The sequence below is a fragment of the Polypterus senegalus genome, chromosome 13 (assembly GCF_016835505.1).
Source record: "Polypterus senegalus isolate Bchr_013 chromosome 13, ASM1683550v1, whole genome shotgun sequence".
In the NCBI taxonomy this organism is placed as follows: domain Eukaryota; kingdom Metazoa; phylum Chordata; class Cladistia; order Polypteriformes; family Polypteridae; genus Polypterus; species Polypterus senegalus.
Genome location: NC_053166.1, coordinates 49534009 through 49678187, shown reverse-complemented (window position 1 = coordinate 49678187; position 144179 = coordinate 49534009). Strand labels below are relative to the sequence as shown.

Here is a 144179-nt window from a genome sequence, read left to right as displayed (position 1 = left end):
TTGAGGAGACCCTGGAGAGGTGGAGATATGCTCTAGAGAGGAGAGGAATGAAGGTCAGTAGGAACAAGACAGAGTACATGTGTGTAAATGAGAGGGAGGTTAGTGGATTGGTGAGGATCCAAGGAGTAGAGTTGGCAAAGGTGGATGAGTTTACATACTTGGGAGGGATCAACAGTACAGAGTAAAGTGGGTTGTTGAAGAGAAGTGAAAAAGAGAGTAGGCAGAGTGGAATGGGTGGAGAAGAGTGTCAGGAGTAATTTGTGACAGACAGTTATCAGCAAGAGGGAAAGGGAAGATCTACAGGACGGTAGTGAGACCAGCTTTGTTATATTGGTTGGAGACGTTGGCACTGACTTAAAGATGCTAATATTTGCATTGGGTGTGACAAGGATGGACAGGATTAGAAATGAGTACATTAGAGGATCAGCTCAAGTTGGACAGTTGGAAGACCAAGTCAGAGAGGTGAGATTGCGTTTGTTTGGACATGTGCCGAGGAGAGATGTTGCGTATATTAGGAAAATGATGCTAAGGATAGAGTTGCCAGGGAAGAGGAAAAGACGAAGGCCTAAGAGAAGATTTATGGATGTAGTGAGACAGGACATGCAGGTGGGTGGGTGTGGCAGAGCAAGATGTAGAGGACAGGAAGATATGGAACAAGATGATCCACTGTGGCAACCCCTAATGGGAGCAGCTGAAAGAAGAAGAAGACTTTGCTCTTGAGAGGGTAAATTCAGGGAAATCCTGGAGGACAACCTAATACAATCTGTAAGAAACCTATGCATTGGTAGAAAACATGTTTAATATTAATTTATAAAATGCATACCTACAGAATTATAGATCTGACTGAAAGCTATAGGAGACCTTGATAGGTAATAATGAGTGTGTGAAATAATTTGAGGCTGTAATTAGAGTAAAAGCTGAAGGTATCATCCATCTAGTTTTGAAACACACATCTCTGGAGCAGGGTCACAGGGAATCTGGAGCCAGCATCAGGCACAAGCAATCCTCAGACAGGATGCCAGCCCAGGGTGAACACACACACATCAAGGCCATTTTAGCATCACCAATCCACCTACCTTGCATTTCTTTGGACTGTGGGAGGAAACCCACATATAGAGAGGGAGAACAAGCAACCTCCATGCAAGGAGCTCCTGGGATTTGAATCCCTGTCTCCTTTTTGTAAGGCAGTAGTGCCACTATACCATCGAGCCTTTACATTTATCAGTGCTCGGAGATCAGTCTGCAATCTATAAAGAGAAAAAGGGAAATAAAAAGGTCAAATCAACCATTTCTGAGGTGACATTTTTACTAACATGATGGAAGCTGTAAAGTTTTATTAGATGGCTTTAACAGTCCAGGACTCAAAAATAAAGATTCAGCTACAGAATGAAAAATTAGATAGACTAAAATAAAAATACACCATCTTCAGCTTAACCATTTTGTTCATAAGCCTAGCTGGACTGGTTAAAATTATACAATCTTGATAGCAGGAAGGAATAGCATTTTACAAAAAATGATTACTGAAGACATTTAATGATGTTTACTGGTTAGTGAGGTTTATCTAAAACAAAAATGACCAAAACCCATTTAGTCCACTTTATACTTTAAACTACATTTAGCAGGCATCACTTTTTTCAACTAAAGGCTACATTTTATATATCACCGTTTTATGACTACTAAAAGAAAGAACATTCAGATCTCTCTTCTACAGCAATGTGTGTAAAAAAAAAATACTGGCATGCTGTCAACTTTTATTGGCTATTAAGACAAAAAGATAAACATACACAGCAATTTTCAGACAAAAATTGCCCTTGGAATATTTAAAAATACTATAATCATGTAAAAATATACAGACAATATTAGGAAATGGCAAGTAGTGATTCAATAAGAAGAGTGCTCATCGAAAAGTGCAGTATTCACTCACCGGACAGCAAAGAGAAATGAGGCTGCAGTTTCTTTTACAGGTTGATGGCTTACTGTTATATAAGAAGAACTTGACATCAGCATACAATGACTCTCATTACTAAATGAGAAGTTGCAGAGAGCAAAGTATGTAACACAGTGCATGCATCAACAGCGATGAAACAGCAAATTACAGTCAGAAAACATGATTTCCAGATCTTTTTTTAACATTTCTTAACATAATGTTCTCAAACTCACCTACTTAATTCAGGTTAATGGGAATTTTTACTGGCAGCATCAGAATAGGTTTTGACAGGCTGTCATTCCAGTGAATGTCCCTCTCATGCACACACCCACAGAGGGTCAATTCGGAATCACTAATTAACCAAACAATGGCATCTTTGACATCTTAAAGTAGATAGATAGATAGATAGATAGATAGATAGATAGATAGATAGATAGATAGATAGATAGATAGATAGATAGATAGATAGATAGATAGATAGATAGAAGAGATATATATAGATGATAGATAGATAGATAGATAGATAGATAGATAGATAGATAGATAGATAGATAGATAGATAGATATGAAAGGCACTATATAATACTATATAATAATAGTTTGTATTTTAAAAATGACACTAAAATTTGTACATTTTAACAACGCTTACTTTTTACAGCATAAGCATTGTTTTTGGCAAGACAGCAGTGATTTGAACTGTTCCATCCTAATCACTGTCTTGGTGAAGTTAATGCTTTTTCCCACTGTCTGCATGAGTTTCCCTGCCTTGCATCTAATTCTTCCAGGGAAGACACTGATTGACTATTATCCTGTAGTGGAGCATGCAAGTTCAGAAAATGGAGGGATAGAAGACTATTTAGGTCATTTTTATTTATTATTACATTTGACTTAGTTAAATATTAGTCAAATAAAAATCAGGTATAATTACAACAGGCAGCAAAAAAGTAGTAGTGATATACAAGGGCAAACGCTGATACAGATGTGACTTCATTTTCTGTAAGACGCCCCACAAACTTTGTCTCATTGAGAAAAAATACACCTAAAGATGTGGCTGTAAGAGCAGGTATCCTCAAACGATGTCAGCAAATTTAACAATTTATGTTTATATTGATTAATCTGTGACTGCTAATGAAATGCTGAAGCAAACATATCTAAATAATTTATAGGTATTTTCACCTGTAAATAAGTCAGTTTAGGTTTACCCCAGACAGCAGCTTAATTTAGCAGATTTTATTACAAACTGTTATAAAGATGTTTTACTAATTTTAGTAATTTATAGATGTCTTATGGATATCTTTACATTGGTACACATCTAGGGATAAATTATGGATGTGTACAAATACTATCATTTTGTAACCAACTTAGTCATGAACAGGTTTGCGGGGAGTGTTGGGGCCTATCCCAGCTAGCATCGAGTGAAAAGCAGGAGCAAACCCTGAATAGGCGCCAGTCTATCGCAGGATGAACACACACACACACACGCACACACACACACACACACACACACACACACACACACACACAAACACACACACACGCACACACACCAAACACAAACTACAGAACATTTAGCAACCCTGATCTCCTTACTGCAAGGCAGCCACTGTGCCCCATACCGTACAAATAATGATTTAGTTAAATACTAACATTAATGTAATAAAAACAGTTTTAATGATCTAAATATTGCTTCATTTTTTATATTTGGCAGCATGCCTACTGGCTTTTTTAGGATATTTAAAACATGAGTTCATACCCATCCAGCCCAAATCCACCGACTATCAGGCCTATGTACACACACACATATAGGCTTAATATTATTCTTTCTACAATGAGCAGCGCCTTGAGTAGAAGCAAGAAAAAGGTACTGTGTATAATAAAAATTCATAAATGAGTGTTAACGTTGAAGACTGCAGTTATCATGACCACATACATTTTCACTTACTCAGATAAACCATCTTCTTCTCTGTATGAAGTTTTTGAGTAGGCAGAAAGTGAACAAAAAAGAAAGCTTTATTATGAAATGCCATACAAATGCCTAAAAGAAGAAGAAAATCATCACAATACTTAATTATTTAATATAAGTTATTCACATTTAGGGAAAACTGAAGCAGATAAAAAAAATTCAGAAGGAATAAAAAATTTAAAATACTAAAAAAATAACAAAAGTACAACATAAAAAATTTAATTCAATAAAGAAGACAAAATAATACTGACATTAAAAAGACTAAGCCAAAATCTTGTACCCAAAACTAAAATCATTACACATAACCAAAATTTTGAAAAATGAAATGATCATAAAATTGCAAAATTAACAAAATAAAGCATGCAAAAGGGAGCAGTAAAAACAGGCTAATGCCACTCAGCAACTTCAGTAGCAGAAGAGGCCTTAAATATTTCCCAGATGCTACTGTGAAGCTGATTAAAGTACCAGACGTTATGATCTGCTCGACTCTTCAAACCCAACATGAGGCTTCTTCTAAATCTAGCCTCAGGATTCTAACTGTACTGTGGTACAGCCTTAACTATTGCTTTGGCTCAGTTTTTTTGTTTCATATTTCATCTTCTTGTTATTATTTAAATATAATATTTTCATATTTATGCAATAATGTGTTTTTTTATTGATTAAGATGTTTATTAGCTATACACTTAGTGTTTTGCTATCTGCTCTGCTGTCTTTATGCAGACTCTAAAGAGGCAGGACCACCAAATCCGACAGCTGTGGTACTGACCCCAGCATAGAAGAAGCATCAACAGCTTCAGCTTTATATTACATTTGTGATTTTGACTTCTGCATTTTCAATTAATGATTCTTGGTTTTGTGGCGGCATGGTGTCGTAGTAGTAGCACTGCTGCCTTACAGTAAGGAGAACACGGTTCGCATTCCAGGTCCTGCCTGAGTGGCGTTTGCATGTTCTCCCTCTGCCTCTGCAGGTTCCCTACAGGACCCCTGGTTTCCTACCATAATCCAAACACTTTTCTTATTTAAGAGCCTAGGCTCCATTTTGTGCCTGGTAGATCTGTAAGCCTGCTGGTGAAGTTCTGGCTTGGCTGCCAGAAGTGAGACCAACTTTGGAGTCAAACTCTGTGAAATCCTGTTTTGACTGGTAGTTTTTACTGTGTTTTTTGCACTTCATATGAAAAGATTCATAACAAACTGAACCTTTGAATGAACCCTTAAACCACTGCAGCCGGGTATAGTTGGTTCCCACTGCAATTTGCTAGCATGTCGGAGTTGAGTATAGTCGGTGCTTTTACATTGGTTGAGCCGCCATGCTCATGACCATTTCCGCCATGTAGCGAATCAGCATCACTGTCACTGGGATTCAGCCGCTGCAATAGACCAGCCTGCAAGCATCAGCGTTGGCCTCTGTTTGCTTGTGTGTAGCCAGTTCAAGCACAGTTGGCTCGTTGATTTACTGAATTTCAACAATGGTGTCAGTTGCACCTTGTACATATAATAATAGATTGTTGCAGTGAGTGACCCTACATTTGCGAGACAGACATATGAGCGCCGACAAAATAGTGCCCATTAAAACGCGGCGTCAAAATCATGCAGACAAAATCACGCCGACAAAATTGCGAAAGTTTCATTAAATATGAATTAATAGTTTAAAGCATATATAATAATGTTTATTTTAGAAGTCAATATTATGAGACATGGCATGCAAATAGTCCTTATGATCACGCCCTGCATATGTAGGAAGAATTGCAGCAAGACGATAGTTGAGCGTATTTAGACTTACTGGCTGCCTGACTGCTGGTAATTCCGCTTTGTATACGACGCGTTATGCCAACCCTCGACTGAGTTATTTGTTTGCGGCATGCCATCAGAAACATGTTCTCGCATGTTCCACATGGTGATAGGAAACAACGGGTTGGCTCGTCGATTGCATCTCAATCGACCAACGTAATTGTCCTCCCAATAATCATAAACATTCTGGAGATTGTCGGGTCTACTCTCGCTCAGTTCATCGAAAGCGGACCCAGCATCTTCTGAGTTCTGGGGAACTCAGTGCAATTAGCATCTTTGAATACAGTTATAACCTAGCACATAATGTGTACATAATGTGCACATACGAATCCCACTCTCTTGGCCTCTGTCACGATTTTGTTGTGCCGCTCTTGTCGGCGCACATTTGTCGAAAACCAGTTAGCGAATTTGTCGGCGCTCATTTGTCCTTCGCGCTTTTGTCGGTGAACTATTGCAGTGGTTTTAAAAAGTTTTTACACTTCATTGGCAGTGTATAAAATGATCAGAGTTGCAGTAATTGTGATGCTCTTTGCATAAAAAAAAAATATTATTAAAAATTCAAATTTCACTTTTTCTTGGTGAATTGTGACGTTTCCTAAAAGAGTTTTTGTTGTCCAGGGGTGCATTAACCCCACAAGTATGTGGCGGTTTAAGGGTTAAAAAATAAGCCTTACCCTTAAAATGTAGAAGCAGGCTTTTAGGTCCGTGAAGGAACAAATATAAGGAAGAGAGGAATTGTCAGACCTCTGGCCCCAGTGATTCTTTAATTTAAAGGCTTGATTACAACAAATCCAAAAAATACAATCAAAAGGGCAAAGCAAAATAAAAGAAGGATATGCCTAAAAAGGCAGGCCTCAAAGTGAACAAAACCAATTCAAAATCTGACAATAAAAAGTTAAGGAAAAGACATAAAAAGTTTGAACAAAATAAATCAGACAAAACAAGTACACTTAAAATTCTTAATCCAAAAGTGAGCCACAGAGAGAACTTCAAAAATCACAATGTTGAGGCATTGTACTACTGCTATGACAGACCCTCATGTGCAAATCAGGTTAGGCTCAACAAGTAAAGGAAAAGTCACATAAGAAAAGGAACAAATAAGAACTTCAAACAATGGCTACAATCACACCACTTTGTTTCCATTTAAAAGCAGTGCTTTTAAACCATACTAGAGTTTTGACCTCATCTATTAAAGTTTCACTGTCCACACTAAAACTATCAAGAATGCATATGAGTCAAACATTTGTGTACACTGTGTACTACTTGCACAAGGCAACAGCAGTTTATTGAGAAAAATGAAATGGGAGATAGCACAGAGAAATTAGAATGCATACAGGGTTTGTAATCTTGAAGGCGAAGATTAAATAGCTAAACTCAGTACATGTAGCCAGAATCATAATCAGACAACAGAGCAGTTAATCGTAAGCCAAAAACGGTAAACATAACTAGAGCTAAGAAACATGAGATGTAAACCAAAATCAGTGGACAGCAAAGATGGTTATAACCAGTAGAATAAAAAACTAACAATATAAAGTGTCAAACTTTTTTTCTTTCAGTATTCCAAACTTGTGTGAATTACCTTAAGTACCCATGGTGCCGGCTTTTTAAATCATCTCATAAGTGACATCATGACGCAAGAGAACCATCTCCCAGCAGCAACACAGCTTCATGTCCTTCTAACCTGTCTCCAATATGACAGCATCCATAGGGAGAACAAGACTGTGCTGTGGAAGAACATGTATCATATTTAATAAAGTTAATAATAGAATAAAGAAAAAGATGAATACAACCACTAGATTCCTTGGCCTCAGTAACCCAAAAACTATATTATGACACCCTAGAAGGGATGGGAACACCACCAGCCATGCAATTCATCTCTGAATTGTAGTTTCCAGTAAATTATCTGCCTTTCGCACATCTATGCAGAATTCAAATGGTATAAAACACAAGTTAGGCACATACAAGTAAGCAACGCAACAAGTGTTATGGAAAGCAATTCTTCCATGCCCACTACATTGTGACCAATCAAATAATGAAATGTTGTAATGCATAGGATCCAATCATGGAAGGGATATGTAAAAAGCACAAACCAATCAGAGCATGATTAGAGTCTGAATTTCACTCATCCACTCTGAAACACAGAGATGGTATTTTCAGTATATAGCTCTGGAAAGCATTTTCAAAAGTATCTCTTTTTGCTGGTTAAAAACAAAAGATAGTCTGGATAAAAGGTGAAAATGGAGACTAATTGTAATGATGGGGTCAATAACTTAAACAAAATATTATCTAAAGTTTTAAAAGAATTCAAACAAAAAGCAAACAATCAATCGATAACATTTCCCAAAAAAAAAAACCACTAAGTGGGTTAAATAAATGGAAAACACAATATCCAGGCTGAATCATAGCACTTGTAATACAATTAGGGGTCTCACTCCTCCCTACTTCTCCTTCAAAAATGAGTTAACGCTTAATAACGTAATTAATAAGAGACAGAGGAACATAATTACTTTAGTGGCTCACGACAGTGAGTGAAAAAGGCAGGTAGAAATGTATCTTTCCTTGGCCAACTGGTTGTCCACACTTGCTTTGAAAATTTTAAATGTACAAAAGGTCAATAGTTAACAATATAGTGTGTCTGTCATTAGTGAAAGTACATACTGTATACTGTGAGATTCTGTTGCATGGTTAAGAGAGAAAACTTGATGGAGACTGAAGTGCCACTGCAGGACACCAAGAAGAAAAACACAATTGAAAAGATTCAGTAATCGCCGATGACATCAATTACCAATTATTTTTATTCAGCCCTGTCTTTCTGGAGGTTCTGAACATTACCAAATGAGGATTTAATCCTGATAATTCATTTTCCTTCTCATTTCATTACGTTTCAGGCTGAACTATTTGTGCTGGCAGAAGTTATTTGAATTAGTATCTTTGCTGATTACAAAGGCTTCAAAATGTGGTTTTATCTTAACTTCATAAAAACTTTCAATTATGCATTGACTGCTATCAATTAATATTAAATGATGAGAAATATCAAATTCAACAGAATATGCCCTTTTCAAAGTTTAGGCCTTACATTAAGCTTAAATTAAATTGTTTGGTTCTTAAGAGGCACAGAATACTTGAACTTGAATTGGAAGCTAGAGACCCCCTATTCTCAAGTGGGAGGATGTGGTGGGTGGGTGAGAGTCATAGAAAAGGTTGCCAGTGAATGCCATTCGGCAAGCCAACTACCCACTCATTTCACCTGATTGTCAGTGTTTATGCAGGTCTAAATAGGACAGGCAAATATAACATTCACATTTCCTTCACGTAATTTTTACTTTTTATTGATTTTATTACAATGAGTGAGATGCAATTGATTAAAAGTGTAATCAATACTACCATACATTTATGTTTCATATCAAATGTATCTCAGTAACCCACTCCTATATCTTCTGGAAAGCTATGTGAACTGAAAGACCAGTATGAAGTAGTCCTCTACATATTGTACAGTAGTGTGATGTTACAAGGTTAAAAGATGTGCAGCTTGTTTATTTTAGAACAGCTTTAAAAACCTGGAATGCACTTGTAGAGAAGATTTTTCAAACTGTAAGTAAAATAAGATGCTCTTTTCCAACAGAGTTGCAGAGGTGGATCAAGGTTATTCCAAATAACATTTTTCAAGATAGTGCTTATTCCCATTTAGTTTTACTCACACTCAAGTTAACAGAGGATATGGAGCAATTTTAAATCAAAAAGATATCCAACAAAAATTTCCCTTTGAGATAAGTTGTTTGAGTCTGAAAATGGTGCCTATATATTCATCAAAATTAAATAGTATATTCTGTCCAGAGGATGTATACATACCATAACATTTAAATATCCATAAATTTAATTAATGAAGGCTGGAATATTCATGTGTTTATAATACAAAGAAGTAATTGATAGCAACATCTCTGCCTTAACATGTCTCCTACATTGGTTCCATAATTTGAAAACATTATGAACCACAAGAGCACCAAGATAACTGAGCAGGATTTCCTTTCCATGTCTAACCTAGCAGGTGTAATTTCATTTTTTTATGTTTCTGTAGCGGCTTTAGAATGGCTGCTGGTGATTTGGAAGAAGACAGACACAGCAATACCCGAATTCTGCAGTTTATTCTACAAAGGCGTCATCCAGCTTTTTTCTACAAGACAAGCAGTAAAGGGCACAGTCAGCACATGTAACGTCAGGCGCTCTCTGTCTCCTGTAGCAAGCCAAACAATATACCAATGAGGTTGAATCTCCGCTAAACCAAACACTTTTAAAGCCCATTTCTGCCGACCTAAAGTGACAACAGAATCTTAAAGTACATCGACAACTACATGGCGTGATGTTTCCATTCAGTTTCATACAAAAAACACTTATTTAAAACTTGTCAACTTATACAAGAGACGGATAGCATTGAGAAGCACCTTACCTGCAAAAGCGTCATCCAGCTTTTGCCAGGAGTCTGCTGTACGTTACATGCGCGTCCCGTGGGTGTTGCATTAATTAAATTAAATTAAGTAGTGCAATGTCTTCCCTTTGATTTAGGTCTTTGTAAGGATGTCATCTTATATGTATTACCTTTTTAGGTTCCAAGTAAGTGAAGTGTGGACTAAGCCCCGCACACAGACAGGCAGACATGTTGTAAAACACCACCACACGTTTATTTACAGTTTCTACTATTTACAAGTCCAAAAGTGCCACACAAACCCCAAGACTTCCCCAAAGTCCAGGCCTCTCACACATTCTGCCTTCATCCTTCTTCGGGCCGCCTCCACTCACTCACTCACTCCTCACTCACTCACTCACTCTCTCTCTCTCTCTCTCTCTCTCCTGCTTTGTCCTCTCCTCACCCGACTCCAGCCTCGAATGAAGGGAGGCGGCCCCTTTTATCCACACCCGGATGTGCTCCAGGTGCTTCCCGGCAATCTCCCGCCGACACGCCCCAGTGTGGCGGAAGTGCCGACTGTATCCCCGGAAGCACTCCGGGTGTCCCTGCTCCTCTTCCCCCCAGGACTTCCTTGTTTGGCAGTTTGGCTGAGGTCCAGGGATCCAAAGGCATGGGGGCGCCCCCATAGCAACCAGGGTGGCTGCCCCCACGTGGTCTGAGATGGGCGCACGCCCACTTCTGGTCCTCCAAGGTGCCCCGGCCGGGTTGTCACCCCAGGACTCCCTGACAGAAGTAATACTTTTATATAATTAAAAAATTATTTTATTATATATTTAGCTTGGCCAGTTGGCACAAGTTCTGGCTGTGGCAAATCAATCCGGATCACCCTATCCAAAGCTGGTTCCATGGAGACACCTTTGACCACATTGTGGAAAAGCTCGCTATTGACACCGTGTTATCTGGATAAGCAATGACCTCTGTCTGTGATGAGATGATTTGGAGCAAAGTCAAAACTCTGTTGAATCTGGCCTACAGATCAATGGAGGAAGAGGGGCTACACTAGTCTGGCTCTGATTTTAGTACAAATGGCACATCCCCATGCCTCTCCCAAATTCCCACGTGTCTTGGCCATCTGCAAAGCACTTCTTTCTCTAGTAGGAAGAAAGGGGCTTGCAACTGGCAAAGTTGGCCAGGAAGCCAACTTAGACATTGAACTTGATTTGGACAGTGAGAAATGGGATGATATCTCACCTAAGCTTCTGGGGAAGTTGGAGTGCGCTTTGCAACAGGCACTTGCCCCTTCAAACTTCCTAGATGGGGCTGCTGCTTTGGGTTCTGGAGGTTGTTGCATCAGTCTCTGGTGATGCAGGAATTTACAAAACAGACAGAGTATATGCACTTGCAACAAACCAACTGCAATTTAAATTTTGCATTCGAATAAGCACCTGTTGCAGATTATTGTTACTATATGGAAGGGGAGGGCCCTAGTTTCAAAACTTTGCACGTTTTAATTAAGAATGACTTCCTTTATCAGGTGATTTCTGATCTTATTGGGGCAGACTGATTCAGCAGTTGGTGGTCTTGAGTTTATATGTGCGCGACCTAGAGTTCGGTTTTAAATACATAGTTGCACAGGGCGTGTCGCGGCGCGTGGTGTGAACGCGCTACCGTCTACTGGGATAGGTGCATGAGGTAGACGTGATGGCCGATTGGCTGGACAATCTTGCCGGTTATATTTAAAGAGTTACCGGCCAACAGGGGTCGTCAGTGGACCTAAGAGCGAGGTAGGAGTAAGCACTGCTGAGCTATTTGGAAGAGCAGTTGTAATTTTTGCGGCTTTTGCATATATTCTTTTGTATATATTATTTTTGTATATAGAGTTATATATCTCCTAGTGATTATTTTTGGTGGAGGTATATATATTTATTTGGTGCTGGGATAGTTATTGATTTTGGGTTTGGTGCAATTGTTTTTTTGTATATACACACACTTGTTTTTGTGCATTTTTCTTTCCTGCTGGAGGAATGTCTTGAACCAGGGATAAAAGAAGACAACCTTCATTATTGGAGGGTGTGTGTGTAGTTTTTGTAGGAGTGCACTGTTTTTGTAAATACACTATATTTTTCCTTTTTGTTTGTTTTAATTTCTTTTTGAAGTGTCAGTGTTGAAGGACTGTGTCTCAAAGCCCACCTGACACTACTGCATTTTTTTTTGTACAGCACTCTTATAAATAAACTTGCACCATCCACCCTTCAATTTTTGTAGGTGTCTCATCTTTCCACTGATCCCGTTCGGTTCATGAACTATCAGATGTCCAGAGTGTAGGCTGGGGCCACTTCCCACTACACGGGATATCACAGGTACTGGCAGATACCACTGTAGGAATCCAGCTATGAGAAGACCAAATTCGCCACCCTGGATTGTTTATTTGAATTCACCAGACTCCCATTTGGTCTCCATGGTGGGCTGTTGACCTTTCAGTGAATGATGGATCAGATTCTGCAAACCTATTCTGTGTAATTACTCAACCATCTAAAAAGAATGTTTGGCTATCAAGTGGGTGGTGACTAAGCATGCCATGCTTCAGTGGCTCTACAGACAGAAGGATACTAATTTCCGGCTCACTAGGTGGTTTATTAGGTTGCCGCTGTTTGAATTTGATGTTCGCCATCATCCCAACCATACGTCAGCTCTGACATCCTCTCGCATCTGGCAAAGCCCAGCTAAACAACTAAACAAAACTGGGGTTAAGCAAAGCTGGGTGGGGTTTCGAGATTTTTAAAACCATGACAATCCCCAAAGTGCACTGTGTGCTGAAACTCTGTTAACAAAGGAAGGATCATAACATATCTGTCACCTGATGGTTGAAGCAAGGAACATTTAAACCTGCTACTGACCCGGCCTTGCAATCACTTTCTGTCTCCTTTCTATCTGTTCTTTTGATCTGAGAAGTGAGCGAATAAAGAATGACGTCTTCATCACTGCATGCATGCTGTGTGTGTGTGACAGAGACAACTGTAAAAACTGTCAATTAATAACAATAAATATTGTATAATAATGATAAGCAGTTATAAATATAAAAAATACGAATTACATGAAAACAGAAATTATAAAAGTAAAGTAATAAAGAAACTAAAAGAAGAGAGATAAGAAGAAAGGCAAAATATAAATGGTAAGCAAAAAAAAAAAAAAAAGCAAATAAATTAAACATTACAAAACAACTGACATAGATAGGTGAGCACAAAAAATATCAGAAATCATATATTTAAGTGCCACATACAATGCACAGTATAATATTTTTATTTATTACCTGAAATCTGTTAATGATCTGGTAATGAATGCACTCTTCCAGTTTCAAAATTGCCTCCCAGAATATTAGTAAAGAAATGTGGCCAGAATCTAGTAAAATTTCTGTCTTCTTCCTCTTTTGGAACTTCAAGATGTTTTTTGTTTTGCTTTATTTTTCAATGTCTGTTAATTTATTCCAGAGACTTTTACATTTAATTTTTTAGAGCTTCATCTCTGTTGTGGTTGTCATCTTGTCCACCTGTTCAAGGTGGGATGCTAATATGTACTTCACATAATTGAGCAATGCAACACTGTAATAATTTAATTCTCCATAATTTTCATTTATTTCTCAAAATTCTTAATGAAAAACTTTCCCCTTCACATCCTTCATACCATGTCAATTTCTTTCATATCCGCCCCCAGCTTCATTCCCAAAATATTCAATTCAGAAGTACTGAGGTAACCATGTCTTCTTGTGGTGTCTTGTAAGTGGTTTGTTTAGCATTAATGTTGTAGATAAAGATTGTGCAAACTCAGTGAGAGGAATCTCACTTTCAGTCTCACTACCTGCACGGCCAACAGTGTTTCTTAATAGTAAAAGAACAGTCAAGGAGGAGGTGAATTGCATCAGGAATAGTAAAGGGGAATTAAAAGATACAGACAGTGAAATAGCAGACACTCAAAACTTTTTTCCGAGGTCTTCACAAGTGAGGAAGTGGATAACCTCCCAGTGGTAAACGGGGCTGCTTAGGAAGTTCCGAGTGATTTAGAAATTGTAGGGGAAGAAAGAACTACTCAGATTAAATAGGCTGAAATCAAACAAATCACCAGAGGCCTCATACATAATGCTGTGCGTAGAATTCGCACTATAACATGACGTAAGCACAAAAGCTGAGATGTGCTTGCACACAGAAAAATCCAGATGCAGGAATCTGTGCGTACTCCAACTTCCGCGTTCTTCTGCTCCATAAATCCGGGTCAGCGTGAAAAGTAATGCTCGTGCACGCACGTGCTGTCCTGCCCAAACACCTCCCAAAATTACACCTCTTTGAATATGCAAATCAATATAAATAGCCCTTAAGCTCAGCGTTCTGTGAAAAGACAATGGGAAAAGCACAGGGGAAAATATAAGAATTTCAGCGAATACCAAGTGGAGGCAAAGGAAAAACATACTATTTAAACAGTGGAATAAACAACAAAAGGAAGTGGATCGAGTGACATAGCCTGTTGGAGAAACTTGAAAGCTCAAGTTCACAAAGTCACACAGTGCCAAAATTAAAAAGAAGTCACATATCAAAGTCGCCGTGAAAAGGCAAGTTGTAGCTCACCGTTTGAGCTTATTAGGGTACAGACAAAAAACAATAGGCACACAGTGGGAAAAAAGCATGAAATGTCAACTTCAATCTCGAAATTTCCACTTTAATCACGTAGTTTATTTTGTCATTAAAGTAGAACATCATAAACTTCATCTTAAATTCATTTAATTTACTAGTTTCTCAAATCCCATCGTAACTAAAGTAGCACGTTAAATGCTTTTTGTATTTTCTTCAATGTGCTCTATGTGTGTGAATCCCTACGTGCTTCCGTTCTTTCTCTTTCTCCGACAGGACACAGAATCCATTACATTCGTGATATTACAGCTCTCTGAATAATTAAAATACTGAGATGTATACGTGATTTCATTTTCATGATGATTGGAATGAAAGCATGTTATTAAACATGAGAACATGATGGCGCAGTGATTGTTCATGTCTCACACAAGATGCTGTTGTGCCATGCGCACCTTCGATGAAATAATTTATTGTACCAGTACTGTCTCTTTCAAACGTACTAACCCCTAATTCCTGTCGTTACTTTTCTTTCCCCAAATACCCAATCGCCACACAATCAGCTCTGCAATAGACGTTAAGCCATCTGTAAGCTTACAACAACTATTCTTCAAACCTTTTAAGGAACATTGAAATATCTTCATAGTACGTGTTTAATTATTCTATCCATCTATCCGTCAAGTGTCGCGCCAGCCTCAGCAAATATACAGCGCTCAAGGCATGAACAATATGTGAACTTGCTAGCACTGTGGCACCATGTCCTCACATGTTTAATTATTAACAATACAGATTATTTAAATGAAGTTAAAGTTTTATTTGTATAATATAATCAACATATTTTGCTGCATTTCATCTTAAAAATAATATCATCATCATCATATGTAAATACACGCTTTATAAAGTGGCGCAGGTTGTGTAATATTTTAACTGTAGGGCAAGTTTACAGTGGGGTGATTGTACTTATAAGTACAAACAGTTCTACAAGGAGCAATTGATTGAGTGCGTTTATAGTTCTTGAGATGAAACTGTTTCTGAACCGCGAGGTCTGTACAGGAAAGGCTTTGAAACGTTTTGCTGTGGCTTTGGCAGCATGTGCTTGATGCTGTATACCGATAATTCTCTTTCTGATCAGCTGTTACTGTGATTCCCCGCTCAGATACAGTGATATAATTACTCCGAGTGGTGCAGTGAGAGTAATATGGAAAAAGATGATGCGCTGTGGCAACCCTTAAAGGGAGCAGCTGAAAGAAGAAGAAGAAGAAGATGGTGCAGTGAGAGTAACAACGCTAAAGCAGTTATGGTATTTGGAATACTATGGCTATTCCCTGGGCTATTATATTGTAACAGGTAATCTACAATCAGATGCATTACACTAATAAACAATATGCGGTTATAGTTTCAGTGTATTTATAAAGCTGCGCCAGAAATGTGGCTCTAAGAAATAAAGGGTAACCACACAGGAACAGTAGCACTGCTTTGACGCTGGGTGCCACCAGTCTGCAAAACCGAGCAGAGAACTTGTGTACGACAGGGCATGAGGTACCTTGGAAAAGTGCATGGCTTTACACCAAGTATAGGTTTTATACATCGCGATTTGAACGTGGAAACGTTCTTACACAACATTTCTGTGCGCACGCACCGTTTATGCATGAGGCCCCAGGACCTGATAATATTTACCCTCAAGTTCTTAAGGAGTCTAGCAAGTACATATATAAACCCTTGACACATATATTTAGGAAGGCACTGGAGGGATTCTGAGGAACTGGAATATGGCAAATATTATCCCATTATATAAACAGGGTGAACAGGCAGATCCATGCAACTCTAGGCCCTTAAGAATAACATGCATCACAGGAAAATTAATGGAAGGAATTATTAAGGATAAGATTGAGAAGCACATGGCAAGTACAGGTGTTTTTCTGAACAGTCAGAAAGGGTTTAGAAGAGACAGATCATGTTTTAATAACATGCTAAAATTACATGAGGAAACAACAAAAGGATATGATCAAAGTGGATCATATGATATTATTTATCTTGACTTTCAGAAAGCATTTGATAAGGTGCCACATGAAAGGGTGGGCATTAAACTAAAAGAAGTGGGAGTTCAGGATAATGTTAGTAGATGGGTGCAGATTTGGCTCAGAAACAGGAAGGAGAGGGTGATGGTGCGAGGAACCTTATCACACTTAGGCGATGATAAAAGTGGTTTCCTACAGAGATCAGTGGTAGGGCTGCTGCTACTTTTTAAATTTATAAATGATTTAAATAGGAATATACAGGAAGTAACAAGCTGGTTAGGTTTGCAGATGATACCAAGATAGGTGGATTGGCAGATAATTTGGAATCCATTAAATCATCACAGAAGACTTAGACAGCACACAGGCTTGGGCAGTTTTGTGGCAGATGAAACTCAATGTCAGTAAATATAAGTGTTACACATAGGAAGTGAAAACGTTAGATTTGAATACACAATGGGAGGTCTGAAAATCAAGAGTACACCTTATGAGAAGGATTTAGAAGTTGTAGTGGACTTGACATTATCAACTTCCTGACAGTGTTCAGAAGGCATTAAGAAGGCAAGCAGAATGTTAGGTTATATAGCACGGTGTGTGGAGTACAAGTCCAAGGAGGTTATGCTCAAGCTTTATAACTCACTGGTGAGGCCTCATCTGGAGTACTGTGTGCAGTTTTGGTCTCCAGGCTACAAAAAGGACATAGCAGCGCTAGAAAAGGTCCAGAGAAGAGAGACAAGGCTGATTCCAGAGCTGGTTTCTGGATTTTATTCAACAGTTTTATGTTTCAAATCATTTGTGTTAAAGACCCTTCCAAGACCATGCTGATCTTTAAATTGACATTTCATGTAATTTAACAATACTATGACTATCTTGTGCTGCCATATGGAATAAAAAAAAATCCATCAGATGTGTTTTACTAGTTTCTAAATTATACTTCTGTGACATCTTCATTGTTTTTGTACTGATTTATATTGATGATTTTCTAATTGATTCTCCAGAAATCTATATTTCAGTCTGGGCTTATGATGAAGCAATGCTTTGGTGTAATTATTTTCTGATTTCAAATCATCCAGGTTTTGCTGAAACTATGGAATATAAATCCCAAGCAGCAACTGATGAAGATACCAAAGTCATCTAACCAATGAATATATGAAGTGCTGCCTTCACTTGTGCCAAAGTAATTATGAACCCTCTTTCAGTTCATTATCATAAGCTATGCAATGTCATTAATCAACTCTGCAATAGAAAGGTTAAAGAAAAACACCTTTTAATTATGGTAAACTGTTTTAGTTTGAAATATCAGTTATTAATAATTAAAACAAGTATATTTTATAGAGTGTAATTGATATTATTATGCTATTTTACATTTCAGTGCCTTGTTGGCCTAATGTTAATACTGCAACAACCCAACCTAACAGTATGTACTATTTTATTTATTTTTCCTTTATTGTCTTTATTTATTTATTTATTTATTTATTTATTTATTTAGTTATTGTTTTAATATTTAATTTCATTATTCTTTGTAATTCTAATGTTTTTTTTTCTTGATAACATTTCAAGCTCATTTTTTATATGAGAATGTGCTATAGAAATACATGTTGTTGTTTAGAGTAAATCACTGATTACAAAAGTTTAGTCATCTCTGCTATAGGGCCTCTAAAATATCCATGGGAAAATCTAACAATAGATAATATAAATCATTTGCCACAATACAGGGCTATACCAGTATTCCTGTAATAAAAAATGACAGATTTTTCAAAGCATCTAATTTTTTTACTGCTCAAAACTACATTCTGCATGGGAGTTTTTAAGAATGAGATGATCAAGCATGTAAAGAGCAGCAATTACAAGACCTGCTCCTCTGTTTAAATCCATTGGCCTGGGTATGTGCCAAAAATGATCCTGACTTGCATCAGCTCACAGAGGTGGAGAAAGTGGGTGCAACTGGTGCTACCTCTGACTCCAAGTAAGTGGTGTGAGGTGGAATTGGCAGCATGAATGTGCAGACAGCAGAAGCATCTGAGAAAAGATCATAGATCAGAGCAACAGCAATGGTGTTGGAAAGTTGCTGATAGAGGAGATGACCTCCATTAAACCTTAAGTGACTGAGGATGGGAGAAAAACTGAGTTTCACAATGTATTAGGCCACCAAAACCAGTGATGATAACATGTCAGCTGAGTAGCACCATAAAAAAATCACACAAGGATATCAATTTTGACCAACTGGCCACTTATACAATCATTGGAGCACTGGCACTGGAATATGGAGATTTAATCACAATTCAGTTTAAAGGTAAGGTAAGAAATGGAGCCTTAAATGGCAGAGGGTAGGCAAGTAAGTATCTGCCTGAGGATGGGTTGTTTTAGGTACTTTCTGAACATTAGTAACTCTTCACATGAACGGTCTTCCATTCACCAGAACATTATCCATTCATCCATAAATCCATCCATCCATTTTCTAAACCTTAACAGAGCCAGTTCATCACAGGGTAAACATGCAGACATACAGTATATATCTATGATTAATATTTGAATGATGCGTTCTATCAGCAGTTTTGCATGAGGTGTAGGGGATCTGAGAGTAACTCTCACGGGACATGGTCAGATCATTCACCTCATTCTATGCAGGTATTCCCTTGAACAATAAGAGCTGTCAATAAAATTCAGTGTTTTGATCAGTCTTTATGACTCAATACAGTACATCATTTCTGTAATATATCAAAACATTTTAATGTTCCTTCCTTTCAAAGATCCCAGAGTACAGTGGGAAAAAGATCTCTCACTCAACATCTCAGAAAAGGAATGGAAAGTAGCAATGCAGAGAATCCTTTCAAGCCCCATATGCACAAAGCATACAGTTATTCAACTTAAAATTATATATCGAGCGCATCTCTCTCGTTTAAAATTGTCCAAAATGTTTCCCAGGCAAGATTCAACCTGCAAACATTGCAATCAAGTTCCAGCCTCACTGGGCCACATGTTTTGGGTGTGCACCAAATTAACATCATTTTGGACCAAAATTTTAAATGCCTTTCAGAGAGCCTTGGAGTCACAATCACTCCTAATCCATTAAAAGCTGTGCTTGGTGTACTTCCAGATGGGCTTAAAGTGGAGAAGGACACACAAACTGTGATTTCCTTTACTTCACTATTGGCACATAGATTTATCTTGTCCAACTGGAAGAATCCTAGCTAACCTTTTTTAAGTCAGTGGGTAACTGATGCTATATATCAGTGGTTCTCAAACTGTGGGGTGGCCCCCCAAGGGGAGTGTGAAGTAACAAAAAGGGGGGTGCGAAGATGTGAAAAAAAGAAAACAAGAATCGAAAATATGAAAAATACACCTATTGAAACCAAAACAAATTAACTTAAACTACATTCTGATACTAGGAAAATAAATATTGAGTTAGATAAACTTCGATAAAAGATAAGTAGGTATAATAAAATATGCATCTATGATATATAATTAATTTAAAAAGAACAATTTGGTATTAGTGGGCTCCTTTCAAAAAAACGTTTGTATTAAAACTGTTATGAAAACTCGGGTCGCAAATACTTAAAGGTTGAGAAAAGCTGTTACTGTATATATTATCTAAAATTGGAAAAAATCTAATTCTCACTTAAAGGATCTGTACAAAACTCTTTCAAAACCTGGCAGAATCTAATAAATAACATTTTAGAATAAGTATTTAAATTGATGAAGTGGATTCTCTCCCCTTATTTTCTATTTTATCTATTTTTATTCATTTATTTATTTATATATTTTTACTATTAATAAAGTGCTACTTTGCTGACCTAGCTCTCTTTCTCATGGGTGGAGGGTCGATTTGATTCAAACCAGTTTTGTTAAACTTGACTTGCATGTATTGAATGTTTTTTGATTTTAATTATATATATATACAGTATATAAATAATTCAGTGTTGTTTTTTTCTTTACTTTCTGATCCTTTTGTATGTTCTCTCTTAGTGGCCCCAGGGAAAGACCTTTGGCAGCCTCCACTTCTCATGCCGAATACATGTTCAAATGGACAGGCACCTTTAGCTCACCTGGCAATGCTTGTTCATGATAACAAGATACAGGACTTTATTTGTACCTGGAGAACACCCCATACCTCCCCCTAGCAATCATAAGAAACTGTTCCCATTGAATTTCAAATACATTTGTGCCCTGAGAGGACTTCATACTGGGTGAGTCCCACAGCTGTCCTCTGGCTGCTTATACACTTTAGTTTACATTCTGGTTCCTCTCACTGTAAATCCAGGGGTCAGACAATTTACCTTACCATACTTGTGGATTCTCCAGCTAAAGTATGGACCAACCTTGGTATATGTCCTGTAAACTTCACATTTCTAACAAAATTTGTCTGTCCAATGCAGTGGCAAGTGTACTTGACACACTATTCAAAATAGACTACCACGAGTACCAAATAACTTTCCTACTCACCTCTTTCTTTTTAAAATTTCTTTTTCACAAAACTTATTGCCAGACTTCCTTTGCTAGTCTGCTTTAACCCACCTCCCGATTCTAAGCTTGTAGCCTGAGGTAGTCTCCATAAGGCACCTTGCAGCTGCCCAAAAGTGTCCCTGCACTCTTGAACATCAATGCAAATTTAAGGGGCTCCTAAGCAGAATAAGTATGGCTCTCCCTCCAAAATGCAGTAGGATGTGTTCCATGTGGAAAACCCCTTCTATCACTTAACATTTTGTAAGAATTCTCTTGACCATTTGTCTGTACCCCATGACAATATTTTTAACATAGTGCCTATTGAGTAGTTCATACAGAACAATCCATAACGTTACATGGGTATCTAGTGTCTGCATAGCCCACACTATGCTATTGTCTCTTCTGACAAACTCAAAAATGGGAAACATATAGTTGCCAGAAACCCCAAGAAAAGCTGGTTAATTTATATCCATAATATTGTATCTTGAGACACTATTTTAGTTCCCAAAAAGGTTGAGTAGTAATTTTTAATCCGCCTTCTCCCTCTCTTTCTCCTTGCTCAGTTCATTCCCATAAGCTTGAACAAGTTGAATTGTCCTCTGGCTGGCATCACCTCCTTTTTATAGCATCCTTAGGGAGTATGAATGGAAGTAGTGGCGCTATTTTGTCCTCTCTGACCTTCCTAGGCAGTACTATATTCTGTAGATTTGCACATTGCCCTCAGGGCTGTCTGAATTTTGAAGGTCGAGTTCCTTCTTGAAAAGAGAGGAGAACAGGCTGTGAGTTCTGAATCTCCTTTCCTAGTAGTAGTTGTATTATCAAATGTCATGAGTATAGAAACCTTTGGGAGAAAAACATGAGGAAAAACTACAGTATGGTCAGCACCATATTACTGAATGTAGTATACTTGTGGAATCTGTCGATTACAGCAAAACTGGAGAGATAGCCATTGAATACACAGGATAAATGTGACTTCTATTGGTGTTACAAGTCTTGTGATCACACTAGTTCATCAGTTTATATGAATGGCTGTATTCTGACTAGCACCCGTAGTCAGAGTGAACTGTGACAGTATACTGTGTACATCAATCCACCCATTAGCCAAGTCACTTAACACAGTTTAGGGTCATTGGAGTTTTAAGCCCAGCATGAGGTATGAGGAAACCCCACATATGATAAACAGTTCAGGTTTTCTTGATGTCAAGTTATGTAAGATGTGAAGCTTTTTGGGGTTCCCCGCTATTTTTGTCTCACTAGACCTGAAAAAAACCCAAATAAATGGATCATATTTTGTGCAGGAAATTACATTCTTATCATAAAGAGTAAACCAATAGGTGTCTTAAGCAAAAATAATCAGAATAACCTATTATTACTAATATCAATTGACCTCGGGGGTTCACCCTCTAATGCAGGGGTGGCGAACTCCAGGCCTGGAGGGCGGCAGTGGCTGCAGGTTTTCATTGTAACCCTTTTCCTAATCAGTGACCAGTTTTCACTGCTAATTAACTTTTCCCCCATAGCCCTGTTAGAAGAGTTCAGCCCTCTGAATGGATTCCTTTCTTCATTAAATGACAGCCAAGCAGAAATGAGATGTGAAACGAGCCAACAGATGACCAGCTAAACTGGGGCTTCAAACTCCAAGCAATTTCACTCCAATCACTCTCTTAATGAGAAGCCAATTCTTGCTGTTATTTAAACCTGTTATTTAATTCCATGGCTTGTTGCTGCTCTCATTCTGCCACAGCACACATTTTGAAAACTGTTGTTTTTCTGTTCTTTCTAAGAGCACCATCAAAATGTTTTGGTGACCTGAGAGATCAACCTTAACAAGACCATCACCTCTCTTTAATTTCAGATATTGTGTAATGGGCACGGAGGAGCTCGTCATGTGGTGGCTTGTTTTGTGTCTCATTATTGTTTGGCTGCTAATTAAAGAAAAAGAAACAACTATGGGGCCTGAGTCAAGTTAATTAAAAGAAATAATCAACAGCAAAAACTGGTCACTAATTAAGAAGATGGTAAGAATGAAAACCTGCAGCCACTGCGGCACTCGGGGCCTGGAGTTTGCCACAAAATATTTATCAATTTATAGGCAAAATTTGACACCACAACAATGCTGCTTGATTTTTGATCCTTTATTTAGGAAGTAGCAATTTATGGAACTCTATCAGAGGGTGAGAAATTACAATTTTCTATTACAACTGAGAATATTTAAACTTTAAAAATTTAAATTTCAGTATTTCATATATTTGATTCAGCTATTCTTGTTTATCTTACCTAATGAAGTAAATTGTTACATTTTTTATGAACCCCCCATCCCGAGTAATGGGAAGCTTATGCTAATTCAGATTTTTTGAAGCGCTCTAATTTAATTTTTCAAAAATGACACAGTTTGCTTTGAAGTTATCAGTGGTCTACATTGGCGACTTTGGATAGGTCAGCTCTGACTAACCAGATTGGGTATAAAATGCATAGAAGGTCAGCTATAAAATCAAAAAATCACCTTTTCTGTTCTTTATAAATCGACACTTATATAAAGTACATATTTATACAAAGACAATATTTTTTTCTCATTAAAATTTTTTCATGGATGTGTCTACCAGTTTGATTGGATGGGCACGGCCACTTGAAACCTGCCCACAATGATGAGTCTGCTTAGAGGACATCCCAAGTCACCTAGTGTTGGACTTACCATCCCCAGCCTGTGTGCTGTGGCGTCTTTACTCTATGCCCTTTCTGCCCTACTTGTCACCGTACCTTTACTGATGCATACAGATACGAGTAGAAATGTCTAAGAGTTACAGAACATAAAACACACCCAAAAAAACTGAATAGGAATATTAGGAAAGTGCATTAAAATATGCACATATTTAGAGTTATTTCTATTTCAGTAGTGGAATTTGTTAAACCAGAGGTGTTGTTTCTAATGTTACTTTCCTTCTGGTTGTTTTTTATAATTGCTAAAATTAAAAGGCATTTTCTTCTTCCATCCAGCTTGTCACACTTTTCCTTCCCACAGTCATCCAAAGACATTTTTTCACAATTTTGTTTTCCTGAGACTTGTGTTCGTGTGCATATACTGTACATTCGATTATTGAAAAGGGAGAAGACCTGAGCAAACACTGGGAGAACATGCAATCAGCACATTGAGCACACTGTCACTTTTTCCAAATCACTGAACCTTTTAAGAATAAACATGGAAAAACATTAATTGCTGTAATCTGTATCCACTTCAGCTGTTTGTGATATATTGCTCAGCGTTACAAAGGAGCTCCCTAAGACAACTTTGTATGCATTCAATGCAACTCAGAATGGAAACAACATAGAAGCATCTACTGTAATTCAATTTTTCAACTTTTCTTAATATGTATATCAAAAATGACATAGAATAAAAAAACTGATACAGTATGCAATTTTAATATGATAAATATGTAAGAGTATTTTCCTTGAAACAATATGATGGTTGTAGTCTCTGTCAAGTCATAGATATTTGTCATCTATTGCAACTGGAACAACTGGAACAACTGTGAGGTGACATTGATTTAAACTAGAAGTCTGAGTCTCAGTTCCTTATGTTCTCATACAAATCACAGGGTGTTTAAGCCTGTCCTAAAGCACACTGGGAACTGAGGCCTTCACCGCAACAATGTGGCAAATGCTGCTATACTCTCCTGGGTGACTTTGGTTGTAAGCAAGCCACCCACATTACTGTAGTAAATTTTTAAAAATGAGTCATAACATTTCCTCACCATGATCTACTCAGTATATACCTAATCCTAACCAATATTGTCCTCCAAGGACTAAGAAATGGCTCTGTTTGAAAGGGTTATTTCTTATGGGTTCCCCCATTTGGAGTGGTTGTTTGCATAGGCACCTCCATTTTGTGATGAGCGCAGTTTTGTGTGGTTGCTATAATGCTGTGTGGTTACTAGGCATGTGATCAAGGCAATGCGACCCGTGATGTTATGGGAGCCATAATGTATAAACTGACCATTTATAAAGAACAAGTGTATGAACATTGAGACCACGTAAGAAAAGACTTTCTTCAAGGGTTGTACTCAAGTACTCAAGCAGCATAAAAAATAAATCAAAAAAACTTTTTAAGAAAACAATTTTGTTTCTGTTTTCTTTGACTTACAATTCAGGTAAGCAATTTGGTTTTGTTTAAAGGGTGTAACAAATCCCTAATTAACAGAAGGTGGGAAACATTTTGATATTCTTCACCTCACATTTGTACTTTTCTGGATGAAGAACAATAATAACGCCTCCAATCTGCGTTCAACTCCACTCTGTCTGGTCTGTAAGATATTTAAGCCTCCAAGAATTATACATTGGAATCAGTAGTTACCAGTGTGTGCAGGGAAACGCTAGTGTTCAGTGGAAATACTTTTTCTTATTTTTTTTCAACCCTTTGTGTTATCAACAATAAATTAGGTTTTCTCACTTGAGGTACCAACTCTTATAGATACACTGTATATATAGTATACATAATATATATATATGGTGGATTCAGCAATGTGTTCAGACCCCTTCACACTCTGTACACTTTATTGTGTTGTAGGTTTAATTTTAATTTGAAACTTTTCCATTTTTGCTTATTGATCTGCACTCAATAAACTCTAACTGCAAAGTGAAAACATATTTTCACATAGGTTTGCATATTTATTAAAAATAAGATACTGAAATCTCTCATTCATATAAGTAATAAGACCCTTAATAGAGTACTTTGTAGAAGCCACTTTGGCAGCAATTAATGCTTGGAGTCTTCTTGGTAAGTATCTAAAAGCTTGACACACCTGGATTTGGGTAGTTTATCCCATTCTCTCTGGCAGATCCTCTTAGGTTATGTTAGATTGGATGAGAAGTGACTGTAAACTGTCATCTTCAGGTCTATCCACAGATGCTCTATGGAGTTTAAGTCTGAGCTTTAGCTGGGCCACTCAAGAACAGTTATAGACTTGTCCGGAAGCCACCCCTAGCATTGTCTTAGCTGTATGCTTCAGGTCTTGTCATGCCAAAAGGAGAACCATTGCCTAAGTCTATGGCTGTGTGCATGTTGGAGCAGGTTATCTCCAAGGACATCTCTGTATTTGGCTCCATTTATCCATCCCTCAGTTGTTGACCAGTCTCCCTGTTCCTGATGCTGAGAAGCAACTAAATCACATGATGCTGCCACTACCATGCTTCATCATAAAAATGGTATTAGGCAGGTGACATAGTGCTTGGAGTTCTTTCTAAGCCTTTTAGTCCAACATAAATACCAGTTTGATGGAGTGCTGCTAAGATGGTCATCCTTCCCCTTCTCAGGTACTCCCATCTCAGCAGAGGACTTTGGAAGGTCTATTAGAGTAATCACTGGGCTCTTAGTCATCTTCCTGATCAAGGCCCTTCTTGCCCAGTAACTCAGTTCGACCAGATGGCCAACTCTAAGAAGAGTGCTGGTGGTTCCAAATATCTTCTATTTCATAATTATTACTGTGCTCCTAGAAAAACAGAAAGCTTTAGAAATGGTTTTATAACCTTACCTAATGCATCACTACAGTTCTATCTCAGTGGTCTACAGATGGCTTAGTTTTTGTCCTAACATGCAATGTGGATTGGGAGACCTTAAATAGACAGGTGTGTTTCGTTGTAAATGATGTCCAGTAAGGTCAGTTTGCCAAGGTGGACGCCAGTCAGGTTCTAGACACAAAGATAATTAAAGCACACAGGATGCATCTGACCACAATTTGGCCTGTCACAGCAAAGGGTCTAAATACTTACATAATTGAGAGATTTCAGTTTTTGATTTTTAATAAATGTACAGACTTTTCTGTAGTACTAGGGTGTTGTACCATGTTAGTCATTATGAATGTAGTGACAAGTCAAGTAAAATGACACCTTTTATTGGCTAACTAAAAAAGATTACAATATGCAAGCTTTCGAGGCAACTCAGGCCCCTTCTTCAGGTGATGTTTTCACTTCATTATTATGGGTTATTGAGTGAAGATTGGTGGGCAAAAATTGAAAGTTTATCCATCCACTTTTATAAAAGGATAAGTGTCTATGATTGCTATGTTTCTGTCATTTCAAAAGATGGAGCAGCATAAACATTTTTAATAATAAAATGCATTTCATTTGTTAATCCAACAGATGGTGCGTCACCAACATTAACAATTTTTATGAATCCCATACCAAATGGCATACCAAATGGTGCAATGCAATTGTAAGGTTGAGGTCTATGTTGATTACTTAGTTTTCAACTCATCTTAGACTTGTATCATAGCTAGTTAAAAACTAAATCCACAACAAACAAAGTGTATAGAACATGAAGGGCTCTGAATACTTTCTGAATCCCACGTAAAAATGAAGGTGCCAGAGTGGATCCTCAGAACTATACCATAGGGGAACAAGTTTTGGTTCCCAAAAGACACACCCACATGAATTTTCCAGAAACTATTTATTTATATTTTTTATATCAACAGCCCCCATAAAGTGAAGATCCATGAATAGATGGTAACAAATTTGTGAACTGACAAATGATTTTGAAAGGGCTCTTCCTACATGCATTTTTTAATTTTTTAATGTCCTGCTGCCTACTATATATTAAGATTTTATTTTTGTTGTTTTTTATTTTTCAAAATATATATTAGGATGTTTTTCAGTGCACAAACATCCAACGTTCCAGAATGAAATGATACCTGGTCAATCAATAGCTCTATGACGAACCACACAACCCATTAAAGAACCGGATAGTGACATTAAAGAACCATTATTTTTAAGAGTGTATATATGAGTGTATACTTCTTACAGTCTATTACATGTTTTTCTGTTGGTGCTGTGCAACTTTTTTTTATTATAACCATATTGTTGTAGTAAATAGTGTTTAGTAGCTGAGCTTTAAGTAAAATCATGCTTTATAAAAATTCAAAACAATAAAATAAAAATATTAGCTAAATAATGTACAATATAATAAATGTAAATGTTCACACTGCGCAATTGTATTTGTTTACCAAGTACAGCAAAATAAGTACATGAGTATTCCAAGGCCAATCTCTACTTCCAAGTTCTTTTATTGAAAGGCTCCAAATGAATTTTAAAGAAAAGGCTTTTTCCTATCCCTAATAATTGTTGCATGTGTCACCACATGCACTCATCTGTACAATTTAAAGCCATTACTCTCTATTCTTCTCACTTTGTATATGTTCTGAGTGTTTGTTTATTTTCAGCCACTCTGTCCTGCGGCTGTAGCTCACATAGAGCATGCCTATGATGTCACAAACTACTCAGTACAAAAGAATTAGTATATAAAACATGTAGCCAATAGGTTTAAAGCTTTCAGTAAATTTTCTAATATTCCATCTGCATTTCAAAAAGAACTAAGTGCTGTACCTATTGAAGAAACCTGGACAAGGTAAACCTGATCATTCTGACTAACAGCTCAACCAGCCTACCAAGAGTGGATGTCCTTTATGGCTGTATTATCTTGAACAATATTAATGATGTCCTTTAAAAAGAAAAGTCTGTTTCCTTTGCAACTTCAAACCACTAAGCATTTCATCTAGTAATGAACCTGAAAAAAAAAAAAGAAAGTTATTTGTTGCCTGATGGAAGCAGTAGTCGTTTATTGTGATGGGTTGTCCTGCCCTGTGTGGGTGGCCCTCTCCGCTGTTGGCCATTATCAAGCGGCGCTTTTTGCCCCCAAGGACACATGTGCGCTCTCCCTCTCTCTTTCTCTCTCTCTCTGTCACTCACTCACTCATTCTGTGTACTGTACCACTAGCAGTAGTTTAGCTTTTCCAAATCTCCTGACTGGTTCCGGCTAATTCCCTGCCAAAACTATCAGTGGATTTCTTGCTTTTAATCTCCCATAATGCCTTATTCGATTATTGTCAAAGCTCCCTGTCCCGCTCCTCGCTAGCTTTTGCTCTCGAGTCAGAGCAAGCAGGCGGCTCAGTGCTAAAACACCGGACCAATACGCGATGGGACGCGCCGAGTGGTGCGGCTGAGTCTGCCGGACTTGGGTGGCTCCTCCAAGGACATGGGGCGGCTTCTCCTTTGCATGCACCTGCTCAGGTAAGTAGGTACAGGTCTGTTCTTCTAAGCCTGTCCGTACGCCAACTGTTTGCAAGACGCTGAACTTACTTTTTTTTTTTCTTCTCTCTTTTAACTGCTTTTCTGTAACCAGCATGAGCTGCGTCGTTGGGAATCAGCTCGGAGAAGTAAGGATCTATTCAGAAAATATCACCCAGATATTAGACCGTCTGCTGGACGGATACGACAACCGACTGAGGCCAGGCTTTGGAGGTAACAGTGCTAGGACCGGAGCAACAGAGGGCGGAGAACTTTGTTCTTTCGTCTGAACCTTAAAAATAGCACTTGCTTATATTAAAGAGCTGATCAGATTAGAGGGTTGTCCTCAAGAAAGTGAGTTTAAGAGAGATGAGATACCCAGTGCTGAGCGGACACCACGTTGCTGCAGTTCGATTGCTCTTTACTTTACAAACAGCAGACAGTCAGTCGTCAACTTAAATGAATATTATTAGTTTGTAAAACTACTACAAGAAAAAAAATGTATTGCTTACCTACAGTTAGCAATTTATAACAAACAAAACACTAATCAAGAAATTCATTTTTTTAAAAATATAAATCTAACGGTATTTTTTAGATTACACTTTATTTTGTTTATTCCTTATTGTAATTTTTGTTTAAAATAGTTGATATATAAAAAATAGAAATATGCCATTTATAAATTTGAAACAGAAAAATGGAAGCCACTTCACGCTGAAGTAATTAATTTTAATAACACTCCTGACATTTTTTGATGATGCCTGTCCTCTCTGATTCTGTAAAATTAACGATTATTTGGGTGCCTGCTCAGTAAATGTGAACTGAGTAAAACACACCATTTCTCTCATTGGAAATTCTGTCCTACAGACACACCATGTGCATCCTGTGTTTTTATGATTTTGATTTCCATTGTAATTTTGAAAGTGATCTTTCATGTATATGTTCAAAGTTATCATTTTGTTGTATATGTTTTTTTAACATTGAATGGAATAACTGTAGGCAACATTAAAAGGTTTTTGATCAGTAAAATGTTATTCAAAGTACAGTATAAAATTGTTGTGGAAAAGCATTTATAAAGTTCAGGTAGTGCTACATTTGACAGCAACCACTACAAACATTGTCTATGGTTCTGCTTTTATGTAAAACATAAATGCACTATTTCTTACATAACATTTAGAAAGGCAACGTGAACAGACCAAAGCCTTGGTAGGTTACAATATATGTGAATGTATGAATGTGCTGCGGACAGCATGGCTGTTAACACTGCCTCTTCATACCAGCAGGGCCAGGGTTTAAATTCCAATATTGTAACATTATCCCAATCTTTGCATTCTATTACTTTAAATCTGCTGGTTTTCTTCCCACATCTCAGAGATGAGCAGGAGAGGGTGATTGATTCCTCTAAATTGACTCAGTACACATGAGTATATGTCAGTATACAGGCTTGTTTGCTCCCTTGCAACTGATGCTGCTGAGATAGGCTCCAGATTGTTTTTTTTTCTTGTAATGGAATAAATTACTTTTGAATATAAATATACTGTTTATGGCTATATACTGTAGAATAGAATGACTTGGTATATTGAGGGAGCCCTCAGAAGCAGGCTATAGACTTTTCTCAAATTCTCATTTACTTAAAACTAATAGACTCCTCTGCCTGCTTGAAATATTTCTTTACCAGTGTACAATGTTGCTTGCTCTTTATTAACATTTTCAACACTCTTTCAGGGCCTGTGACAGAAGTCAAAACTGATATCTATGTTACCAGCTTTGGTCCAGTTTCAGATGTTGAAATGGTATGTGGTACTTAATAAATTTAGAGTCTAGGAAATTCATTTGTGTGAAAAAGAATTGTTCATCAGTGTTAATAATATTGTTGTGTTGTAGTCTTCCAGTTTCTGGAGACAAGCCATTAGAATTGCCTAGCCCCGTGAGCTTTAACATGTCTGTGGCCTCAAGTCATGTTCATCCTGCCTTCATTTTTTTGACATTTGGGCACAATGTCATTAAAGCAGATTAGGAACTTTAAGCTGCTTGACAATCTCTGTCAGCGAGGTTCTTTGTTGAGCACTTTACTTGCGTTCTGTGCTGCAGTGAGCTGTCTGTCTGCACAGTTTATGTGGGCTTCCATGTCCAAATCCATAGGGCCTCTTAGATATGACAAACAATAGGTAAGCCTGGATATAGTCAACTTGCATTTTTAATCTAGCAATACATTTAGAAAAGAATGGAGGATGACTATTCATATTAACCAAATACACATCCGATTTCCACTTCATGCAATTCCTTGTCATGTTATTGCTTTAAGCCAGTCTTAACAATGTAATCCATCGTCTAAATAGTCCAGTGTTAATACTTTTATTCAATAGATGTTGTTTTCCAAGTAATAAAAAGGTTTATATGTGGATATCCAGTATGACAAGGATATGAACAACGTTAAAGTAAGCATGAATAATTTATTTGCAGTCCAAACCTGTTTCATCCACATAACACATTACATAACTAACAGTATGACCAGTGTGGCATTATTAAAAATTGTATTCTTCTACTTTTGGCAGGAATACACTATGGATGTTTTCTTTCGTCAGACCTGGATTGATGACAGGCTGAAGTTTGATGGGCCATTTGATATCCTCAGACTCAACAATCTCATGGTTAGCAAGATCTGGACTCCAGATACGTTTTTTAGAAATGGCAAGAAGTCCATCTCTCATAACATGACTACACCCAACAAGCTCTTTCGAATTATGCAGAATGGTACAATACTTTACACAATGAGGTATTTACTGATGGGTTTTTTATTCTTTGTAAATACTTTGTATGTCTCAGTGAGCTAAAATTTATGGTGAGGAACGTAATTATGTAAGATGATTATTTTGCTTCTCCCAGATGGTTTAAAAAGTTTCAATGTTTTGATCCTGCATGTTGGCATATAATTTTAAAAGCTAGACAAATTGTCCCACCATTGGTGTTCTAAGTGTTAATACTTGTTGTGTAACAAGAAGGGAACGTTTGAGGTACATTTAAATAATTTGTTCTTGCACGTTAGCATAAAAAAAACTTAACAAATCAGGCCCAATACTGGTGGTATTAATGCTTATTTTACAACAATTAGGCAAGTTTTGATGTTCAGTATGTCTATGCACTTTTACTTTATGAGGATAGAATTACATGAAACATTTAGATATAATCTGCAATGTGATGTTGCTTCTGCTGCACACTTTTTAAATAATAATTTAGTTCATTTTACCTGTTGTAGGCTAACGATTAATGCGGCATGTCCTATGAGACTGATGAACTTCCCAATGGATGGTCATGCCTGCCCTCTGAAATTCGGTAGCTGTAAGTCATCTTGCAAAATGTTTTATATTCCGTTTTAACAACACAACAGTCTCAAATGTGTTTACTAAAAGCGCAATATTTTTTTCAACATATAGATGCTTATCCCAAAAGTGAAATTATTTACACATGGAAGAAAGGTCCTCTGCACTCTGTGGAGATACCCCAGGAATCATCAAGTCTTCTCCAATACGATCTCATTGGCCAGACAGTGTCAAGTGAGATCTTAAAATCGAACACAGGTAAGAGGACTGAATGTGACAAGTTAACATTATATTAAAAAGCCTGTTTTTTTTATCTACAAAAGAATAGACAAATCTATTAAAGGATAATGCATAACAGCACATTTGTCTTCTGTAAAGTGTCACTTATTTATCTTATTGACTACATTTCCTTTAGATGGGAACTTCTGGGTTCCAATAGCAATGCTAGTTTATGTTCGCTAATAAATGTTAATGTGGCCTGCTGGCTAAGGCATTGGTCTTTAAATCTCAAGGTTCCCAGTTTAATCCCAGTTAGTGAGACCTGAGAAATTCACTTACCATGCCTGCATTTCAACACAAATTAAATTTGCATAATTGTAATGTATCCTCATCTTGTAAGTTGCCTTGGATAAAGGTGTCTGTCAAATATAATACTGATGATAATACTGTACTCACATGAACAAAACACTTAATTAGCCTCATCCTTCCAAAACAGAGTGAGACTTAAACGAAAGTTAAAGTTAACTTGTATGAGGGTAGTAAGGAGGAATGTAATATAAGAAGTTATGCTTTTTGAGAGCTCAGCCTTGCACAATGTAGTTCTGCTTTCCTGGCCCCATCAAACTATGAATATCATACAGTACATGCTAGGCTGATGTGTTGGACATCCTTCCTGAGGCTACTGTGTCTTCTCATATCTATGGAGAATGAACATTATCTTTATCTTGGCTTAGCTTATCAGTCTGAGCCTTCTAGTTTAATTTTGGCTTGATTCTTCTCAACAGCTTCATATGAGCACTACTAGTAAGTGGTCAGTATTTTAAGCCCACAGCACATGTGTAACTGAAAACTGATACTACTGCACTATCAAATAAAGACCTACTCTCCATCTTCATACAATGCAGTGAGTGTGAAGTCTGTTAAGCTATAGTGTGAAGTCTCACAATTTATAAGGCTTGTTTGATCTTATCCAAAACGTAGGTGATGTCAGCTTTGTAACAGTTCTGAGACAAGTCTGTGTCTGTGCCTGTTACGGAAGATAACCAGTTCTGAATCTGGGAATAAATAATGCATGTAAGATATTGTATGATATTGCAAATGGAAACAATACAAACATTTTTTCATCATAACACAGAAATTTAAGGCGCACATTATTATTTTTTTTAAACATTTAAAAAGACACAAGAACATGAATGTTGGAATTAATCAGATAGAAGTACAACACACCCTTTCTTCAACTCTCACCCCAAATCCCATTAGGCCTCAAGCTGCCTTAGACAAGATCAAACAATTCTCATTCGTGTCTGTGCAAGGGCAGGAAATGATAATCACTGGAGATGGAAAGATTAATTCTGTCTTTTTGGCAGAGTTATCAGTGCCAAAGTGGCATGGCATAAGCTCTAACAGTAGGAACCTGCGTTCTATAACTGTGCAAAGACACCTATGAGGAGGCTTGACCATTTTCCGCTCTGAGTCACCACTGAACATATCATTGCCAGTTCTAAAAGCAGCACTGCATCCTAATTTTCAAAGATAAAAGACTGATTGTTTTTAACTGTTTTTAATTTGTTAGCTCATTTCTGCTGTATTTTTATGTTTATACTGCAGTATACTGTATATGTTTGTATTGTATTAAATTTGCCTCTTGCTGATCTTAATTTAGTTTGTTAATAATCTTGATTTAAATCTAAGAAAGGTATTTTGGTGAAGACATATTCAAAAATATGAACAGTTTTCCTGCGTTCTTCCTTAGAGCAACATACCGTATGTAATGCTTTAAACATAAAAATGCTGTAAGTACGGTTCATGAGAGTTTAACTTCAGTTGATTTTTTGCTTTTATAGTATTATTCAAGTAAACTTTTCCTGGTTTCATTTTGGTGGTTTCTGTGCACAGTCACTCATTTGTTCACCGTAGGCTAAATGTTATGCAGTAATTCAGTGTAGGGCAGTTGGAGGAACACAGTGAACATGTCAACATTAAATCTACTACATTTTTTATATTTAGTCTTACACTCATTCCAATGACCTTACACCTTCCTTATTAATCTCACCCATAACGCAGCAATGTGACACGTATCTTTTGCGATATTTACATTAAGTGTCCACTTTATTCAGAATGCTTGTGTAAATGCAAGTTCTTTTCTTATTTCCTCTTCAGCAACTTGAATACATCAGGATTATTTCTTAATTTTTTTAAAAATTAGAATTGATATATATTGTTAATCTCTGATGGGAATAGTCTTTTTGTATGACCTTTGAGTGTTAGAGCACAGAGTTAGCCGTTGTACATTTGGAAGTGCACCACAGGAGGAATGTCGCCTGTCTAATCCAGTGTGTCCTATACTTGTTACACATTAGCGGCTGGTTAATAGCTCTTTCATATCCAAAGGAGGTGCTCATTTTGACCAACATGGGATAACTGTTCAGGAAATTGCATTAGGAATGCAATTAGTGGGATGTTCCTCGAACAATACCTGAATTACAGATCTTTGTGTGCTGAGTGTTATGATTTGGTATTTTAGTAGATTTTTAGTGCCATTTTGTGATCCCTTTTTCCAAATATATGCAACTGTATTTAGTGATTTTGAAAACTGAGGAATCCAAAAATAACATGTTTTTAAAGTAATGGCAATTTGAAAAAGTAGAAAATATTCATCATTTTGTTTTTATGCTATTTTGTTTGACCTTGCTTACCTCCATTTTGTGCTTTTTAGTTGTACTGTAGCAGTTGTTATGATATTGCTATTGGTGACATCCAGCATCACACTGCATGTGTCATTAGGAGTCAAGGGTATGATAGTCAGTTCCATACACTTCCTGGTACCCAAGGTTGGATACAAATGGTGTTGATGTGTGATTCTTGCAATCAAACTTTTTGCCAATAAATGAAATTGATTATGGCATTTATATCTTTGATTTTTGCTTTTGGTGTTTTTCAAACATTAATTTACTTGTCTAAAAGAAACACAAGAACGAGACATGGACAGATAAAGAGTTGGGGCACTACGGAAGAGAAGGCAAGGAGAAAAGAGTCCAGAACTGCCTAGCGCGTACTTTTGTGGAGGGCCATCCACTGTAGGGTGCATGGTCCGTGACAAGCTTGAACAGTTTCCGCTCAGGAACATTTTGTGTCCGCGTCCGCCTGGAGGATGAAAGGCAAAGAAAAGTTAGGTGCCATCAAAACAGGTGTGGGCGTAAGGGCCTGCTTTAAGTCACCAAATGCAGCGCCTGTTTTTCAGTCCATACCACAATGTTCGGGCCCCTTCTTTGTTAAATCAGTCAAGGGCGCTCTCTCCAAAACCGGGTACAAACCGGCGGTAGTACCCGCTAACCGAAAGGCTTGGACCTGCCGCTTGGTTCATGGACGGGCCATTTCAGAATGGCATCAATTTTGGAGCACTGTGGCCTTACGGTACCCGACCCACCAGGTAGCCTAAATATTTGGCCTCGCTTAATCCAAGAAGCATTTCTGGGATTAATCCGAGCCCGCCTCACCAAGTGTCCGTAATACCGCTTGGACATGCTACTACAGTTTATCTCTTGATCCTTTTAAGTAAAAATTCCCACTGTTTTATTCTGCGCTGGTGCAATGAGCTGTGTTCTGCTGCAAGGGCTCATTCATTGATGTGTTTAGCTACTGTGAGAATTTCAAACATTAATTTACTTGTCTAAAAGAAACCCTTTAGTGTTGTGAAAAAGACATATCCTGCTCTATTATTTGGTAGGGCGTGTTTTCAAATGGCCGTAGCCAATGCCCTACCATTGCCCATAAGGACCAGGCTTGTTTGTTGGTCGGCCGCTCAGGGTCCAACCTCCATTTTTTTTATTTTATTCACCTGCCAGTCTGGGGCACCCCTAGGTGGTAAATGGGGCTTTGGTTTCGCAGGGAGGCAGGCACTCTCCCCCAGGAGAGCATACTGAGTCCCTTTTGCCTCCCCTCAGGGCAGCCCAATTCTGTGAGCCCCACCCGCACACTCCCTGGCCTCTCAGATGGCCTAGTTATGAGTGCTGGGAGCTGAGCCCTGACGGGTCACGCCGGACCGCGGGGCACCCTCCCCGCCTGAAGACTCGGCCCCGGTACGCTCCCACCTGGGTATATTGCAGGTCCTGTCCCCTTCTCTTCTGGGACTTCTCCATCCTGCCGACTGCGCCACTGTCACAAGAGCAGAGACATGGACAGATAAAGAGTTGGGGCAGCCATATATATCCTGGCTGCAAAAGTATATATATATATATATATATATATATATATATATATATATATATATATATATATATATATATATATATATATATTATTATTGGAGTATTTGGGAGTGGAGGGTGCTTTGTCCAATACAACAGCTTCCATTATTGACATCTGGAAAAATGGAGACAGAAAGTAAGATGTAGTATCTCTTATCTCGTAGTATTAAGCAGGATTAATTAGATCAGACAACACTCATCCAGTGTCCCATTGTCTATGTTGTTTGGTCCACTGCAAGCACAACTTATTTTTTATTGCATTTGGTCAGTGACAGGCTTGAACTTAAATGGGTCATTAGCTGTCAAACTCAGAAGGTAATAAGGTACAAGAAGTGACTCTTTTGACACCATAGCTTATAAATCCGTCCCCATCAACCCCTATTATTAACCACTACATGACCAGCATTGGCCATTCTACATACACCTGGGGCAATGTACATACCCACTGCCACAGGAATTTCAAGGCCACTGACATCTTCAGTTCTGCCTGATCTTTGACATATTTTGCACGCAAATACACGCACAACATTGATTTCTACTGTCCTTCCTTAAATTGCATTGCCAGTTGTTTTTGAAGGGCAGATGTTATTGAAATACTGGACATTTATTATATGGTTAAGGATATAATCAGTGTTCAAAATAAAGTTTTATATAAATAGTAAATATTAAATTATAAGGAAAACCTTATAGGTGTTATTATGGTTTGTCTATATACTTGGGGTCATATTTTTGCCAATAGTATATTACAATACGTAGAAATCTTTTATCCGGAGCTGCTTACAAGATAAGTATTCAATTGTATACATACATATTTTTTTACAGTTTTTAAAATGACTTGCTTAGTATCCCACCGTGCTTGTGAACCAGCAACTTGTGATTTAAAGACCAGTGCCATGAACACTAAACAACAAAGTATGCATGAACCCCCAGCTAAGCAAAAATCAAAAGAACGTGTGTTGGGGATGATGTCCGAAGCACAGCACACTGTGGAATTGACATGCTTACTGTAGAGCACTGGCCTGTTCCTATGCTGCTTTTTGTTTAAGTAGGCAATTACTTTGTTTATTGTTAAAGGTGATTTAGCAAAAAGTAAAAGAAAAAGATCCCACATTTTTCTCTTTCAATTCTTTCTTTCAAATGTATTTTTTTCATGGTGCTTGGTAGGTTTAAATGAAACATTAATGTTTCTACAATTGTTCATTTTGTTTAACACTTTCATTTGAAGTGCCATTTGTGAAATTCATTTGTTTCCTCACAGGTGAATACATAGTTATGACAGTTTATTTCCACCTACAAAGGAAGATGGGCTACTTCTTGATTCAGGCTTATATTCCTTGTATAATGACAGTCATACTTTCTCAAGTGTCCTTCTGGATCAATAAGGAGTCAGTTCCTGCCAGAACGGTGTTTGGTAGGCAACGTGATATTCATTTTAAGGGCCACAACCAGCTACATATGCAGTGTTTACATGTAACAGCTTTCAAAAAAAAATTGGTATTTTTCCTTAAAGAGCTATAGGTGATCTGAACATTGAATACTTAGAAGTGTGCACAATTTTGCCCGACCAATACTTCAAGGCAGCTGTCTGAATTCACAGTCAGGCAGAGGTCATCAATATGCCTGTCCAGCTTTGTTAATCATTTTCTGTACTTTTCCCCACAACATAAAGCTTTAACGCGTGGCCCTTTAATAAGGTACTATGGCCGCTTTGTAGTGTATATTATTTAAATATTGTAAATGCCTCTTAGTTGTTTCTCATAACTTAGCCTTATGTGCTGTGATTAAATGTTGAATATTGATTTGATGGTGTACCTATAGTTACATGGCTTGTTGTTTCTTTCTTATATGGAATGGAGCACACAGTGACCAGTCTCCTCATGAATGTGTGGGTTATGCTTTGGAGATGTAACATTTGATTAATTACCTGCCTAGATTGAGCAGGCTGCTCTGGCTGGTTGAATAGCAGGAGTGAACTCAGGTTATCATAGTGTTCTTATGTTGGGTTTAATTGATTGTCGGACTAAAGAATAAATAATGAATAAATGCTGCCATCTGTATTTTATTATCAGCATGGGTAACTTAATATTCTGGACATGGAACCAGTAATTCATCAGTAATAAAATAATGTCTAATTATGAGATATATTTGTTTTACTAAACTTTACCTAATTTTATTGCTATTACAAATGCAAATAAAACATCAAACAAGAGCCATCACTATTCCCAATAGTCCACAAAACTATCATTAAAAAAAAAACACAGACACATTTATCAAATTATTGCAGATGACTCTTAAAGTCAATGCATTAAGTGCATGCGTCCTACAGCATGTCTATGATTACTGCCATGAAATGTGGTTGTCCTGGTCTTGATTGACCTCAACAGTAGACTAAGCAAAGTGTGGAGCTGTGGCAGTCAAAAAATATACAATCTTAAAAGATATAGAGGTCCTGCGGTGGGCCGGCGCCCTGCCGGGGGTTTGTTTTCTGCCTTGCGCCCTGTGTTTGCTGGGATTGGCTCCAACAGACCCCCGTGACCCTGTGTTAGGATGTAGCGGGTTGGATAATGGATGGAAGGATATAGAGGTCATTTAGACATGCCTTAATAGCTGTTAATGTGCTGACCCTGCTAAAAATGACTCACTATGAGAAAGAAAGTTGCTCAACTAATGTTTGCATGGATTGCTAGTAGCTTCATTGTGGAAGTTATGTTGTAACTCCCATGGCTTAAAGTTAATCATCACTGTTGGTGAGGATCTACAGTATAGAGCAAACTTGTGCATTGCCTAATGATTACACTAGATGATATGATCAAACTATTTTAGGACTTTGTATCTTGAGGTTTTGTAAATTGTAAAAATATTTGTAAAAGTAGATATTTATCAATATAGTAATGTAAATGTGTGGTAAATGTCGACATAGCTAACTGGTTGTCTATATTGCAGAGAACATATTGGACCAGCATTGACATGAATAACAGTCAGCTTTTAAAATATGTTGTGTATGATATTTGGCATACAGGAGCAAGAGACTGAGTCAACTTTAGTGTGTGGAGTAATATTACTCTACACAACGTAACGTAACATAACCTAACATAACATAACATAACATGATATGACATGACATTCTCATACCCGCTCAACCAATTCCTGGTTGTGAGACATTCCAGTTATATTGGGTATAATGAAGGAACATATCCTGGAAGGGATGCCAGTCTATCGTAAAGTCTATAGTATGTATGAAGATTAAGCAATTGAATACACCAACACATAAGACTAATTATCAAGGAGGAATCCAAGTTGCAAACCACAAATTTATAAAGATTTGGTTATTTGCCTCATGTTGCACCACTCTGGCCAATGTTGGTTAATCATGTAGATTAAATACCAAGGAATAATGTAGTGAGCACATATGTGAATGCTAGGGACCACATGTTTGACAGCTTTGTCTGTAATGGGTAGTTACATAAATTGTTATCAATTTTGAGGCAAGTGAAAATGGTTTGTAAACAGCTGCTCCAAAATATGCAACACATTTTCTGAATCTTTACATATTTTGAATTTGATCTTCATGTGCATCCATCAAAATAAATAAATAAGAATAGATAAAGTCATCACGAGTTCAAGATATTTCCATTTTTTGTGAAGAATGCATTGCAGTATTGTGAAATGGTTAAATGTACTTAGTAAACTTAATCCAGTTAAAGACATCTAGGGCTAGCAGTTTGACTGCTTTAATAAACTATCACAGTTGATTACTGACAAGCTCTGTAGCATTTAAATCAAAAAAAAAAAAATCATCCCTCATTATTACAATGTAGTTCTTAAAAAACAGATTGTAATGATATGCTCTATCACAGTGAAAATATTTCCTAGGATTTATGAATTTGTATATGGGTATATTTTCCTAGGGAAAAGGAAAATTTGTACTTGTCATTATGAATATTTTTACCAAAACTGTGAAGTTTTTTCACCCAGTCGCAGCACTGAAATGAAATGAACTTGAGCAATAGTTACTCTTTCATAGAATAATATGAGGGGGAGTCAAGCAAAAGATAGAAAATGATATTTATTAGAAAATGGAATAATCCTTAACAAAACTGATAATGTCATTTCTCAATGAAGTCTCCACCTTTCTCAATGCACTTGCACCACCTGCCTGAAGTGTCTGAACTCCAGCAGAATAAAAGGTTTTGTCTAGTTCTCCCAAAATTACTCAACAGCAATAAGATAAATTATTGAGAAACTGGTAAAGAATGCCAGAATGACACAAACAAACCAGTAGGCCGCTATCTTCTTGAAAATGTATGGCTCAGCTATCTAAGACACTGAATAAAAAAGTGTGAATTGCAATGCAGAAATTATTTATTAAAGAAGAAAACATTGATGTCTTTCTCATCTCTTAAAGACGAGAACAGAAGAGTCAGAAATGCCTCCTTTTATGTTGCATGAGTCTTGTATGCCCAGTAAAAGTCAAACGTTGTAATCCACACTAAGCCCATCTTAACTAGTGTCAGTCAGCCTGGCCCTAGTCTTTGTTTTATCTTTTAAAATTTTTTTTTGCACTTTTTTTTATTGTAGCTGGTTATTTTTTTCTGTCATTTCTGTTTTTTGGTTCGTGTGTTTGGATTTCTTATTTTTCTATTATTTGCTCTATGTTCCTAGTCCTTTATACAGTATATTGAGCCCAAGAGGGTGAGACTTCCTGATGCTTAAGATGGCGTCCTTAACCTATTTAAGGTCCAAGATGCCCCCAACACCATTGCTAAGGCATTAACACTTTCTTGTGTTGCTCAGTTTTAAGTATTTTTTATATGATTTTGATTTTTAGTATTTTATTTGTACTCATTTTTTGCTTGTGGATTTTGGAGCTGAATTTGTCATTATTGAGTTGACTCTTTTTGAATTAACATTCAATATTATTTCATAAATAAACCTTACTATTTTTTGGTCTTTGTGCAACAGGTACTCTTTCCCTTTTTGAAGAACATAAGATCAGCCTCCTTTTTGAGAGTTTAGGATGCAAGCCTGAATCTGAGTTTTGAAGCCAGGCCTACTTTGTGTTTCTGTGCCTACAGAGCATTTATATTGCTCACTTATTGATACAGAAGATTCTTTTTTGGTTTTGTGAGACCCATCTTCAAAATACCATCAACGTGATGGGAGTAACCTCATGGATGTTAGGGATGCCTACTACATATTATAGACTACATAGCTAAAAATTATTAGAAGTCACGTGTATTTTGCTTTATATGAGATAATTCTAGAGGTGAGTTTTAGGAGGTCTATCATTCAGCTGAACCTGACAGGTTGTTGGGCAGCAAGACACTGAAAATCAATGTTCAACCAATTAGTAGTAGTCCAGCATTATGTCAAATACTGAGAACCGAAATAAATAACTGTTTTGAAGATTTCTCTAATGCTATTTACTTAAATCAGGTAAGCAAGACAGGAGTGGGCTAAACTTTCTCCTCAGTGATGTGTGAGACTGATTAAAAATAATTACAATAATCCCTTGGTGGCAGTCATTGCAGCTTAAAGCGATGTAACCCATTTCTAAATCTAAGCAGATGATTTCTTTGTCACAAAGGGCCACTGTTTTTAAACAGTCAAGTTTCCTTTGTTTATTAGAATTTGGTAGTTAAGAAAATGTGAAACGGTGAACACCTTCTTAATGTCCTTTAACTCATATTAGAAGTTTTAAATATGTGGTTCCTAGCATTTAGACATATGCACTTTACCTTATTACATGAATTTAAATCCACAATCTAAATGCCAGAGTGAAATGTAACAAAGAATAAAGATGATGGACTCTATAAAAATGCTGATTTGCTGAACTGTAGAAACGAGCTAGACTGGTCCCTGCCTTGCATTCAGTGCTGCCAGGAGAAGCTTCAGTCCTCTGTGATTAAATGGGCTCAATAATGGATGATTTACTAAAATGAACATCATGTCTGCAGCACATTCTCCTGTATATTTTTATTTTTCTTTAGCAAAATAACTGGACATAATCATCTCATTTACATAGATTTTTGGTACCATATTGTGCCAGCTTCTCATTACCATCTACAGTATATATGCACAGGCAGTAATAATGTTTAGCTTTTAGACTGTGTTCAAAGAAAACAGGGCTCATTAAATTTGATCTCATCAAGCAAAGGCTCATTTTTTTGCTAACAATTTTAATTATTGCTACCAAGAAGAATAAGCAGCCAGAGAAAAGTAGGAGCTCTTCAGCTTCAAAAACACAGATATACAACTTGGGGAAATAAAAACAGCCATGATAGGAGCATGTAAAAAAATAATACAATGTGCTAGAACTGCTGAAAGATATGCATGAGTATAAATAATATCTGGAAAGTGTCTGGTCTCCTCCTTCAAGTACATTTTTGGTGGGGTAGTACAGTGCCTGCATCACCAGGTTCTAATTTTACATTAATCATTGCCTGTATCGTGTTTTTGTGTTCTCATTGTGTTTGTTTTGGTCTTCTCCTGGAACTCTGGCTGTCGTCCACATCCCAGAGATGTACAGGTTAGGTTAAATGGCAGCTCCAGTTTTTTGAGGATATGAATGAAAGTGTATATGGGTGTTTTTGGCAGATTTGACATCCCATACAGTGTTGAATGCTGTGGTCAATGCTGCTGAGATAAACTCCAGGACCCCTTGACCATGTTAAATTATTATTTAAAAACGGGTGAAAACAGTGGATGTTGATTTTTAGGAAAATGTTAGTAAAGGCGGAAAAAAGAAACAAAACAAGCTGCTTCTTGCCTTTCTGATGTTTTATGTAGATGCATTAGTGTTTATCAGCTTGATTCTGAATTATTATTAATATAACTTACAATCATTATCATTCTGCTCAGGAGACATCATAAAGGAAATTTAGAAGGAATATCTCAGCATGGTGCATTCTTTAGGGAAAAAGAGAGCTGATATGTTTCCAGTAGGAATTCTCTGATTAATAAAATGTTGTAATTTAGCCTATACTCATAGACGGCTTTTTACTTTTAATCAAAAGCTTTCCACAAATAACTGAAGTTGGATATTAATTCAGGAATGCTATGTTTTGTCTTTCTCAAAAGTGTTATTATGATGTATATTAAAATTTATAAATATAAAAAGGGCAGAACTCAGTGTTCCCAGTTTGAAATCCATGCCTGCTCAGTTTGCATGAACTTCCTTTGACCAAGACAGAAGAATTTTCCTCCCATTACTCCAAGAATGTGAGGGTTGGGTTATTTATCACTTAGCATTGAGTGTGGTTGGGGTGTCTGGAATATTTTGTGATTCGTGCCACAGTAAAGCTCAAATGTGGTGCAGGCAACACTATTTAAGACTAACAAAGACCAGACCACCACCAACAGGCCCCACCCGTGGCAGCTTATCCCCATATTCAAAAGGCAGGCTTCTGTGCTGCACAGAGTTAAAAAGATGGCTAAAGATTTTTAAACGTAAAATTCCCTAAAATGCCCAAAGGGGAAGAAAGTGAACGATTAAAGTTTCTAGTTCAAAAATAATCCTACCTATGTTCTTCTAACATTGAAAACTGTGAATTTTTATCACAAAGAAATTTAAGATAATTCTCAGAAATGATGTGCCTAAAAAGACAATCCAGAGCAAACAAAACCTGTTCATATTACTATAATCAAAAATCTGAAAGATAAGCAAATAAATCAAAAAAGCAGAAAATCTAAAATGTTCATAATGTTCACAATACAAGATCCCATTCTATATATTTCAGTCAGAGAAGTCAGTGTAAACAAAGGGTGGTCCTCCAGTGGATATGTCACAGTGGCCCACCCCCAAGACCTTTAAAGCCCCTGTCTAAGAACAAAACAGTGTTTCTAAATAATGAAAGATTTTACTGACAAAAAAGTAATAAAAACAAGAAAAAAAAAGCAGAATCAATTAAAGCAACCAATAGCAAAGTCCAAGATCCAAGTACACACAAGTAAGAAAAGCGTTACCAAAAACAAAATCCACCACTGATATTGAAAAATCCAACAGAAGCCTAGCACGTCAGGGTCTGAACAGCCATCTTGCCGTCTGCTGCCTCTAAAAGAGAGCTGAGAGGTTGTTCCCCAGCTATGTGAGGTGGCCCTGCCTCCCTAGGCTCAACATACATAGCACAAAAACATACTATATAGACCTGACATACAGTGTACAGTATATTCTACAATAAAATAACATGAAGCTCAAAACATATTATAAAATAACAAGAAAAATATTACTATTGCAAAGAAACCCAAAAACAATCAACAAAGAATGACAAAACACAAACTTTATAATATAAACAGGGACCTGGAGTAGTGCCCTAGTAAAATATAAAAATACACACATACTAAATAATTAAAAAATATTTAAAACATAAAATACAAGGGGTCTGAGAACATAATAATATAATATACAGAACACTATTTTTTTTTAAATAATAACAAAAAGATCCCAAAAAAAGAAACTCCACCATGGTTAAAACATGACAGGAATAGACTGGCACCCGATCCAAGGATGGTTCCTGCCTTGCAGCTTCTGCAGCAGGTGTAGACTCTAGCTTCCAACCACCATGAATTGTATTAAGCAGGTTTGAAAAGTTATAAAATGTTATGTCATACAAAGATAAAATGAGCCCTGCAGTGGCGCCCTGCCCGGGGTTTGTTTCCTGCCTTGCACCCTGTGTTAGCTGGGATTGGCTCCAGCAAAGCCTGTGACCCTGTAGTTAGGATATAGTGGGTTGGATAATGGATGGATGGATGGATGGAAGATAAAATGAAAAAGCATTGGTCAGGTCTGAACTGATTTTAAGTTTAAAATAAAATTAAATTGGGTTTTCAGTAAAACCTGTACAATAACACTGCATCTTATGATACACCATATATTAATTTGTTACCCTTTAGCCTTTAGTATTTTTTGTTTTCTCTACTCAGACTATACTGGTAAGAAATGTACTTTATATAATAGATTTTTTGGTAGCGTGATAAATCTTTTAGATCTGGTCCTCATTATAAAAACTGCTACATGTAAGCATACGTATTTTCAAGTGTGTTCACCATTCTCCATCATGTGTTCATTTCAGGTGAATATGCACTACAAGTAGTCTATTTCCATCTTGAAAGAAAACTAGGGTATTATCTCATTCAAACATACATTCCATGCTTCATGACCGTAGTTCTGTCCCAGGTTGTGTTCTGGATCAACAAAGAGTCTGTTCCTGCACGAACTGTAGCTGGTATGGAAACTTTTCATATATGTGGCCTTTGTTATTTGTAGTATTTGTTAGCCTTAGTTGTGGCTATGATTTCTGTCTGCATGTGTGTACCTGCGTATGATTGTACATCAAAGAACAAACACATTTAATGTGTTTATGTGTTAGAGTTATGAGAATGCCACAGATAAAGACTGATTTTTGGAACAACATAGCAGTCAAACAAAAAAACATGATAATACTTTTTAATGACTTAAAAGCATTAACTCCATTAAGAAGAACTGCAAATATCTCACAAAACTTTTATGAAAGTAACAGATAACCAGTCCTGGTGTAAAAGATGAGATACCGTACAGATCACTCTTGCCTCCAGTTATCTTTAGAGAAGAAAGCTAAAGATAGAAAAGGAAATGCCATTCAAGCCTTTTTTAAACAGCGCTTTTCAGAAAATGCAGCATCACAGACATTTCCAAGCTGTTATCCTTCAGTGCTGCTTCCGAATCACCTGCACTCTCAGTTTGAAAGCAGCATTTTACCTCCAAGAGTATAATTCGATCACAAAGGCAAGAAGATGCATTTCTAAATGATATACAGTAGAAAAGCTAGCTAGTCTCGACCAAACAATAAACAACTGCAAATGTAGCATTTCAAAAAAGCAATACAAATCAAAGAGAAATCTTTCACATTCTGCTTGTCCTGATCAGGCTTGCAATGATGATGACTGGTTAGGCTCAATTTCCTGCAATCCTGAACTGAATTAAGCAAATTTGGTAGTTGAAGGATAGGTTGATATTTGATGTGATATGAAAAAAAAAAATTTAAAGAAATCAATTCAATATGTTTCACATATATAAAATCACCCAAAATAGCATTCTGATGTAGCAGTTCATAAGGAAAATATCACAAGTAAAGCTTTTCAATGGACATTTTTGTATGATTATGACAACAATCTCAATGCCAAAAATCAGTCTTCATGTGGTTATTATTAAAAGAAGGGACAGCATAGGGGTTATGGTGGAGTGGTTGTGGTTTGACATCTCTTTCTTGTTTGAAGGCATTACTACTGTTCTGACTATGACCACCCTGAGCATCAGCGCCCGGCACTCTTTGCCAAAAGTATCCTACGCCACTGCCATGGACTGGTTTATAGCAGTCTGCTTTGCCTTCGTCTTCTCGGCACTTATTGAGTTTGCAGCAGTTAACTACTTTACCAATCTTCAGGCACAGAAGGCGGCGAGAAAAGCAGCCCGGGCAGCAGAGTTGGAGGCAGCAGCTGCAGCATCTGAGGAGGAGACTGTCTCGGTAATTTGCCTTTTTCTTTTATAATGGTATGTAAGTAGAAAACAGATTACCGAAAATGGTTTTTGTCTAGTAGCGATATCTCTGATGTGCCTGGAGTAGCGCACTAGATTGCATAATCAGATTACAGGCATTCACAGGCGTGAAGTGCTTTCACTACACCTTCTCATGTTCAGCTATTTCCAGAATGGTCACTTGGTGGCCTCATTTGAAGTGAGGGAATATTCTGGGGAAACAAATGTGTGTATATATATATATAGTATATATATAAAGATAAATATACTGTATATCTTTTTTTGTCTCTCACATTTGATTTCAGGATGTCTACAATGGATTGGAGATTAAAAAAAAACATGAGAGAGGCTTTGTTTGTATTTGGGCGAACAGTCAAAACGACTAACAGTGTTAGTAAAGAAAAGAACCCGTTTAAAACATAAAAGGTGTATGATTTTAGTGCATTTTTACTGCATGTCTTCATTTGGAATATTTATTAAGTAAATGATTATTTCAAACATAGGACACTACAGAACTAAAGTAAAAGAACAGGGGTTTCATGTGCAAGCGGCTGATTTTCCATCATGTTTTCTTGTAGTTTTTCTCATTTCAGCATGGAAATTCACCATTCTAAATTGTTACAAACTCTGTCTTTCGGAAGTAAAAGTTTCTTTCTTAACCTGTTTTATCTAAGTTGCTTGTAAATCAGGAACAAATAATTACCAGAAAAATAATTCTAATGCTGTAGTTTTTTGACTTAACATTATCAGTATTGCATTGGCGGGTTGACCACAATCTGTAAGTGTGCCTGGAATTAATAACAAATATGATGAGTGCATGATGATATGATGAGTGTAAAAAAAAATCTCAGCTTGCACAATTTCAAGCTTAAAGCAATTTGTCAATTCATTTTCATCGTTTCTTTATCTACTTAGGGTTTAGGAGAAAGTGTGTGATGAAATCTTAGAAGAAAATATACATTTTTGTCCTGTGATCAATTTCCTTTCAATGTTAAAATTTGAATTAAAAGGTATGCTTTTGTAGATAGGTATTTATTTTAGCTGAACACAGTACTTGAGAGGACTGTGGCCATTTCATTCTCTTGGTTTATTAGATAAAAAATATTTATACGACAAGGCGTGCTCAGTGCTCCCCTATGGTTAATTAGGAGTAAGTATGAGCTTTATAGAAGAACATTGCAAACCTGTTCGTTTAAGGCCCTGTCACATTAAACGATTTTCCCGGTGATTTTCGGTCACACACCTTATTTACGTGCGCTTATCACGCCATAAGATTTGACATCCCCCATGACTCAGATAGACTAGATGGCGACTCATCCTAAGAAAACTAAACAGATTTGCATATAATGCAGCTAAGAGGAAAGGCTATGCAGGTGTTTTGGACCTTGCAAACAGAAGAGAGACGTCTTACTCTTTACTCATCACTACAGATTGGAAAAATAAAAATAAAAAGGGCCAAGGTTACAGCTTGACTTGGTGTATCTGGACAGCGTTTGTGCAGCACTAGCTTTGTCATGCAGCATGGTGTTGGCTGTCAGAATTAGGAGTGTGCCTGTAAAAATGTGGGACTGCTGGAAAGTGGTCACAAGATTGTGTACTTTGTCATCCCCTGTGATTCCCGGTCATTTAATTTGGCATTCTTCGGTGATAAAATCAGCAACTTGAGTTTGACATCCCGCTTGAAGTCATGTAATGTGACGCTGGCTTTCTTCTGTCTTTAATTTCATGTTAGTTATATCTTGGTTTCACTTCTGTTCCCTGCATGTAATATATGGTCTCAGTTAATTTAATATATGTAAACAAGTAGCAGCAGTTGTCTGACTATAAACCAGTTCATAAGTTATGTTAAATTAAATAAGCTTTGTTTTTACTGCCTTATTTTTAAATTAGCAAAAAAAAAAACAAGAGCTGGAAATTACATATTGCAAACAAATGAAAACATTTCAGATGCCTCCATCCATTTTGATCTAATATTTCATTATTAATCACAAAAGTTGTTTAAACGGTTCTTCGATTTCACAGCAATAGAGTTCTTTTATTTTTTTTTTGACTGTAATGGCACAATACAACCATAATTGCCCTTTCAAATAGTTCAGGTATCACTGTGTTTGAGTGGTCAGTGTAGTACTTCACATTTCCAAGAGACCATGTTGAGTTTTCATGCTGATCACATGTGTTTTGCTCAGGTTAGTTTGATTAGCTGCTTTGATTTGGACTAATAAAGGTGACTATTAGTCAATGAACTGGTGTTCTCTCCCAGGAGCTGTGCACCCATTGCTGCTGAAATGGACAATGAGTCTGACCCCAGATTTGTGAGTGAATTCCTAAAAAGATTACATTTTTATTTTCACAATAATTAAGAAGGTATAAACTTCCCAGGAGCTTCTCATGAAAGAGATGTATATAAAATAAAATGTTATATAGCACAAAAAAGGCAACATAATTTGTGTATTTAGTGTATATACTTAGGAATGGGTTTCTCACAGATGTACTTGTTAGAATATTGTGAAGTTGCTTGCTGCCCTTTGGGTACTGTCCTATATAGATGAGTAATCTTAGCCTATTATAATCTCCCAGAAATAGCACTAAACTGCACTGAAGCCTGGGAAGGGAGGATACTTTACAGTTCATACAGTGAAAAATTTGTAATAATGGCTTGTCTCAGGGAGTAGGTGGCGCTCTGCTTTTGGACATTTAGATGACTTCAATTAAATGAGAAAAGTTTTTAGAATCCAGATTTTCATTTCTAAACAATAGACAGACTGCTGTTTGAAGATGTTTTCTGAAAGTGTGTTGCTATATTAATATTAGGCCATGGTGTCTGTTCAGTCTTTATCCACAACTTTCTTATTTTCTCTATTTATTATTCTACTTGATCAAACAGGACAAAGATCCACATCCTATTCATGTGCTTCCCAACTACCATATCCCTACAGGTTCTATTAAAGGAGTGGGTTCAGCTGCATGTCAGTAATGAGAGCCATAGAGACAGGCAGTTTCTTTCATTTGGCAGTCTGCTGCTAAATCAAATATGTTTAAATGACCATAATTAGCCTGTAAATTTCCACATGTTAATGGCATGTTGGCAGTCACGCTTAATTAGGAGTAAGTGATCTAAAATGGCAGAACTGCCCAAAACCATATTGAACAGTAAAACGGATTGCTGGAGACAGAAGAAACTTGTAAAAACGTAAGAAAGTGATGGTCGGTAGCAATCTGACTACCAATAATTATCAAAGACCTAATGAGACAGATCAAGGTGTCATCCAGAAATGAAATGTGTATTACAGGGCCAAGTAAATAACTCCAGAGAGGCCATGGACACTCTGTTGTGTTGTTTTAAATTGCATTTGTGCTATTTATGCTGTCATGAGCAGGGCACCCAGTTACACTCAAACTTAAAATTCTTATACACAACAGGTCATTCTCAAACACACTCAGTTCAGTTTAGGGTCACAACGTGCCAGAGCAGCATCAGGTAAAAAGCAGAAACCAAGCCTAACTAGCATACCAGACTAGTGCAGAGCCCACTCATGCAGAGATACCCACACTCACACCAATACAAGGCCAATATAACCTAACATACTCTCCTTTAAAGATGAGGGCCTGACTCTGACTACCTGGAGAGAAAATTACAAAGAATACCTTCACCTGATGTGGAATTCATATTAAGGATGCTAACAACTGTGCCACATTCATGTAAGTATCTGAAAATGTTTGTACTTTGTGATGAATGAGCATCTCCAGATTTCAAGAAAACCATTTGGACTTAATCTGGGTGGTACACTATTTCTACTTTAGTGCCAACAGATTTAAGCGCATACTCCTTAGTCAGAAGTAAAAGGAAAGAGAAAGAGAGGAAGAAAACTTCAAGAAGACAGTGTATTTCTTCTTAAAGCAAAACAATAAATAAAAAGGAAACAAATTTTGTTAATTGTACAATGTTGTGCTAGCTGCTCTACTCACTCTGTGATGGGTTCTTAGAATGAACATCCACTTCTGTTGGCAGTCCTCTTTATATTTGTTGATCCTGGAAGACACTGGACCAGAAGTGATTTCAGTCCTCTTCTTCTGTTTTCTCCTCCACTCTAGTGATTTAATTGTAAGGAGACTGTCCAATCCTCTCCTCAAGCCCTGCAAAGCACTCACCAAGCCCCCATGTCTGACATGGATTACCACCACAAAGCCTGAGTCTCAAGTGCATAAATATGCCTGTTTACAAGGTTGTGCATCTGGGAGAAGGCATTGACATTTGAATCCTGTGTGGTAGATTATCTTGAACTAGTTATAGTTTGAGAAACCAACATATAACCAAGGGTTAGTATCCTTGTGGGCTGTCTTCCATTTTAGGAGGGCATGAGTCATTACCAATGTAAATTCCAATCCTAATAGATAAAATATAAACTATATATACACTGTGATCAGCAGAGGATGCCACAGAATGCCAGAGACAAATGCACCAGCACAGTCCCGTCTTTAAAACACAGAATACCTCAGCATAAAACAATTCTCTCTCTCTCGTCTTTCTCTCCCCTACTACTCCTCCCAGACTAGTGTTTCCTGTCTCCCCTCTTGGCTCCAATTCGCCTGTTTAAGGCAGTATGGTTCCTTTTATTGAAGACCTGGGTGTACTTCTTGTACCAGCGCATTGCCAGTCGGAAGTACTTTCAGGTCATAAGGAAGTCCCATAAATTAGGGAGTGCAACTCCCTGCAGCACCCCTGTCAGCACCCATTGACTCCAACTGGGTACCCCATTGTACTACAGTTCTCAGCATTCCCTGTGGGCGTTCAAATGGGTACTAAACGTCAGGGATGCTTCCATCTAGCGGGTTGGGGGAGCATACAGCCTTGATATGGAGACTCCCCTGATCTGTTTGTATTGGTCTTCCAAACTTTTAAGGGAATGGGGCCATTCACAGCAGGGATGCAAGCTCATGCATGCTGTCTATAACAACACACATGTATATATATATATATATATATATATATATATATATATATATATATATATAGTGGTGTGAAAAACTATTTGCCCCTACATGATTTCTTATTCTTTTGCATGTTTGTCACACAAAATGTTTCTGATCATCAAACACATTTAACCATTAGTCAAATATAACACAAGTAAACACAAAATGCAGTTTTTAAATGATGGTTTTATTATTTAGGGAGAAAAAATCCAAACCTATATGGCCCTGTGTGAAAAAGTAATTGCCCCCTTGTTAAAAAATAACCTAACTGTGGTGTATCACACCTGAGTTCAATTTTCTTAGCCACCCCAGGCCTGATTACTGCCACACCTGTTTCAATCAAGAAATCACTTAAATAGGAGCTGCCTGACACAGAGAAGTAGACCAAAAGCACCTCAAAAGCTAGACATCATGCCAAGATCCAAAGAAATTCAGGAACAAATGAGAACAGAAGTAATTGAGATCTATCAGTCTGGTAAAGGTTATAAAGCCATTTCTAAAGCTTTGGGACTCCAGCGAACCACAGTGAGAGCCATTATCCACAAATGGCAAAAACATGGAACAGTGGTGAACCTTCCCAGGAGTGGCCGGCCGACCAAAATTACCCCAAGAGCGCAGAGACGACTCATCCGAGAGGTCACAAAAGACCCCAGGACAACGTCTAAAGAACTGCAGGCCTCACTTGCCTCAATTAAGGTCAGTGTTCACGACTCCACCATAAGAAAGAGACTGGGCAAAAACGGCCTGCATGGCAGATTTCCAAGACGCAAACCACTGTTAAGCAAAAAGAACATTAGGGCTCGTCTCAATTTTGCTAAGAAACATCTCAATGATTGCCAAGACTTTTGGGAAAATACCTTGTGGACTGATGAGACAAAAGTTGAACTTTTTGGAAGGCAAATGTCCCATTACATCTGGCATAAAAGGAACACAGCATTTCAGAAAAAGAACATCATACCAACAGTAAAATATGGTGGTGGTAGTGTGATGGTCTGGGGTTGTTTTGCTGCTTCAGGACCTGGAAGGCTTGCTGTGATAGATGGAACCATGAATTCTACTGTCTACCAAAAATCCTGAAGGAGAATGTCCAGCCATCTGTTCGTCAACTCAAGCTGAAGCGATCTTGGGTGCTGCAACAGGACAATGACCCAAAACACACCAGCAAATCCACCTCTGAATGGCTGAAGAAAAACAAAATGAAGACTTTGGAGTGGCCTAGTCAAAGTCCTGACCTGAATCCAATTGAGATGCTATGGCATGACCTTAAAAAGGCGGTTCATGCTAGGAAACCCTCAAATTAAGCTGAATTACTACAATTCTGCAAAGATGAGTGGGCCAAAATTCCTCCAGAGCGCTGTAAAAGACTCATTGCAAGTTATCGCAAAATGCTTGATTGCAGTTATTGCTGCTAAGGGTGGCCCAACCAGTTATTAGGTTCAGGGGTCAATTACTTTTTCACACAGGGCCATGTAGGTTTGGATTTTTTTTTCTCCCTAAATAATAAAACCATCATTTAAAAACTGCATTTTGTGTTTACTTGTGTTATATTTGACTAATGGTTAAATGTGTTTGATGATCAGAAACATTTTGTGTGACAAACATGCAAAAGAATAAGAAATCAGGAAGGGGCAAATAGTTTTTCACACCACTGTATATATATATATATATATATATATACTGTATATACATACACTGTATGTGTACAAAAAAGGACCCAGAAACTTCTGGGAATTAGTCAATAGCACTAGATATCTTATCTTATGCCTACAGTGGTTAATCAGTCTTCCAAGTGGCATCATGCTGAATTGATCGGTTGTGTGTTTCTGCCATTTATTCTACAATCGTGCAGCTGAGTTGGGCTATATTCTTCTCCAAGCCACCACAGCTGATTTTAAAAACAGGCAATGATGATCATGTTTTTCAACACAGACAGACTTATTCATAAAGAATTTGTGCCCTGTGGACAGACTGTTAATCAGTGACATTTATATCGAACTGCTGATGTGTCTATAGGAAAGCATCAGGAAAAATGTCCAGAGAAGTGGAGCATCCAAAAGTACATTTTGCAACATGACAATGTATCTTCAACACCATGTAGTTAGTCAAAGGGTGTTGGACCAAAATAATTGCAGGTGTTGCTTCACACCTATCATATTCTTCCAGTATCACTCCCTGTGACTTTTTTTGTTCCCCAAATTAATTCAGAGATTGAAAGGAAGAATATTGGCTACCGTGGAAGAAATCCAGGAAAAAACACTTTAGACAAGTTAACAAGTAGATGAGTACAGGAAATATTAACAGGAATGAGAGAAGTGCTGGGACATGAGTACTGCATCTCATGGAGAGTATTTTGAAGGGTACTAAAAGGTAATTTTAACAATTTTAGGAATTTATACAGTATATATAAATATAAATACGCATACAAACACACATACAGTATATATATTTACTAGCTGTCCCCCGCAGCTCCGCCCATGTAGTAGTGAAACAGGACAAACTTTAAAATCATTAAAAAAAATGAAATAATTTGTATTGAGAAGAATTTATATTGATAGCTTTTGTATCCGAGGGCCTCTTGATATACAATATTTTTGGTTTTGCTATCAGGGACGAGAATGCAGCTGTGATCTCTTTGCCAAACGTAAAAAGTTGGCAAGGTTTCTCTGGCCAAGCAGAAGGTAGGTATGCTCCAATGTCAAACGTTGCCACTGTATGTGATCGTATTCAGCTCCGATGGCAGAGCATCCCTAGTGTAGGGAGAAGAGAACATGGCTGTGATATCTCTGGCAGTGATCAGGTACCATCTAAAACACACATAGCTGTGATCGATTTCTTGAAAACAATCTCTAGATGATAATGTCTACTGAACAAACAGGTAATGCTAGCTAAGTGGAGGCAAGGTACACTCCAACAAGTGGGAAGAGGTAAAGCGACTCAAACAGAGGCTAGTGTGTGAGTGAGGATGGCCCCGCCAGGCTCCCTACTTATGAGGTCCTGTCTCTCCCTCCCCTCAGCCCACAGCCCACAGCCTCGGATTCGTGTGAATGAATCAGTACAGCAATCGAACTTAGAGCAATGAGAGTAGTCGCAAAATCAACCGGAATGTTCAAGCAAATTATAGAAAAAAACCCAATCAAAATCATTAAGTAGTTCTCTCGTGTAAAGCGGACAGACATACAGTGGATTTTATATATATAGATATATAAATATGTATGTATACATACAGTACAGTGCATCCGGAAAGTATTCACAGTGCATCACTTTTTCCAAATCTTGTTATGTTACAGCCTTATTCCAAAATGGATTAAATTCATTTTGTTCCTCAGAATTCTATACATAACACCCCATAATGACAACGTGAAAAAAGTTTACTTGAGATTTTTGCAAATTTATTAAAAATAAAAAAACTGAGAACTCACCTGTACATAAGTATTCACAGCCTTTGCTCAATACTTTGTCGATGCACCTTTGGCAGCAATTACAGCCTCAAGACTTTTTGAATATGATGCCACAAGCTTGGCACAACTATCCTTGGCCAGTTTCGTCCATTCCTCTTTGCAGCACCTCTCAAGGTCCATCAGGTTGGATGGGAAGTGTTGCTGCACAGACATTTTAAGATCTCTCCAGAGATGTTCAATCGGATTCAAGTCTGGGCTCTGGCTGGGCCACTCAAGGATATTCACAGAGTTGTCCTGAAGCCACTCCTTTGATATCTTGGCTGTGTGCTTAGGATTGTTGTCCTGCTGAAAGATGAACCGTCGCCCCAGTCTGTGGTCAAGAGCACTCTGGAGCAGGTTTTCATCTAGGATGTCTCTGTACATTGCTGCAGTCATCTTTCCCTTTATCCTGAGTAGTCTCCCAGTTCCTGCTGCTGAAAAACATCCCCACAGCATGATTCTGCCACCACCATGCTTCACTGTAGGGATGGTATTGACCTGGTGATGAGCGGTGCCTGGTTTCCTCCAAACGTGACGCCTGGCATTTACACCAAAGAGTTCAATCTTTGTCTCATCAGACCAGAGAATTTTGTTTCTCATGGTCTGAGAGTCCTTCAGGTGCCTTTTGGCAAACTCCAGGCGGGCTGCCACGTGCCTTTTACTAAGGAGTGGCTTCCGTCCTGGCCACTCTACCATACAGGCCTGATTGGTGGATTGCTGCAGAGATGGTTGTCCTTCTGGAAGGTTCTCCTCTCTCCACAGAGGACCTCAAGAGCTCTGACAGAGTGACCATCGGTTTCTTGGTCACCTCCCTGACTAAGACCTTTCTCCCCCGATCGCTCAGTTTAGATGGCTGGCCAGCTCTAGGAAGAATCTTGGTGGTTTCGAACTTCTTCCACTTACGGATGATGGAGGCCACTGTGCTCATTGGAAACTTCAAAGCAACAGGAATTTTTCTGTAACCTTCCCCAGATTTGTGCCTCGAGACGATACTGTCTCGGAGGTCTACAGACAATTCCTTTGACTTCATGCTTGGTTTGTGTTCTGACATGAACTGTCAACTGTGGGACCTTATATAGACAGGTGTGTGCCTTTCCAAATCATGTCCAATCAACTGAATTTACCACAGGTGGACTCCAATTAAGCTGCAGAAACATCTCAAGGATGATCAGGGGAAACAGGATGCACCTGAGCTCAATTTTGAGCTTCTTGGCAAAGGCTGTGAATACTTATGTACATGTGCTTTCTCAATTTTTTATTTTTAATAAATTTGCAAAAACCTCAAGTAAACTTTTTTCACATTGTCATTATGGGGTGTTGTGTGTAGAATTCTGAGGAAAAAAGTAAATTTAATCCATTTTGCAATAAGTCTGTAACATATCAAAATGTGGAAAAAGTGATGCGCTGTGAATACTTTCCGGATGCACTGTATATACAGTATGTAGCATATATACATATATTAAAAAATAGGTGGTGCTATTGGTAACAAAAATCCTGAAAGGACACCAAGAAGGTTTCGGTACAAAATAATGGTAATGGAGGGGTACAGGTATTGGAAAAGAAACTACTAATAAACAGAACAACAGAAAGCTCTACCACCACTCTGGGCTTTAAAGACTGGTTCTCTTTGTGTCAGGCAGGGTAGCTTCTCTCCGTAACCTACCGAAGTGTGCCTTATGTCTTCCTGTACATTCCACCTATTTCCTCTGGTATCTGTTGTTCTCACCAGTCAAGTTTTTCCATTTTACAGTCTTTGGAATAAACAGATAAGACCTTTATGCTTCTGTCCCCTGGATAACTTTGGAGGTCAGAGCTAGTGGAAACCCTAGAACCATAGCTCCAAATAGTGGCTAAAGGTATTTATGGAGTCCTGAAATAATATCAGGCCTTATTTCTCATTTAAAAGTTATCAGGCCCTATGGATGCTGACCGATAGGGCACATAACACACAGAGAAGGAAACATTTCTTTCATTGTTATTTCTACAGTTCATTAGCTAGCAGTTACTACAAAAAGAGAAAATAATTAAAATGTAATTCTAAGCAACTCTGCTTGATTATTGGTACAGTGTTGCATTTTGTAACAAAGCCTGCTCTCTTGGCTCTGACCAGACTTTATGATGGGAGTTAGTTTGATTAATCCTGTTTGCAGGTCAACATATTTTTTTTAAGCTTAAAATGTATTTTATTGAAGAAATTCAAATTTGAAAAATAAGGTAGATGTTTCTATTGCATTAGTCTGGGCTTGAAAAGACCTACTGACTGGCACAGTGTCCTTCCCATTTGGCAACTCCTGTGCAGCTGGTTATTTCTGGGTCAGAAAATTGCATATGAAAGTAATAACTTAAGGCATAAATATCTTTTAGCTATACAGGTCACATCTTTGGGTTTGTCAGCTACTGCTAAGCAAAACTAATTTCATTGACATGTGAGTTTCTTTTATAAAATGGCTTACACAATTATGTTTGTGAAAATAGAATGCTGAGACTTCAGGCGGTAAATTGGTATGCAATTGGAATATAATGAATGAATGTCCGACTGAGCAGCTTTATCTCACCTTAGGGTTCCCCCATTATGTAAGATGTCAGATGTTTCACATGATGTTCTTCTTTCCACTTTTTAGCAGCAATCTGATTCCAACTGCAACCTGAAGAAGAGGGGAAACTCCATTGTTTCTCGTGGTGATGTATCCCTGGCAGAAAGTATTCAAACCATTTCACCTCCAATACCGCAGTTCCTCCAGCAGGGCTCTGCAATTCCTTCAAACCCCAATGCACTTCTCACCGGGACCAGCACAATAGACAAATATGCCAGAATTCTGTTCCCATTGTCATTTGGAGCATTCAACCTGGTTTACTGGATAGTTTATCTGTCAAAAGATACCATGGAGGCATCCGGAAAAGCTTGAAGGTAAATTCCTTTTTGAATCCTTGCTATTTTGTACATACCATAAAAATGTAATACATCATTTTCTCAAACTAGGTTCATCCAAGTTAATGGCCCTGTGTAGCTGAAGTCTATTCTAGCAGTACTGAATGCAAGGTGGAATGTCACACCCAAATGTATGCTCACTTGCGGCCAATTTAGCATCACAAATTGACATAACATGTATATCTTTGGATGTGGGTGGTAAAATACAATTACTGGATGAAAAGCCACAAAGTCACAAGGAGATTGTGCAGAATTTAGAAGGGCACAGACTGGATGCAGGATTTCAGTCAGGATACTGGACTGGATGAATTAATGCTAACCAATGCACTACTGTGTGCCCCACTAAAACTACATGAATAAATAAATAAACATAATATATACACCTACTAAACAAATTCTTAGGAACCATTGTACACCTGCTTGTCTATGCAATTATCTAATCAGCCAATCACGTGGCAGCAGTGAAATGCATAAAATCGTACTGATACAGGTAAAGTGTTTCGGTTAACATTCACATCAACCACCAGATTGGGGGAACAATATGACCTCAGTGATTTTGACTGTGGTAGGATTATTGATGCCAGACGGGCGGGCTGGCTTGAGTGTTTCTGTAATTGCTGCTCTCCTGAGATTTTCACACACAACAATCTCTAGAGGTTACTCAGAATGGTGTACAGCAATTCCTTGGACGGAAATACCATGTAGATGAGAGAGATCAGAGGAGAATGTGTAGACTGGTTCAAGCCAAAAGAAAGGCTACAGTAACTCAAATAACCACTGTGTGCAACTGTGGTGAGCAGAAAAGCATCATTGAATGCACAACAACAACAGAAGATCATTTTCTGTTTCACTTCTGTCAGTCAAGAACAGATACCTGACATTGTACTGGGCACAGACTCATAAAAACTGGACAACTGAAGACTGGAAAAAAGGATCCAGGTCTGATGAATCTTGATTTTTGTACAGGCACAGAGATGGTGCCAAGAGCATGAATCCAACCTGCTTTGTGTCAACAGTCCAGGTTGGTGATGGCATAATGGTGTGGGGAATGTTTCCTTAACACATTTACAATTAATCATCTGTTGAATGTCACAGCCTATTTGAGCATTATTTCCCAGGTGCATCCCTTCATCTGCAGATGGCTACTTTAAGCGTGATAATGCACCATGTCACAAAGCAAAAGTCATCTTGAAGTGGTTTCATGAACATTTCAATGAGTTCCTTTAGCTAAATCCAGCAGAACACCTTTGGGTTGTGGTAAAATGGGAGATTTACAGTATGAATGTACAACTGACAAATGTGCAGAAACAGCGAGGTACAATCATGTCAGCATGGACCAGAACCTCAAAGGAATGTTTCCAACATCTTGTGGAATGCATAGCATAAAGAAGAAAAGCCTGTTTTGAGAACATAAGGAGGCCTTATCCTGAATTAAAATAGTATTCCTAAGAATTTTCTCAGTGAGTTTATATAATAATAAGTATTGAAAGTGAGAGAAGAGCATAATAATAGCAAAAGCACTAGATTAACTTGTGACTGTAATTCAACCTAGTGTGACTGAATTTCAGTGTGTACATACGTTTGTCCAGTGTTCAGTTGGCTTTCCATCTAGAACTGGTTTCAACCTGGCTTCCAGTGCTCCCAGAATAGACCCTTGTTTATCATGACTCCATAGTGGATTTGTGGTTTGGAAAGTGGATGGGTGGGTACACCATGTGCTAAACATTTTACATTTGGTGTCTAAAACCCAAACTGAGGGACATAACAGCAACATAAGAGCATTCCAAGATAACAGCATTCAAACTCGTAGAACAATTAATATTCTGGATAACTAACAAAGTTATGAGAAAGGCGTAATTTATTATTAAAGTTCAAAGGATTTCTAACATTTATATACAAATATAATTTGTATTGTCAATTTCTGTCTTAGAACAAAGCTAAATTTAAAGAAATGCTCTTTCACAAATATATTTTTGTTTCATTAAGCAGAGCTTTTGAAATCTAATTCCATCATTCAAAAGGAAAAGAATTTACCAATAAATAAATACTTCACTAAATTGTTTGCTCCATTGTGGCTAAGAGATTTGAAAGAGACATTAATTGGTTTACTGCAGAAATCTGTAAAATGTGTTCACTGTGCAAAACAAGTTTGATAGATTTAATTCTGACACTTTAAATGAATAATTATGATTAGTTATAATTATTGGTTTAATGGCAAAATGAAAGTTTTTGACCACTACAACTAACTCAGCCCAGCAAAGGTCGGCACTTCCTATTGGCCAGTGTATCCATACTGTTAAAGGCTGAAATATCTAATGGTTCTCATGGTGCTATTCCCAACTACAGCACTCACTGTCTTATTTCATGCATTAGCTGTACTTTATATGAGGAAATATTTTCTAGTATTTGTCCCCCATTTTATTGTAAAACTGAAGAACTAGGGGGTTCCCCCCGCTCGCTTTACTCGCCACCCCAACCCTTAGCTCTCTGCCGCTCGTGTTGTGAAGAGGAGGGCTGAACACACCCAAATGAGACACAAACTCTCCTCCAAAACCCCTTCTTAAATGGTGATACAATGGGAAACAAATACAGTTTTTTTTACCTTCTCTTTGCTCAGTTAGCTGCTGGCTTGCTGCTGCTATGTTATGTGACCTTGATCTTGCGTGGCACTTCGAACATTTAAAAGCCTGTACAGCAGCTCTTCTACTTTTTGTCTATTTCCGGTGCCCGGGCATAGATAAATCTCTTGGCAAAAAGTCGCATCTTGCAGGACGTGAGTTCTTGATATTTTTTAGCTTATAATTTAAAAATGTAATAAGAATCTGAAAATCTACCAACATCACATTAAAGTTCGATAAATTCTGAGAAGAATGATACCAAACATATATATGTAGGTTTTAAAATAAGCCTGTTTTAAAGTGTGATAAAAAAGGTGACATAAAAATGTGACATGAAATCGTTGCACTTTTAGGCTTAGGATTTTATATATATAATGTAGATAACAAGTGGAATCAGACTTTTTTTATTCCTTTCACAATTTCATGTTTTTCTGTCATGTTACTCTGTAACTGCCCATAAATATGGCTTTCATCAGACCAATCCCAAATCTCATTTGTAGTTGCCTGACAACAATACTTACTTGTCTCACTGTGAGACTATCAAGTCTTTATTTGTAGTGTTTTTGACCATGTCTCCTGATCCTTTTGTTTTAAGGTAGAATTCAGGATTGAAAAGAGAAAACACCAGAAGAAAAGATAAATTCATAAAAATAAAAGATTGTACCCTGAAAAATTTAGAAAGTATAGTCAAGCTTACTACCAAACATTCATAATACAAAGGTTCATTTCGATCCACAATCGTGGATGAGGTAGAGACATTTGTGGTGATTTTTAAACCAATTGTAATTAATGATGTCACATGCCGCATTCTTCCAAGAATCTCAGAAGCAACAAATAAATAGCATCAATGATTTGGTGCTGAAAAATTATACAAAAATAATTTTAGCCATAATTAATACATCCAAATTTGGGAATCATCATGTATCCAAACCCAAAAAAGTGTGCAAAAGCATAACAAAACTAATGAAAGCCTCTTAAAAAAATTTAAAACTGAATATCTTCAGATCCACCCACTTACAATGCTGCAAGCTGCTGTAACCTTTACGGGCTCATCCAAGACCTCAATAATGAAAAGGGAGTCAGCTATGAGTGCAGAAATGAAAACTTACTGTGGATTGGGCTGGACTGGTCACATGTGACAGTTTTAGACAATTTATTTACACTTAAATGGTCTTTCTTTGCTCAGCACTCATAACCTGCATTTATTAAATACATTTTAGAAGCTATTTCTTTCAGATTTTCAGCTGTGATGGCTGTAAATTACAGATACCAAAACTGCACACAGTATCGCCATGTATTTTTACAAGGACATTATGCAACATAAGAATAACATATCTTAGCTTGTACTTCAGAAAAGGATCTTTAGTACACAGCATTATATTGTACCTTTTAAAAACTTCTGTACATTGTGTGCTTTTTATAAGCCCCACACCTAATCTTTTCCTGCATATAACTTTATGGATATTTTGCTAAATAGATCCCATTTCCTTTTAAGATAGCACCATCTGTAAATATAAACAGCTTTTTAAATACAGTATATTTTTATTCCAATCATAACATAAAATAACAACATTGCTTAATCCAGTTCAGGATTGTGAGAGACCAGAGGCTAGGAATAGCAGCACTGGGCAACCAACTCTGGGTGGGGAACAATTTCGTCTCTAGGGTCCACTCATTTGCACACACCTAACCTCATGTGCTTATCTTTGCATTGTGGGGTACCCTGAGAAAAATCCTAATCACGTAAATGAAGAATATTTGAGTGGCCCACAGACTGCAAAAAGGTATCAGAGCTGAGCTCAGGATGCATCGACAAATCAGCAGATATAACCACTCTGTCTTCCTGTTATCATTAAAAATAACACTCTAGATGCACCAACCCCCTCCAGCCAATCACTCAGGGTCCCCCTACTCAGAGCATTGATCCTCTAACCAGAAATCTCTGCTTATAACATTTAAGCAAATTTTGCACCCATCTACACACACATAGGCCCCTCAATCGTTTCATTTACATTTTAGTAAATTATTCTTTGTGAAGTGCTCTTTTATTGTTTATAAAGTAAAATTATATAATGGAATGTGTTATTAAGTAAAGAGTTTCTAAGCATGAAAGTCCCCAAAAACCCCAAAAATGCCCACTTGAGGGGGACATATCATCAAACCCCAGCTATTAAGAAAGAGAGCAATGAAGAGTCTTTTTAAATAAAATGATTTATTTTTTTTATGAAAAACTCAAACAAAAATACGCTCTGAGGAGCACAAAGGCACAGAAGGCAATGCCTTTGAAGTAGGCAACCAAGAGGCAAACAATGTCCAACTGTTTACTCCTAAAGGAAATTTGTCAGGAAAATAATATTTTTGTTGAGATATCAGAAATACAGAATGCCATACAATGGTTTAAAATTTCAAAAACTCCCATTGAAAAATATTGGTGAAATTTCAAACTTGTCTCTCTTAAATTATCTATTTGACTTCAATTACAGATTAGTTTACTTTTTCAAATTTTATTTAAGAGGTTAAGGTGGCTTCAACTTGTATATTTTGTATATTTTTAAATCTTTTACTCGTTCAGCATCCACTCTTGAAATAGTGAAATATTTGTAAAGTCATGCATGCTATAATGACTACAATTTGATATGCCACTTTTAAATGCGGCTCCTGCGACTGCACCGCAGCTTGCATGAATCTTAGTCACAGCAGCTCACTTCTCCTGCATCCTGAAGTCATACCAGGTAACTTGCATGAAAATTGAGGCTGTAAAAGAAAAAAATGCAAACAAATGAACTTATATGTACATGAATGGAATAAGAAACAAACTCTCTAGCTATTATGCATACAATAAATAAGCCTGCATTTATGATATCTTATGGCTGCATTATTCATACATTATAATGATTAAATATTTCTACAGCCTTATAACATATTAGTGAAGTGCCACAATTACCTGCTATCCATCACAGCTGGACAGAGCCTACAATTTTAGCCTTAAGAACTTGAGTACTTCTTTAAGAAGTTTATTTTAGAAATTTAAAGTATACTTAGTAACAGACCCTCAACAACTAACAGCTAACAATAGCACATCAATCAATGCGCTTTATTCATTACATTAAAGCTATTTCAGCTCTTCCATGCCTATTTGGGCTTCATTTTCAAGTACATTGTATTTTAAAATGCAATTACAAGACATGTATCCTACAAACAGATGTAATTATATTCTATTATTTCCATTATCCATCCATCCATCCATTTTCTAACCCGCTGAATCCGAATACAGGGTCACGGGGGTCTGCTGGAGCCAATCCCAGCCAACACAGGGCACAAGGCAGGAACCAATCCTGGGCAGGGTGCCAGCCCACCGCAGTCCATTATCCTTTACAAAAATATTTTTATATAAAAATATTGTGATAACTAATTTTTTAATGAAGTCACTAGATAATGTTAGACTGCTCCAACTCCAACAGTTAATTAGGTCTCTGAACCCACCTGAATGTTATGTGTACATTTTAACTTAATATGATTTGCAGTGACTTCAAAAAAGTTGCTTTTTGTGTATAATTATATATATATATATATATATATATATATATATATATATATATATATATAGTATTTACAGTATACACCATATATAAAATGATGGGTTATTTGAGGACTCTTGGGTAAATATTGTACAGTTCTGGTGATTTCCTCCCCAGACAATAATGTGACCTTGTATATCCAAAAAGTCATTTCTGCTTGTCTGCTGGCTATCTCTAAGCTTTTCTACAAGTTCACCCCTACCTTTCACCTAACACTTGGTACTCCCACGTGCCAGCTGAGCTTTGGGTCAGCTGGCTACCAGGCTGGTGCAGATGAATACCATTCACACACCTGGCTTTAGAGTCAGGATCATTAATTGATGTCTCATGGGCCAAATCCTCTCTGCATTCAAATATTCAGTAATCCTCCTCTAACACTTTTTTCAGTTATATTTACATTATGTAGAATCTGTAAGTATGAGGTATCTGTAAAATGATGCCTGTCCATATAGTCTGAAGGGGGAAATTGCTCAATTCAAAGTACCAAGGCATCCAAGGAGGAGGAGGAAAATTCATAATGTATTGAAATAGTTAATTTAAGATGTGTTGCTTTGATCATACAGAGCTTGAATTTCAGTGTACAATCGAAAGTATCAAGCCTATTTTAAAATAAAATTCTACTTGGGTTTACAAGGCCTTGAAAAGGCTTTCATTATTACTGCATTTATTCTATTTTGAATTATTTCAGAGTTAAAAAAAATGCTGTACATGATTTGTAATTGTTTTGAGAGCACAGCAGAACTGTAAAAAGTACTGATTCTTGAGTAAACATTGAAGTGCTTTGTTAAATTTTTACCTTCACTTAAGAAGTATTTCAGTTACAAAATACTTCAGCAAAAAAAAAAAAAAAAATGTATTCAAGTACCACAAGTAAAAGTGCATTTAAAATAATGAGAAAGTGCAAGGCTTTGTCTAGAGAACATATTTATTTTATTTTTAAGCAACACTCACACAGTATTTTTGCTACCTAAATGCACTACAGCATAATGAATCATGCAAACGCAATCCTGCTTTTAAACATTACATAACTGCATTCAGTGTCAAGGTAATGACATGAAGTGTGGTACGAGTAAGTGTGTATATGACTTACACTGTGCCTCCCCTATTGGGATACCCGGGGGCAGTAGATCAGCCCCCACCCCACTCCAGGGAGAAGAAGATAAAAATAAAATACAAAGAAGACAATAAGAATAAAAATAAAGTGAACAACTCACAACCAATCACTTTAATAGATACACAATATAAAAAACTTAAAATCAACACAGATTGGGTTTATACTTCACTAAAGTAAAGATGTATTTTAGAAGGACGATTATTACATTAAATAGTAATACAACAATTTCAGAATTGTTCATTCATTAACAAGACTTCTCTTGTGAAAGCTGTGGTTTCCTTTGCTCGGTTTTGTACAAAATATTTTCTTTAAATTATCTGCTTGTGTACTCATGTAATCTATAGAACTCACCCCAATTAATCTCAATGCATATTATTAATTATCCAATGTAAATAGATGTATACCAGATGGTTGTCTCATAATATTAATTCATATTTTTAATGCACTCCTATAGACAATTTAAATTCTACAGAATAACATTTTCCAACACATTAGCATTAAAACAACTTTCATTAATATTACACTACAATAATTCAACTTCAATACTACATAATAATATGGCAATTACTAATCGGTGAGTCAATGTTGTACTGAAGAAAGTTCTGGACATGGGTCAGCTGTTAAATTTTAATGCTTTCTCCTGAATCAAATAAAGAATTAAGGGGACAGCAAGACCTTGGAGTCACTCCCTTCTCCCCAAGTCCACAAGATCTCACTTAAACCCTGAGTTTGTCTAGTTCAGTTAGCCAGCAACTTTTACATCTGGCCTCATTATAGTGTTTCAGTAATTGGGCTTGTAAGAGTCTTTCGCAATATCTTTTGCAAAACAATATATGGATATTGTTCGCTTACTGTAATTTATGGCCTCAAAATATTTTGTGTGCCCTTAAAATCTTTTTTGCACAGATATAAAAAAGCACTGTTTTGGGGACTTTAGGGGCTATAGGATAGCTTAAGAAGAAGAAAAAAGCTTCATTGAACATTCTTCTTTAAATCTGATGGTAAATTCTTGTAAGAAGAAATTTCTTTGGGTGCTGTTTTCAAATAAAACCATAGAAAAAGTGCCCGTTCAGTTTCCATGTCTCACTAGTGAGCAGGAAGCATGGGAGCAACCCACCAAATGAGCAGCGAAAATCACACTATCCCTGTTTTATTTTTGAAAGATATGAGGTTTAATGATGATCAGGACTCAGAAGTTAGCCTGTAAGGAGAGCTATTGCAAAGAGTGGATAAATTTAAATATCTAGGATCAGTGGTAGCCTGAGAAGGAAAACTAAATGCAGAGATAACCTGTAAAGTGCAGTGTGGATGAAACCATTGGAAGAAGGTATCGGGAGTATTGTATGATTAAAGAATTAAAGTGAACATTAAAAGTAAGGTTTTTAAGGCAGTGATAAGAGCAGCAATGATGTATGTAGCTGAGGTATGAACAGTAAAGGGAGTGTAGGAGAAGAGGTCAGATGTGGCAGAAATGAGAATGCTGAGATGGATGTGTGGAATTATAAAAATAAGAAATGCGACAATCAGAGGTACAACAAAAGTAAGAGAGATATCTAAGAATTTACAGGAAAGTAGATTCAGGTGGTTTAGACATGTAATGGGAAGAAACAATGAATATGTGGGCAAAAGGGTGATGGTAATGGAAATACAGGGGAAGCGAAACTGAGGGAGACCAAAGTGGAGGTGGACGGATATGGTAAAAGAAGATCTGAAGGAAAAGAGTCGGACTGGAGTGGAGGTGCAGGGCCGAGCTATTTGGAGAAAGCTAATCAAGCACATCAACACCACATAGAAGTGAGAAAAGATGAAGAGGAAGAAGATATTGCATTCTATTGGCTGTGTCTGTCCAACACTAAACTATAACCTGCTGATAACACGCCTGATTGGTCTATTTTATGAACTTATAACAATTTGGTCGATGTAATGAGCAACAAGTACTTGCTGGAAGTAAAAAGAGTGCTATTAGACCAAACAATCTAGTGAAGCAAAAGCAAAAGTAGCTCTAAATGAAATTTAGTCAAATACAAACAGCTGGAAAATGTATTTAAAGTAACAAAACAGTTGTACTTACTTATTCTAAATCTCTGGAGTTTGTGACAAATCGTTTCTGAGTTGTAATCACTTTAAAACACTTGAGTGATTGAGTTACAAATGAATACGAATGGACATGAGCAGTCCATAAACCCTCAATGAAATTTCAGCTTTTTTTGATGTATAGGCTGAAGTAAATCATGTCAGGCTTTTTAATACAATCTTGTAAGCAAGAAAATGTTAAAACAAATGGATAATTTTTGGAATAATACTTAAAAATCAAAAACCTTCAATATCTCTGCTGCGTGAATGTTCATATACCGAGGTGTTTAACTGTGTGAGTTTTTTTTAAACTATTTACCTTCACATCAGTCTTCTTCTATGCTCACTAACTTCTGGTATTTTTACAAAACCCAAAGAAGAACTTCTGTCACCTCTGACATTGGGTCTTCTTTCAGAATTAAAAATGCCTGATATGTATGTGCTTTGAGAGCACAGCAAAATATGTTTGTGACAGATCGTTCGTGAGTTGTCATCGCTTTAACACACTTGAATGAGTGCACAACATCTGGTAAGGCTATGGCCCAGTGGCCCTAAAAGCAGAAGCACCAAAGTCTGTCACTTATGTGCACAAAGACGTTATGAGCAAGAATGCAGAGTAAGAAGTTTTAATAAAAAGAAAGCAAGCATTTCTTTTATTAATTAAACTGCTGCATAAACAGTAAAAGCTATTAGCCACTTAATGCTAATGCATAGTGCCTATTAACAATACAGAAGTGATAACAGAGCTGTATAGTTCTACAGTTCAGCCTGGCAAATGCTTTCCCATTTTTTCTGGGACTGATAGACCATGTGTGCATTTTCTAAAAAAGTAAGACATGATAATTCAGTGACACTGTCAAAAAGGGAACATTTGCTTCAAATTGGAATTAATATGAGAATTAAAACCTGTAACACTAAATACATCTTGTAGCCACAACCTCCGGCTCAGTGTAACTTTTTTTTACATGTTTACTGCTTCATTGGAGCAGTTCAATTTAGTACAAGGTTGTTGGGAACTAAAACCTTTATTTGTTGTACTGTGTGCAAGGCAGAAATTAACATTAAGTGGGATTTAGAACCTCACAGGGTAAACTCACACACACACACAAGTATTGGTCAGATTTAGAGACCTTAGATAACCTAGCATGCATGTCTTTGGAGTGTTTGAGGAAACTAAAGTACCCAAAGGCTGGGAGAAACTTCACAAAAACATTATGTATCTCTATATCATTCAAATACAAAAAACAGGCACTGCAAATTGAAAAAGAAACATACTGTACAGTACATATGTATAGTGGATGAGAAATGTCTACGTACCCTCATTGAAGTTTCAGCTTTGGTTGACGTGTAGGCTGAAGTAAATCAGGTCAGACCTTTTAATACAAACTTGTAATCGAGCAAATGCAGTGAAAACCAAATGGATCATTTTTATGAAAAATACTTAAATATAAAAAACAACCAATGCATCCAGTGTATAAATGTTCATCCTCACCTTATAGTGAGGTGTTAAATAGAGTTCACTTTATAACTATTCACATTCAGTCTTTTTCTATGCCCACTAACTTCCAGAATTTTCACAAAACATGAATAATACTTTTCTCACCTATGACACTGAGCCTTCTTTTACATTAGCATAAGCATATTTTATGTTGGAGCCATGTTTGTAGTGTTAGCATTACAACATTCTTTTATCCTTCTCTAACAATTCAACATTTTGATGAATTACAAATAATGTAGTACAAGACACTCAGTTTGACTCCAGGACATGGTCACTGTATATGCAGTTTCCCCGTCTCTACCATGTCAGAGTAGACTTTGTCTGGGTACTGTGGATTTCATCCCACATGCCCCATGGCAGCTGTGTTAGGTTAATTGTTGGCACTAAAACTGGCCTGATGTGGGCATGAATGTGCCCTGCAATGGACTTGTGCCCAATCTAGTATTCATTCCTGCCTTATGCCCTGTGCTACCTCTGTGACCCAGATATGGACAAAGCAGGTGCAGGTAACTGATGGAGTGATGGAAAAATAATATAATACACTATCTATATAGCTATATGAATTTTATTCTGATGTATTTTTATATTTATAAAGTGCTAAAACTAAAAATAAGTATAGGTGAATTAAATTAAAGTCTGGGAAACACTTAAAACTCTTTTAGTATTATCAATATTTTCCAATGTAAATGTTTCATTGCTGGAAAAGTATGAGACAAGTTTGTCTGTAGGAACTCAGCTCAGAGAGCTGAATATTGTAATGCATGACTTCAGATATGCTAATTTGTTTTTGCATGTTTACATTTAAAAGTGCTATATAAAAAAATGTTTACATTTGTGATTTATTACAGCAAACTATTTTACTGAAGACAGGATTCTCCAAACTCTTACCACCCCCCTGCCTATCTCAGTAAAGATGTCTTGTTTGGCAATACATATATTTTCACCACATCTGTACAAGGAGTTAGAAAAAGACTTGTAAATGATAGTTTCCTCACTTCTTCTTATCAGATATGAAAATTTGCTGTCATTATGAATTATAAATTCTGAGTAATGTGTAAATATTCAAAGTAGACAATAAGACAGCATATTTATTTTGCAGTGTTATATGTTTTAAATGTTTAAGCTCCCTATTCAATTCAATTAGAACACCTTTATAGTATGCTGACCTTCTTTTACAGGTATTTACCAGCCTCCCACATTCAACGCATTGAAGGAGTTCTTAATATTTTTATAGATAGATTAGTTAAATATGTTTACTTTAGCACTAATGTAAACATGATACAGTTTAAGTAATAATGCTGGATTAAAAATGTCAGCTTTACAATTTTAAGCAAACCCCTTGCTGACAGTGCTGTGATCTACGCTGAGTCAATGGAGGCTCTGATTGGGGCTCGCGAGAGACTGAGCGAGCAGCCTGAGTGTCTGGGATTGCAAGTGTCCTGGATAAATCTCAAGATCCAGGCCTTTAATGACCTCTTGGGCATAACCATCGGCAGTATGTCTGTCTGCAGAGAGAAAGTCAACCTAATTGAGAGGCTTACTTACTTCAGCAGTGACATTCATGTCTCTGTGACTCTTCCTATGACGTCAGTAGATGGATTAGGAGAACATAAGGGGGTTATGAGGTTGCTGTAAAGGGGTGTGTGGCACTCCCTATATCTTTGCAAAAGGGTGAAGGTCCAAGTCTTTAGAGTCCTGGTGCTTCCCGTTTTGCTATATGGTTGCAGGACATGGACGCTATCCAGTAACCTGACACAAAGACTGGACTCCTTCAGTACTGTGTCTCTTTAGAAAATCTGTTCTCCTGGTTTGATTTTGTGTCAAATGAGTGGTTGCTCATGGAGTTCCAAATGAGGCTCATTACCTGCATTGTGAGGTAGCATCAATTACGGCACTATGGTGTGGCAGATGGCTGGAACCCATGCCCGGCTGGAACCCCCCTTTGACACTGGGACCAGGGGGGAGCAGCCATGGGATGTACACTACGTCCCCCGGAATGCGTCGTGGCAGCCCAATTGGATGATATTGGGGCCACAGCCGTGGGACTTTTCTTTGGTTGTTTTTTTTGGGACTGTGTAGGGCCTGTGGGACATGGGGAAGACGTGGCCCACGGCTGAAGAACAAATAAATCTTTTATTTTCATTTTCACGTGCCTCTGGTGCCTGTCTGTGCCGGGTTAGCGCCAACCAAGCGCTTCTGGCCCAATGGCCATTTGGCGCGATTACCTAAGGATTGGGTGTGGCAACACACTGTACCAGTGCCTGCTCCTCAACCTGACCTGATCTTTAAAAGTTGTATACATTTGACCAATTTTCGAGTACATACAATTTATATTTTATTAGTGTTCATTCGGCTGAAAATCATAAAACTGAATCTTAACTTATATTTGTAATATTATTAGCAATTTTGTACCTGGCTAATATTATAAATATACTTTGCCCTACAAAGTGTAAATTACTAACCCCCCAGTTTAGTACAATGCACTACCTCAAATAGTGAAACACCTCCAGCACCCATTCAGAAACTGGGCATCTCGTTCATAAAAAATATCGATTACTTTATAATATCACCTATGAAAATTAAATATATTGCAATATACTCACAAATATGAGGACATACTGTATCTTTCAATATAATGTAAACTATATACATGTATTTAAAATATATACTTTTAAGATTATATCTGAAATATAATTAAAAATGTAATTTTTAATATATTGTAACAAACATAACAAATGTAAAAAGTTGAAAACAGGCTTTAAAATGAATCCAATTTATTAAAAAATCCCTGTACCTCACTATAAGTGGTTCCAGTAGGTTGTTGTTTCAGGATACATTGGCTGAAATGTATTCAATACTAAACATGTTTAATGCTTCTTGACATTTCAAGAAAAACGTTAAAAAATGTTACGGTGATACAAATTTGTTAAATATGTGTCTCTTCTTGAGCAAGGCACTTAACCTGCAATTGCTCTGCCCTGGGTTTGACGTTAATCTGCATCCAGTCCTGCAAGTAGGCCCTCCAACCTGCAGGGAAAACTTGGGGGTTGGTGGCAGAATTGGCACTCCAGCCACTGCAAAAAACCTTACACTGGTTCCATTCCATTTGAACTTGTGTGGTGCTGAGGTGTTACCTGTTGCATGGCTACACTCAGGTCTCAATCTGGAATCCTGAGTTGTCATGTGTTGGGTGCGGCAATGCGCTGTATCAGTGCATGCTCCTAACCTCTCTCTCTCAATATGAGTTTCTGTAGATGAACACATCTTCTGTCAGGCTAACATTTTTAACTCTAAATGGGTCTGAAATATCAGAGGACCTGTTCACAAATTTTCTATCTGTGCAAAGTTTTTGATTCTTATTTATCATATCAAAGTAAAAAGCAACAAGCTGCAATCAAAGAGGAAAGCAAGAAAGTTAAAGAATTAAAATACTCTTCAGATAAAATGTATTGGAAATTGCCTAAATAACTAACTAAGTACTGTACTGAGGCAGAGCAGTGCATGTTACAACTGTATTACTTGTCTTCGGTTAATGCTGGGTTTACAATTTGTGCGGTGTCACTCTGATTTGCTATCTTATAGATATCTCTTTATGATATTTTCATTGTCATATACTTCAATATATAAAAATGACCCTACATGTTAAAACATATTGAAATATCTATATACTTTAAAATATACTGTATAGTATGGTTAGAATTTATAGGCTGTCAGTCAGTTATTCATATATTTAAAAATTTAAATGCTTCATAAAGTAAATAATTCCTAATATTTTCGTGTATATTGAGAAATAATTTTTTATATTTTGAAAAACATATAGCAATATACAAATATGGCAATAGCTTATATATTTTCCTATGCATATCAGTATACTGATATATACTGTAATATATAAATTCTTGAAACAGAATATTTTAATATATATTTATATTGGTAGCAATATATATTAAAAAAATATATTTTACATACATTTCATTTTTGTTTGGGCTGTTTTAGTGGCGCAAATTGGTTTTGACACTCCATTGCATTTTATCTTTGTGGTTACAAGACAGTTCTGGTGTAGGACCATAACCTAGGATGTCAACCAGATTCTGCACTGCCTACAAGTAAAATTAGATATTGTGTCTGTTTCTCAAAAATTTTGTGTGTCTGTGTCAACCAAAATATAACATCTAAAACTAAATGGAAAACAGGCAATTGCATATGCAGTAAATGAAGAGCACCCATAAGGAGGTGTATCCTTACATAAAGAGGACATGGAGTTTGTTTTAAAAAAAATTGGGTTTTTTTTCTAAGCATACAGAGAACAGATCAGCACAGGGAATATTCAAAGGATCAAAATAATCCATTAAAAAGAAACATCTACCCTAAACTTTCTTTTCCACATCATCTAAGTGGGGCTTACACACTTGCCTCCTTCTCATTGCCTGTCTCTTTTCCTGTCTTGGCCATTTCTTCTATTCTTCTATCAGAGAGTCCTTGCCTTACCACAGACATCTGTAGATCCTCTTCATTCAGTAATACCTGGCTAAAGGTCATCTTATTCCTCTACTCCTGCAGTTCTGCAACACTTCTTGTTGTAAGAAGCTGTCTATATTTGTTGTTCTGATTCACATTTTGAAAGAAAGGGTACGTCATAAGGACACCAGACTATGTCTTTCTACTGAACTGAATCCTTTAGCCTGCCCACTCATCACACTTAGACACTCATTTGTTGAATGGACAACATTGCCTCAGATTTCCTGGCTTAAGATCAAATGGTGGCCTGGAGATCTTGAGGTCTCTTACAAGCTCAATGTATGGCCTTATTATCTCTGTTAAGAGTCACTTTCTTTTCTGGTACTTTTTCTGCTTTCTTCTTCTTCCAGGAACATATAGTGTACTGTATCTGTGTGGTAAGAACATCTACTCTCCCATAGCAGATCCAATCTTCATACACTGCCTTGCAGTACCCTGTATTTCCCATGAAGCTTCCTCTGGGCTGGTTTCCTAACCAGCGAGTCCTTACTTGTGTTTCCCTTGGGAAGACTGGCTTCCTCAAGAACTCCAAAAACACACCTTGAGGTTCATAGGTGACTCTGTATAGGCCCAGTCTGAATGAGTGTGTCCTTTAATATGACTTCTAAGAAACATGGGACATCCCATTCAAAATTATATACTCATGCAAATCAGTTACTAAACAAATAAGCTTTGAAAGTCTGTAACCTTGAATCTTTAAAAGGCGAGACAGGTAATTAGATAGATAGAAAAAATTATATATAAATCAGTGTGTGTACAAAAACAGATTCACATTTTTGTCTTTATTATGTAGATTAAAATGTAGTTAAACAAGCATAGCCTACTGCTCATTATCATGTAAAAAGCAGCACAATAAAACAGAACATGCATTTTCATGTATTTTACACGCCACTTCACTTCCACTTTTCCCAGCTGTTTGCTCCCCCATGCTGTTTGACAAGGTTCAGTGATGGCTGATGACCTCTGTTCCACACTCTGAGGATACACCATCTCTCCTCTCTCACACAGCCAGACTCCAGCTCTACTACTGGTTTTCCTGATGTGCATTTTCTCGGTCATATGGAATTTGTGTGTGCCAGTTTTCTTATGCAACCCCAGCCAGCGAACAGGTCAACTGAGGAAGCTGTCTAGATTTTTGTGACAACAGCTCTCTGAGATTTAGTTCATTCTTGCATTGTTCATTTTCAAAGAGTGAGCTACGGTATGTTAAAATGTCACACAGCACATTTTTATGATGAACAGTGGCAGTATGTTTTCATAAGTCTGTTTAATGTGCCCTCATAGTTCAGCTCAGTATTCTTTGTTCACATAAGTGATGTTTCTGAAAACTGCATGGGTCCACTCAAGAATACAGAAAAGAAACAGAAACAGCTTTGTACGCAGTTCTTGACGATTTTAGAATTTTTATTAAAATCAGTTCTGATTATGATGTCACCATGCTTGCTGTCACTTTGAGAAGTGGCTGATAAAGACTTCCTACAACAACATTCTTATTGTCAACATTTTTCATCATTATTAGCTGAATGGTTGCACAGAATTGATAACTCAGCACACTTGGCTGATGTTAAGATATTTCTATTCTGTTTTAGATTAGAGTACTTTAATTACATCTTCTTTGTTCTGAAGATGCTTTTCATGCAGACACTTTAATGATTTTATTACAGTAAATCCATCTAATGTTTCAGTATTGCAATATTTCGGCAGGAGTGGTAGCACCCTGGGGCCTCACAACTCAGGAGACACTCATCTGATTCCCAGATTAATCACTATCTGTGTGCAGTTTATACATTTTTTATATATTTTTGTGTAATTTTTCTTGTGACGCTGATGTAAAAAATTTCTTAAATATTACAGAAGATTTGCATATTAGCTAGACTGGTCACTCTGAAACAGCCCAATGTGAATATTAGCATGAATGTGCCCTGTGATTAAGTGGTTTCTCACCAAAGGCGTCGTGTCCACTGTTGTGCGCATGTGGTTGCTTTTTACAATACAATACAATACAATACAGTTTATATTTGTATAGCCCAAAATCACACAGGAAGTGCCGCAATGGGCTTCAACAGGCCCTGCCTCTTGACAGTCCCCCAACCTTGACTCTCTAAGAAGACAAGGAAAAACTCCCAAAAAACCTTGGAGGGAAAAATGGAAGAAACCTTGGGAAAGACATTTCAAAGAGAGACCCCTTTCCAGGTCGGTTGGGTGTGCAGTGGGTGTCAAAACAAGGGGGTCAATACAATACACAGAACAGAACAAATCCTCGATACAGCATAAAACTAAAAATTTTAGAAGTACGGAGCAGAATTTGATATCACATAATAAGATTTGGATATTTTTAGACTCCTGGAGACCTCATCCATCAACCTGCCTCCCCCATTTGGCCATTTCACGGCTGAAACAGTGCTGGGCCATCCAAACCAATGAAAGGACCCATCTTTCCCATGATTCCTGCGATCCTCCATTAGGAATGACTTTACCATAGGCAGGCAAAACAACTTGGCAGGTGGGCCGTGGCACCAAGTGCCACATTTGAGTACCGAGAAGAGAAACAGAACAGGTAAGGGTTAGTATTCAATTATAACTGTCATGTTACTTATGGTTTAGTGGTAATGACTAACAACAGAGTTGCAGTATGTACAGTTAATCAGCAGCTCTAGTCAGGATATGCTAAACTGAAGTAGTGAGTCTTCAGCCAGGATTTAAAAACCGAAGGGGCATCTCTTATAGAAGCAGGCAGACCATTCCACAGTTTAGGAGCCCTGTAACTAAAAGCTCGACCTTCCATGGTTATTTTATAAATCCTTGGAATCATAAGCAGACCGGCATCTTGAGATCTTAATGTGCGCTTAGGTTTGTAAGTCGTGATAAGTTCAGACAACTAGCCAGACCGTGGCCATTTAATGCTTTATATGTTAAAAGGAGAATTTTGAAATCTGCCCTAAACTTAACCGGGAGCCAGTGTAAGGATTTAAGAACTGGAGTTATTTGTTTGGATTTTCTTGTTCTTGTAATAATTCTTGCAGCTGCATTTTGGATTAACTGAAGGCTGCATAGAGAACAGTTTGAATAGCCAGTGAACTGTTACAATTGTTGGTATTAGACCCTGAATGGGTTGTGTTGCTAAACAACTGAAAGCATCTGAACACTAAATCAGGAGGCCCTTTCTGTGTGGAGTTTGTGTATTTGCTTAATTTTACTCTGGTGACATCATAATTCTCCGGCAGTGTGAAGAAACGTCAGTACGGTGATTAGCAATCACTCCAGTATGGCTGTGTGTAGCAGGGTGGCTTGGTTGAACAGTCATTACTGCTATTGTCACGTAGCTATAGAACTTTAAATCCAAATTTGTGTACTGTATGTGCAAGGTTTGTGTGTTATATCCTTTTCTGGAGAAAGACTCAGTGGGTTTTTCATCATATACTCTTCTTTTACTTCCACACATCCCAAAGACATGCAAGAGACAGAACAAGAGTGTGCCCTGTAACAGGATGACACACAATCGAGGTTTGTGCCTAATGCTAGAGGGGGTTCAAGCCATATAGAGTATAATTAAAAAATAATTTATAGGAGGTTGATCTCGTCCGATGCGAGAGATGGATGTCTGAAGTGGAGCTCCGCTAGCAGCAGTGTTATTTTTCATATTATTTGCTTATTATCCTGAGATATCCTGTATTTATTCAACCCGAGAGGGACTGCTACAGTATATGTAAGCACATATAAACATGGCCAACAAGAAGGGGGGTCCGAAAGAATCGAAAACTAAAGCTACGCCCAAGCTAAGATCAGCAAGCCCTAGTTCAAGATACGGCCTTTCAGAGACAGACCTGGATCAGATGGGCGAAAGTACAGACTCCTCGGGACTACGGTCCGCTACATCGTTGCCGGCTGAGAGCAAAAAGGGGAGTGAAGGTGCGATCGTGAGTGCAGATCTGGATAGCTCGCCGATCGGAGAAGATCACCTGAAACTGGAAAGGGCTCTGAAGTCCGCGGCTTCAATTATGCGAGCCGGGAGCAGCGGGGAAACCGGTTACAGCAGAGTCTGCTGCTTCATCTACGGTACAAGAAAGCACAATTGAAATGTCTAAACTGGAGGTGATGCTCGCTGAGCTCATGCAAGATATAAAGAAAAGCGAGAAGGCTAATGAGAAAGCAAGGGCAAAGGCAAGCGAAAAAATGAGACAGGAGGTGAGACAGGAGTTGAAACAGGCAAATGAATGGCTGCAACAGGAATTCCAACAGGCAAATGAAAGGCTGCGTCAAGAGGTGCAACTTGAGCTTTGACAGGTGCTGGGTAAAATTGAAGAGCGCATTCAGGAAAACTCGGTTAAACTGAGCACGCTTACTGATCAATTGGAGGATCTCAAGGAGACATTCACGAATCGGATTGAAATGGCCAAAAATTTAGCTGCCAGTGCCAAGGAAAAAGCAGTAAATGTCAGCTCCGAATGCAAAAAACTCGGAGACAGACTGGCTGCTTTGGAAGATGGGAGTAGAAGGTATAATGTCAGAATTGAAGGTCTGCCTGAGAATCGAGAAAGTTCAAACCCTGTGAAATTCGCAGCTGAACTTTTTTCTAAAATAATTGGGGACGACTTTAAAGCAGAATCTGAGATAGCAGCGGCTTACCGCATATGCGGATCAAACACCGTAGACCCAGACCAAGATCTTTTATAGTTCGTTTTGAACGATTATCATTTAAGCTAGAGGTGATGGCACTCCTCAGAAACAAGGAAGATATTATATATGAAAATAACCACATTCGTATCTTCCTGACTTCTCTCCAGCAACAGCTACTAAACGCGCAGCCTTCTACAACATTAAACAGCGGTTACGGCAAGCCAGCGTCAAATACAGCCTCTTGTATCCGCAAAACTGAAAGTGGAATGGCAGGGTCAATTCTATGTCTTCGCTAGCAAGGAAGAAGCAGAAAAGGAATTAAGAAAGCTGATCCCGGGACTATTCTGATACATAATAGTGAGTCATGGCGGTTAATGATAAAGCAAGGATTAATAATCTACTGTCTGATCTATTCATTTTAAAATACAGGTTTTTATCAGCATATATTCTCATTATTACTTAGTATTACTAGGGCTATCTGTTTATGTTTTATTGTGCTTAATTATTCTTTTTCTCTTTTTTTTTTTTTTTTTTTTCTTTTCTTTTCTAATTATTTCATCTCTACCCTAAACGAGACTGTTCAATATCATACCCTTGGTTTATTGTTATTGCTATTACTGCATTAAGACTTGTTATGCTTATTCTGGACACATTTTAACACCATCCCGGGTTTATTATCTGGGTGTATCATCTTAATGCACTAAAATTGCTGAAGACTATATATATATTTTAAGTGCAAAACTCTTTTTTTTTTTTTTAAGACTATATTGGTAAGAGATATCTCTATCTTTTAACCCTAAAGCGCCACTGCATTGGGGCTTGTTTTGCTTTGGACGTGCTCTGTCTCTGGGTATGTCAGAGGACTGGGACTGTGTGAAGTGGGTTTTAGCCTCACTTGGGGAGGCAAAAAGGGAGGGTGGGGGTTAAGGGGAGAGAAGAGCCTGATCTATACCTAATCTATCCTCTCAATCTTTATAATTATAACTACCAACGTAATAATAAGCTGCATGGCAACAACTCTTGGGGAAATAGGAAATTAAGACCTAAGCTGTCTCACTTCCAGTTAAGACTATAAAATGACATCAAAAACTCAGAATCAGTGTCTCCATGATGGGACAGTTAACTTCGTAAGCTGGAATGTTAAAGGCCTGAATCACAAATTAAAGAGAAAGAAAGTACTCTCTCACCTAACAGGTCTAAATGCTAAAATAGTATTTTTACAGGAAACCCACTTACTAAGCAAGGATCAGTTCCGCTGCAAAAGACTGGACTGGCCAAATGTTCCATTCTAATTTTACAAAGAAAACTAGAGGTGTGGGAATTCTCATACATAGAACAGTACCATTTGTAGCATCAGATGTAGTATTGGATCCTGAAGGGAGATATGTAATGGTCATGGGAGACTTATCTAACTGTAAAATGATTTTGATAAATGTTTATGCACCTAATGTTGATGATAAGGAATTTATACAAAATTTATTTGCATCCATTCCCAATCTGAACACTCATAAAGTTATAATGGCTGGGGACTTTAATTGTGTTCTAAATCCACTTTTAGATAGGACTTCCTCCACAGGGGGAACGGCATCTAACACCGCAAAGATAATTACAAAGTTTATAACTGATCACAACTTATCAGACCCCTGGAGGTTTTTAAACCCAAATTCAATAACATATTCTTTCTACTCACCAGTACATCATTGCTACTCAAGGATTGATTACTTCTTTATAGACAATAACTTCTTGCCTAAGATTAGATAGATAGATAGATAGATAGATAGATAGATAGATAGATAGATAGATAGATAGATAGATAGATAGATAGATAGATAGATAGATACTTTATTAATCCCAAGGGGAAATCTTAAATCTTGCAAATATGATGCTATTGTTATTTCTGACCATGCACCTATGATCTTGGAGCTAAAATTACTAAGCCCCATACACTCACCCTGCTTCTATTAGCTGACGAGAATTGTACGGAATTTATATCCAAACAAATCAAATTCTTTCTAGAGACAAATACATCCCCCGAGATCTCTGCAGGAATACTCTGGGAAACTCTTAAGGCCTTCTTAAGAGGACAGATTATCTCATATCTTTCCCATATAAATAAATCCAAAGCCAAGAAAGTAGCAGAGATAAAAAAAGAAATTACTAAAATAGATGAAGAACATGCCAGACTACCAAGCGAGACTCTACATAGGAGGAGGCAGGCTCTGCATTCAGAATTAAACCTCTTGACAACTAAAGAAACTGAACAACTAATTTACAAATCCAGACATCATTACTATGAACATGGAGAGAAAGCTAATAAGCTTTTAGCTCAACAAATTCACAAGCAAGAAGTGCAACGCAATTTCAGTAATCACTAACATTAACAGAGATAAAATCGTCGAACACAAAAATATAATGCACACTTTCAGAGACTACTATAATTCCCTATATACTACAGAGTTTAAAGAAGACAATACACAATCTAATGCATTTTTGGATACATTACAGATACCACAAATAGACGCTGGAGGAACTTGATAAACCTCTGGTATTATCAGAATTACTAGATGCTATAAAGTCACTCCAAGATGGGAAAGCAGCAGGCCCTAATGCCTACCCTGCAGAATTTTACAAGAAATTCTCCGCTTAGCTAGCTCCCCTCCTATTAGCAACATTTACAGAAGCCAGAGATAACCAATTTCTTCCACAAACCTTTCACCAAGCACTAATCACTGTCTTTCCAAAACAAAATAAGGACTTATTACAATGTGCATCATACAGACCAATTTCACTTCTGAATAATGACATTAAAATACTCTCTACACTTATCTTCAAATCTTCGACGCCTGTTTAATGTAATATACTCACCAACTAAATCAGACACCTCAGAAATATTATTATCATTGGATGCAGAAAAAGCATTCGACATGATTGAATGGAAATACCTTTTTACTACATTTACTACATTGGAGAAGTTTGGGTTTGGCCCGAACATTTGTGCATGGATTAAATTACTGTATACTAACCAAGAAGCTTCAGTTTACATCAACAATATTTGCTCAGACTACTTTAAACTAGAACGTGGCACTAGACAAGGATGCCCTTTGTCACCGCTGCTGTTTGCGATTGCCATTGAACCACTGGCAATGCATTGTCGAAATACTGATCAGATAAAGGGGATTAGCAGGGAAGGACTGGAACAGAAAATCTCATTATATGCAGATGATATGGCACTGTATATTTCGGACCCAGAAAATTCTGTGCCTGCAGTCTTAGCAGCACTTACAGAATTTCTAAAGATCTCTGGTCTCAGAATTAATCTGAATAAAAGTGTACTCTTTCCAGTGAATTCTCAAGCATATAATATTAGATTAGATACCCTACCTTTTATCATTGCAGAGCAGTTTAAATACCTAGGGTAAACTTCACAAGTAAACATGAAGCTCTATATCAACAAAATTTTGCCGTCTGCATGGAAAAAATTAAACAAGACTTGCATAGATGGTCAACCCTTCATCTCACACTAGCTGGAAGAATTAACACTGTTAAGATGAATATTCTTCCTAAGCTCCTTTTTATTTCAAAACATCCCAATATACATTAATAAATCATTCTTTAAGCAATTAGATTCAACAATAACCTCATTTCTTTGGAATTCAAAACATCCACGCATCAAAAGAGCGACCCTACAAAGACAAAAGGCAGAAGGTGGCATGGCTCTACCTAACTTCCAGTTTTATTACTGGGCAGCAAATATACAGGCGATAAGAACCTGGACACAAATAGAAGAACATACACAGGCTTGGACCGCAATAGAAGTAAAATCCTGCAGTACTTCTTTGTATTCCTTGCTCTGTGCTCCAATAAACACACGCTATCGGCAATACACTAATAACCCAATTGTGCTCCACTCACTTAGAATCTGGAACCAATGTAGAAAGCATTTTAAGACGGAGAAGCTTCTATCTGTGGCACCTCTGCAAGAGAACCACCTCTTTCAACCTTCACAAACATATGCAGTTTTAATATCTGGAAAAATTTGGAATTAACTTGCTTAGAGATCTTTATATAGACAACGTCTTTGCATCCTATGAACAATTACATTCCAAATTTAACATTCCAGCTACACATTTCTTTCACTATCTTCAAATCAGGAACTTTGTTAAACAGAACCTTCCAGATTTTCCTCATCTTGCACCCTCATCCATGCTGGAAAAATATTGCTCAATCTCAAGGACTTAGACTCCATCTCTACAATATATAAAATCATTTTACAATCCCTCCTTTCAAAGATCCAAGAGGACACTGGGAAAAAGATCTCAATTAATATATCAGAAAAGGAGTGGAAAGTAGCAATGCAGAGAATTCACTCGAGCTCCATATGCGCAAAGCATACAATTATACAACTCAAAATTATATATCGAGCACATCTGTCTCGACTAAAACTCTCCAAAATGTTTCCAGGGCATGATCCAACCTGTGAACGTTGCAACCAAGTCCCAGCCTCACTGGGTCACATGTTCTGGGCCTGCACCAAATTAACATTATTCTGGACAAAAATTTTTAATTACCTTCAGATAGCCTTGGACTCACAATCCCTCCTAACCCATTAACAGCTGTGTTTGGGGTTCTTCCAGATGGGCTTAAAGTGGAGAAAGACAAACAAACTGTGATTGCATTCACTACACTTTTGGCACGCAGACTTATTCTGATAAACTGGAAGAACCCAAACTCTCCTCTTTAAGTCAGTGGGAAACCGATGTGTTATATTATTTGAAATTGGAAAAATCAAATACTCAGTTAGAGGATCCGTACAGACTTTTTTCAAAACATGGCAGGATCTAATCAGTAATATTTTAAAATAAGTTCATAAAGCGCAGAGAATTTATTAATTTAGGTATGTTTACAAGCCTTAAATTTAATGCTGTTCGGCTTGCTCTCTCTCCCAGGGGTGGGGATTGATCTGTTCTTAACTCAATTTTTCTTTTTGTAAAAACTTGATTGCTTTGTATGGATTGTAATAAAATTAATAATAATAAAAAAAAAATTATAAACAATTAAATAGGTAAGAAAATGGTGGGATAGATAAAAGGCATGTAGCTTTTAATGGTCTGCCATCCTGTTTAGGGTGGGCTCCCTTCTTGCACTTGATGCTCTTTGGACAGGCCTTCATCACCCATGGTCCCCCTGTGTTAGAATGTACACCAAGATATATGTTATGTCCTCAGTGCTAAAGTACCTATTACAATAAATGTAATCATATATGTTGCCTAAGAAACCCTTTGGAATCGTGCTGCTACATTATTACAAGAAATAAAATAAAGTCTATGCTGTGTAAAAAAAAAATGCAACAATTGTTTTTCACAAAGATGGTAAATATGTTGCTCTTGGATAATTTTGTCATCTGTGTTTTTAAAAATCATTCTAAAATCTTTGAGGTCAATTAAGGTAATTGTTTTTCATGTCATATATATGCTGATAATTTCAATCTGGCTTTCAGTTTCTGGCTTCTTCATGAATGAGGTAAATGCTTGTAGCTGCATACCTGGGCTCTATTACACATAAACAATTTTTCTTATGCTTAAAAATAAAACCAGTGAAGAAAGGAAATAAAAATGAAATAAAAACTAAATAAATCTCCTCATCACACCAGTGCAAACTAATAAGAAACGATTTGTGAACAGCAGATTATTTCCTTTGACTCTTGATGCAATTAGTGTGCTTTACAAGAGTTCTTGAATTTCTGACGACTGCAAAAGGAAGGCAAACTGAAGCGAGAAAAGTGACTTGCAAGGTCAGGTCTGCTTTGACTGTACTTGAGTTGGGAATCAATTTAAATAAACATTATTACTGATCACGGCACGAATCAAATCAAATTAAGCCGGGCTTTGGTCTGCATCTTTGCTGGGTTCAATACAAATTAGGCACTCTGAGCCCCTTGCTGTTTCATGCTAATTTAAAAACTAAACACTCCTTGACCAGGGCTCTCGTATTTCTCACTAATCTATTGTCTGACCAGCATCTTGACTTTTTGACGTCTATTATATTTTTAGTTAATATTCCCAAGATGATGACCCTCATTCACTGTCTTGCTCTCTCTCTTTCAAACTCTCTATCTCTCTCTCTCTCCTTTTTCAGAAATTGCCCTCCTTCAAGTACGACCTTCAAGGACAAAGACCACTAAGACAGACTAGGATGAATGAGATGGAGCTCTTCCCTTTACTGTCACTTTCTGGTTTCTTTTTCATTTTCTTTGACACAGGCAGCCACTGCCGTCCCGGCTTAAATTGCTTCCTCCTAAGCAGTCCCCCTTTAGCACTCTATGCAGTTTACTTAATGCAGATATTGTCCTTGTGCTGGGCTTCTTGTTCCAATGCATTTGCTTTGTTGTTCATACAATGTGAGATTTCAAAGACAGAGACGAATGTGAATTGATTTGCCTCTGGGGCTTGTTAAGGTTTTTGTCCAGTGAACGAATGCAGGAAATTCTTAAGCATCACCCTGTGGAGTCCATCTCTGGCATGAACAGTCTGGCTTCTAAATGCCAGGAAATTGTGACTGAAATCAAAATGCCGTCTGGCCATATTTCACCTCCAGGGGATCATGTCTAGGAAGTGTCACACTGTTGAGTGACCTACTGCTTTCAGGATGCAAATGAATAGTAGGAAAATGTTGCTTACTTATTTTTGTGGAAACAGGTTCACAGGCCTAGTTAACAACGGTCAATCTCAGTTATCTCTTTTTTTCCCTTCTAGTTTTAATTATTCCTTGTTTTCATTAGAAAAAATAAGTGCAATCAAAAGTACATTCTTCATCCCTGCTTCATTCCCACCCTTATTTTTTTTTTCTTCTCAGTCCCTTCCTCATGCATCTTGTCATGTTTTTGTGCAAGAACCTGTTAAGAATGATCCTATCCGTAGTTGGTTCATCTTCAGCAGAAAGTCCCATTTGAGCAACAAATCTACTATTGCTTCCATCAGTTCTTTCAAAAAGTTGACTAATGGGTGACATCTTTCTAACTTTCATGGCAACCCAAGAAATGTGATAGGAAATTTCTGTCCAGGGAATGTGAATATTTGTGTGGTGCATGCCTTTGAAGGTTTTATTTTCAAATTGAGCCATTGTATTTAACTGCACAAATGGGATACAAATTAAAAATGTGAATAGCCATCTTCATTTTACATATCAAGATGCTTAGGTGTTGCCATATCTGCTCATCTTTATTTAAGTACTCAACATTTCTCAGCCTGGTCAGTCCTAATGAAGGTAACCTACATCATTACACATTATGACATAATATTTAGATGTATTTTTACTAAGTCAATCTAAGATGCGTCCTTCTAAATGAAATCCCATAAACAGGTTCAGACTATGTTACCCATAAGTGTAAGAGTATTCAGAGACTCCAGTATATTCAGAATTGCGCTGCCAGAATCCTGATGAGGGTGCGAAAGCATGACCATATCACCCCAATCCTGAAAACCCTTCACTGGCTCCCTGTTCCACTCAGAATTGAGTTCAAGGTCGTTCTCCTCACCCATCAGTGCATCTATGGACATGCCCCCTTTACTTACAGGAACTCCTTATCCCTCATACCTCCTCACGCACTCTCCGTTCTGTACACACTAACACTGTCCAAGTCCCTAGAACCAAGCTTCGCAGTAAGGGTGATAGAGCTTTTTCATCTGTGGTGCCGAGACTGTGGAACGCCCTCCCTGATTACCTGAGAGCCCCACAGTCGACTGATGTTTTTAAACGGAATCTAAAAACTCATCTTTTTAGAAAGATTTTTTGTTAAAGTATACATAGATTTTCTTGTTTTATTATTTTAGTTTTTAATCTGTAGCACTTTGAGATTTCTAAAATATGAAGTGCAATATAAATAAAATTTATTATTATTATAAGTATCTATCATTCCCAGTATAGGCAATTCATCAGTGCTCTAGCTGTGTTAAGATGTCTAGGACCATCTATCCAATCCATCCATTTACTGAATTCGCTTCATCCAATTTAACCAATCTGTCCATTTTCAGCAGAGCACATGACCATGCCAATCTATTTGAAAGCCTTTGTTTCATCATTTTGTGTCGTACTCTTAACTTATGGCTATCAACAACACAAACAATCCAATGAATTTTCTACTCTAGATGGATTTTCTCTTAGTTTAATTCATGTAAAATAAAATTAGTTTTCCTTTGGAGAAATCTGTATAAGAGGATATCTGTAATCAGTGGACAGTTCATTTGTCTAATGAATGCATTGGTGAGACATAAGACTAAGCAGATATACTCAAAGGACATAGGTAACACTGAGATGGTACAGGCTGGCAAAATGTAAAGAATGTGCCAAGACTACTCAAAACAAAAACTTAGCAGGTCCCAAGAGTGGTCACTAGGCAGAAGGAGCCTCAGCAGTCCTTTCAGATTGGGTTTTGTTTTGTAACTTTTTTTGAGAATATATGCTAACTGGTTTTCGAGTATATGGTATCACTGAGCTGTTATAATGTTCATTTCAATGCTGTTTCAGTAAATTATTGTTCACATTTTCCAACATTTAGCCTAGATGCTTATTTGAGGTAATAGTAGATCTGTAATATTCAACTTTGACTTCAGGTGTCTTAAATATTTCAGGATGATATAAAATAACACTCTCAAATCTACTTAATGCAATGAAGAGTCATGAGATTATGAACCTATGCCAGGATCAATATGTTCAAGACAGGAACTAACTCTGAATGAGGCATCAATTACTCAGAAGGCACACATTCCTACTCACACTGGCCAGATTAGAGCCACCAATCAACATGACAGACGCGTCTTTGGGATTTTGGGGAAAACCTGATGCAAGCTCCACATAGGCAGTGAGCAGGCCTGAGGTTGAACTCAGGACCCTGGAGAATTGATGCATAAATGGTAACCATTGCACCATCCATTTCAGGCCTAATTTTTATAATTTTAGAGTATATGGCTCTCTTTATAAGTTACATCGCAAGACACATCATAAAGCAGTCAAGGGCAAAAAGCAAAATAATATAAAATACATAATGATTCTAACATACCATATACACTTCAAAACCCATGTAAAGATAAGAAAGTCTGGGCCAAGCCAGTACTTGGAGGAGAAGCTTGGGTTGCTGCTGAAAGAGGTATTGGTGAGGCCATCGGGAGCACTTACCCTGTGGTTTGTGTGTGGATCTTAATGCCCCAGTGCAGTGATGGAGACAAAAACATTGTCACTTACCTTAGGATGAGACGTAAAACCAAGTCTCTGTAAGGGTGTTTCCCAATGTCCTGACTAAATTGCCCACCGCAACCTGGTCATTCGGGCCCCTTAATCATCCCCTGTCCCTTATTGGCTAACTGTCTCCCTCTTCACCACCTAATAGCTAATGTGTGGCGAGCGTGCTGGTGCAAGAATGGCTGCCATCGCATTATCCAGGTGGATGCTACACATTGATGGTGGCTGAAGTGATTCCCCGCTATCTACAGTATGTAAAGCTCTTTGAGTAGGTTATAGAGCTATATGAAAATATAATTCATTAAATATGATGGAAATAAAAAACAAAAAAGGCCCACTTTAAGGAGTTCTCACAGTAGAATATACCAGCCTCCAAAGCAAGTCAAGTTCATGGCCTTTCCTTGACGTACTGATCAATACAATCATTGCGTTTTCTGCCCCAGATTAGCATTCAGTGTTGGCAGTGATGGACAATGGCATTAACAGGTAATACGTCTAGAGACAGAGTATTACTATATATTCCTTACAAATGCTCTAATAACATGTCTGGTGAAAAAGGCAGGTTCAGGACCGATGCCCAATGAAGCCTTCCAGAAACAATAACTACACATTATGGGCTCTTTATCATCATATGAGGAAGAGGTCCCAACAGTCTATTAATGGGTCATTTACTGAAGTTCTTAATAATTGCTGATTTCAGTTATTGGCAGTCAGTTATTTACCATGGATTTCAAAGTATAAAACATTTTTGGGTGCAATAAAACAAAATTAATTTGTCTAGTAAAACAAGCTTCTTTCCTTTAATAACAATTTGGTGGAGCATATCAATAGACAATCATTTATATTGTTGGCATATTTGTATGAAAATAAGTTGACATTGTAGTGGTTCTGCCCCGAATTTAATAAGTACTATGACATGGAAGGTCTGAATATTCATTAACCTACTTAAGTTTTCTGTAGATTTAAATATAGGTCTTTCAAACTCCCTGTGGAGCAATCTAAAAAGCTGCTTTGTGCTGCACACAGACGCAGCAAAATGCAAAAAGAGGTTCAATAAGACACTTCATTTACTGTTATCAGCTTGATTCAGTCATGTATGTTCATTCATAGCAAGTATGAGAATGCACATGTGAATACATAAACCTCCAAAAAAAATCAGTTCAAGAAATGCACATTTACTCAAAGAGTAGAATTCCATGTAAATGTTTGATGTTATACTACAATTTGAAATTAGATTAGCAATTGTTAATTTCACCAAGTTGTGCAAATTATCTGGCTTACACAAAACCCTAGAGAAGTTTTGATTATTTATTTTTTATCTTTGAATGGATCTTTGAAGGTAATATTTTTAGATTTGGCAGCTTTGCATAATATGACATAACATTTTCAAACCTGATTAATCCAGTTCAGGGTTGCAACATCAAGTGCAAAACCAGAACGTCCACTGGCCAAGGCACCTGTCCTTTATAGGGCTTACCTATGAACACTTCCACATATTACCTGCCACATATGCCTTGATTATGTAGGAGAAAAATCAGAAAATCTGGAGAAAACCCCATCCCGACTGGCCAGGCATAGGACTTGAACCCAAGGTGGATTAATGAGGTAGCAATGCTATTCCAAAAGTCCAATTTCCCATCCATTTAATGCACCTACATATTCCAGTTTAGGGCAGTGCAAGTCTAAGACGATCAACTTTTGGATGTAGAAGTGAATAACAAACCCAAATACCCAGAGAAAAACCTGAACAGACACAGGGACGACATATTGACTAAACACAAGCAGTAAATGGACCTGGCTTTAGAATGAGTCTTCTATGCGATAAACGTGCTAACCGTTGGCCCAATATACTATGCCATTACATGTGTGTTATCTTATTAAGTGTAATCGTGGGAAACAAAAACAATGGTGTTTGACAAGAAATGGCATAATGTTTATTATAGTAATAGTAATGTGGAACTGCACTCCTGTCCAGTAATATATTAAATAAGTTCTGCAATGAGGGGAAGACAGAGATGAATCAGAGACTGTGTTTAAGAGTGACGGTGGTAAGAAAGTAGTCTTATTTATGCATCTTTGATTTATAAAAGATAAAAATGGGGTTCATATTTGTTTTGCCTGATATTAATCCAGCCATCAGATTCTGTTGAGGTAAATATTTTTCAATGTTTTGATGCAAGTATGAATAAAGTCAATAATGAGAGATATGATTAAATAGTTTCTTTATTCCAATGTTTTGTTAGTTGTCTGTTTAGCTTACATATAATATTTCAATAAAAATAATCCTTTAGTTAAAAGTAAACACTGTTATTTTTTCAATTTTTTCCCCACCATTATATTTTTTTATCTTTTATTCATTTGGAACAATGTTGCTCATGGTATGAAAGATGTATGATAAATTTCAGAACTACTACGCTATTTATTTTTTCATTCATTGTTTAATATCCTTTACTTTTCTTAGTACAATTCGAGGTTAGAGTGTCAGGGGTCATCTCAGTTGAACACGAGACAAAAACCAACCCTCTATGGAGAACCAATCCATGACATGGTGAAATGTCTAGAGTTGGGTCGGTCACCCAGATGATGCGTCTCATGTTCCTAGGCAGTGGGTGACAGATCTGGAGGCAGTGGTAGCTTTAGATCTACTTTTTCAAACCTTTGTTCCAAGCACCTGTGAATGGGGTTAATAGGATGTCCATGTAGTTGTTACAGGTCTGAAGCCCCTGTTGGCCTGTAGTTTATGCCCCTAATCCAATTTAACCTTTCAATGAACCCATAAGTTTATGCCTCCCTCCCTGAGATGAACCACTGCGACTGGAAAAATGTCATAGTATAGACTAAGATAATATTATAACAGTTGTATCTTGTTTATTAGAAAGCAAAGCAAAATCTCTATATATAATTCACTAAGGCAACACACCCATGGAAAGCGGATTCACTAAGCCGCCGACAAGTAAGACACCTATGGCACACGCAGGAAGGAGCCACCCCCACCAACTGCAAGACCATTGGATACGACGACAACTCGCAGAGCCACACCCACCAACTCGGACGCGACGACACAGAAAAAAAAAATTTATATTCGTCTGTCGTAGAGGCCACATGCCTCTCCGAGCCACGTTGACTGTTCATAGAGGCATGTTTCTTGCGGGGGTGAATCGCCATATGCAGGGTGTAAAACGGTTTGCGAGGGGTATCCTATGGGATCCTTAAAACAATTCTTTACAACTGAGGTTAAAACACAATGAAGTAAGCAGTCTTTAAAAACCAAGTTTTCGGTTACGACGCACGACCACGTGCACCATAGCAAACTGTTTGACACGCTACATACATCAATTCGCATCTGCGACAAACATGCATCTTCTTAGATGCTCCTGCAGGAACACGGAAAGTCTACGTGAGTCACAGGTGCATCTGGACTGTGCAAAGACGACAATGACTCAAGTGACGAGTTGGAGGTGGGCACATGAGCGATGTCGGTCCGCCAGTTTTCAGTCACGGACGATTGTGTGTTGGTTCGTTCTGTGCATTGTTACAATGTTGCTTTTTTTGCTGATTTATTACATTACCGATTTTTCAAATGTTAATTTTCTCCCTGTGCTTAAAAATCATTTAAAAACTGGCCTGATTATGCAGCGTATGGTACGCCGCGGGTTGGCTAGTGTAATAATAAAAGGTTAAATGCAGGAATACAAAATGTAACACTTTAAGTTTTTTGCCTGCTTTAACTATTAGCCTCTTTTCAAACAGTATACTTATTTCTTCCAGCATAATTATGAAACGTTTCATGCATGCTGTCTTATTGTTTTCTACTACAGTGGAACCTCGGTTTACGAGTAACTTGGTTTACGAGTGTTTTGCAAGACGAGCAAAAATTTTTAATAAATTTTGACTTGATAAACGAGCGATGTCTTGCAATACGAGAAGTATGGATACACTTTGCTGAGCGTCATGTGATCACAACTGAGCTGATGGTTCGTCTCTCTCTCTCCTTATCTCGCTCGCCCAGCGCGTCTCTCTCTCTCTCTCTCTCCTTATCTCGCTTGCTCGCTCACCGAGCGCGTCTCTCTCTCTCTCTCTCTCTCTCTCTCTCTCCTTATCTATCTCGCTCGCCCGCCCAGCGTGTGTCTCTCTCTCTCTCTCTCTCTGGCAATCGTCTCCTATTCTCCGTCTGAGTCTGTGTGCCTCACTCATATAGTCAACATCTGTTTACTACAGCATTGTGACTGTGTGTGTGCACTGTGAAGTGTGAGTCCCCATCTTGCTCTCCAAAACTCGAAGCTGAGTCTCAGTACTTTAACACCAGTTTTATTCAGCTTGAAACAGCAAACAGTGCTGTTATTTATTGTACCGGGATCTTTATAATGTTCCTTGTATGACCCATTGACGACAGGCGCTTATAGCATTACGGCGAACTGCTACAGCGCTGGGAGACTGCGATGGCTTTGGGACACTCTTCCGCGTGTTGTCCCATTGGGTGGAATCCCACATGAGTTTAGAAACTCACACCAGCCATGATTCTTTATAAAGGTAAAGTGCAGGTTAATTTGTATTATGTATTTTACTTTATATTTTGTATTAATCATTTTTATGTGAATAGTTTTGGGTTGTGGAACGAATCATCTGAGTTTCCATTATTTCTTATGGGGAAATTCGCTTTGATATACGAGTGCTTTGGATTGCAAGCACGTTTCCGGAACGAATTATGCTTGCAAACCGAGGTTCCACTGTATTTTAAAAAACACATATCTAATTATCGATTTATTTCAGAGTATACTTTGGCAATAAAATAGTTCTAAAGTTCATATTAAGCTGCAGCACACAAATGAGAGGCTTGTTCTTGTGGCTATTACTTAACTTCTGATCTCCATGTTCAGCCTTTTAGCTGTCATTCTTAATTCTTAAACCATCCACCTTAAAGGTAAAGATTTGCATGTTTTATTTTGTTTCTCAATATCTCAGTAACTCCAGTCCATTTCTGACCACAACCAGTCTATATGCTGAGGTTTTGCTAGCAGACCAGGGTAGTCTGTTTTCTTGACTGAATCCACAGACTCTCATTCTCAATTAGGTGATTTAGAGTAGTCAGTCAACCCAACCTGCATGTCTCTGGGATGTGGATCAGAAAACAGAGAACCGTGGAAAATGCTCATGCATAACACAGCTTAATACAGTTTTGGTACTCGTGTGGTCTGAAGCAGCATCAAAATAAGACAACAACAACATTTATTTATATAGCACATTTTCATACAAACAGTAGCTCAAAGTGCTTTACATAATAAAGAATAGAAAAATAAAAGACACAATAAGAAAATAAAATAAGCCAACATTAAATATATAGAATAAGAGTAAGGTCCAATGGCCAGGTTGGACAGAAAAAACAAAAAAAAACTCCAGACGGCTGGAGAAAAAAATAAAATCTGTAGGGATTCCAGACCATTAGACTGCCCAGTCCCCTCTTCTACTCTTTGAATTTAGGGTTCTCACGGAAGGACTTGATGATGATGGTCACGTAGACTTCTGCCTTTTAATCCATCCATCATTGTTGGAGCATCATGATGCTTTGAGTAGGTGGAGGTGGTGCAGGCCACCACCACAAAGAAACCGGAAAAAGAAACAGAAGAGAGAATAGGGGTCAGTACGGATTTTAGAGCCACCGTGAATAGTTATTATGATGGATTGAACATACAGAGTATCAGGATTAAGTTAAATTGAAGTTATAAAAAGGCCATGTTAAAGTAATATGTTTTCAGCAGTGTTTTAAACTGCTCTACTGTATTAACCTGGCAAATTCCTATTGGCAGGCTATTCCAGATTTTAGGTGCATAGCAGCAGAAGGCTGCCTCACCACTTCTTTTAAGTTTTGTTCTTGGAATTCTAAGGAGACACTCATTTGAGGATCTGAGGTTACGATTTGGAATATAACGTGTCAGACATTCCGATATATAAGATGGAGCGAGATTATTTAAGGCTTTATAAACCATAACCAGAATTTTAAAGTCAATCCTGAATGACACAGGTAACCAGTGTAGTGACATCAAAACTGGAGAAATGTGTTCGGATTTTCTTTTCCTAGTTAGGATTCTAGCAGCTGCATTCTGCACTCGTTGCAAACGATTTATATCTTTTTTGGGTAGTCCTGAGAGTAGTGCGTTACAGTAATCTAGTCGACTGAAAACAAAAGCATGAACTAATTTCACAGCATCTTTCAGTGATATAAGAGGTCTAACTTTAGCTATGTTTCTTAGGTGAAAAAATGCTGTCCTAGTGATCTGATTAATATGCGATTTAAAATTCAGATATACAGTTAAAAATTACCCCTAAGCTTTTTATCTCCGTCTTGACTTTTTATCCTAAGGTATCCAGTTTACTTCTAATAGCCTCATTGTATCCATTATTGCTCATCACTAAGATTTCAGTTTTCTCTTTATTTAACTTGAGAAAGTTACTATTCATCCATTCTGAGATACAAGTCAGACATTGTGTTAGTGAATCAAGAGAATCGGGGTCATCAGGTGCTATTGATAAGTAGAGCTATGTGTCATCAGCATAGCTGTGGTAGCTCACGTTGTGCCCTGAGATAATCTGACCTAACGGAAACATGTAGATTGAGAATAACAGCGGACCCAGGATAGAGCCTTGTGGAACACCATATAGAATATCATGTGACTTTGAGTTGTAATTACCACAACTAACAAAATATTTTCTCCCTGTCAGGTAGGATTCAAACCAATTTAAGACCGTGCCAGAGAGGCCCACCCATTGACTAAGGCGATTTCTAAGAATATTATGATCAATGGTGTCAAATGCAGCACTCAGATCTAAGAGGATGAGAACAGATAAATGGCCTCTGTCTGCATTCACTCGCAAATCATTTACTACATTAACAAGTGCAGTTTCTGTGCTGTGATTTGTTCTAAAACCTGACTGAAATTTATCAAGAATAGCATGTTTATTGAGGTGGTCATTTAACTGCATAATGGCTGCCTTAGAATAAGTAGGGTCCGATGGCCAGGGTGGACAGAAAAAACAAAAAAAAACTCCAGAGGCTGGAGAAAAAAATAAAATCTGTAGGGATTCCAGACCAAGAGACCGCCAGTGCCCTCTGGGCAATCTACCTAACATAAGTCAAACAGTCCTCTTTGTATTTAGGGTTTTCATGGAAGGACCTGATGATGATGGTCATGTAGACTTCTGGCTTTCAGTCCATCAATGTTGGTGCATCATGATGCTTTGAGTAGGTGGTGGTGGCACAGGCCTCCACCACAAAGAAACCGGAAAAAGAAACAGAAGAGAGAGTTGGGGTCAGTATGGAACAACAACGGCGAGATACTTGAAGGACTTGAACTTACCAAAACTGACATCTTTACATTTTAACCGGCTCGAGTAAATGTTTGCCAAGCCACCCCCTTTTTTCCCTGGCGGTCTGCACGAGTAAAACTGTAATCCGGAGGCACAGATTCGATTAAAACAGCCACGCCTGAGTTAAGCCACGTTTCACTTAGTGCAATAAAATCTATTTTTTTTATCACTAATAAGATCGTTGATAAAAAATGTTTTGTTAGTTAAAGCTCTAACATTCAATAGTGCCATATTTAATGTTTCAGATGGGCAGAGATGAGTATTATATGCGTTATTGATATTTGGAATAAGAACTAAATTATTTTTATTAGCGCCGCTCTGTGTGTATTTTTTGTTTAATCTGTGATCTGTTTTTATAGTTTTAATACATTGTTCCTCTAAAATAGTAATTTTAATTAGATTATTGGATTTTATGCCATATTGCCTAGATTTTCTATGTGCATTGAGATTGCTTATTACAGTACTAATGTGCACTTTAACGGAAGATTCTATTAAACACTTATCATGTCCTAGTACAACTGTATCATTTTGGAAGGGGTTAAGAGCAGAGATTGATAGTCAAGATAAACGAATTATCTTCGATTTGTTTTCGGCGCCGACACTGTTCAGATGCAGACCATCTCGCTTGAAGAAACGCGGCCTTTCCAAAAAGAGATTCCAATTGTTGATGAAACCGACATCTTTCTTCTTGCAGAAACCCTGTAGCCAGTTGTTCAATCCTAGCAGACGACTGTAGTGTAGGTAGTGGACCCGAAATGAAGATCTTTGCCGATGGGGTTCTCTCCTTCGTGTCTTTAATCAAAGCTGTGAAGTCAGCCTTGAGGATTTCTGATTGTTGGTGCCTTATATCGTTTACGCCAGCATGCAAAATGATTGCTCCAACTGCCCTCTCCTTGTGCTTCTCGTAGATTGCTGGCGTACGTCTCATCACATCTCGGACATGAGCACCAGGAAAACAAGAAACAAACGATTTTCCATTCGGGCATGCGATATTAAGGTTTCTAACAATAGAATCACCTACCACTATTACATCACCAGGGGCTGAAGGCGAACTGGGAACGCGGAGAAGGTCAATCCGGTTCTGAGATAGAATGCTCGCCTGTGCCGATGGAGGTGCTCTGGCCTTGAACCCCTGCCTGCATAGCTGAAATACACCGAGGTCATCAGCGGTCTCACGCAGGAGTGAGATCGGCACAACGTGGGGTTGATAAAGACAAGGACAGGAGTAATCACTCCAGTGCATGTCTACATTCAATGGAGCCATTTTAGAGGTGCCAGTTAACCTAAAAATACACATATACATGAAGAAATCCTAAAGGCTGCAAATACTCCTTTTTTCCATTTGAGTTTATCGCTGTTCATTCAAGTCTTTAGATGCTACCAGTGTTAGTGTCTCAATAAACGACGTTAGCATTCTGCTTACCATGTAACATCATTTTGAGCTGTTTTTCACATGAGAGGACCCTACAAAATGGGATATAAGGATAGTTCATTAGTGTGGACACTGCATTGTTAATGTTTCAATGCATTATGTGTCAAATGTTGTCACTGTTATATATATATAAAAAAATGTAGACTAACTAAATAATTCAAAGTGTTAAGAGTTTTTAATATAATATTCCGTGAAAGATTTATGGAAAAATGTAGAAAGCCATTTTGTGTATCCAGCCAACACTTTGATAATTCCTTTGCAACTGGTTTCATTGAATAAGAGATCCATTTGAAACTTTCATAGAATGAATAACATGTATGAGTGTTGAAGGCATTCCATCTGAACATAAAATCCACAAAGTTTACATTATTTAGTTTGTCTCTAAGGATCCAAACTCTATACATTCATATGTAGTATGTGTGTGTGGCTTCATGCATACCAAAATGTTTTTATAACACTTTCCCAGACGATTTTATACATTTCTTCTGGTCCTGTGGATTGCAGTGAATTTTGAAAACTACTGATTGAATACTACAATGAATTACTGAAAAGAAATATTGATTTTACATTACATATTGTTTTACTGGTAAACTACAACTTTTAAAGAATCATAGATACCTTCAAAAACCTTATAATACTACTGAACATGTCCTCTTAAATTTATAATAACTTGAACTCATTAAGTATCCTTAGACACAAAGCTGGTTTTGATGAGAACAGACAGGAAGTATTCCTCCGTGAAAAAGGAAAGGTTGTCATGCTCTAAAGGCATAACAAAAGGGAAAGAACCAGGAGATCAACATTGTCAGAATGGAGGGGCTTAAGTCAGAACTAGGAGGACCAATAATATGACATCAAAACAAAATCTATATACAAAACTACGGTCGAAATCAAAGCAAGACTTCAATAATCTTTCAAGAAATCAGAAATATCACTTTCAAAGGAAGGGTTTTTACTAGCCAATATTTACTGGAGGAATGGTTTAAATACTATTACATGCATGACACACCATCATGCAATTTTGTCTTAATGATCATTCCACAGAATTCTGGTGCCCAGAAGAAAACAACATGGCATCATGACAAATATTATATTTAATGAAAATAAAAATTACTTTACTACAGACATGTTCTAAACAGAAGAAAATTACATTTCCTAGATGACCAACTTTATATATGTCACAAACGCCTTTGACAACTCTGAGAAAAATGTGTCTGAAGTGAAATATTCTTTTAAACATTACCATATCATAATAGGATACACTACCAAGTTAGTGTTGAGGGTGAATTCTCCACCTTTCCCAAATGGCACTTAAGGACCCCCAACAGGTCTGCCCTTTGGAAATACAACTTCCATACAAGAATTCCAATGGGAGTGTTTTGTGAACGATGATGCAGAATTTGAAGTTAACTCTTCCAGGACTCAATCCAAAAGAGTTATCAAAAAAGATATCTCACAAAATGATACAGAGCAGGTTATTTGCCTAGAAAAGGCTTTAACTTCTAAAACATCATCATCAGTGACTGCAATTGAGGCTGAGACAAGACTGAGGAAAAAAAAATGCAAAGATGAGCCTACCAATGATGTTTTGAAGTTTGAGGTTGTGAGAATCATCCAGGTCAGAAGATGTGGAAGTTATTGCATCATGCCCAATGTTCTGCCCCACATGCTGTTAGCTATTACATTTATTATTTGTTGAACTGTGCTCCCCCTTTGTCTTATCATTTATTAACCTTTTAGTCACGTTCCACACTCACAGTCATGTTATAAATGTCCATGAAGCTCACATAAGGCACACAGGTCCCATAATGAACAATTAAATATAGTGCACCCCTTGTGTCTCAAGTAGGCACCCCTTTATCTCTTGTTTTGGTCACGTCTAAAATGTATCTTTAAGGTACTTAAACCCCTGGGTCAGGTTAGTTGTGGTGCGCAACAATCTGAATTTCTCTATCTACGTGCATCCCTTGTCCTGATCTGACCCTGGAAATCACTTGCCTTGTTAAGTGTCTTGTATCGTAAAGCTTAATTTTTTAATGTATTCAGTCTGCCATGTACTGCTTTATAAATCCATACTTCCTATTTATTTTCTTTGGTTGTACACCTGTAAATACCTGTATGTTTCCTTTGTATATATTTCATTTTACAATGAGGTATGTCTAGTAAAAGCCTTCAAGAAAGCGCACACTTGTTGTTTTTATGTGTATGTTATTTAGGCTCTCTGCAGCGGTGCCACACAAATGGTGCGTAGTGAAGAGAAAACCCAAGATTACAGACTGCACATGTTCTTCAGGTCTTTCAGGATGAGCATCAAAGAAACATGTATCATGGTTCATGGTTAAAAGACTTAGTGTTCCAACCATTAAGGTGGTACAAGTTGGTTACAACTAACCAGGTAACACAACTGTTATTGTAACTATCTAAATATCACTTAGTTTCAGACCATCCAAGCTCCCTCTTGGCTAAAGGTAAGGCCTTCTCAGTTCAATTCAAGTCTGGATGGTGTTATCAGTCCTGTGTGGGTCATGATGATCTGTTACTGTTATACTGAGATATGCTAAAAGCCGTTTACTGCAGCCTTTTAAAGCACTCTGAAGTGTCAGTAGATATGTGTTTGAGCCAAATATACCTGGTTGACAGGAATGGTAACCTTTGTAGATAAACCCAAAGAAAGTTTTATTATTTTTCTGTTTATTTCCTGCATTGTGTTCTCAGTTAATTCATCCTTCCCTTGCGTTTCGTCATTTATTTAACAAATTAATCATTTTTGCATATTTTAGCCCATGGTTGTCTGTCTGGGTAGAAGTGTCAGTGTGTGAGCACCTGTTTCTTACAACCATTTATAGAATTTACATATATATTTAGGTGCATTTATTTATTTATTGTGGTATTTTATTAGAAATGGCTTGATTGAAAGAGTAAAAAACATTTTTAAAATCACTAACATTATTTGTTATAATACTTATCACATTTTTGAAGCAGTTAAAATGTCTGTAATTGTAGATAGTAAATAAGTCTCAACAGTTTAAATAAATTCTGTATTTATTTCAGGTCTATGCTGCTTTTCCACAGAAAGAACCTATAATGTATTCATAATGTCTGGGTTCTGTTTTATATTCTGGAATGAATTGTATTTTAATGATAATACTGCTTCAGTTGTTTAAGTGGACTATCAAGCCTTTTTTGTTCCTCTAGACCACTTTTTACCCTGTATTTAAATAATAAGTTTAAATAATAACAAAAAGCAGGAAAGAAAATATTAACATAAAAATATCATTCACAGTCTGGATTAGAGTGGAGCATCATATTCAGTAATATGACATAATGAATAAAATTTCCATTGAAAATAGACTAAAAATTTTAAAAAAGCATGTGCACAGCTGAAGACTTACCATTTCCACAAGTGTTATATCCTTTTTAATAAGAGCATAAAGTACTTTCGCTGCAAGATAAATGCTTTTAACTACACATCCTTCTATTTTCTGAGCTACATTCTCTATTACTGGGTAATAATGAAAAGTTGACACAAAGCAAGAACCAACCCTCACAGGACACAAACCTGCACACTCATACCAGGCCAAGTTCAATTTGCCAGTTAACCAAATTTGGGAGGAATGAGTAAACTGCACCCACAGTTACCCACTGTACTGAATGCCCAGGTTACAACAGGTTTACAAGGTTGCAAATGAGTCTGGGAAAGCCAGAAGGTGGAGCAAGTCAGAGTCACAATAATGAAAAATGCCCATCAGAACCATCTTGCCAAACTGAAATGCAAAACTGGAATTTGTATCCAAAATAAGCACTGGAAACAAAGTGATGCTATAATATTCATAGAAGCACTAACACTAAAGATCAGTTATTTTAAGCTAGACAACGAATACTATGCTCAGTATGCTACTGAGTACCGTTGTCTTATATGGACAAAGCAAATTGACTTGAAGTGTCAAGTGACTGGCAACATGCCCAATAACAGTGCTAAAACAGAAACAAAATGGCAACAACTATACAACAAACATAAAAGATATCACCAAAATAACAATATTAAAATTTAAATACACCAAAATAAACACAAAAAAACAGAAAGTGGAGCAATTAAGCTCAGGGATGTCCACAACCCATATTCACAACTGTTATGTTTCTTCCCTTTTAAATGTACCAACATATACCAAAATGCCCTTCAACAGATTGGAAAAACCTAAACCTCTAATTTGAGAACTTGAATAACACAGAATTTGTATGAATGAAGAACTTATTTTATATTATAAAACTGGAAAAGTGCATAATAAGCATATAAAGGAAATGCAATCCAAAGCTAACAAATTCAAAACTTTAAATCAAGAGCAAAATCCAAGAATTATTAGCAAGTACCTAGAAAATCCAAAGCAAACAATACTTAAAATGGAACTTTGACAACACTCTGTGAACCTCTGCTTGGACCAGCTCTACATCCAGGTTTGCCCGGCCTTTTAGTGAAAACATAGGAAAATTGCATATGTGCAATACATAAAAACTAAATAATAAATAAACATAACAATAATAACCAAAATGACATAATAATAAAAATCACATCAGAAATAATAATTCAAAGTCAATTAAATAACAGAAAAAAGTACAATGGACATAATCTAGGCAACAAACCCTAGCTGTAACATAACAACACTTGCCATTAATTAGACCCAGTTCACCGCTTTTTTCAGAAACTAAGAAAGGTTTTCGTAGGGTAACAGTCTGAACTGAGTAGTGCAGCAGTACATGTTGTTTAATGATAAAATATTTGAACTTGAAACCAGTAACCATACTGTATTTAAGCAGCAGACAAGTACAAAATACTGTATACAGAACATCTACCAGTGGTATGCCTACTGGATATAGTTTCACACGTCAATGTTATAGTAGTAAGCAATAGTGAATCAAAATTCATTTAATATAAAATTAAATTACAGAATCTACTGAAGAAAAAAAAAAAACCAATATGAGTGTGTCAGAAGTAACAATCCTCCTGACGTTTTCAAACAGAAGGCCACCACCAATAAAAACAGCCTGCCATCAAGAATCCTGTAGTCAGTAACAGACAGTTAATAAAAGGAGGCTCACACAGCTTGTCCGGAAAAAACAATAGTCTACGGTCAGTTAACTAACAGATGAGTTTGCTGGTGGTGCCAGAGGAGGCAGATGAGAAAGCACATCTTTAAGACTATGAATGACGTATGGAAGACAAAGATCGAACTGAGTGCCTCTCCTCCTAGTAAAAAAAAGCAGGTGCAGTTCCAGTTTGCAAAGCAGCACATTATGAACACAGGATGTGAGACACTAGTGAAAAGTATTTATTTGTCCTGTTTTAACAAAGATTTTATAGCATTCCTTCTGATGGGAGAATCATAATATGGACAAAACCGGAGCAGTCCATGAAGTCATTTTCTTTGGTGCAAACAGTATATGCTGGTGGTGGTATAATAGTTTGGGCTGGGTTTTGGTGACTTTGTGGTTTTCTTGATAAGACAAGACGTGTTTGAATACCAGAGGTCATTTCAGAATCCTTAATTGTTTACTGTAGCAGCATACCAATTTAGTTATAGTTTTATTTTGCAGAATAATGATTCATGGCCCAGAACTTGAGAAGTTCTCAAATAGATTAAAGAACATTGATGTGAATCCAGTTTCATGCTCTGGCCTTTTCAGTCACAAGCTGTCAATGCAATAGAATCTCTATGGCATGAGATGAAGGAAGATGTTTGGAGTAGATATCAATCACCAGTTTAGGTTACAACTCTGAGTCATTTTAGGCACAATAAATGCTGTAAAAAATATTTGCACCCTTCCTGATTACTTTTATCATTGGAAATTCTTTTCCTTAACCAAAATTTAACATTACATATTCAGTAATTCTGTGCTTCCCCACTCAGAATGGGGTAAGTGGAGGGAACTGTCAAGATATGGATTCTACTGTATTATAAATATTCTGCATAATTCTATTTAATTTACTATATTGCAAATACTTCATAAATAAATGGCCAGAAAAATATGACATATTCAGAAAGCACATAATGAAACAATTAATTAAAATTCCTGAAGAAATTAGGGGGAAAAAGTTGTTCATATCTATTGGGATAGAAAGGGCTACAATAACATTTTCTATGGCTCCGTGACTCCAACAAGCGAAAATGATAATCATGTTGTGAATCTTCCAGGAATGACTGGCTGGCCAAATGTACTCCATGAGTGAACTGTAAGCATCATTTAGAATGTCACAAAAATCCGAAAGACCTACAGGCTTCTTTTTTCTAAGAAGGGGTGGAGATCATGACTCTACAATCAGAAAGTCACTTGGCAAAAAATGAGCTTCATTGGAAAGTAGCAAGGTAGAAACTACTACTGAGACAACCATAAATTCTTCTCTAGAAGATTGTTCTATAGAAAGATGAGACAATGTTAACTTTTTGAATTACATGGGTCTCATTATGTTTGTCGAAAAGCAAACCCAGTAAGAATATCATACCAACAAGTCAAATATGATGGTGGCAGTAGTGTGATGCTTTGCTGACTCAAGCCCTGGATGACTTGCCTTAATTGAAGGAGCCCTGAATTAGAAAATTAGTATAATTGTCATATAATGGGCATTAAAGTGTGATGTACCTTTAAGAGTTGCAGCATGAATTGTCCTATATTGTGTAACACTTGGGGGGTGTATCTTTAAATATAAAGAGAATATGCTAGTGGAGGGGAACTGTTACATTATTTTGCTGGATGACTTTGCATTAAAGTCACATTTGCATTTAAAACTGGATCTTGTTTTAAAATTCTTTACAGTAATGTTCATTCATCCCTTGGTGAGGTGAAGCTTAGCGTGGATGGATTGTGCAGGAAGATAATGGCCTCAAACACAAAAGCCCACATTAGAATTCCTGAAAATAGAAATGCTATAGCTGGACCTGAAATGAGAAACTGATACTCGAAAACCTACCAGTCTTTCTGAAATAAAGCACTTCTCCATGAAACAGTCACCCTCGGTAGCAAAGTGAAAGATTGAATTACAGGAAGTGTTTAGTTGAAGTTATTGCAGCATACGGTTTTGCAAACAGTTTTTAAGTATAATTAGTTATTGACACTGTGCAAGTTGTTGTTGGATTACTTTGTTCATTCCAATAAATTATGTAAGTAAAAGATGTGTTAGTGCTATTGATTCACTCAGGTGCCCATTACCTAATAATAAACTTTACAAGAAAAACAACAATTATTGTTTTAGCACATTTTCATGCACAGGTCAAAGTGCTTTACAAGATGTCAAAAATAGTTATAAACAAAGAAAAGCAAATTAAATTTATTTAAGAATAATAATGAATGTATAACATAAACGAAAATAATACACTGTTACATAATGCAGATCTATAATTAATGAGGAAATAGAGACCTTATCTATAGAATCAATTATTAAGTTTCAAAGATGAGTCCAATGAAAAGGTCAGATGGCCTTAAGGACAGAAAAAAAAATCTGCAGGGGTTCCAAGGCCAAAAGACCACCCAGCTCCCACTGAGCATTCCAACTAACATAATAATAATAATAATAATTTGTTGCATTTATATAGCGGTTTCTCATGTACCTAAATAGTTTCTTGTTGTATTTTATAGGTGTTTTCTTAGAGAATTTGACTCAGTAGGTGTCATGGCAAGTTGGAGTATTCGCTTTCATTCAAATGTCACCGACAGCTGCACAGGACTTTCATGAGGTGGTGTTGGTACAAACCTAAACCAGAGAAGAACCAAAAACAAAACCAGACAAATGTAGAGATTAATAAACACTGAAGATTCATTGGAAAAAAAAATATAATTCTATACCTACCTATTTTTAAAGAGTAGAACTAAAAAGTAGTTAATTGTGGAATGATCCACAGTGCTAGCCTGGCATATTACTGTTGGTAAATTACTCCAGATTTTTGGTGCATAACAGCAGAAGGCTGTCTCACAACTTCATTTATCTTGGCTCTTGGAATAATAAGCAGACCACCATTAGAGAATGTAAGCTTACAACTTGGAATGTAGGCAGAGAGGCACTCCAAAACGTATGGAGGAGCAACATTATGTAAGGCTTTATATACCATTAGTAGTATTATAAGGTTAATTACAGTATATAGGCCACAGGTAACCAATGTAATGACACTAAAACTGGTGAGATATGCTCAGATGTTCTTCTTCTGGTTAAATTTGTCACTACTGCATTCTGCACTAATTGCAACTGATCGATGTCTTTCTTATGTAGTCCAGTTAGGAGTGCATTACAATAATTCAATTTTCACTGTATTCAAACTTTAGCTTATGAAACGTACAAATACTACTTCACTGTACTGCAGCCCAGCATCTAAACATTTAACACTATGTTTGGTCTATGGTACATTTCATTCGGGGCTGCTCTGAGGACAAATACGAGATGAACTTTCTTTCAATGCACTTAATAAAGTGGCCACTTGGTGTTACTTAGCAGGTTGTTTCTACTGATTTAAAGTAAAACAGCATTATAGTTGCTCAGGCACATCCAGTCATCAGTATGACTCTCCTTTGATAGATATGGGGATTAAAGATGGAGATTCCAGGCAAATGAATTTATTCCTCTGCTCCACTTTCCTAATATTTCCTAATAATACTCTTTGTTCAGCAGCTCCCTCAAATAGAATATTTGTAATGTCTGTGTGTGGTTATTTCAGTGTGTCTCCTTGACTTGTAGTATACAACTGGTTAGAGTGAAGTTCACTTTTATAGTTTTCTTTTTACTTATTATTCAGCATTGTCATACATTTCAGTTTGAAAGGAGAGCATTCAAACTGTCATGCTTGAAAAGGTCCAATTTCTACTGGGGTTAAACATTCTGATTAATAGAACGAATCCAACCAGTGATAAGTAAAATATGCCAAAGGCATTTGTAACTTAATCTCAGCCAATCAGCCTTTACTTCATATGCCATCTTTCCAGTGACCACAATGACATAATATTATGGTAAGTAGTACAAAAGGGCAAGGAGCGCCATCAGTTTTTACATACTCTACAAATGGGCTAAAAGCATAAAAGCTAGTGCTTAAAAGTGTAAAATAATTTAGAAAAGGTTTTCTTATCACATTGTGAAAGATGCCCGGACACAGACAGACACTGAGACAACCAGATATCCACAACACACATTTATTATGTTCTTTTATACAACACAATGCTGTCACAATGAACCCACAAGGCTCAGTCCTTTTTTACTTCCCTTCACCTTTAGTTCACTGCCACCTCCACTCCTCTCTTGCAAGCTCCGTCCGCTTCCACCCGACTCTGGCTCCTCGAATGGAGTGAGGCTGCCCCTTTTATGTTGCACCCGGATATGCTCCAGGTGTACCCAAATGAACCTCCTGCAGCACTTCCTGGCGTGGCAGAAGTGCTGCATGGGCACCCAGAAGCACTCCAGGTGCCTTTGGTTCCTTTTCGGGCAGCACTTCCAGGGCTCCGGGATCGTCCAGGCACCCCCTGGCGGTGGCCACGGACCCCAACAGGGTTGAGCTTTCAAGCTCTCCATCTTTGACCCCGATGTAATCCAGCGGGGACTACCCTCTTGCACCCTGGAGATGATATTGCCCCTTTCCCAGTCCTTCCCTTCTCTAGGCATCCCGGTGGGGCAAGGTCCCTGGTAGTCTCCCACAGTATGATTAGTTACACATTTCACATTGAGGCAGTTCTGCAGTTTGGGATTTGAATTGTGATCTCAGTCGCTGCCTGCACATTGTCCTTGGATCTGAGTGGGCTCCTGAGTTCTTCTCCTCTATACCTTAGATGTGCATGTTAGGTTAATAGTTAACCGAAACCGGTGGGTTTCAGTGTACCCTGCAATATCCAGGTTTGGTTCCCCCTCCCAATGCCCAGTACATCTGGCACTCACTATGGTTCTCCGTAACCCTGAACTGGACAAGCAGGTTAGAAAAGGGATAGATGAACACTTTCTCAGTGAGCAAATTCAATAATGAAATTAGCATTTTCAGACAACATAAAAATGAACATCATGCCTCTTCCTCAATGCAGGACTTGTGTCCTATTATGACTCCTCATTCTCTGGAAAGGGTAGAGAAAATCCTTAGTGGAGTTTTAAGGTACATGAGGCTGAGGTAGATTTTTTTTACTGTTAGACAAACAACATTAGGTTAACCAGGCTTCAATGAGTGCAGGTTAAATTGACAACTGTAATGATCCTGAAAAAGGTCAGTTGTTTAATAGCTCTTATCTTATTTTCCTAAATGCCAGACAAAATGAATAACTGGTGTGCTTGTATTTAAAAGAGGAAGCCACGTTCATTTACAGTGTGTTGACAAGCTCATTAGACGCCCAGTACGGTTCACTCAACCCACAGGCTTTGCTCTTTATAGCTAAAATGCCCAAACAACTATAAAATGTCATCACTCTTTAGCTCTTATCCAGGTCGTGTGAACTTTTAATAAAAGAAGCTGGGCTTATATCAAAACAGGCAAGCTGCTGTTTACTTGTTATATCTTTATACTGTAAAATAATATGTTAAGTTGAAGAATCCACAGAAATTTGGAATATCAGCTGGGTAAATGATGAGAAATTACATAAGCAGATCCTTGTGACAGTCCACAAAAGAGGCAAAAGGTTAACAAAAAGGAGCTTTTATTTACATACATAATATACAAGGTGAAAACAAACCCCAGGTAAAGAGAGCAAAGCAGCAAACCTGCAGCCCCTTACTCTGCCTGCACTGGCTATCCAACCCCTACCTGTTATATGGAGGCATCAGGCCCACTTGCTCTCAACAGCATCAAGCAAAAACTTGGCCCCTGGCCCATTCTTAACTCATTAACTGAGCATTTGTCCAGCATTTCTCCATACTCGACTCTAAATGGTTCTCTGGCTGTCAGGCAGTTTAGTTAATGATACCAATCCTTGAACCTTAGTTTGATACATTATCTTTCAAATAATGTCTGCTCTTACCACCTCACTGATCAATAAATTCCTTTTGTTGTTTTGACGTAGGTTGCTTTGTGTGGACCTGCAGGCATAGCTGAAAGTGGATTTGCCTTCAAAGTACTTTGTGATTTTTTTTTTCTTAAAGATGAAAGAAGTAGAAATCTTAGACGTGCCACAACGAAGCCCCTTTCTGTGTACCCAAGGAATGAACGTCCATTAGAGAAAATCAGCAGTAACATCTCTGATCATATCAACAGTCAGCTATAAGTCAAGTCAGGTCAAGTGGCTTTATTGTTATACCATCCATACACCATACTGCAGCATACAGTGCCACGAAATAACGCTCCCCAGTAGTACCGCAGTTCAACATATACATAAACACAGGGCAAGTGCAGGACAGAAAAATAACTATACAATGCTATAAATAGATAAATACATTAAATAATTAATAATAAATAATTGGTAAGTTAACAGATAATTTAAAATAGATAATAGTACATTAATAAGTAAAAACAACAACTAATAATAAATAAACAGCAATAACATATATAAGAAATGTAGTGCATATAAATAAGTTAACAGGAGCAGATCTGAGGGCATCACCGAGTTCAGAGTCCGGACAGCAAAGGGGCAGATGCTGCTGCAGAACCTGGCATGGAAGTGGGATAAGAGACCCAGGGGTGAATCTACTATGAAACTAATGAAGCTTAAGATTTAGGGACCCTAATCCCGGAGAAGTCCCAGAAGCGGCTTTAGTGCACGTTTACTTAAAAAAAAAGGGATTTTTAATAATATTTTAATATAGTTTAATAATATTAATAACATAGTGTAATTTAATACAAAATAATAGTTAAAATAAAAATTAAAAGGTAATTATTAAAGTTTCATGTAGGCTAGCTGTAAATAAAAAAAAAACATTCAAATTAAGGATGTTTTATTCTAAATATATTTAACATAAAATAATTATACATAATAAAAAAAAAACTATTAACGTTTATGACAGAAATCACAATTTTTTATCAAAATTATTTATGCTTATCATGAGCTGTGAGACAGAAAAGAATTTTTCAAAGCCATCCTTTATAAAGAACAAATTTTGGTGTACCATGACTGAAGACCGCTTAAATTCTTCATGCATATTGTCTACAAGAGGAGTGAGGGAACAGTTTGATTACACCCATTTATAAGGAAAACAGTGATATTCAGGATTATGGAAACTATAGAGGGATAAAGATGATGTCACACCAATGAAAATTTGGGAAAGGGTTATAGAGAGAAGATGTAGGGAAGAGACAACCATAGAGGAGGAGGAGTTTGGTTTAATGCTAAGGAGAAAAATGACTGATACTGTGTTTGCATTGAGCCAGCTGATAGAGAAGCATCGATAAAAACAGAAAGGTTTGCATATGGTGTGTATTGACTTGGAGAAGGTTTATGATAGAGTGCCACATCAAGAGGTCTGGAGGTGCATGAGACAGAAACAAGTACCAGAGAAGTATAGGAGGATTGTCCAGGATATGTATGAGGGAGTGAGGATTCAGGTTAAAAACAGTGTTGGCATAATAGAAAGAATCCACGTTACAGTAGGTCTGCACCAGGGATCATCTTTAAGTTCTTACCTGTTTGATCTGGTTATGGATGTGTTGAGTCTCAGGATAAAATATCAGTCCTTCTGGTGTATGCTTATTTCTCATGACATTGTTTTATGTGGAACCAAAAAAGAGGAAGTGGAGAGGACATTGAACAATAGAGGATTGAAATAAATAGGAAGAACAGAGAAAATATGAGGTTTAGTGATGATCAGGATTCAGAAGTTAGCCTACAGGGAGATTTATTGAAAAGAGTGGATACATTTAAATATACAGGATCAGTCATAGCCCAAGATGGAAAACTACATGTGCATTATGTAAAATGTATTCTCATTGGTCTCTTAAAAGATTATATTGACTGTGATGTTTTGTGTTTTATTTTGTCATTCTATGATGCATCATGCATGTACAGTAATTCCTCTCTATATCGTGCTTCGACTTTCGCGGCTTCACTCCATCGCGGATTTTAAATGTAAGCATATCTAAATATATATCACAGATTTTTCGCTGGTTCGGATTTCTGGGACAATGGGTCTTTAATTTATGGTACATGCTTCCTCAGTTTGTTTGCCCAGTTGATTTCATACAAGGGACGCTATTGGCGGATGGCTTAGAAGCTACTCAATCAGAGCATGTATTACATATTAACTAAAATTCCTCAATGATATCAGATATACTTCCCGCGTGGCGCTTCATTGTTTGCTTTTCCCGTTCTCTCTCACCCTCTCTGACATTCTCTGCACCTGACGGAAGGGATGTGAGCAGAGGGGCTGTTTGCACAGAGGCTGTTTGCCTAGAAGATACCGACGCTCCACTACAAAATGCCGCTTTATTGCGGTGCTTTGGCATAGTTAAAAGCACGTATTGATTTTTTGATTGTTTGCTTTTATCTCTTTCTTTCTCTCTGACATTCTCTGCTCCTGACGGCGCTCCTTTGAAAAGAAGATATGTTTGCATTCTTTTAATTGTGAGAAAGAACTGTCATCTCTGTCTTGTCATGGAGCACAGTTTAAACTTTTGACTAAAGGGTGTTATTTCATGTCTAGAGGGCTCTAATAATGTTAACAGTGTGGGAGAGTTTATAAGGGCTTAAAATATATAAAAATAACCATAAAAACATATGGTTTCTACTTCGCGGATTTTCATCTATTGCGGGGGGTTCTGGAATGCAACCCCCGTGATCGAGGAGGGATTACTGTATATACATTTTCCTAATTTTCATCACACCATAACTCAAAAGCAATAAGGAATAAAAAATCAATGAAGAAGATAATAGTGGTTACCAAGACCTCATTGCTGGTTGCAAAGGGCCCCCATAACAGTTCAAGCTTCAGGGCTACAATAATGTAGGTGCATCACTGAAGAGACCCTTATAAGGCTTGACAGGGGCAGCATGGTTGTTCATTGGTTATAATTAGAACTGCTGTCTCAAACCTTAAGAGTCCTGAGATCGAATATCAGACCGGTCACTGCTGGACTTTGCAATTCTCTCTTTGCCTACAGGGTTTTTATTGTAAATTCCTGCCTGGGATCAACTTTGGTTCACCATAACCATGAACTGACCTAAGCAGGCCTGAGGTTGAATGGTTATTTTTAACGCAACTACAGTCCTGGTTAAGTGACTTGTACATGGATGCACATTAAGATTATGGTACTTATTCACAGCTATTGTGTTTATAATTACATAACACAGCTTCCCTCTTTATTTGAAAATGGACAACTTCAACTTATTTTCCAGTTCTAAATTGTCTGATTTCACTGAACAAAACTAAAGCAAAATTGTGCTGCATTGCATGTTTCAGGTTTTATAAATCGTATATGAAGTATGAGTTAGTCCGTCTTCTTGTCTTTGTTTCTGTTCACAGGATGCTTTTTCCATTGTTTTCAAAGCCCTGAAGCAAATTGATATTCCTTGGGTAATCTGTACAATAAATATTTAGGAAAAGAAGAAAATCTCCAGTAAAGTTCCACAAATAGTCACATTTTTTAAAGGTGGTATAACCTGAAGATATACTTAATCTTAAGATTAGAATAAGTTAAGATGGATACACAGTGGTGCAGTGCTTTGCGGATTTGTGAATGTGATGTGTTGCTTTAATTAAGCTTGACACTTTTAAAGGATGTTTAATTCAATGTAAACATTTCTTTAATGCTTAAAAATATTTCATGTACAGAATTATAGATTCAGTAGTATACTTTTGAAATTGCAGGCCAGAGTCTGTCTTCCAGATCTCGATATAACTTGAACAATCCAAGGTAAATATTAACTGAAGGGTGGTTCCTTTGGACACTTTTCCTTAGTTTCTCATGATTTTATTCACCTTGAAAGGTGCTAATGATTAACATTGATTGCGTTCAGGTAGTTCCAGCAAGTTAAAGAAGATTTGGTCAAAGATTTCTTTTTTTTTAATTTTTAATATGTTTCCATGCCTCAGTCATTACAACTTTGGTTTCAAGAGAGATCCATCAATGAGCCCAGACAGTTGGGACCAGTCAACATTTACCAGTCGCACACTTGCAGCAGAAAGTGCAAAAAAAAGCCCATGGCTGAGTTCTCTAAGTAGCTGCAGCCCCTAGAGTCGGGGAAAGCAGTGATGCCCGCTGCACTACTTTGCTATAGCAGTAAATATTTCATTTTATTCAATTAAGATCTTTTGCCAAGTCTCTCAAGAGTCATTACATGGCCGCCTTACATAATGCAGCCTTACGCAAAATGCCACGTTTGCACAAGGATATTTTCTCCAACTTTCTGTCTTTCAAATTTTCTAAAGTTCAAACAGAGTGAAAGTGTTTGCCGTTAGGATAAATCAAGAAATACTGACTTCTTAAAGGATAATATTGCTTCCTTTGATGCATCTTTAAACTATATATAAAATGTGTCTCATTGCTTGAGGGCAGAAAAAAATTCTAAGGACTTTTTGACAAAATGGATTTCATATTTTACAAAATCTTATCTATGAATTATCAACATAAAGACAGACTTCTGCATACTGATGAGCTAACTGACACTCTGACAACAGGAGGGCCTTGGATAAAATAAATCAAAAGCCTCAGCTGTAGTGCAGTTCTTTGTTGTTTTGAGAAGGCGCGATGTTCACATCCTTGTGGGTAACCAGCACGCATTATGTAACCGGCTTCAAAAAGCAAATCTTATGAAGCAGGCAAGACCAGTGGTGCAGGAAGATAATTTTACTTGAAAATGCTATAACAGGAGGAGTATCACAGCCCCACTTGATGATTTTTGTTCTTAAGAGGGAGTGCTAATTGACAGCAAACCACTGCAGCATAGGAAAAAAATGAGTAACATCTAAACAACTTAGGAGTGCATCCTCAGAACCTCATTTTCATTGCCAGTGATATTTTTGCTGTTCCTCTTCTCAGTCCACTTGTGTTTTTGTGATTGGGATCAGACACTGGAAGACAGTGTGCTGTAGTGGCTAAGGCATCAGACGTTAAACTGTAAGACTGTTGGTTAGGTCTCTTCTTTGAAATAGTTGGTTGACCCACATTAAGCCACCTAAACTGCTTGAGTTTATAATGTGAAAAAGTTAAACAATTATAATGTATTCTAATAATACAAGCCACACTGGGTAAACCCCTTGTCAGGATTTTAAAAATAACGGCCTTATTTTGGGCTTCTGCTTGTTTGTGTTTGTTTAGTTCTGACATTGTATTTGCCACCATTTTCTTCACTGACTATAATTATAACTGTTATTACCTGAGTGCACTTGATATAGCAAAAAAGAATGATGGCCTTCAAAAAAAAATCTGTAAACCAATCCATAATCTTCTCTAACCTGGCTGGAGATTGTCCTTTCCCCAGGCAGCCTGACCCCAATCTCTACAGACAGGCTTCAACCTACATAGGCCCCAAAGGGGATTTGGCTTCAGCAGTTCAAAATATTTTTTTAAATGTACCAAAATATACAAGAATACACAGTAATGCTCTTCCTGTATGAGGCTCTATCTTAAATCTTCAAAAAAGAAGACATTTATCTGGCTTTAACATAAAGACAAAATGGAAGGTAAAAAAGGTTTGCCTAAAGAGATAAATAAGATCAAACAAGTCCAGAAAGTAATCCAATGTTCAAAAATGAAAATCAAAAAATCCAGGACCAAGAAAAACAATACATTGTGCACTCTCCAAACAACTAGGGATCATTCAATGAACCATGTTGAGGCCATGGCTTTCAACTCAACATAAAGGCTGAGGGTGGTCCCTGGAGCAAAGATGTCAGGGTGGCCCTATCTCTTGCAGTTTCACCTACAAAACACAATGAAATAAAACAAATAATATACAAAGTTTTACATCAAATTATTAAACAACACTGTCTTAAAGAGAAATATAATTTCACAAAAAGACTAAACAAAAGCAAAAACAGAATTAATAGCAGAAGATAGAAACCTATAAAACAACAAAAATATGAAATACACAAGAAATATGCTTAAGCCAGAGCAATAACTGTAGCTGATCTAGTATTGTTGTTAGGGATAGGGTTTCGGGGTTATGTTCCTGATCTTTAAATAACCCCCTTGGTTCATGAGTGACTCACGTGAAGACCTACGATAGCCCACGATATCTGCTAAAACTCGGCTGAACCCTAGTGTTACACCCAAATAATAATAACACCACACGCTGCTTTTAAGCGCGAACCACGTATCAGATGGTGTCCAAATGGGTTTATAATAAAGGAATCATTTGAAGTAGTCACTTTTGAAAGTACAAAATCTTTGAGGATAAGTTTTAAATTTTGACTGAACAATCATTGATTACTTTGAGTTTGTTTTGCTGTCAGAGAGTTTGCTGATTGCTGATGTTTAGTTTTGGTCCTCACCTCTTACTCTTTTTAGTTTTTCCTTTAATCCCTGCTTTTTTTTAATTTTATCTCCATATTGATCGCTTATCAAGATCAAGCAGTCACAACAAATGGTTATTTTCTTGCTGACAAACTCACATGTAAATGATATATTTAACCAAAACAAAAAATGATGCACATTTTTCCATGTAAAACATTTGAGGCTCTGCAGGTTGTTTGTGCATTCAAACCCAGTTAAAGAGCCCAGTTAAAGCATTAAATAATAGGGGAGTGCAGCTGTCGCATTTATGGAGACCGCTATTAAACGATTTCACATTTATGGTGTCTGGATTTAGTATCTTACTTTTCTGATGCAACAGTGCTTCTCTGTGTGCTTTATTTTGTCCATTGTGCTTTTGTTGACATTGCCACACTGATGCTATTTTAACATCCATACATTGTTGCCTCCTTCCCTTCTTGTACATTTTGCTATTTTATGTTTCATGTATGCTTTGTGGGTTTTTAAGCAACTTCTTGTACAGCAGGTAAGTAGTTTGCTTTTCTGATATTGTCCAAACATTTGGCCCTGTCCTTTGACTTTTGTCTTTAATGATTTGGAAAGACAGATAACCTAAAGTTTTTTCTTTTCAGGGTAGGCTAATCTGGTTTCCCTTAGTGTAATGGTTTCTTTTATTCATGTTTAGTTTTCGTTTGATTCTCAGTTTTGTCTAAATTTATCACCTTTTATAGTCCTATAGGGTCTAGCACTTGAAGGAAGTCCTTGTGGGCTACATCCAAAAAATATGCAGCACCCATCACACTTACTCACCTTTCCCACACATTAAATTTTTGTAATGTGCATCAATTATTCTTTTCTGTCATGCACAATGAAACATGACAAGCTCCATATCAATCTCTCTGTATTCCTATTGATTTAAATAGATGCCATTTTCCCTGTTGTTAAATACACGGTGGTTACGTACAGTATATTTTGGTTTTTCTTTTATAATTTTTAATGTTTAACCTCTGTGAATTTTATTAAATCATGTTCCACTACATACATTTCTTGTCTGGCTCTATACTGCCTACTATTTTTGGATATTTCCAGAATTCCCTATCTGTCACCCTGTCTCAGTGACAAGGGCAGGCAAGATGAGTTAGAACAATGGATATAAAGTCAGCATTTGTCAGGGTCACCTTTTTTGAATATTTTTGCATCTTGCTTAAAGCTTGTATCTGTAAACTTTTTCTTCCAATAGGAGTTTTTTTTTAAGTAACGCACGTGCATGCGCCTGCTGTTCTGCCCTGTCCCCTTCCAGAATTATGCCTCTTTGAATATGCAAATCAATATAACTAGCCCTTAAGCTCAACGTTCCGTAAAAAGGCAATGGCAAAAGCACATGGGGTAGAAATAGAAGAATTTCAGCAAATACCAAGTGGAGACAAAGAAAAATGTACAATTTGTTGGTTTAAACAGTGGTATAATCAACAAAAGGAAGTTGATCGAGTGACATAGAGTGTCGGAGAAACTTGAAAGCTCAAGTTCACAAAGTCGCAGACTGCCTGAAATAAAAAAGAAGTTGTTAGATATCGCCATGAAAAGGCTAGTCGTAGTCCACCGTCTGAGTGTCATATGAAAGCTTATTAGGGTACAGAGAAAACAAATAGGCACACAGCATGAAAAAAGCATGAAATGTCAACTTTAATCTCTAAATTTCCACTTTAATCACATAGTTTATTTTGTCAATGAAGTAGAACATCGTAAACTTCATCTTTAAATTGTTTAATTTACTAGTTTCTCAAATCCCATCGAAACTAAAGTAGCACAATAAATGCTTTGTTTTGTATTTGATCTTCAATGTGCTCTATGTGTGTGAATCACTACATGCTTCTTAAACCGGCTTTCTCTTCCTCCGACAGGACACAGAATCAGTTACATTCATGATATTACAGCTATCTGAATAATTTAAGCACTGAGATGTATCTATACTAATAAAAGACAAAGCCCTCACTGACTGACTGACTCACTGACTGACTCATCACTAATTCTCCAACTTCCCGTGTAGGTAGAAGGCTCAAATTTTAGCAGGCTCATTCCTTACTGCTTACTTACAAAAGTTAGGCAGGTTTCATTTCGAAATTCTACACATAACGGTCATAACTGGAACCTTTCGTGAATATACAGCCATAGCCTGCAGCTTGGTCGCCGTGTGAGGCGGATTTGTGTCTCTCATCGCCATGACTCCCACGTAATTGAGTGCCTGCCCATATAAGGCCGTCCGTCAGCAGCTATCCAATAGACACGCTGCCGCGAAATATTCGCGGGTGAAGGACTGTGCTTATGCAAACGAAGATGAGATGGTCAGGGATAGGCTAGTGTTTGGCACAAACTCACCTAGAGTGCGAGAGAAACTTTTAAGTGCCGGGTCTGAGCTAACATTAAATAAAGCCGTGGACATTGCAAGATTGCACGACATAGCACAAGCACAGCTGAGAACCTTTGATGCATGTACTCCAAGCGGCTCACGTGAACTGACTTTGCAGGACTGGGAAAGGTAAACCCGTGCATGCAGTGTGTGATGTCTCAGATAAAGAGAAAGACGAGCTATTTATTGATGCAGTAAGAAAGGAACAACCCTCTGAATCTGAAAAAGCCTTTGTAGACATATCAATAGGAAAGCAAGATGTAAAGCTTAACTTTAAATTAAGTTCATAGACACGCTACCGCTAAATATTCTCAGGAAAATCCACAACTTAATACCGGGAATGCCTGTTAAACATCTTAGATTCACGAGTACCGATTTGGGTAGTGAACACTTCGATGAATGAAACTTGTTATCTTTACAATGGTTGACAAACACAGAATATAACACAACACAACCTCCCAATACGAACCTGATTGAAAGAAATAATGATAATCAAATCTTTAATGACAGCAACACTCATAACAGTGACAAAACAATTACATTGACAATCATGTTATATTATTCTTAAAATGTTTCCTTTTCTTTTTCATAACTTCTTAAACACAGTACTTCTCCGCTGTGAAGTAGTATTTTGTTGTACTTGATATAATTTTCATGATGATAGGAGTTAAAGCATGTTATTAAACATGGGAACATGATGGTGCAGTGATTGTTTATGCCTCATGCAAGATGCTTGCTGTGTCGTGGGCGACCTTCGATTAAATAATTTATTGTAGCAGTACTGTCTCTTTCAAATGTACTAACCTCCAATTCCTGTCCTTCCTTTTTTTCTCCAAGTAACCAATCGCCACCCAATCAGCTCTGTAACAGACATTAAGCCATCTGTAAGCTTAGAACACCAATTCTTCAAAACATTTAAGGAACATTGAAATATCTTCATACTACATGTTTAATTATTCTATTCATCCAGTGTCATGTCAGTCCAAGCAAGAACACAGCGCAAGGCAGGAACAATCACTGAACAGGTGCCAGATCATTGCTAGTGCTGCGACACCGTGTCCTCACATGTTTAATTATTAACAATATAGGTTATTTAAATGAAGTTAAAATTTTATCTGTATAATATAATAAACATATTTTGCTGAATGTCATCTTAAAAATGATATCGTCATCATATGTAAATACGCACTTTATAAAGTGGCTCAGGTTGTGTAATATTATAACTGCATCGCAAGTTTACAGTGAGGTAATTGTACTTATAAGTACAAACAGTTCTACAAGTAGCACTTGATGGACTGATTGAGTGCGTTTAGAGTTCTTGGAATGAAACTGTTTCTGAACTGCGAGGAAAGGCTGTTTGCCGTATGAGAACAGTTTAAATAGACAGCATGGCTGAGACAGCGTGTGCTAAATGCTGTATAAAGATAATTCTCTTTCCAATCAGCTGCTGTACACCTGTGATTCCACACTCGGATACAGTGATATAAATACTCCGAGTGGTGCAGAGAGTAATATAGAAAAAGATGATCCGCTGATGCAACCCCTAACGGGAGCAGCTGAAAGAAGAAGAAGAAGAAGAAAAAGGTGCAGTGAGAGTAACAACGCTAAAGCAGCTATGGAATTTAGAATAGTTTGACCATTCTGTGGACTATTATATTGTTACAGGTTAATTACAATCAGATGCATTAAACTAATAAACAATATGCGGTTAATTTCACTGTATTTATAAAGCCGCATCAGGGATGTGGATCTAAAAAAGAAAGGGAAACCACACTGAAACAGTAGCACTGCTTTGACGCTGGGTGCCGCCAGTCTGCAAAACCGAGCGCAGAACTTGCGTACGCCAGGGTTTGAGCTACCGTGGAAATATGCCACGTTTAGGTATTATACATCGCAATTTATATGTAGAACTGTTCTTAAGCAAAATTTTTGTGCATACGCACCGTTTATACATGAGGCCCCAGGTCTGCTTTTGCACCTTTTTTAGAGGCTTTACTCCCTTTCACTCTTTTCATCATTTTGTGTTGTTGCTTCACAGCTGGTAGTCACAAAGTACATCATACACAAATTGATAAGCAAAGCAATGACTAAATAAATAAATAAATATGTAATTTTGCCAAATTAAAACTCTTTGATAGTGCACTTTTTACATAATGCTCTCCTGTTTACAGGTCAAGCAGATTATTAAACTTTTGTAATGTGTGAAACCTTGCAATATATAAGAAATGTCATGACAAAGAGCTACTGAAGTGGTTAAGTATGCAAAACACAAGTATGTACCAGAGGAAGTCTGATGTCATCTACAAAATGTACTCAGAGATCAGTAGAGGTGCTGTAAACATCAAAATTGGGCAGTTGTCACATACACAGAAATTTCAAGGATAACAGCTAAACATAAAGATATAAGTAGAATAAAAATAGACTTTTATTTTCTAAGTTATCTGATGTGTAAATCAAAGAACCAACCAGAGTAAAAAAAAAAATCAGTGATTGACATTGTATGTAAATTCAATTGTTTATAAAATGGACTTCTACCCTTTACTTTATGATCATTCTGTAACAGACTGCTGTGAAGAATGCTCCATATTAAGTATTTACTGAGGAGATAATTAAAGGTGCAATGGAGTTTTTCTTCTGCCTGGTTTCTGACTCAAAAAGGTTTAATCAAAACTTGTCCCAGCATAGGACAAGTTCCTCTCTTTAATTAATATGTTTGATTTCTACCACTTAAACTATAAATCTAAAATGTATCACTTTATAGCATAAGTGTAGATCTAGTTCATTTGTACCTTAGTTTGTGCTTCTACTCACACAAACCAAATATATCATATATTTTATGAAACCACAGATTTTCACTAAAAAAAAATGCATGTTCCATTCATCCATCCATTATCAAACCAACGTAATTAATTCCGTTCGTTCGTTTTTTCAAAAGAAATCCATGCTGCGTATCAAAGTGGAGTTCAAACTCAGGACTTTGATACTGTGAGGCAGCAGCACTAATCACTCTGCCACGATGCTCCCCCTATATCCTAATATGTAAAAGAATGGGATGCCAGACAGGCTTATTCTATTCAGCTGTGAAAACATCATTCTAAATTTCCAGACAATGCTTAATTATAAGCCTAAAAATGTAAATGTTCTGCTCTAATTCTGAAGCTTTTCAAATTTTAATGATTGGTTTCATTAGTAATGTCCACTACATTTTGACTTAAACATTGGATTAAATGCAGGCTATGGACCAGCTACTGTACAGAAATGGTCAAAAGCTGAATTTTTAAATTCCTGTCAGCTAGCATTGTGGTTGTTGTCCTCACTACACCATAAAATCCTGGCAGATCAAACAATGTCATAATATTAATCAAACTGGAATTCTCTGTGCGTGTTTGTGTGTGCGCTCTCTGTAAGAGTCTGCAGATCCCTCAGCCGCTTCTCCTCATATATAGCATTGCTGTCAGAAGTAAGAATGAGGAAAGGAAGATAAGAGAACATTTCACTGCATTGTTATATTAAATTAGACATTGAAAGTGTAATTTAAGACCCTGAATTTAAGGTCATCTCAGACACAAACAACATCAAAGTAGAGTAATGCATTTGCTTAAAAGTATTCTGTACAAAGAAGTGGAAACATCACTGACAGAAACAAATATAAATAAAGTACCCTGTACCCTAAAACACTGCTGCTCAGAAAGAAAAAGTCACTTTATAACAAAAGAGAAATCAATGTACATCAGGAGGGTGATTTTATAATTATGAGACATGCCATTTACTGGTGCTGGTTTGTTTTATTATGTCTCTTTTTCTGATTTTGTAAAGCTCCAGGGCTTTTCTGCTTTATGGGATGTTGTCAACACTTTATAACTGAATGCCATTAAAAGCTTTAAAGGCATTGGTTAACACATAACTGTTTGGCTGAAATCTTTCTAATTGGTGCCAATAGGGACCTCATTTTTCTAATAAACAAATTTAAGGAACAGCATATTCAAACAGAATTCGTTATTAGCAAACTGAACAGGAGCTGCTCAAATTACAGGTGACATAGTTAGTATTGAGCACTAATATTATTTTTTTTACTAACTTGTGTAAGACGTGATAAGAACATACAGTAGGTAAAAATGAGAGGAGACCAGTCAGTCAGTCAGCCAAGCTAGTTAAGTCAGATAATAGCTAAGATGTCCCAATGCCTAATCCAGGTGCTTTATTTGTGTTCCAGATTCCCATTGCTCTTTTTTTAAAAGAAGTAGAAGAAAAAGAGCTTACTGCTTTCATTTTTGAATAGATTTCCTAATAATTACTACTAAAATTAAATAATTATAATAATAATAAGTTACATTTATTGAGTGCCTTTCACAAACCCAAGGTTGCTTTACATACAGAGTAAATTTAAAAAAAAAATTCACAGAAGACAAAAGTTTATAAAAGTTTTCAGTTGAGATTTAGAGGTGCAGAAAGAGGAGAAATCTCGGAGAGATTGAGGAAGACAGTTCCAGAATTGATGGGTTATAACACTGAAGGACCTGCCTCCCAGGGGGTGAGTGAGTCTGGTGCATGGGACACTAAAAAGAGACCTGAGAGAGTGACAAGGAGTGTAAGGAGCTAGGAGCTGAGTGAGGTAGAGGGGGACAAGGTTTTGTAGGGCTTTGAAGGTGAGAAGCCGAATCTTGAATTTAATCCTTGATGGAACCGGTAACCAGTGAAGCTGGGAGAGAACAGGGGAGATGTGAGCAAAACGCTTTGTGTGGCTGCGGAGTTCTGAATGTACTATAGCTTCTGTATAGATTTTGCCGGGAGGCCAATGAAGAGAGAAGTACAGTAATCAATATGAGACATTATGAAACAATGAACCAGAGTTTGAGCATTATTAAAGGACAGAAATGGACAGAGGTGAACAATGTTACAGAGATGATAGAATGAAATTTTGGAAAGAGACCTAATGTGTAGCTCACAGTTAAGTAATGAATCAAACAAAACACCAAGATTTCTACTGGGGTCTTTGATGCTTAATGGTGTAGCCATTAGTAATATTGCCACGCAGCAACTGGACTCTTCTTCATCTCCCAGGTGAGAGGCACTTCCTTTGTAAACTGTATGTGCTGTCCGTTTGTTTATACAAAGTGTGATCAAAAAATACGCTGAATGTTTAAATAAAAAAAAAATGACAGTAAAAGACACATTGCTATCAATCCCCCTTAAAATACTCCCCCTCGCTTTGAACACAGTTATCCCATCATTCTTGACACTTTCTGAAGCAGTTCTGGAAGTCCTCTTTCGTGAGTGTCTTTAGTTGCACTGTCGTTGCCCCCTTGTATGTTCTCAATATGCTCTTTTTACTTCCTTCCTACCACAATTCAGAGAATGCCTGGCACTAAATTTGTTCATTGTTGGTATTTACACACTATATTAGAATAGCATCTTCTTCAGCATTGATTCCTGCCTATGACTCTTTACTGCTGAAAGAGACTGTGACTCTGTTTTCTATTATTGTGATAGTGTTTTCTATTAAGATGGCTTAGATGGGTTGATTGTAAAGGTCTTTATGATGGAGTTGGACAAAACACTATTTCAGGATTTTATTTGTTTAATGCAAGCAGGTCTACTTGCTATTGCTGTTTTTTTTTAATTTTTTTTAACATTGTAGATTACTAGCTAGACTGCAAAAATAACATTTTTACCTGTTCTTTGGTATTTATGCATAATTAAGTTTGGTTAATTAATAATGTCTGTCTTGGAGGGTATTTCATAGGACATACTGAAATGGAGGAGTTATAAAGTTTTATAAATGAATATAACTTACTGTATAATGCTGTAATCAGCCATTAGGAAATTTACATTGAAATTTTCTTATTCGAAAGTCAGTCCTAGAGTGCCGCAGTTTCTGTAGGTTTTAGTTTGAATATTTGAACAATCTAGACTAGAACAGGCCATTCAGTCCAATAAAGCTTGCCAGTCCTATCCTCTTAATTCTTCCAAAATATCATGAAGTTGAGTTTTAAAGATTCCTACAGTCCTTCCATCTACCACACTACTTGGTAACTTATTCCATGTGTCTATGGTCCACTGTGTAAAGAAAAACTTCCTGTTTTTGTGAAATATACCCTTAAGAAGTTTCCAACTATCTCTGTGTTCTTGTCTTGATTTACTGGACTAATCCCTTTCGTAGTTCCAACCCAAATACTTAATTAGTAACCAATCCTTGCCAATAACATTAGTAAAATATTTGGAAAGTAACTAAAGAGAAAAATAGAAAGGACTGAGAATTATTCCTCCGCTTCAGGCTACAAATCACTTAGTTGATATCCTTGGAAAGGGATAAATATATATAATATAAGAACAACCTGACATAGCAGAATAAAAACACTAACAAGCCAAAAAAATTAACCTGATAGTTCACGAGGAACACTCACAGGTGTAATGAGAAACAATTTTCATTGTTGTTTGCATCTTATTGCTAATAAGGATCCTTTGAAAATAGTGAATGCAGGTATTTAAGACTTTAAGAATGGGGAAGGCTAACCACAAGCAAGAAAATTAAAATGTGTTAGGTGGGTGAGTCACAAATATGCTGCGATGGCGTGTGAGGCCACAACCCAGGTAGCCAGCCGTCAGCTAATAATGGTCTAGGAAACCCCCAGAAAAGGGAAGGTGGCTTTGAAAGAACAAAATACAATGAAAGTCCAAAAATATAGCAAAAATTCTTCACATGGGAGAGAATAACTGTAAACCTCTGGCTTGTAGAGACCAAATCAAAAATCTTTATAAATTGAGAATTCATTGTCAAAACTTACAAAATAACAAAACTTTAACAAAAAAAGGATTTGCTTAAAAGCAAATCTTATGTGAGCAACTCCCAATACACCCAAAATCAGTAACTCCAGATCAGAAGCAATGATCATATAAATTGGAACATTAAAAAAAAAGCAGTACTTACAGTATACTGCTCAACCTCAGTTATCCACTTGCTGGTATCATCTCTCTGACCGGAGGACCCAGCATCAGTGACATGAGGGTGGCCCTACCTCCTAGGGTTCTACCCAGTAAATACAAAGAATGTTTACAGGTACAGTACAATAATTCAAAATAAAACACACACCTAACATAAATTGCATAGAAATGTAAGAACTGAACATAAATTAATTAGAATGACAACAAAAAAACCATACATAAGCCAAGGAAGAAGCTCTGGCCAAATCATAACCAAATGTTGCTTGAGTAATAAGTGCTTAAGCTCTAATAACTGACCTTACATTAAGAAATTGGGATGGACTTAATATCTGCATCCACTGCAGGACCTCCCTGGCTGACTTTGCAGAGCCCTGATTCTAAATACTAAATATACTAATAGCAACTTTTTATGATGAACACTACGGCAGGTTGCCTTAGAAGTGAAGAGCTATAGAATCCTTGCTTACTTTTTATTCTAAAATGTGAGAACTAAAAAGTTAAGCAGCACACATCGAGTCAAGTTGTGGGTCAGAGATGGTGTCCTCAATGACCGGGCCACACTGTGCAAAGAGCTGCTGAATTGAAAAGTATCTGGTATCCCAGAAAGTATCCCCTAGCTTTGGGAATAAGGTTTTAAAGACCATGATGAAATTAACTTTATTTTATATAGTAACATTCTTTAGTACATACATAAGTAAAGTCTAACTGTTTAGTTATTTTTAATTTTTGCCTTGTCAATTCAGATTACTTATTCTGGGCAGGGACTGTTGTAAATTCTACTGCCTCATTACCTGCTTGCAGAAATGGAACAAAAAAGAAAAACGTAGCAGGACAAATTCAGACTGTCCAAATATAAAAGTAAAAAGTAATGACAACTTCCAAAAACCTGTTAAAAATGATGAGAGTGCAGGTAAAAACTATGAAACATTTAATATCCATCCACCAGCTCACCATGTAATGTCAGATAATGATGAGGAAAAATTGGGGAAAAGATTATTGAGCCAAATAAAGGCCTTTTTATACATCACCCGTCTGGTACATTAGTACACAGAACATGGATTTAGTGGCTTTACAGACTGCTGAAGGGAAAAAAGCATTCAGAAGCCCACTTATCTGATAAAATCACCAGTTTGAAATGCTGGCATTATGGAGTGTGTTTGAGAATGATTCACTCCCAAGTTCAGAGCTCAGGCTAATGGCACAAAGTGTACAGGTACATCTGTGCCAAGAAGAAAGTTGGTATGGACAAACAATATGGGCTGGGCATCTGAATCTCTCATATAATCTTTGAGTTTAGCAGTGGAATGAGCAGCAGGAGGAAGAATGGGCCATATGTATCGAACACAGCAGGGCCTGCGGTCGGTATGATGCCAGTATGTGCAAACACAGATGGCGGGATGGCAGTGAACTGTTCATTCAGTTCAAGGTCTACAGTGCATACACAGGGAGTGAAGTCAGTGCCAAGAACAAAAAGAACAGACTCAGAATCTGCTGGGGCTGATAAGCATGAACTAAGTTGGGTGTGATGCCATGCAGGTGGGCTTAAGAGGCACAACTGAAGTGTCTGCAGGTGAATATTGAAAAAATTGTAGAGAAGAGCTGCAGAGTGCAGAATGTAACATTGAAAAGGAGGCACTGTGATGTTTCATGTCTGAAAGGAGAGTTTCAAATTTCAGGCCCAGAGCTCAAATTTAACTTTATTTTCAAATTTTATTTCTAATTAAATCCTCATTGCAACATAAAAATACAATAACACCAAAACTCTTAAGCATTGTTGTCAACTACAGTAAAGAAGAAGTCCTGCAGTCAAAAGCATTTAGTCAAACCCCAAATCTGCCACCCTCTGTCCTTGTCCATTTTGTGTCTACAGTTGTCTTGTAGGGGATTGTAGGCCTAAACCTTGTGATTCACTATATAAATGGAAGTGCATCACAATCGAGCCACACTTTGACATATGCTTTGCTTTCCACATATTTAGTGGTATTTTTTACTGATATTTATAACTTTCATTTTCACATTTTGTCTATTGCACTGTTCATTTGTAGAGGCAGTTTTTCCCTTTCTAAAATAAGAATAAAATGACTAATATAGATTTACCATTATCAAACCAGCTGCACTACCCATCTACGTAATCTAATCTAAGTAATCTAGGTTTTTTTTGAAGCATGGGTTGTCCATTTAGTCTGTCTGGTACAATACTATACACCTGATCCTTTCCCTTGCGTTGGCCTTTCCCATTATTGCAGCTTCATCCTGATGTTGTTCGTCAAACTGATGACTCTTGCAATTGAAGTAGAAAATGCGCCATTGGTGGGTATTGCATTGGCCTGATTTAGAGACTTCAGTCTAGTTGTGTCAGGGCTTTGCCTTCCCAATATGTGTGTCAATTTAATGGTATTTTCACCCATCCATTGCCCACCATGCAAAGTTATCTGTCATTAGCATAACAGCTATAAACCTTGTTCACATGGCCCAAGTGAGTACAAGAAAGTTGGTATCTTGCTTCCTTTGCTGGCACATAGTCAGCCAACAAAATAGGCCATGAGACCAATTTTCTTATTTTTAGATCCTATTTGAGTAAGTATATTATCTTTTTAATTTTTATCTGTCTCTTCTTCTACATGTTTTGCCTGTTTTTAAACAAATTCTTTCCATCGCTAGAAAATAGACAGACACACAGATACACAGAGACACATACAGACACTTGTCCTTTATATTAAGGTTGTGAAACTGATTTCTGTCTATGCGGTAGTTACTTCCTGCTGGACATTTTCAGCATTAACAGTTGCAGTCCACCAATATATTCTGTAATGCATGAAGTAGTAAAATGCATTGCATTTTTTATTCCAACAGATGGTGCACAGCAAGCATTATCACTGTTTTTATGAATCCCATACCCAATGACACCTAGGACATGCATTGTTTGAATGCCTGCCTTCAGGCAGACGTTTCAGATCCATAAAGACTAAGACAAATAGACTGAGAAACAGTTTTGGTCCTTCAGCCATCACCATACTGAATGCTGCTAAGTGGTCAATCTGACCTAGTGCACCTTCATGTTTATAATACAATACATTCTCTTGTGTACAATACAGCTCTAAGTTAACATCGGATAAGGGACAAGTGCAATATGACGTATGTATGAGTGGAAAACATTGTTCTGCTTTTATGGACTATTTTTGGTACTTATTTTCTTCCCTTTTTATTTTAGTTTTAACTTGAGAAATTGTGTTTTGTTTTTTATTTTATTTTTTTCTGCGCTGCAAAATTCCACCTAAAAGTTTTGTTGTACAATGTCTCATTGCTACAATGACAATAATCATTTTGATTTGATTTGATATAACACAGAAATAAGAACAGAACAGATACACAAATACACAAACACACACACACAATGACACTTGTCCTTTTATTAAGGAGGACAGTAAAGATTAGTTAAAGGCAAATTGATAAAGAGTATTTAAATGTAACAGGACACTTACAATGAGAGGACAAACAATCCATAACCAGGAATGAAATTGTTTGAGAAACTAGTTTTCTATTACTAGGAGTCTTTTCTTTAATTAAAAATACTTAATACTATTACTGAACATGCAGCTTTACCTTAAATAGAATGATCTCAATGAGTTGCAGCATTGTAACTGTTATCTTATACAGTAGGGGAAAGATAAATGACAAGATCACGTGACCCATTTGAGTCAGATGACCAGCCAGGGGACTAGTGACATCACCAGCAAAAAAAAAACAAATAATAACAGTAATAACTGTCTCAAATGTATAGCAAATTGATTCAAAAGTGCCAAAAAATACTTCAATAAGTAATATGACCATGATTTGGAATAAGTGCAAATTTTGAATTACAGTGCATTCCAGAGCTACAAGAAGACATTACACTGGAGAGTATTGTAGGCTAATTTGGTTGTGACCTACAGTATATCTCTAGAAAAAAACCCAACACTGCTTTATAAGACCTCCCTCTACCTATAATCTGAGAGGTGAAGACAGAGTTTAAAAGGGAGACTTTTCTTACATATACAGAAGAGAGGTTTTGGCAGCTAACTTTTCAGCAAAAATACATCCCAATACGAATAGAGATAGGACTGTTCAGTGTTAGGATTTGGTTGTGCTCTAATTTTTTATAGCTTACTACATCCTCATTTTTTCCTCAATTTGTAGGTTTGAACTTGGGTATAATTTTATTTTGACAACAGTTTTTCATTTAAGCCTTTATTTAAAAAGTTAAAATATTGTAATGCCTTCCCACAATTGCATTTTGTTTAGTTATGGGTGCATCCATCTGGTGTATGCGTGTGCAAAGTTGTTAGGCTTTGATGACAGAATGTGATTAAAGTGTGATATCAAAGCTGTTTAGTTATAAAGGTCAGTGCAGATACTTCACATTTATCCTAGTTTGCGGATAAAAACCTTAATAGTGGCATAAGCATTTTTCTGCTAATGGCAAGTAGTGATGAGTAAACCCTCCTGAATTTACTTCACCTCAAAAATGTTTGAGAACTTTGCTGCACTCCGCAAAATACAATGGGAAGGAGACTCTGAACAAGTTTTGAGTGGATTATAATTGTGTAACAGTCTTTTAAGTGACCTTGAAACCTAGGGAGACATGTGCCAACTATGCTGGATCGATTATTGAGGCCATATTGGGCTATGAGACAGCAGTGCTAACCACTGCACTAGATAGATAGATAGATAGATAGATAGATAGATAGATAGATAGATAGATAGATAGATAGATAGATAGATACTTTTTTAATCCCAACAGTGCCTCCTTAAGATAAAATGAATAGAATTAAATATCAGAACAGTATAATTACTTGTAGACACGAAGCATGAATTCACTAAGGCTTGCCCCCCACAGGTTTGACAGTAGGTACTCACCTACTGGTATAGCTTTTTATCCCCCCATCCCAAAGCTTTTGTTAGTTTACTGCCATACTACCAAATAAGTTCAACACCAAAGTGTGTGGATTCTTCACTCCTTCCTGTTTGTATCAACTTCACGGCAATCTGGGTAATATTATTAAAGGGGTAGGCCTTCGTATTACATTCAGGTCACATACAAGTCTATACTAAAACACATTACCTTTAAGACATGAATATACTGACACATTTCCAGTTTCCTTCCATGTGTGTGTTTTGTGTTTAAATATATGCTCAAGTATTCCACAAACTTTAAGCCCACTACTAGGATCAGCATTATATTCTTGGGGGCTGTTTCATCCAGCTTGGGCTGCTGCAGCTTTGCGATGTCACACACCTTGCAAAGCATCATGGGGCTCTGGGAAAAAAAAATTAGTTAGAATTTCTAGTGAACAAGGCCAGCAAAAAACGATTTTCTGAATTTCACTGATCAACACTATAATTTTTTCTGGTTACCACTTAAAACTTTATTTATTTGTTTGTTTGTTTGTTTGCTTGTTTTTATTTGATTTTGACATGTGCTTGGGCTTGACAACAGATCACTGTTGATTTTTATGGTAATGAACCATTCAACACTTTAAACATTTTCCGTCCTGATGCTTTCTCATTAAAAATCTGCCTTATCTTCTCTGTGGCAGTATGCGAAGGTTCAAGCATTTGTTTAAAAATTTGTGTTTTTCTTCTTCTTATACCTGGATTTTAATTGTTTCTCTCTATTTAAAATAAGTCTCATTTTTTCCACACCTCACATCTGCTCGTATCAATAATTGAAGTAAACTGACTTGAATTAGTAAGTCCAGGTTTAGTGCATGTGTTAGACATACAGACCTTAAAGACCATTTACATCCATCCATATTGGGGTCTGAAGGATGCAGAAAGACATAGAAAGACAGTTCAATACATAGAGAAAATGCAGAGTTATATACAAAATCATCCATTCTACAGATGCAGTCATGAAAAATGTGCAGTTCAGCCTCTGCCTGCAGTATTACATGGCTGAATTACTGCATTTTGTGTTTGCTTAACAAAAATGACCAAAAGCTGGTTTTCATAGTGTATCATTTGTTAATCACAAGATTGCTTCATTTAATCTCTCACTGTACACGTTTTAATCTATTTAATAGGGAATTTACATCTACTAGGCCACTTGCTATTATTTTGAAAACTGTTTTGAAATGTATTTTCTGACTATTTTTAAATGCTATATAAAGAGTTATAATATATACATTTTCTCTGAACATATGTGGGAAAATGGCTATTTTTTAGAAACCTCTTAATTGGAAATATAATATAACTGTAAATGTTAATGAATGAAGACAAAACACCAAATCTTCAAAATTCCGTTAATTTGTGTATCTTTAAATTATTCATCCAGTCATTGTAAAAAAAAAACATGGTCCCATCCATTTTTAAACCCATGTAGGCCTTTTTTGATTATGGGGGCCTGAGTCTATCTTGAACGAGCAGACATAATGCAAAATCCACACCTGGGTGGGGCACTACCCTGTCACTGGACCAGTTACTCACACATGCACACACTCACACAGTCACACTATGGCAATTTAAAGTCACCAGTTAATTTGTATTTTTTTTTCATTATTTCTCACACCAGTCTCATATCATGGTTTAATAAATAAAATGAGATTTTTACATACATTTTAATCTTGCCTCTATGAAAACTGTGCAAAACTCAGACATCAGGGCTATGGTCTTGTGCTTCCCGTTAAGTTCAGCTTCATCAAGTGTCACATACTTGACTGATCTTAATTCAGATGTCAGATTTGTGGCCTGGCCTGTGACAGACCTAAATTAGGGTAAAATGGATGAAAAAATCTAAACAATACATGACTTTCTGGAATAACGTGCGCCCCATTTTAATAAAAAAGAACATAGAAGCTCAAAGACATCCATTGAGCTGTGGACCCTCCACCTTAAGCAGGCCATGTAAGCAACCTAAGGTCAAATCAAATTAGTGCAGTACTTTATCAATTCCATCAATTATTTTAAAACACATATTATTAATCACTTTCTACTTTTGTGTCTTGGATTCTGTGGTATGGTAATGAATGACAGCAATGGCAAAGATCGATAAAACATAAAAAATAAGCAATCGCAATAAAGAAATAGTGTGGTGTAAATCAATAAAGGCAATGGCAGTAGAGAAAGGCAGCATTAAATCTGGTGTAGGGAGTATAGCCGAATAAGGGTTCTGCTTCAAATTTGGTTTCATCAGCTTTCTGCCAGAGCAGGCAAATATTAGAGGGTAAACATTAAATGAAGGGGAGAAGTCTGAAAGAAAGTAAAATATCTTTAAATAAGGATGCACATGGAAGGGACTGTAGTGGCTGGCATTAAAATGCCTACTGAGTTTTGCACTACCAACTCCTTGAATTGCTTTAATTTCAATGGTGCCTTGAAATATGTGGCAAAGTACTGTAATTCTGCTTTACTTATACTGTGTTACTGGACATACATCATAGAGCTTCATACTCCAAAATAATCCCACATCCGAAATACATCAAACGCACACACTGAGTGATGGCAGGGCCACTAATGGACTGCAGGGGTCAGACTGGCTGAGGATTTCAAGAACGAGTAAAGAGGCTTTTTTTGAATGAATTGAATTGATATGGTTTTTTTTTTTATTATACAGTTATATACTGGAACAGAGGTTCCTTGTGTTTAAATTACTAAAGTGTGTCATAATTCCCTGTAATTTGGTTATAAAATAGCAGGAGGCTTTTCAGATAAAAGTTGGCACTAACCTTTAGCTTAATCCTCCTCTTCCTTTCCAAAGGTAGATAAACTCATATTTCAGTTTCTGTCATTCTGATGGGATTATGAACACTGATGTTGGGTTGGCACCACAGTTTTAAAAATTAGGAGAAGATGTTTCGGTGTATGTTTTACTGAGCCACCTTGTAAATACTGTATTTATTTGTATTCCTTACAATAATCATTTGGTTAAAAAAAACCACAAAAAACTAAACAAAACTGCCTCCTAAATATTGATCCCATCTGTCTTTGTTCTATAAATACGCCTACACTTGTTTAGCATTTTTGCTGCCCCTGCTGAGCTAAAAGTATTAATGTTGAAGCAATAAAACAATACATTATACAAAGAGACAGCATGGAAGTCAGGCCTTTTTGCAATATCATAAATGAGGTCTGGATGGGTAAGCATAAAAATTTCAAGTAAACAGTCTATAAATCATTAGATTTGTATCTATTTTTATCAAATTTGAAATAAACAATCTATAGATCATTAGATTTTCAGATGGAACAGATTTTCAACTCTAAAAAAGTGTTTAACAATGATCTAGAGATCCTTATGAGCAAATGAGCAGGTCTGAAAGAAAAGAAGAAATCTTACTAAAATATATATGGCTGTAATCAGTTCAGTGCTTGGCAGGTTGGTTGCAACATGCAAAGCTGATCAAGCAATCATGGATTCTTTATTTTAAACCATGAGTGAGATTCAGTAATTACAATTACCATGGCAGATAAGTAATAATAATAATAATAATTCATTTTATTTATATAGCGCCTTTCCCAAGTGAGGTGAAGCCTGCAGTCCACTGTGCGACAATGTTCAACTAAGCAGACAATTAGTTTCTTTGGTGATTTGACTCTGTTTTGACAATTATAAGTTTATAAAAAGTAATATCTAATGTTAGTGACATCAGTGTTATGTTGTACTTCCATCTATACAAATAACAATTTCCATTTATTTGCTTAGCAGATATTTTAATCCAAAGCGACTTACAAAAGAGGTAAGCAATCAAGTAAGGCTATGCCCTGTTTGTTCAGCAAGTGTAGTAGAACAGGTACCAAAAGTTAATTGCCACAAGTGAAAGTTGTAATAACTCATACATTTGCAATCAATAAAGCAATTATACTTAAATAGCCTAGAATATAAATTATCGCAGCGCAAAGTTGTTTTTTTTTTTTCAATTAGACCGATATTCACAAAACAGATGGGTCTTCAATTCCTTCTTGAATACATTGAGGGAGTCAGCAGTATGGATGGAGGTGGGCAGCCTGTTCCAGCAACTCAGAACCACACATGAAAAGAGTCTGAATACCACGCAGAGGTGACATCACAAGATTCTATTCCCTGGCAGACCTGAGTGGGTGAGAAGGAGCATAGCACTTCGTCAGTGTCTCTATATATTCAGGTGCTGACTCACTGACTACTCTGTACACAAGTATCAGGGATTTAAATTGGGTGCGTGCTGCTAAAGGGAGCCAATGTAGCAACCTGAAGAGAGGAGTGACATATGCCCGTTTTGGCTGGTTAAATACAAGACAGGCTGCTACATTCTGGATCATCTGCAGTAGCTTGATAGCACATGCGAGTACTCCTGTCAGAAGTATGTTGCAGTAGTCCAGATGCAAAAAGACCAAAGCCTGGAGAAGACGTTGTGCTACATACTTTGTCAGAAATGGTCTGATCTTGTGGATGTTGTAAAGCATGAACCTGCACAAATGAGAAACAGTAGACATGTGGTCAGGAAAAGATAGCTGCTTGTCAATCACTACCCCAAGACTGCAAACTGACCTGCTGGGTTTTAGCAACAGTGAGCCAAGATACCGAGATGGAGAGTTAAACAGACTGGCTATCTAGGATCACAAGCTCAGTTTCTGTCAGGTGGCGCTGTAGGTGGTGGTCCTTCATCCAGGCTGAGATATCAGTAAGACATGAAGAGACAGTAGCGGATACCATATTGTCCTCCAGTAGGAACGACACGTATAGCTGTGTATCATTGGCTTAGCACTGATAAGAGAACCCATGGGATTGGATGATCAAGCTCAGCAAGGTGGTGTACAGAGAAAAGAGTAGAGGACCCAGCACCGATCCTTGAGGTACACCAGTGCAAGACTGGTGTGCCTTTGAAAACTCCCCTTGCTAGGACGCTGTTAGGATCTGCCCGAGATGTAGCACTCAAACCATTTGAGAGCAGGTACAATGATGCCAAGGTCAGAGAGGGTGGCAAGAAGGATGTTGTGGTTTACCGTGTCAAAGGCAGAAGGGAGATCTAGCAGATCAGGACTGTTGACATGTTGTTATCTCCAGCACAGCATAGCTGGTCAACCACAATCAGTAAAACTGTCTCAGTTGAATGGTTCATTTTGAAGAAAGACTGGTTGATATGAAGCAATTCACTCTGCACAAGGAAGGAAAAGATCTGGCTAGAAACAGCACATTCAAGTGTTTTGGAAAGAAAAGATAGGAGAGCTACAGGCCTGTAGTTGTTTACTTGGGATGGATGGAGTGTTGATTTTTTGAGAAGTGGGGTTATCAGAGCATATCTGAAGGTGTTATGGAATGTTCCTAAGCCGAGTGAAGTGTTAATGATGTGTGTGATTGCAGGAATGAGTGTGGCGGAGATGGTCTGAAGGAGATGTGCATGGAAGGAGGCATAATGGGTGGCAGCGAGGGTGAGAACTGACTGCTGAATGCAGCCACCCTATCCTGGAAAAAGGTGGCAAAGTCATTAGCAGACAAGGAGGTCGGGGGAACAGGTGGAGGAGGGTTAAGAAGTGAAGTGAAAGCAGAAAACAAAGTGTGTGTCAGTGGTGCTGTTAATTCTGGTCTGGTAGAGCCTTACCTTAACAATGTTGGTGGCAGGAGAAAAGGATGCAAGAAGAGACTGATACTGAATGAAAAATTGGTTAGTCATGTGTAGAGGAATGACAGTTGCATTTGTGGGAGTGTAGTTGTGTGACAGAACAAGGTCAAGTAGATTGCCAGCCTTTTCAGTGGGTGGGGTATGGAGCTGTGTGCTGCTGAAGAGCAGAAGAGCAAAGAAGTCAGCAGCAGGAGGGCTATCCAGGTGGAATGATCAGGTCCCCAAGAATTAGAAGTTCTGGAATAAAGTCAGCTTTGTTGTCCACAGACTGGCAGTTTCACAAGCTGAAGGAGGAAAGGGTTTCTAAAGTGGTGGCTCGATGCAGCAGACAAAGGTTGTCTGGGTTTTTCCCTCTCCTGTTATCAGGATGACAGAAATGTCACATGTTAAGTAAGGAAAGGAATGAATTGATGGCACATGCTTAAGATATTGCAAGGAAAGAAAAAGGTACCTTTGTCAAGTGGGAATGTAGCCTTGTCTGGTGTCCTTGCTTGGTGTACTCGCATAGGTAGACTCACAGTCTTACTGGTCTTTACACAAGTAAATCTTCACACCACGAAGGCTGCACACAAGGACTGACACTTGAATTAATGCTTGTGCAACAGCATTCACATTCTCAAGTAGGGAGCAGCAGTGAGCCCAGCTGCCAGTGACCAAGCAAATAGCAAGACAAAGCAATGGGGCAGCACTCGTTAAACCGAAAGAAACTAGGCAGTAAGCCAGCAATAAAGACAGGTCAATCATTAGACAAAAAACAGAAGCAGAAAATGAACTTAGTAATGATGAAATAACTGCACTCCGAATACAAGTTAAGAACTAGTACAATAGCTCAAAGAAACCCAAACCTGAAAACACTTACTTCTTCCGAAACAGATGACTAGGATCCCAGAAGTTACTCACCATTAAGTCAGAATGTTGTACTCCATCACACTGTCATAAGTGGGAGATTTTAAAAATGTAAATTCTTTTAACATTTCAGACTTCTGGCTTTGTGAATATGTTCTGAACATCCTAGTTTTTGGACATCTTTTTTTATTGAAGAACAGGGTAGAAAAGGGTAGAGCAACAGTCCTCATTGGGCACTTTGAGCTGTAACAGGAGCCATGTTGTCACTTGCAATAATACATTTCAATCTGATCCCTACGGTAAATACAATATTAAACAACAGGCTTATTGTCAGTCTAAAAATGTTATTTTCTAGAATTCTTGTAGGAAGTGTCCAACCATTTTTATGGGTTTAACAGGGAGATGGCTAGCAGATCATTTAAAGGAGCATGTTCGAGCCGTTAAGACCTCACAAAACCTATTGTAGAACACTTCACATCTCTTGAACATAGCCACATTGATCTCTCTGTTTATGTACTTTCATAGTGCTTCAAAGACACTTCACATAAAAATGGAAAAAGCTAGGTTTATTCTTAGCCTTGGATCCCATATTTCTCCAGGTCTTAATGACTGGGTAACTTTTTAATCTCTCCCTTTATCTTCTTTAATGGCAGCTTTTTTACAGCTAATTTCACCTGTTCTCCTTTTATCTAATGTGGCTCTGTTCCCTCCTTCTCCTCCTTTCTTTGTCAGCATGGAAATAACCTTTAACTCTTTTATATCTTACAAAGTGTTTGATTACATCTATAGATGTTCTCCTCATACATCCTAAATATATCTGAGCTAGGTTAATTAGTGGCTTTTAAATGGTCCTGTATAAGTGAGTGTGGTTTGATATTTGATTTCATATTTACAGAATCAACTTGAGGCTAAATTGGAATAGCATGGGGAAAGATGAATAGATGGGTGGACAACTTCTGTGATGGAGAAGAAGTTCAGGTTCACAATATCTTATCAGCAATTTCAAAATTCAAGAATTTAAAAAACTGAAAAATTTCTGAATTGGATCCTGAAAATCTAATTGAGTGATGCCAGATAACATGTCAATTCTGTTGGCATCATGCATTTTGAACCTCCATCCATCCATCCATTTTCCAACCCGCTGAATCCGAACACAGGGTCACAGGAGCCAATCCCAGCCAACACAGGGCACACGGCAGGAACCAATCCCGGGCAGGGTGCCAATCCACCGCAGGACACACACAAACACACCCGGGCCAATTTAGAATTGCCAATCCACCTAACCTGCATGTCTTTGGACTGTGGGAGGAAACCGGAGTGCCTGGAGGAAACCCACGTAGACACGGGGAGAACATGCAAATTCCACGCAGGGAGGACCCGGGAAGCGAACCCGGGTTTCCTAACTGCGAGGCAGAAGCACTACCACTGCGCCACTGTGCCACCCATTTTGAACCTTTGTTTGGTATTTTTAGAGAGACCAAGCTGTACTCTTCCCACAAGCGATTATTAGAGATAAAGGCCATGCTGAGTTTATCTTTTAAAGAAGGATGTTTTAGGGGCAAGCAACTCATGAAGAGCTGTACTGTAGCAACCCTCATTATTTTTTTTACTGCTTGATAGCAACAATACATGAAAATTTGAAATCCTTTAAACTGTTAACTGCATAATACTATGCCTGTTGATGTTCTGTTGAATTGTCTATAATTCAGTGAAGGAAAGTGACAAACTTGACATATATGAAGTGTTCTTACCAAAAAGAATGTGATCTATCTCTGACAGGGAGTACCTCTCCTCTCCTTCATCTCATCCACCTCCTCATCCTCTTTGACATTCTCTCTGTCTCTCTCCTTAGCAACACAACAGTATACCTAAGCAAAATATAGGATGAAGATGGCATATATTATATATTGTTTATAATTGTATTCATATATTTTAATTTTGTGTTCATAAGAATTATGTATGAACGATCTGAAAACACTGTTTTTTGTCTGACACATCTGTATAGGAAAACATTTCACATTTGACTCATCTTGATGTCCAGGTATGCAAAATCTTGGTTGCCCCATATTCTTGGCCTTCTAGACCTGAAAAACTCTAATTTATGGGCCATTTTGGACTATGTTTTGTGCAGGAAATTACACCTTTAAAATAAAGATTAAATCAATAAATATCTTCAGCAAAAAGAGACCAGAAGAACTTAAAGTTGTGCATTCCACCTCAACTGACCCTAGGGATTTACTTCCTAATGGAACATGAGGGGTTCAAAGTTACTCCTTTTCACAAAAATTCAAAAAATTATGGAGTGTCATTTAATGCTATTTTGAGGATGCAGATCACAAACCTGATGATATTTCGGTATATTCTTCTCCAATGGTGTTCCTAGCCCTCTAAGAGAAATCTTCAGAAAATTAAATATGGTAAATTTCAAACATTACCATCTTTTTAGACTATTTAATGATTATTTAGGCTATATAATGTTATTTTTGATCCTTTACTATGGGCCTCTATCAGAGGGTGAAAAATGACAAATGTCTATTACAATTGAGGATATTTAGCCTTTTAACATTCAAATGAGGCACACTTTTTAATTTCTTAAATATCTGACACAACTATACTTGTTTATTATGTACTTCTACATAAGTAAATCGTTAAATTTTTATGAACACCCCGAAGTAGGGTGGCTCACACTTGTTCAGACTTCAACTTCTCAGTCATTTAAAAGATAAAAAAGATTAAACAAACATCTGCATGATTATTTGGAAAAGCAAGTGCTTCCAGGATGGGGTTTAACAAATTGCAAGCCTGAATTGGATTAAGTGGGTTTCAGAGTATATGTTTTTCAATGTATTTGATTCAGAAAGTATAAGAGATTGGAGTAAAAAGAAGTTTCAGGTAGTAAAAAAATGGGAAAATTGAAATTGGGATCCCAAATTAGTGGATTGTTTAAAACAAACTTTGTAAAAACAAAAGTAAATTCTCTAATGCATCAATGTTTGTTTGAGTGTGAGTCATTTAAAATATGTGCTCAGTTTGAGCTCGGACAATTCTCCTCACCAGTGCAGTCATCCAGATTGATGTAAAAATGAGATAATGTTGTCCCTGTATATGAATTTGGATCCATGTACACCTGTGCCAAGCCAAAAGAATTTACAGCTGCCCATGACGATACCACTTGCAAGTTCAGAGGCCTTGTTGGCAGTTGGCAGAGACAGTTATCGTTTTAGCTTAGCTTGTTAAACCAAGTGCTGTATGAATTCTACTGCCAATACATCTCAGGGTAGACATGTGACTGCTGAGAGAGACATAGGGGGAGAGAGCTGTGGTTGATGCCCTGAACAAATTTCTCAATGGTGACAATATTAAAGATATAAATAGGCCCTAATGAAGGTTGGCGTCCTTCAACATCTGCAATAAGATGCTGCAGATGTTCTACCAGACGGTTGTGGCGAGTGCCCTCTTCTACGCGGTGGTGTGCTGGGGAGGCAGCATAAAAAAGAAGGACGTCTCACGCCTGGGCAAACTTGTTAGGAAGGCAGGCTCTATTGTAGGAATGAAACTGGACAGTTTGACATCTGTGGCAGAGCGACCGGCACTAAGCAAACTCCTGTCAATCATGAAGAATCCACTGCAACCACTGAACAGTGTCATCTCCAAGCAGAGGAGTAGCTTCAGTGACAGATTGCTGTCACTGTCCTGCTCCACTGACAGGCTGAGGAGATCGTTCCTCTCCCACACTATGCGACTCTTCAGTTCCACCTGGGGGAGTAAATGCTAACATTACTCAAAGTTATTGTCTGCTTTTACATGCATTTTTATTACTCTTTAATTTAATATTGTTTTTGTATCTGTATACTGCTGCTGGATTATGTGAATTTCCCCTTGGGATTAATAAAGTATCTGTCTATCTATCTATCTATCTATCTATCTATCTATCTATCTATCTATCTATCTATCTATCTATCTATCTATCTATCTATCTAATGCTGAATTCCAGCTCTTTTAGTTTTCTATCACTTATATTTTTGGGCCATCACAGTGTACACATAACCAGTTTAAACAAATTTAAGGAATAGATTCTATATACCTGTAGTTATTTGGTAAGGGTGCAATCAATCAAAAACCCATAATCAATCAATACAAACATACTGCATATACTCATATCATCATACCCTATATCAGTGGTCGCCAACTCCAGTCCTGGAGGACCACCGTGGCTGCAGGTTTTCATTCTAACCCTTTTTTTAATGAGTGCCCTGTTTGTGGTGCTAATTGACTTCTTGTGAATTCATTTTAATTGACTTGCTTTTTAAAGCTTTGTTCCCCTGACTTGTTCTTCATCGTTCCTCTGAATTGCTTCATTTCTTTCCTTCAATGGCACCCAAACAGAAATGTAATGTGAAGTGAGTGAAGCAACAGAAGACCGACTAATTCAGGGCCTCAAACTCCCACCAATATCACTCCAACCAGTTGCTTTAAGAGGTGCCAATTCTTGTTGTTAATTAAACCAGTTCTTTAATTTTGTGGCTTGTTGCTGCTCTCGTGGTGCATTAACAGACATTTCTGAAATTGTTGATTTTCTCTTTCTAAGAGCACTGTTAAAATGTTTTAAGCAGGAGCAGACCAACATTCCTGAGACCTTCATCGTTCTTTATTTTCAGATATTGTATGATGGACACTAGTCGTTTTGGCTTATTTTGTATCTCATTATTGTTTGTCTACAAAAGCAAATCAATTAAAATTAGTTCAAAAGAAGTTAATTAACAGAAAAAATAGGTCACTCATTAAGTTTTGGAATGAAAACCTGCAGCCATGGTGGTCCGCCAAGATTATTATTATATCATTATGAATACATGTGCTTTTTATTCTTTCTTCTTTCTTTCTTCTTTCAGAGTTCTGAAACAAATGTGATCCCGGGAATTTTAAATAAGAAACTGTGATCTTTAAATATATTTACATTTTTTTAAACAATTGTTAGGTGTACTACTTGGCATCAAGCAGAGACTGAACTGCCAGCCTTCTAATAGTCCACCTCAGCAACATCTGCCCTCAGTGATACGCTTCAGCTTCTGTGAGGCTTTCACTTATTTCTGTAAACTGAATGAATAATAAAAAAAAACAGATATACAGTATGTCTGACAAATCTCTCCTGTCTCATAAAAATGGAATCTCATGTGGGAGCATTCAGAATGAAAAGAAAAAAGATTGACATCTTAAATTTGCTGCCTGCACTAGAACCACACAGACAAACCTGTTATTTAACACATGTAAAAAAATGATTGCTAATTTGGGAACTTTAATGTACAGTAACTGTAAATGTTATGCATAGTTTTGACAAGAACCGTAAATATGTGGTGGTCCCTTGTCTGGATGTCTAATCTAAATGGCAGAAGTACAAACAGGTAACATTAGATTAGGAGTCTTGCTGCTTCACCAGATGTAGTGGAAACTCAGGGCCGACACATTGCTTGACAAACTGTCAATGACATGCTGAAGGCAATATTTTTGTTTGGTAGTGTTTGAATACAAATCAACACTTCACATAAATCTCTTTTTTGGCAAAAAACAAGGAAGAAATTCACTAAGTTAAGAAAGCAGACTGTCATTATTCCTCTTGCAAAATAATTAAAATAAATGAAGGCTTATTATTTTATCTGCGAAGATAAGCCAGAGAACTAACAACTGTACTTTTTAACATGATGTAAAAATTCAGGGTCAGAGTATGCATTATAATAACATTAGCTGGCAAGTTTTCAGCAATCTGCAGATGAGGAACTGGTTACAAACCAGCCTGTGTTTATCCACTAAGGTTGCTTTGTTAATGCAGCTGCATTGATGTTGAGGAATGTCGCACATAAGGCAGTAACATGCACATCCATCTAACCCTGAAATATGAAATGATGGTGTTATCACCAAAGAGTGACACTTTGTGTATGAGTGTCTGAAGCTCATTTTGCAGTGGCAAAAGAAAGTGATTTTAGTTTACTCTTTATAGCACACTTCTTTATAATCTATAAGACAGTTAAAATAAAAAAATAGATTCTAATGACGGAAAGTACGGGGGGTACATAACTAGAACAATATTTAAGTTTAGCTTGACACAGCTTTGTTTCATCATTGCCTAAATATCCTAGACATTAATGCACATATTTTATATAAGAATTGCAACTTCAAAAGTCATATTGTTTCAGTCCCTTGTTTACAAAACACTTCTCTTTTTTATTTTAGAAATCATAGAGTTTCTGTCTCATCCCTGCAGTTTCCACCCACCTCTCTCTCTATCTCCTCCAATTGCAAATTCTTCTCAAAATTTTATTTTACACCCAAAGTAAATATTTTCAGAAAACATTTTATATATACACTCACCAGCCACTTTATTAGGTACACCTTGCTAGTACTGGGTTGGACCCCTTTTTGTCTTCAAATCTGTAGATCTTTGTTGCATATATTTAACAAAGAGCTGGAAAAATTCCTCAGGGAGTTTGGTCCATATTGACATGATAGCATCACACAGTTGCTGCACATTTGTCGGCTGCACATCCATGATGTGAATCTCCCATTCCACCACATCCCAAAGGTCTTCTATTGGATTGAGATCTGGTGACTGTGTAGTTCCAATTGGTGCACAGTGAACTCATTGTCATTTACAAGAATAATCTTTGTGTTTTGTGACATGGCATGTTCTCATGCTGGAAGTAGACATCAGAAAATGCACACACTGTGGTCATAAAGGGATGGACATGGCCAGCAACAATACTCAGGTCATTTGTGGCATTTAAATAATTCTCATTTGGTACTAAGGGCCCCAAGGTGTGCCAAGAAAATATTCCCCACGCTACTACACCATCACCTCCAGCATGAACTGTTGATACAAGGCAAGATGGATCCATGCGTTTATGTTGTTGATGCAAAATTCTGACCCTACCATTCAGCTGTTGCAGCAGAAATCAATACTCATCAGACCAGACAATGTTTTTTCAATCTTTTGTCATCCAATTTAGCTGAGCCCCTGCAAGCCTCAGTTGTAGCCTCAGTTACCTGTTCTTAGCTAACAAGAGTAGCTCCCAGTGTTGTCATCTGCTGCTGTAGCCCATCTGATTCAAAGTTAGATGTGTTGTACGTTCAGAGACCCTCTTCTGCATACCTCAGTTGTAATGAGGTATAATGTATAATATAATATAATATAATATAATATAATATAATATAATATAATATAATATAATATAATATAATATAATATAATGTATAATGAGTGGTTATTTGAATTACTATTGTCTTTCAATCAGCTCGAACCAGTCTGGCCATTCTCCTCTGACTTCTGGCATCAACAAGGCATTTTCACCCAGAGAACTGCCATTCACTGGATATTTGTCCTTCTTCAGACCATTCTCTGTAAACCCTGGAGCTGGTTGTGTTTGAAAATCCCAGTAGATCAGCAGTTTCTTAAATACTCACAACAGCCCGTCTGGCACCAACAACCATGTCACCTTCAAAATCACCTTTGTTCCCTATTCTTATGCTTGGTTTGAACTTCAGCAGGTCATCTTGACAATGACTACATCGCTAAATGCAGTGAGTTGTTGCCATGTAATTGGCTGATTAGATACTTGTGTTAAGAAGCAGTTGAACAAGTGTACTTAATAAAGTGGCTTTTGAGTGTATATTCAGATATATACCTTGGTTCACATACATATGATGTATATTGGTTTGAATACATCTGGTCACATACTGTCTATTTATTGATTTAAGAAGATTGAGTTATATAAACTGGTCTTATATTGTGATGGCTGGCTTACAATGGTGGGCATCCTGACTGGGATAAGACAAGGTTCCTTACCTAGATGGGAGGCCAGCCCCTTGGAGGTACAAGAAGAAAGGTAGAGTGTTCCCCATCTTAGACAGGAAGTTGGCAGAAGAAGTGGGTATTCTGGCATCCTGGCAAGGTTGGCCCGAGGAACAATGCCTAGCAAGGATGCCAGTGTTATAGAAAGACACAGGAAGACAACCGGTCAAGTCTATGTGGTTCTCCTGACATTTTAGGTGGCAGAATCCCTGGGTACTGCTACCATTACTGATGCCCACAAGGCTTGCTGGGAACTTCAGTCCAATTGGGTCAGATCCAGGGGTGCTGCAACAGTGTGTTATGGGGATTTGTGATCTCTATTTTCAGGGACATCTGCATGACCCAAAAGTGCTTTCGACAGTTTATGCCCTACCACTGGAAGTGCTCCTGGGTCTAAGATAACAGAAGCTGGTTGACCTCATCCAGGAGAGTTGTTGTTGGATGGAATAGGGACAAAACTTGCCTCAAAGAGTGGAGGAGTGGAAGAAGAATGGAAAAGGGAGAAGAAAGTTGCGCTTGGGTTTATTATTACAAAAAAGCCTATTGTAAGGTATTTCATTATAATAAACCTTGTATTTATACCTGGGACTTTTGTCTGTGGGATTGTGCCTGGGGTTTGGGGTACTAAGATGCCCCACACACATACACATACTGTATACTATATATATATATATATATATATATATATATATATATATATATATGTATATATATATATGTATATATCTACACACACAAAGTATATATGTAGAAGAAAAGGTCTGTGATATGGTTTGCATATCTATAAACAGAAATCCACAAATACAGAAAATGAATCATGTATCTTAAAATAGTCTTTTATTCTTGAGCTGTCAACACCTGCCAGGCATCATCACCAGAGGAAAATGATTATACATATAAGAAATCAAGGCAATTTATAGCAAATGTGGAAGCGATGTTAAAAGAGTGGTGGATTAGTAAGTTAGTGTTCAGAAGGTGTTGGTCTTAAAGTCTTTTTATGATTTGGATGTTCTTCATTTTAAACCGGCATATACTGGATTCAGGGCTAAGTGTCTGTTAATGGTGTTTTCATTTGATAGCCACAATTCAGCCAGCGCTCTGGCACTCTTGATATTTGCCCTGAATTTTACTTGCAGCATGTCCTAGTCAAACGTGTGCCCAGTTGACTTGGTATGTGCATATATCAGAGAACATGGGTCTTCCTTCTGGCAGCATTGCAAAGTTCTTGTGTATGTGTTCTGAGTGTCTTGGATGTTTGTCCTATGTATACAGCTGGGCATGCACTGCATGGTATACTGTATACTGTGTTTTGTGTCTATGCTGCAGATTTCTTACTCTTGGCACT

General features: G+C 37.3%; 1 protein-coding gene across 5 annotated transcripts; it reads left to right on the top strand.

The window, feature by feature from the left end:
- Positions 1-28889: 28889 nt before the first annotated feature.
- On the top strand, positions 28890-99163 carry gabra6b (gamma-aminobutyric acid type A receptor subunit alpha6b). 5 transcript variants are annotated; one of them, XM_039775631.1, is made up of 10 exons: positions 28890-29209; positions 29322-29440; positions 30929-30996; positions 31759-31979; positions 32460-32542; positions 32638-32781; positions 38248-38400; positions 47244-47491; positions 58532-58818; positions 99100-99163. In XM_039775631.1, the coding sequence occupies exons 1-9, from the start codon at positions 29175-29177 to the stop codon at positions 58814-58816; spliced, it is 1356 nt and encodes a 451-aa protein (XP_039631565.1). In that variant the 5' UTR covers positions 28890-29174; the 3' UTR covers positions 58817-58818; positions 99100-99163. The 5 variants fall into 5 exon arrangements, with proteins under 5 accessions (XP_039631565.1, XP_039631566.1, XP_039631563.1 ...); XM_039775632.1 differs by lacking the exons at positions 38248-38400; positions 99100-99163 and adding exons at positions 46061-46213; positions 84991-85060; XM_039775629.1 differs by lacking the exon at positions 99100-99163 and adding an exon at positions 84991-85060.
- Positions 99164-144179: the final 45016 nt, after the last annotated feature.

What these genes read in the sequence shown, in the direction of transcription:
- gabra6b (XM_039775631.1), top strand. Translation starts at nt 29,175, where the DNA reads ATGGGGCGGCTTCTCCTTTGCATGCACCTGCTCAG. An exon ending in CAGTTTCAGATGTTGAAATG is followed by an intron (nt 30,997 to 31,758) that starts GTATGTGGTACT and finishes TACTTTTGGCAG; the next exon opens with GAATACACTATGGATGTTTT. An exon ending in GATCTTAAAATCGAACACAG is followed by an intron (nt 32,782 to 38,247) that starts GTAAGAGGACTG and finishes GTTTCCTCACAG; the next exon opens with GTGAATACATAGTTATGACA.